The 112213-nt window shown below is 44.4% G+C and overlaps 2 protein-coding genes and 1 pseudogene across 7 annotated transcripts; all 3 read right to left on the reverse strand.

The window, feature by feature from the left end:
- Positions 1-401: 401 nt before the first annotated feature.
- On the reverse strand, positions 402-36858 carry LOC119054044 (histone-lysine N-methyltransferase PRDM9-like). Of its 4 annotated transcripts, none has more exons than XM_053656797.1 (11): positions 13000-13122; positions 12137-12232; positions 11675-11798; positions 11268-11378; positions 10180-10229; positions 8099-8255; positions 7390-7488; positions 6919-7190; positions 6437-6504; positions 4903-5096; positions 402-2841 (listed from the first exon to the last, which is right to left on the reverse strand). In XM_053656797.1, exons 2-11 carry the CDS (start codon positions 12203-12205, stop codon positions 1058-1060), a joined length of 2928 nt encoding a protein of 975 aa, XP_053512772.1. In that variant the 5' UTR covers positions 12206-12232; positions 13000-13122; the 3' UTR covers positions 402-1057. The 4 variants fall into 4 exon arrangements, with proteins under 4 accessions (XP_053512772.1, XP_053512769.1, XP_053512771.1 ...); XM_053656794.1 differs by having other exon boundaries at positions 402-2844; XM_053656796.1 differs by lacking the exons at positions 12137-12232; positions 13000-13122 and adding an exon at positions 36825-36858 and having other exon boundaries at positions 402-2844.
- Positions 18014-65894, reverse strand: LOC128626103 (histone-lysine N-methyltransferase PRDM9-like). Of its 3 annotated transcripts, XM_053656793.1 has the most exons (12): positions 65840-65894; positions 35964-36059; positions 35501-35624; positions 35094-35204; positions 34007-34056; positions 31892-32048; positions 31183-31281; positions 30712-30983; positions 30203-30270; positions 28670-28863; positions 24606-24989; positions 18014-22375 (listed from the first exon to the last, which is right to left on the reverse strand). In XM_053656793.1, exons 2-12 carry the CDS (start codon positions 36030-36032, stop codon positions 22242-22244), a joined length of 1662 nt encoding a protein of 553 aa, XP_053512768.1. In that variant the 5' UTR covers positions 36033-36059; positions 65840-65894; the 3' UTR covers positions 18014-22241. The 3 variants fall into 3 exon arrangements, with proteins under 3 accessions (XP_053512768.1, XP_053512766.1, XP_053512767.1); XM_053656791.1 differs by lacking the exon at positions 65840-65894 and adding an exon at positions 36825-36914 and having other exon boundaries at positions 22283-24989; XM_053656792.1 differs by lacking the exons at positions 35501-35624; positions 65840-65894 and having other exon boundaries at positions 22283-24989; positions 35964-36051.
- On the reverse strand, positions 51139-65928 carry LOC128626104 (histone-lysine N-methyltransferase PRDM9-like; annotated as a pseudogene).
- Positions 65929-112213: the final 46285 nt, after the last annotated feature.

Consider the following 112213-nt stretch of genomic DNA (forward strand, 5'->3'; position numbering starts at 1 on the left):
GTGCAGGCAGATGCTGTTTTCAGTGTCAGTTCTCAGCAAGGGGAGGTTGAGGGTATTGTTTCACATGTCACTCTCAGTACCACCTGCCTGTGCTGAGGAGACTCTGAGGATGCACAGGGTTAGTGGGAGGGTGGTGACCTGGAGGGAGGCACATCCCCAATCTCATGCTTCCTTCTGAGGGCAGCTGAGTCTATGTGGGGAAAGCAGTGGGGTCCACTCAAATTCTGAATTTGGGTACAGACCCCTACCCTGTCCTTATCTTCCTTTGTGCAGCACTAAAGACCAGGAAGACATGGGCACTGAAGACTGTTCAGCAGGACTTGTGATCTCAGCAATCCTCTTGCCAGAGTCTGTCTGTGCTCACTCAAATTTGAATGTCAAACCAAAAGGCTAGAGTTCCCATTTCCATTGTGCAGAGTAAGAGGCAGGCTGAGACTCACACCCACTATGGACTGATGTGGAACCTGTATGCTGTGCACCAGGAAATGCTGACCCTGAAAAGGCAGCAAGGAATGAGGTGCCCAGACTGAGCCAGGCTAATGTCTGTCCACCAGCACACATTGCTCCCTGCTCTTAACCTCTGAAGCTCCAGAGGTTGTAGGAAACTAGAAGAAGAGCCAAGAGAAGCCAAGAAAGGAGGGGTAGGGAGCTGATTAGGAGAAAAGGTCCCCTTCCCAGGAGTCTGGGGAATTCCCTTCCCCCAGAAGTGTCTCCAATTCCTCTCTCTGGTCAGTAAACAAAGCACTGACTCCAGGTTTACATATATGTAGGAGTTAGTGTTTATGTTCTTTGTGGCCCTTCAGGAACTTCCTGCTTTCAGTGATAGGGAAATTGAGGGATATGTATGGAGATAAAAATTTTAGAATAGGTCAAAAAACCATGAATGAGTTTGTTGCTGACGTCCCCATATCACTATGGAATTGTTTGTCCATTTCATCTCGTCATGAAGCTGGAGGGTTGGTTTAAACAGTTACTTTTCTATTTACAATCCTGGGAAGAGTAAGGGACTGTAGACTTCCTGTGGCTACTCCTATGTGACTTAATGGTAATGACTCCCTTACTTCACCGGCAAACATACAGCTTCTCCCGGGTGTGCTTTCTGATGTCTTATGAGATATGACTTCCGTGTAAAGCCTCGCCCGCACTCTCTGCAAACATAGGGCTTCTCCCCTGAGTGTGTCCTATGGTGTCTAATGAGATCTGACTTATCTTTAAAACCTTTCCCACACTCCGTACAAACATAGGGCTTCTCCCCTGAGTGTGTCCTCTGGTGTTTCATGAGATATGACTTCTGCGTAAAGCCTCGCCCACACTCCCTGCACACATAGGGCTTCTCCCCTGAGTGTATCCTCTGGTGTGTGATGAGAACAGACTTCCAGGTAAAGCCTCGCCCACATTCCCTGCAAACATAGGGCTTCTCCCCAGAGTGTGTCCTTTGGTGAACAATGAGATATGGCTTCCGTGTAAAGCCTCGCCCACACTCCCTGCAAACATAGGGCTTCTCCCCAGAATGTGTCCTTTGGTGTACAATGAGAACTGACTTTTGCGTAAAGCCTCGTCCACACTCCCTGCAAACATAGGGCTTTTCCCCAGAGTGTGTCCTCTGGTGTACAACCAGATGTGACTTCCGTGTAAAGCTGTGGCCACACTCCCTGCAAATATAAGGCTTCACCCCAGAGTGTATTCTCTGGTGTATGATGAGGTATGACTTCCGTGTAAAGCCTCGCCCGCATTCCCCGCAAACATAGGGCTTCTCCCCTGAGTGTGTCCACTGGTGTGTTATAAGGTATGATAACTGTGTAAAGCCTTTCCCACATTCCCTGCAAACATAGGCCTTCTCCCCAGAGTGTGTTCTCTGGTGTGTGATGAGAACTGACTTCCAGGCAAAGCCTCTCCCGCACTCCCTGCAAACATAGGGCTTCTCCCCAGAATGTGTCCTCTCGTGTGCGATGAGATGTGACAACTGTGTAAAGCCGTTCCCACACTCCCGACAAACATAGGGCTTCTCTCCAGTATGTGTCCTCTGGTGTTTGATGAGAGCTGTCTTCCATGTAAACCTTCGCCCACAGTCCCTGCAATCATAGGGCTTCTCCCCAGAGTGTATTCTCTGGTGTGCAATGAGAACTGACTTCCAGGTAAAGCCTTTCCCACACTCTCTGCAAACATAGGGCTTCTCCCCAGAATGTGTCCTTTGATGTGCAATGAGATGTGACTTCCAGAGAAAACCTCGCCCACACTCTCTGCAAACATAGGGCTTCTCATCAGAGTGTGTCCTCTGGTGAGTGATGAGAACTGACTTCTTTGTAAAGCCTTTCCCGCACTCACTGCAAACATAGGGCTTCTCCCCTGAGTGTGTCCCCTGGTGTGTGATGAGATGGGACCCATCACTGAAGCCCTGCCAACACCCTCCATGCTCAATTGTTACAATTCTTGACATTCCTACTTCCACAAATAACTTGCCTGTGTCCTCTGGATTTTCTTTCTGGCCTCTGTGGGGCTCTTCCTCCGTCATTGTTTCATGCTCACTAGAGCTCATTTCTTCTCTGGAAAGTTGGAAAAAGGGTTTTGAGATTCTCCTCTGACTGATCCTTTTAAGCAAAGGTTTGGAACTTTCTTTGACCTCTTGACCTCCAGCTTTATCATTCCAGCTCTGTGTACTAGTATGTTGCTGCTGCTGACTCTGATCCTCTGGACAGGGTTCCTCTGCTTGGAGGGGTCTTCTTGCAGATGTTCCCAGGAGAATCTGAGAGGGATGACTGAGTTTCACGTGATGGCTGAGGAATTTCTGACTGGAGAAGGCCAGAGAGCAGGAGGGACATGGGTGCACCTCTGGCTTTTGTTCTGCTGAAAGAGAAAGGTTTGGTCAGGACAGATGTTGATGAGAATGCCTGGGCCGCAGGCATTCCTGCCCAGGAATCCTTCTTACTGTGGTGATAACACAACCTCTGTCTCCCACAGTGGCCACTCTCTGTCTATTTCCCTTTTATTTTTATGCAGTGCACCTTCTTCAGAAATCCAGAAAGCCCACATCAGGAGTCTTTTCTAACATTGCCCAGACCAGGGACTTGTGAGGAGCATGAGAGGCTGTTTCACTCCCTGTGTGGATGGAACTGCAGTGACCTTTCCTATCTACAGGTATCTTCGAAGTCATGTCAAAGAGGAAACCCACAGGCCCCAACTAGGAATTGCTTCTCTCAGGTGTTCAAAATAGCAAAATAAAATGTCCTTCTGCAAGCCTCACACCAAATATTTATGCTCATCTCATTAAGTGTTAGTCCATTATCAATACACTAAGACCTGTTTCAAAATATTTCAAACACTTTTCTTACAGGCCTGATTCCTGTTCCTCTGGCCAATCCACCATGCTGTCTCACCTGGAGAAGCATATGAGGGCATTCCCCACTGGAGTTTCTTTTCTTTTTTTTTAAGATTTTATTTATTTATCTTCAGAGAAGGAAAGGAGAAACGGACAGAAATATCAATGTATGGATTGGTCTCGTGGGTTCCTTGCTGGGAACTAGCCCACTACCCAGGAAGGCGCCCTGACTGGGAATCGAACCACAATCCTCTGGTTCGCAGGCCCGTGCTCAATTCACTGAGCCACACCAGCCAGGGCTATTTTCTAAAAATTAACAAAGCATACTTAGAACAGAGAACACAGCTGACGACTGCACTTTCACTCATGAAATTCCCCAGTGTCTCAACTCAGATCATCGGCACTGCATCTCCCTTCTCACCCTCTATGCTGAGAGGAGACCCGAGTGACCCTCAGCCAAGTCAACGCTGCATCACTTTTCTTCCCTGCAGTAGCGGTTCCCTCTGCCTGGAATCCTCTGCCCGCAGGTATTTTTGTAAATGTTATTTTCCGAGGAGCCCTTCCCGGACTACCTGCCACAGTGCACCTCCCCTCACACTGATCCCTAGGCCCTTGTCCTGGATTAGTTTTCTCCAAAGCACTAACCACTATGTAGTGTTTTGCACACACAAGCACCTGTGCCTGAGTTTCCCTTCTTCACCCATCAGCTACTCAAGAGCAGTGATTCTGATCCTCACATTAATCTGTATTTCTAGGTCCCAGGATGCTGTGCCTCAGAGTAGAATCTCTCATGACACTTTACTGAAATTATGAACAAATGTGCCCTGTCTGAATGGTGTGGCTTGGTGGGTTGGGTGTTGTCTGAAAACTGAAAGGTTACAAGTTTGATTCCAGTCAGGACACATGCCAGGTTTTGGGGCCAGTTGGGGGTGTGCCATAGAAAACTGGTTAATGTTTCCCTTGCACATTGATTTTTCTTTCTCCCTCCTTTCCACGCTCTGTAAAAATAAACAAAATCTTATTTTAAAAAGATTTATGTGTTTATTTATTTTCAGGAAAGGGAGAAGGGAGGCAGGGGGAGGGAGAGAAAAATCAATATGTGGTTGCCTCTTACACGCCTCATACTGGAAACCAGGCCCGAAACCCAGGCATGTGCTGCAACTGGGAATCGAACTGGCAACCCTTTGGTTCACAGGCTGGCACTCAATCCTCTGAGCCACACCAGCCAGGAAAAAATCCTTAAAATGCTTTATTTAGAAGTATGGAGAAAAATGAAGAAGAAACAACTATAAAAGTGCCAGAAAAACTGCCTTGGGGAGAGAAATGGTTAGTGCTTCAAAACTTTTTTTTCGTGCCTCTCAGTCTTTCAGCACTATATGTGGTTGTGTATTTTGTTCATGAAATATTTTAAAAATAAAAAATATAAAAATTTGCCTAAGAGTCAAAGGCATATGAATGAATTGTGAATTTCTGAAGCATATCAGGTGAAACTCTACTGACTTTAGAGGGGATTTTACTCTACTTAAGAGTTGGGTCATGAATATTTCTATGGAGAATTCTTGTTTTTGAAGAACAGTGGTGCCTACCTCTTCTGGCTATGAGTTCTCTCTTCCACTTGCTGCCCCACTTGCTGCCCAGCTCCTGGCCATACTCGTCCCCACACCAGACCAGCAGCTCACAGCCTGGCCTGATGACACGGCACGTTCGGTAGAAAATCTGCCTGTGGTATTGAAAGGCCACCAGGTTCTGCTCTTCATCATCCCGGGCACAGTTCACATACCTGGGATTGAGGCAGATGAAAGGAAAGAAAACCAGTAATGAGCTCCCAGTACCTATTACATCATGTCCAGCCCCTCACTGATTCTTAAGGCTCTCAGGCTCTAGTGTTGCCCACGGCCCTGAATGGTCTTGGGGAACCTTCTGTTCAGTGTCTGAGCATCTATCCACATGTCATGTGAATTCCTACCCCCAAGTCCTGCTGGCAGTGTTCATCCTGCCTAATACCATTTTCTAAAACCCAGTTCTACACTTAACCTTCACCCTGACTGACCGTAATATCCAGTGATTTCTAACTTCTCCAAGCTCTAAATCAAGTTCTTTCACACCACAGAACCTGGTGCTTCATCTAGGCCTCTGCTTCTAAATTAGCTAATTATCCAGTACTCAGCCCACATCTGTTTTCTCTTGAAAGGCTTTTCTCCAACCCCCATACACTTTATTTAGGGTACCATTCACTTGCCTACCCAAGGTTACCATAGAAAATTGGAGGTCTGCCCTGGCTGGTGTGGCTCAGAGGATTGAGCATGGGTCTGTGAAACAAAGGGTTGCCGGTTTGATCCCCGGTCGGGGCACATGCCTGGGTTGTGGGCCAGGTCTCCAGTGGAGGAAAACATGAGAGGTAACCACACATTGATGTTTCTCTCCCACTCTCTCTCCTTCCTGTCCCCTCTCAATAAAACTAAATAAATAAAACATTTAAAAAAGAAAATTGAAGGTCTTTTTGTCTTAATAAAATTAAACAGAACAGTAGTAGTTGATTCACATTCTGCTGCCCCTGATAAAAAGAAAGCCCCTCTCAGGAAAAGGGCCCATTCCTCTGTAGGCCTCAGAGCCGAGCTCTAGTTTAAAGTGGGGCTGGGATGATTTGCTGCTGCACAGGCTTAGGCCACCCTTGGTTTCTGCTATCTTGACACTTTGCACTTCTTGGAAATTATACTTAAATGTTTTTAAAAGCAATTGTATTATGTGTGTCTGCAAGAAGTCCTTCATAAGGACATGGGTTGTGTGATCTGTTTACGTAATGTATTCCTTCACCTAAACTGGAATATAGTAACTGCTTAATTAATGTTCGCTTGATAAATTAAAGTGTAACCCAGTGTCCCTGGTGAATCTAGGCTCTTCAAGGTCCTTTCCAGTGTCCACATTGTGTCTAGCACAGAGCTTTATATTTTGAGGACACATGCAATATTTTCTTCCTAAATGTCCCCTGAAATGAAAGAACACTGTATGGAGAAAAAGAGAGAAAAAAGGAATTGAGGGAGACCATGATGAGAGGGAAAGATATAAGGGCTTGTGGGGGATGAGTGTCCCCTCTGGCACCCAGAGACCTGTTGACCTCACCTCATCCAGTTGGCCCAGGATCTGTCCTTTCCATCCACATACTCATAGCAGTTTCTCCCTTTGGTAATCTGTGTTTCAGAAAAGAAGTTAAAGACCTTTTATTTTTTGTGTGGGGAGGTAACAGTCAGAAGAACTATTTTACCCTACTGTCATTAAAGCTCTTTCAGCCTGCTTGGGGATTCAACTGCCAGTTCAGACCACATGATATTCTTCTTACTCATCATCTACACATCTGAGTCTACCTGTCCAATCAGAGCAGGAGTCCCACAAGGGAGGAGCCACTCTTTTGTGTCTGCAACACTTTGCTCCCACTTTCCTTCTGAGCCTTAAACAGGAGCCCTGTGTTCATGTGAAGTCCAGTCAGTACACAGAGCTAACCACCTTGTCCCCTCCATGGCTAGCATGTAGGAGGTGAGGTTCCTCCCAGCCTCAGAAGGAATGTGGGAAGCCAGAGGACAGTGGAAGAGGTAAATAGTTCTCACCAGCCAGGAGTATCTGCTCTTGGCTGCCTCTTCATCTTCTGTGATGTGTCCTTCATAAGGGCCAAAGTACAGACCCACAGGCAAATCAGCTGCCTCATTCCACACTCCAAGCCCAGCCTCAGGGATGCCCGATGGCCCAATTCTCAATCCAGGGGGCAGAGTGAGGGCTGAGCGGTAGGGATGCCCAGTGTCCACTGCACTGTCCTTTACAAATGTAGGGGGTCCATGCACCACACAGCTGTTGATGAAGAAGTTCTGACACTTCTCACAATCTGCAGGCAAGACCAACAGGGGTTAGGGAAGGTTTAGCACATGTTCCTGGACACAAAGAGCTTCAGAGGGAGTCCGGCACTCACATCACTGAGACTCAATCCTGTACTCTATTCCACAAGAGGAAGGGAATGATTTGGGGACCAAAGGACTACATGAAATTATTGTATCATAATACACTTCTTAGGGAGGATCACTTACAAAGGTAGTCATCATCCTGGGGCTCGACCTCCTGGTACACACAGTCCTTTCTTTCTCGTAGGCTATACATCTTCATGTCCATCTCCTTTCTCCTGAGTTCTGAGTTGGAGAAGGCCAGGTGAGTGAGGTTGGTAGGGTCTAGAGTATTAGTTCCCATTTTGTCAGATAACACCATCTCCTCCCATCAAATTATTACCTGTTGTTTTGCATACTCTGGTATTTTACTCCATTAACTATTGGTTCAGAAGACTAAGACTCCACACTAACTACAGATGACTGATTCAATTTTAGTTTCTAGCTTTTCCCATTACCAGGTTTAACTTGCCAACCTTTAATCATTCATAAGATATTTATGGAGTGCACATTATGTGTTAGACATTGAGTAAAGGCCTGGGCACACAATACCAATAAAGTGTGGTTGCTATTATCACAGATGGATTTCTTGGACAACTTGCATGTGTCACCTGTTTTAAATTCAATGTAATGTTTTCAAACAATAATGAGTGATGTTTCCTTATGTTCACTTCACCCATTACCATGCAGGAGCTCAGAGAATTTATAGGATTTGCCCAAAGCTCCAGTGTTACCTTAAGTCTCAGGTAACACTTAAATCCAGGCCCATCCAAAGTCTACCCCACAGACCTAAGTCATACTTATCAGCCATTCTATAGGACTTAGAGGAACCTAAGTTTCCAAATTCTTTTCTTACTTGATTTTTGTCTAGTGTGCTTTCCAAAGGCACACGCTTCTCCAGGAGGGGACACTGGTTTCTGGCCATTCTCTGAGTCACTTGCAGTCATTGAATTCGCTGTTCCTGACAATTCCTTCAAACTGTCTTCATTGCTTAATGGCACCCTGGATGTTGCCTTCAATATAAGAGTCATATATTAAAAGATAACATGTATTTAGTTTTTTAAGGCTTATCATATATTTTACATGCCTGTCTTTAATACTTCAACCCTTTGAAATATCTAGAAAGTATGAATATTAGAGGCGATAAGGCAAATGTGGGTAATGAATCCAAGATTAGAAGCCATGCCTTATGGCTCTTTTCTTTCAACTGTCTGTATAATATTGAGAGTGAAGGAAACTGGGAAGAGAATTAAAAAGTAGTTGGCAGAAACATATCTAGACAATTAAATGGTGATAAAATTTGTAATGCCTTAGAAAGAAGATTTGTACTTAGATTAGCTGGTTCCCTCCAACTGTTTGAATAAGGCTGTACCAGTAGCTAGTCGTCTTCAGTGTCCTGATATATAACATGCCAATTTCTTATGTTATAGTGAACATGCAATTAAATGATGTTCAACAAAGTACTCTGAATTACATAATACAGCATGAATATGCTGCTATCAATTTACCCCTCAGCTATGTCCACATTTCGATCCCAGAAAGATTACCCTCAGCATTCACTGATTAGCATCTAGTTTAATTTGTAACTGCAATTGTGAAATCATTCATTCAGCAAACATTCAGGGGCCCTCTGGAGCCCTGATCTGGGCCTGAGACCTCTGAGAAGTTTTAGGTATGGACCAGGCCCTCAAAGAGTTCACAACACAGAGGTAGGCAGGCTGAACAAATGATTCTAAACAAGATGACAGTGGCCTCATTAGAGTTCAAGCTGTTAGTTCACCTATTTGAAATCAGTTTCGGACAGATGAGTTTCTGTTGAATAGTGTGTAACCTATGTGAAGGCCTTAAGTCATTTTATCATTTATTGTTCCTCAATCATGAAACCTGGAGCTCCTCAGGAGTGGGAGACGCTTTCTTTGATTACAGTGGGTGGCTCTGATCCTGGCCATTTTACATTCTTCTACACAAGTGGTCATCCACTGTACCAACTGCCTACACATTGTAAGCTTTCCTTATTCAGAAGGTCTTAGTGCATCTCTCATTTCACACAGCAGAGAAGTTTGGTTAAAAATGTCAGTCAGATGACTGTAATGACATGTATAAGACAATGTAAAGTTTAGAAAACTATGAAGGTTTTCTTTTTTAATTGAAAAAAAAAGATTTTGGTTATTTTTTTGAGAGAGGGCAAGGGAGGGAAAAAGAGAGGGAGAGAAACATTGATCAGTCACTTTTCACAAATACCCCAATCAGGGACCGGGCCCACAACCCAGGCATGTGCCCTGACCAGGAATCAAATAGGCCATCTTTTGCTTTGCAGGATGACACCCAATGGAGTTACGCTGGCCAGGGAAAAACTATGCATGTTTTAATGAGTTGGTAAGTGTTTTAGAGAAGAAATATGGATTAGATTGCACAACCACTGATACTGTGATCTTAGACATATAGTCAAATATTTCTATATCTCTGAAAGGTCACTTTCCTCATTGTAAATGGTGACGGTTACAGTACTTTCCTCGTCAGGTAGTTGAAATGTATAAATGAATTGATTCACATAGAATCTTAAAGTCTGAAACGCTGTGAGAATGAAACAAATGGTAGTTACTATTGTTGCTGTAGTTGTTAACTATTAACATGGTGATGAGCCCTGGCTGGTGTGGCTCAGTGGATTGAGTGCTGGCCTGCAGACTGAAAGGTCACCAGTTCCTGGTCAGGGCACAAGCCTGGATTGTGTGAGAGGTAACCTATTCATGTTTCTCTTCCTTTCTTTCTCCCTCCATTCCCCACTCTCTAAGAATATCAGTAAGTTAAATCTTTAAAAAAGGATGATAATGTTGAACAATGTGTTGAAGAGATCAGGAAAGGAAGGTGGCAGTTCCTAGGATACTTTCTGCATTTTCCAACTTTTACCTGCATTTCTATCCGTGAGGAAATACTCACCTTCTGGTGTTTACTCTGTGCCCTTCTGCAGGCCACCCAGGAAGGTTTCACTGAAAGATGATGAGAAATCAGTGTTTTCACTGGTAAATGTTTCCAAAATCTGGAGATTCTTATTAAGGACACGGAATTGTGAATAAGAGTAGTCCAAGAACAATCCCAGGATGATTGGAAAATGTTTTCTAGGGTATCATTAAAGCCTAGGCTTTCATTGGGGCCATCAACTAATTTATTTCATTAGAATGATTAAAAAAAGACGTGTCATCTACGGTTCATCCTATGTTCATAAAGCATCTATTACAATTATGAAAAAAACAATTGGCCTCTCCTGACAAAAATGTAATAAAAGTAACTGCACAGAAACTCCATGTCTTCAACATTCTGTTTTCTTCATTCCAACAGGCTTTGTCTGGTTAAGGGCACCATGACCACCTCGCCTCCTTTCTCTGGTATCCTCTCCACTGTGCACATACTGGCCATCCACACCCTTCCTTAATCATTAGACCATGGACAGCATCCACAGTCTGTTGACCACAGAAACAGAATTCCAGTCAAGTTCACATCTTGACTTCAGCTGTGTTTCAACCACATACCCAAGAAAGTGGACTGACCCTTCCAACCAAACACTCACAATACTACATAGGATGACATTGTGGCCAACATCAGGTAATGATACAGTGATCAACCACTCCTGGCCCTGGCCATCCCTGCAGCTCCTGTAATCACCATGGTTAATACTGTTCCCATCTATCTCTGTGCAGGGCATTGGGCAGTCAAGTGTGGGGACACTCCTCACCAGCCAGACCTGCCTCCCTCTCTTGTGATGACAACTCTTCTGAATTAGTTATTTCTTATTCACCTGTATGTTCTTATACATTTACTGTTTATTAATGTATCTATAAATATATATGATTATGTTGCATGCTTGAAAGTTTACAGGAATAGCCCCTCACTGTACCACACACTGTTCTGCATTCTGCATGTTTGCTGGACAAGCAAACCCTGTTCCCTGGTTAACTCCTGAGATGCATGCAACCTGACCTAACCAGGTCCGAGTCAGGAGGGCAGCTCTGGTTCCTCCTGCTCCTCACCTGGCTGCCTTGGAGCCCATTCTTCATCCGAGTTCTCAGGGTCCTCCTCCTGGAGCTCAGTGGCCTGCCTGCTGTGGTGACACAGGAAAGCTGCTTGGGGGGCCCTGAGACCTGGAAAGAGACAAAACCTTTGTCCTGAAAGCAAAGAGTTTGGAGGAGGAACAAGCTCCAGGAAGCCACTGTGGAGGGGTCCAAAGGGACAGGAGAGTCTACAAGGGGTTGCTGTGAGCACTGCATCATCAGTGCCAGTCCTGCTCTGATGCACTGATGTGAAGGAGCCAACTCCCCCATCCCTGTCCATGCAGGAGGGAGGTGTAGGCAGATGGAGCCCCCTGACACCAAGGCAGCCTGGCAGCCTGTCAGGTCACCACCAGATTCCTTCTGCCCAGTGCCTGCACCCTTGATACCTAGGCTGGTGAGCGCATCAGAGTTCCTCTTCACATTCCAGTACCCGCCTTTCTCCCAGTCTCCCACTTTCACCCACTCCTCCCTGGAGAAGTAGAGGGAAGTGTCTTTCAAAACTTCTTGGGCCTGGAAAGGATAGTGAAACATCAGTAACTCAGTGATGCCAGTGAGAACAAGCACAGAGGGCTTCCACTGCCCCTGGGTGCAGGGAGCAGGCTGGGGCCTCGGTGGTCCTTGTGCTGCAAGCACTGAGCCTGTGCCTTGGCCTAGTCTCGGGTCCCCAAGCGGCTACTCCTCTGGGGCGCACTGAGGGTCTCCTCACACTCTGTCCTTCTCCCACTTTCTTGCCCCGGCCCTGCCCCACATAATCCGGTCTCTCCCATCACTGCTCTGCACACCCCACATCCAGGGCCGGGAATCTGAGGACTTCTGTCCCCAGGTTCCCTGCCCGCCCTTCAGCTCACCTGAGGCGCCCATCCCATTCTCCCCGATTCGACCTCAGGACTGTCCTGCGGGTCCCTGTTGGGGTTCATGGTGTCCTAGCCCCAAGCCCAAGGTGCCTGAGGAAGAAGAAGAAGATGAGAGGGCCGAATGCCTTTCTCCAGGCTGGCGGGGCGCTGGGAGAGGGGGACACAGGGGCCCTGCAGGAGGAGGGGCTGGATGCAGCAGGCCCAGATACCAGCAGACCTACCCACCCGCTCAGGGCGCCCTGGTTCCCGCCCTTCCCTCTGCTCGCCACCCAGGAGTCTGAAGGCGCCCATCCTCCGGGAGGGCCTGTGGTGGCACAGGAAACGCGCTTTTCCCGGGGAAAACCTCGGAGGTGCACCCGGGCTTCTGGAGAAGCCTACACGAGACTCAGGCGCAGTCTCCAGCAGACTGCCCTCTCTCAGGCTGAGAGGCTTGGGGTCCCCCGGGACACCGGCCTGCGTCTTCCAGGCTGAGAACACTCAGAATGCCTGGCAGAGAGGGTCAGACCCCTGCGGCTGAGGAGATTTGGGGCGTCTCTTCGAGGGGCTTCAGGGTCCCCACCACTCAGTTAGTTTCCAGGACGACAGCATTTAGCGTCTGTGAGTTTGGGGAGATTTGGTCTTTCTGGGCGACTTGCAGGTAGGGTGCCCCGAGCTGAGGGGAACTGGGGTTTTTCAAGCTGTATGGGGGTCTAAGTGTTGGGGGGTTAGGAGATGTGGGGTACTCCGGGTTAGCGCACGTGGGCCCCTCGATGCTGAAGGGTTTTGGGGCCCCTCAGGATGAGGGCACCTATGGTCTCTTAGGCTGGACTTGGAAGGACTCGGGCTAAGGGTTCCACATGGCAAGGCTCCCCGCTTACCGCTCAGTCTCCGGGGGCCCCTGACTGAGTCTCAGTGGTGCCCACTTCAGAGGTGTGTCCTCTCCGAGCTCCAGGGCTTCCGGCCCTGGGGAGGTGTGAGGGCTCCAGGCTTTCGAGGTTCCAGCCCAGAGAGCTGTGTGGGAGCAAACCGCCAATCAGTGCTGCGATCCCACTGGCCTGCCCGCCAATGGGCGGTCAGAACAAGCTGAAAGGGTGTGGCTGAGGGGGCTGAGCCCCTGGGTTGCTGACTGGCCAGCAGGAAGACCCGCCCTGCCCCGCCAGGATTGGCTACTCTGGGTGTTGCAGCTAAGACTGCGGATTGGCGGTTGCTGTGGCCAGTTTTCTTGCATCTGGTGAGAAGCCCACCCCGCAGGAGCTGGGAATCCTGAGCCAGGGCTGGACCTGAGGGTGAACGTGGCCCTCCTGCTGCCTGACAAAGTGTCTTTGTTCCACCAGATTGTGGTCGGGATCCCCAACCTACACCTAGGCCCCTGCCCCCCCCTCCCCTTTTCAAACCTAGAGCTGCATAAGGAGTGAGGACGCGGTCAGGACTGCATTGCATTCCGTGGAAACTGAAGTCAGTAAATTCGGACCACGCAATTCATACACACAATACGTCCCAGAGGGCTCAAATATTTAAACACAACAAATGACATAATAAGTATACTGCAAAACACACTGGAAGAATTTCACATCTCAAGGAAGTGGCATTATGTGTAATAGGTATGTTTAAGTAACTCAAGTATAAAAACATTTCAGAAATAGGAAGAAAAGCTAAAACCAAACGAAACTGAATGCAGTTAAAAACACTGAAAAAAAAAAAACAACCCTACCATGATTTTGGGTAAAAATAACATCAAATTTGAGGACAGGGGTCCAGAGAGCAGGGTGTGTTTCGCTGCTACTGGCTTTCCCGGGAGAAAATGGAAAGTGTGTCTCTGGGTCTTACCTCATTTGCAGCACATAAATATAACTTGATTTCCATGGACTGGAAATGTGCCAACTAACTGTAATTATTGCTGTGAAATTGCAAAAAAGGAAACCTCACTACAGTGGAGTTGGGGGTCAGTGGGGGTGCTGTCCACCCACAGCACCAACCCAGGGTCAATTACAGGAAAGATGGTCACAGGCCCCAACATATAGATGTACCATGTACTCCCAGGAGAAACTGACACCCCGGCAACTCAGCCAGAGAGAAGCCATGGTCAATCTGAACTGAGGATTTTCTGCACTGCACTTTCATTTGAAATGACCCCTCCCAACTGCTTTTTCCCTGTAAAATAGCGTTCCTCTCTTTTACTTGTGGAGCTTGCCTATGACTTTTCCTACAGCTTGCTTGTCCTAAACTGCATTTTTTTTTTTAGTGTTTCTGAATAAACCCCTTATCTGCTGGTAAAATAACTGCCTGATATATATATATTAAACAATGTCAAGATTCCCTTTTTTTTAGAAAATTTTTAAAATTCTTTTATTGATTATGCTGTTACAGTTGTTCTATTCCCCCTTTCATTCCCCTCCACCCTACCCCTCATCCCCACCATTACCCCCCCTTTAGTTTATGATCATGTGTCTCAAGTCCTTTAGATTCTATATTTCCCATGCTATTCTTGCCCCCCCCCATCTATTTTCTATCTACTGTCTATGCTACTTATTTTCTGTACCTTCTCCCCCCTTCTCCTCCTCCCACTTCCCTGTTGCTAACCCTCCTTGAGATCTTCATTTCTATGTTTCCACTCCTGATCTAGCTGTCCTTTTAGTTTGCTTTTGTTTTAGGTGTGGTTGTTAATAACTGTAAGTTTGTTGTCCTTTCACTGTTCATGTTTTTTTAACTTCTTTTTCTTAGATAAGTCCCTTTAACATTTCATATAATAAGGGCTTGGTGATGATGAACTCCTTGAATTTGATCTTATCTGAGAAGCACCTTATCTGTCCTTCCATTCTAAATGAAAGTTTTGCTGGATAGAGCAATCTTGTTTGTAGGTCTTTGGATTTCATGACTTGGAATACCTCTTTCCAGCCCCTTCTTGCCTGTAAGGTCTCTTTTGAGAAATCCACTGACAGTCTGATGGGGACTCCTTTGTAGGTGACTGTCCCCTTACTCTTGCTGCTTCTAGGATTCTCTCCTTCATTTTAATTTTGGCTAATGTAATTATGATGTGCCTTGGTGTGTTCCTTCTTGGGTCCAACTTCTTTGGTACTCTCTGAGCTTCCTGGATTTCCTGGAAGTCTATTTCCTTTGCCAGATTGGGGAAATTCTCCTTTATTATTTGTTCAAATAAGTTTTCCACTGGTGGATGTGCCTTTCCCCCCTGCTGGTACCCCTATAATTCGGATGTTGGAGCGTTTAAAGATGTCCTGGAGGTTCCTAAGACTCTCCTCATTTCTTTGAATTCTTGCTTCTTGACTCTTTTCTGTTTGGCCATTATTTGCTTTCTTCTGGTCCACTCCATTGATTTGAGTCCCAGTTTCCTTTTCATTGCTATTGGTGCCCTGTGCAATTCCATTCATTTCAATTAGTTTCGCCTTCATATATTTGTCTAATTTGTGGCTATAATCAACCAGTTCTGTGAGGAAGCTGATGACCAGTGTTTTAAACTGTGCGTCTGAGAGTTTTGCTATTTCTTCATGGCTTAGATCTATGGGCTCTGGGGCTTTTGAGATATTCTTGCACCATTTTTGGTCTGTTCTGGCCCTTTAAGTGTGAGAAGCGGTGCCTTGGACTCCCAGGTCGCTGGGTTTTGACGCTGTATGTGGGGGTGTGGTCAGAGTGGGGAAATGGCGACCCCCTCTGCTGTTTTTCACAGCTGGGTGAGGATCTGCGCATTAGGTGGCTCACCAGGGCCGGGCCACTCAGAGTCTCTGGGTTATGACGCTGTATGTGGAGGTGGGGTCAGAGCAGGGAAATGGCGGCGCTCTCCCTGCCACTGTCCGCGGGGACCCGCCTGGCCCCGGTCCAACGGCCCACTCCCTCTCCTGTCCGCCCACGCACAAATGCGCGACCACAGTCAACACGCAGCACCGCTCCTCCGCTGTCTCCCCCTCGGTCGCTCGCCTGGTTGCTCGCTCGGTCGCTCACTAGGTCCAACCCTGCGCCTGGATTCCGCGCGTATGGATTCCGCGGACTTGAGTCCGTCCGACGAGTTTTCCTGTGCAACCCCGTTTCACCAGCCGCTGGTTTCGCCCCTTACCGGTCAGGCTGAAGAATTTGTTGTTACCGGACTCCCGAAAAGTTCAATTTTCCGTGTTCTGGCTGTGTTTTCTGTTGCTAATATTTAGTTGTCTCTAAACTTGGTTGTGTGAGAAGACACGGCACAGCCACCTATGCCTCCATCTTGGCGGAAGTCCCTGCCTGCTATATTTTTAAGGTCACCATAGTTTGGCGGCTTGTATGGGGATCCAGAGGACTCCTGACATCTCTGAGGCTGATGACCAAGCAGGTGCAGTGCCCTTGATCTGAAAGACTCTGGGAAGGGTCCTTTGGTGCAGACTTACCAGTGATCATTTTGAGAATAGCCATCCAGAAATAACATCCTCACACCCTCTGACCCAGAAATTCTACTTTTCAAAATTTTCTCCTAGTAGCCCTGGCCTGGTAGCTCAGTTGGTTAGAGTGCCCTGCCTATATGCCAAGGTGGTCAGTTCATTCTCCAGTCATAGTACCTTCAAGAAGCAAGCCATGAATAAATACATAAGCAGAACAACTCTCTCTCCCCATCTCCCTTTCAAATTAATAAATGAAAAGAAAAGCATAAAAAATTCCCTCCAGTTATGCTTCCCTGTGTATGAAATGAAGTATGTCTAAAATACTGTAGTCCTGGCTAGTGTGGCTCAGTGAATTGAGTGTTGGCCTGGGAACCAAAAGATCTCTGTTTTGCCCTGGCTGGTGTAGCTCAGTGGATTGAGCACCGGCCTGTGAAGCAAAGGGTCGCTGGTTCGATTCTCAGTCAGGGCACATGCCTGGGTTGCAGGCCAGGTCCCCAGTGGGGCACACGTGAGAGACAACCACACATTGATGTTTCTCTCCCACTCTTTCTCTGTCCCTTCCCCTCTCTCTAAAAATAGATAAATAAAAATATTAAAAACAAACAAACAAACAAAAACACTTCACACAAATCCCTTACCAGCTGAAAGACGATCTTTTTACAAAAATTAATTGCTGGTTTCATTCTCATTCAGGGCACATGCCTGCATTGCAGGCCACGTCCCTGGTTGGGGGCATTTGAGAGGCAACTGATCAGTGTCTCTCCTCATCCTTCTCCCTTCCTTCCCCTCTCTCTAAAATTAAGTAAAATCTCTTAGAGAATTAAAAATGTAAAGTATTGTATCTAACACTATATAAAAACATAATTTTAAGGTTTTCAGTAGAAGAGAATTTGTTAAATTATGCTTTGTTCACACTGTGAAATATTATAGAATATTAAAAATGGGTGAGGATATATGATATTTCATTAAGGAAGTAGAACCCACTAAGGTGATTCTAATGGATTTTAATAGAGAATAATTTCTAAGTAATGTCGTTATGTGAGAAACATATCCTGAAAAACAAATTGTGTTAAAAAAAAAAAAAACAGGAAGAAGACATGTGCTGAAAGGAGACTCAGGGACTAGTCACAGGGATCAGGGTCTGGGCTACCTGCAGGGGAAAACTTGCTTTTCTTTCATGTCATTTGGAATACTGTAGCATTTCTTTTCTCCTTCACTTAAGTATACCTATCTATAAATATTTTTGTAGATAAAAGAATGGATGAGAAGTAGTTGGTTATATATGTATGCATTTAAAAATGACTCAACAAAAATTCTGCACACCCTCATTAAATCAGTGGTCTATGCTACCTTCCTCATCCAAATAGGACCTTGACCACCCAAGGTGTCCAATTTGCATCCAAAACTCTATTCCAGCAGCAATATTTCCATCGTGCAAAATATACTGCATCACAGAGTTACTGTTTGTTTCAGAGATGAAAACCATTTATTATGAAAACAATGAATTTTATATTTAAGTATCAGATCCAAGGTCATTTATAGAAATGCTAGTAAGATTATAAGCCCTGACTAGCGTTCAGCTTCTGTGTCTGGCATCTGGCAATCAGAGTTCACTGTCCAGCTCAAACTCTGGAGTCTGTGGAGTCTTGGTTACCCATCTGAGTCCTGTCCCCAGGTCTGTGGCCTGGGTTTGAATCTATTTGGCTATGGGTCTCAGACCTGAGGTCTCTTTGGGTATGGCTTTGGGGTCTAGGGGTTTGTGTGTGGGATCTATGTGCATTTCTATAAACTTATAGTCGTTGGCTCCAAGTCAATGCCAAGAGGAGACACAAGGTTGGGATGTAGTGAAGAAGGAAACTTCAGTGCAAATACCTTAATTTTAATACAGAATGGCTGTGAGTACAGAAGCGTTGTTAAAAAGCTCAGTATTGTTACAGGTGAATTATGAAGCAGCACCCTGTATATCAACTCAATAGTGCTGCTTCTTAGTTACGTAGCATCTGGCCTGTGAGGAGGCCCTAGAGTGAGGCAGCCCTGGGACAACTCCCTCTCCTGCTGTGCTGCTTAGGGCTTCTCCACTCATCTACATGACTTCTCATCTAGACTTTCATTTTCTCTTTGCTCAGCTGCACTGGCACATGAATAAGTGAAAACTGGTAAAGGAGCCCTTCTGAACAAGATGAGGCTGGACAAGCAAAGAAAAGGCCTCTGGTGTTGTCACCACAACAGACTAGATTATTATTATTTTTAAATGATACCATATTTTCCTGTAGCACTTTTTAAGCCCAAACCGAGATGGCCTTTTTTGTTGTTGTGGCTGCTTACTTAAAATATATAGAAAAATTAAAATAATTGAAAATCCTACCCAAACAGGCAATAGCTGCTATTATACTAAGTATATAATATGCTTCTAAACAAGGTGGGGGTGTGGGGTGGGATGGGTGGGGGAAGGCGAAGGGGAAAAATTAGGGATTTGGGAAACTATACTAGACTAACAAAAAATTTATGTTTAAAATATATATTCTGATTATGCCATTACAGTTGTTCCATTTCCCCTTCTTCATTCTCCTCCACCCTGCACACCCCCACCTTCCTTTATGTCCATGTGTCACAAGTTCTTTAGATTCTGTATTTCCCATACTATTCTTGCCGTCCCCCTATTTTCTTCTTACTGTCTATGCTACTATGCTACTTATTCTCTGTACCTTCTCCCCCCTTCTCCTCCTCCCACTCCCCTGTTGCTGACCCTCCATGTGATCTCCATTTCTATAGTTCCACTCCTGATCTAGCTGTCCTTTTAGTTTGCTTTTGTTTTAGGTGTGGTTGTTAATAACTGTGAGTTTGCTGTCCTTTCACTGTTCAAATTTTTTATCTTCTTTTAGTTATATAAGTCCCTTTAACATTTCATAGCATAAGGGCTTGGTGATGATGAACTCCTTGAATTTGACCTTATCTGAGAAGCACTTTATCTGCCCTTCCATTCTAAATGAAAACTTTGCTGGATGGAGCAATCTTGGATGTAGGTCCTGGGATTTCATGACTTGGAATACTTCTTTCCTGCCCCTTCTTGCCTGTAGGTCTCTTTTGAGAAATCCGCTGGCAGTCTGATGGGAGGTCCTTTGTAGGTGACTGTCCCCTTATCTCTTGCTGCTTCTAGGAGTCTCTCCTTCCTTTTAATCTTGGCTAATGTAATTATGATGTACCTTGGTGTGTTCCTTCTTGGGTCCAACTTCTTTGGGACTCTCTGAGCCTCCTGGATTTCTTGGAAGTCTATTTCCTCTGCCAGATTGGGGAAGTTCTCCTTTATTATTTGTTCAAATAAATTTTCCACTTGTGGCTGTTCCTCTTCCTCTTCTGGTACCCATAGAATTTGGATGTTGGAACATTTAGGAATGTCTTGGAGGTTCCTAAGCCTCTCCTCATTTTTTTGAATTCTTGTTTCTTCATTCTTTTCTGTTTGGTCATTTTTTTCCTCCTTCTGGTCCACTCCATTGATTTGAGTACCAGTCTCCTTTCCATCACTATTGTTTCCCTGTGCATGTCTCTTCATTTCAATTAATTTAGCCCTCATTTGTTCCTCTAATTTGTGACAAAAATCAACCACTTCTGTGAGCATCCTGATCACCAATTGTATTGAAGTGTGCATCTGATAGGTTGGCTATCTCTTGATTGCTTAGAAGTTTGGCTCTGGGGATTTAATTTGTTCTTACATTTGAGCCATAATTTTTTGGTCTGTTTGCACCTGTTATATATGAGCAGTGGAGCCTTAGGTGTTCACCAGGGTGGGGCAACCCAGTCAGTGGTTTGTGACGCTGTATGTGGGGGCAGGGTCAGAGAGGGGCAATAGCATTTGTTCTCAGATTTCGGTCTCCTCTGATGCTTCCCGCAAGTAAACTTGGCCCCCCTGGTGCCAGCTCCTGGGTGTGTGGGCTTGTGCACCCTGCAGGACCCTGTGGTTCTCTCCAACAAACTCTCTGTGAGCCTGGGAGCTTCTCCCAGCAAACTTGACCCTGAAAGTTTTTCCAATTGGTGCTTTTAGGCTTTAATTCCCCTTGTTGGAGCTCTAGCCTGCGAAGTCTGTCTCACTGCTCTCTCCTTTGCTCAGTTAATGTGTGATCTGTGGCAAGATCATCCTCCCAGGTCATGGGTGTGGGTGTCCCCCTTTGGTGAACCCACTCAGTCAATAATGGGGTGGGTTATGCTTAGGTCTCGCTCATGCAGGAGAGGGTATGGTGCTGTCCTCACTAAACATTTGACATTTCTGTGTATTGAACTTAGCTCTGGTTGTGAGAAAAGTGTGACCTCTGGGAGCTGTTAGCACCCTTCCTTATGCTTATGCAGATGTAGGTGCTTACCCTGTTCTCCGCTTGAGTTTTGCTGGACTCCTAGCCATTGGGTCCATGGGAATTTTGTGTTCCTAGGCCATTGTGGACATTACCTGGGAATGGGTGGCCAGGAATGACCAACATTGTGCATGTCTATTATTCCATCAGACTTCACAAACAAGTTCAGGATACAATAAGTGATAATTTCGAGATGGTGTCAGTGGTGTATTAAACTCTGTGGGGCACGGGTACAAGGAGAGTGCATTACAGACGCTGCTGTGTTGTGGGCTTCATGAATGCCATAGGGAGATTGGGTGCACCTGTCACAGGAGAAAGTCGGTTCTTCTTGCCAATACAGTAAAGGATTACAGATCAGCAAGTGTATTAGCGTGCAAGCAGGGTTTATTAGTGATACATTCTCATGGAAGAGGACAGGTCTTGCTGAGGTGAGGGTGAAAGGCAAGTTTGTGAGGGTGGCAAGAGCACCAGGCCCTTTGTCCTGAGGACTTACATAGTTGGTGGGATGGGGGTGAAGAAGTTACATGTTGATTGATGGGTAAAATGGTGCCAGCTTCCATAAGGGATGTGACTACCCAGACTTAGGTATGTGTGTGGGGGTCGTTAGCCTGAATCCTTATCTTGCTTCAGACCCCAATTGGCCATCTTGTAAAACAGATACAGGACAGGAGACAGTTAAAGTTGAGACAGATACCCAAAGTTACCAACAGGCTCTTTCTGTAAGCACTAGGGACCCTCTCATAAAATAGATAGTAGACAGAGGAAGGCTATTAGCCAGATTTGTTTTATGGGTCCTTTACTTGACTGCTGTGAATCCCTTCCCATCTTCGAGGACTTGGGATGAATAAACTTTGAAAGCCTTTCTTTGCCAGATAGTGGAAACAATACCTAGAATTTCAACCTGTCAGCATGGAGCATCTTGTCATTTTGGAACATCTGGCAATAATTAAATTCTAAATTAAATTTAGAATTAAACCAGGTTCAGAACTGGTGACTGGGTGAGACACGTCTTCCTTGTCCTCCCTGCCTTGGCTTCTCATTTATCCTAACACACCAGTGCAGGCAGATGCTGTTTTCAGTGTCAGTTCTCAGCAAGGGGAGGTTGAGGGTATTGTTTCACATGTCACTCTCAGTACCACCTGCCTGTGCTGAGGAGACTCTGAGGATGCACAGGGTTAGTGGGAGGGTGGTGACCTGGAGGGAGGCACATCCCCAATCTCATGCTTCCTTCTGAGGGCAGCTGAGTCTATGTGGGGAAAGCAGTGGGGTCCACTCAAATTCTGAATTTGGGTACAGACCCCTACCCTGTCCTTATCTTCCTTTGTGCAGCGCTAAAGACCAGGAAGACATGGGCACTGAAGACTGTTCAGCAGGACTTGTGATCTCAGCGATCCTCTTGCCAGAGTCTGTCTGTGCTCACTCAAATTTGAATGTCAAACCAAAAGGCTGGAGTTCCCATTTCCATTGTGCAGAGTAAGAGGCAGGCTGAGACTCACACCCACTATGGACTGATGTGGAACCTGTATGCTGTGCACCAGGAAATGCTGACCCTGAAAAGGCAGCAAGGAATGAGGAAGACCAGGTGCCCAGACTGAGCCAGGCTAATGTCTGTCCACCAGCACACATTGCTCCCTGCTCTTCACCTCTGAAGCTCCAGAGGTGGTAGGAAACTAGAAGAAGAGCCAAGAGAAGCCAAGAAAGGAGGGGTAGGGAGCTGATTAGGAGAAAAGGTCCCCTTCCCAGGAGTCTGGGGAATTCCCTTCCCCCAGGAGTATCTCCATTTCCTCTCTCTGGTCAGTAAACAAAGTAGACTGACTCCAGGTTTACATATAAGTAGGAGTTAGTGTTTATGTTCTTTGTGGCCCTTCAGGAACTCCCTGCTTTCAGTGATAGGGAAATTGAGGGATATGTATGGAGATAAACATTTTAGAATAGGTCAAAAAACCATGAATGAGTTTGTTGCTGACGTCCCCATATCACTATGGAATTGTTTGTCCATCTCATTTGTCATGAAACTGGAGGGTTGGTTTAAACAGTTACTTTTCTATTTACAATCCTGGGAAGAGTAAGGGACTGTAGACTTCCTGTGGCTACTGATATGTGAATTAATGCTAATGACTCCCTTACTCCACCTGCAAACATAGGGCTTCTCCCTTGAGTGTGCCTTCTGATGTCTTATGAGATGTGACTGCTGTGTAAAGTCTCGCCCACACTCCCTGCAAACATAGGGCTTCTCCCCAGAGTGTGTCCTCTGGTGTGTGATGAGAACTGACTTCCAGGTAAAGCCTTGCCCACACTCCCTGCAAACATACGGCTTCTCCCCAGAGTGTGTCCTTTGGTGTACAATGAGATATGACTTCCGTGTAAAGCCTCGTCCGCACTCCCTGCAAACATAGGGCTTCTCACCTGAGTGTGTCCTCTGGTGTCTGATGAGATATGACTTCTCTGTAAATCCTTTACCACACTCCCTGCAAACATAGGGCTTCTCCCCTGAGTGTATCCTCTGGTGTTTCATGAGATATGACTTCTGCGTAAAGCCTCGCCCACACTCCCTGCACACATAGGGCTTCTCCCCTGAGTGTATCCTCTGGTGTGTGATGAGAACGGACTTCCAGGTAAATCCTCGCCCACACTCCCTACAAACATAGGGCTTCTCCCCAGAGTGTGTCCTTTGGTGTACAATGAGATATGGCTTCCGTGTAAAGCCTCGCCCGCACTCCCTGCAAACATAGGGCTTCTCCCCAGAATGTGTCCTTTGGTGTACAATGAGAACTGACTTCCAGGAAAAGCCTCGCCCACACTCCCTGCAAACATAGGGCTTCTCCCCAGAGTGTGTCCTCTGGTGTGCAACCAGATGTGACTTCCGTGTAAAGCCGCGCCCACACTCCCTGCAAACATAAGGCTTCTCCCCAGAGTGTATTCTGTGGTGTATGATGAGGTATGACTTCCGTGTAAAGCCTCGCCCGCATTCCCTGCAAACATAGGGCTTCTCCCCTGAGTGTGTCCTCTCATGTGTTATGAGAACTGACTTCCAGGCAAAGCCTTTCCCGCACTCCCTGCAAACATAGGGCTTCTCCCCAGATTGTGTCCTCTCGTGTGCGATGAGATGTGACAACTGTGTAAAGCCTTTCCCACACTCCCTGCAAATATAGGGCTTCTCTCCAGTGTGCGTCCTCTGATGTTTGATGAGTGCTGACTTCCAGGTAAAACTTCGTCCACAGTCCCTGCAATCATAGGGCTTGTACTCAGAGTGTGTCCTCTGGTGTGCGATTAGAACTGACTTCCAGGTAAAGCCTTTCCCGCACTCTCTGCAAACATAGGGCTTCTCCCCAGAATGTGTCCTTTGGTGTGCAATGAGAACTGACTTCCAGGTAAAACCTCGCCCACACTCTCTGCAAATAAAGGGCTTCTCCCCAGAGTGTGTCCTCTGGTGTGCAATGAGATGTGACAACTGTGTAAAGCCTTTCCCACACTCCCTGCAAACAGAGGGCTTCTCCCTAGAATGTGTCCTCTGGTGTTTCATGAGAACTGACTTCCAGGTAAAGCTTCGCCCACACTGCCTGCAATCATACAGCTTCCCATCAGAGTGTGTCCTCTGGTGTGTGATGAGAACTGACTTCTTTGTAAAGCCTTTCCCGCACTCACTGCAAACATAGGGCTTCTCCCCTGAGTGTGTCCCCTGGTGTGTGATGAGATGGGACCCATCACTGAAGCCCTGCCAACACCCTCCATGCTCAATTGTTACAATTCTTGACATTCCTACTTTCACAAATAACTTGCCTGTGTCCTCTGGATTTTCTTTCTGGCCTCTGTGGGGCTCTTCCTCCGTCATTGTCTCATGCTCACTAGAGCTCACTTCTTCTCTGGAAAGTTGGAAAAAGGGTTTTGAGATTCTCCTCTGACTGATCCTTTTAAGCAAAGGTTTGGAACTTTCTTTGACCTCTTGACCTCCAGCTTTATCATTCCAGCTCTGTGTACTAGTATGTTGCTGCTGCTGACTCTGATCCTCTGGACAGGGTTCCTCTGCTTGGAGGGGTCTTCTTGCAGATGTTCCCAGGAGAATCTGAGAGGGATGACTGAGTTTCACGTGATGGCTGAGGAATTTCTGACTGGAGAAGGCCAGAGAGCAGGAGGGACATGGGTGCACCTCTGGCTTTTGTTCTGCTGAAAGAGAAAGGTTTGGTCAGGACAGATGTTGATGAGAATGCCTGGACTGCAGGCATTCCCGCCCAGGAATCCTTCTTACTGTGGTGATAACACAACCTCTGTCTCCCACAGTGGCCACTTGCCATACACTTGTCCTGTTATGTTACCTTCCTTTTTATTTTTATGCAGTGCACTTTCTTCAGAAATCCAGAAAGCCTACATCAAGGGTCTTTTCTAATATTGCCCAGACCAGGGACTTGTGAGGAGCATGAGAGGCTGTTTCACTCCCTGTGTGGATGGAACTGCAGTGACCTTTCCCATCTACAGGTATCTTCGAAGTCATGTCAAAGAGGAAACCCACAGGCCCCAACTAGGAATTGCTTTTCTCAGGTGTTCAAAATAGCAAAATAAAATGTCCTTCCACAAGACCAACACCAAATATTTATGCTTCATCTCATTGTTAGTCCATTTCAAATACACTAAGACCTGTTTCAAAATATTTCAACCACTTTTCTTACAGGCCTAACTCCTGTTCATTTGTGGACAATCCACCATGCTGTCTCACTTGGACATGCATATGAGGGCAGTCCCCACTGGAGTTTATTTTCTAAAAATTAACAAAGCATACTCAGAACAGAGAACACAGCTGACGACTGCACACTTTCACTCATGAAATTCCCCAGTGTCTCAACTCAGATCATCGGCACTGCATCTCCCTTCTCACCCTCTATGCTGAGAGGAGACCCGAGTGACCCTCAGCCAAGTCAACGCTGCATCACTTTTCTTCCCTGCAGTAGCGGTTCCCTCTGCCTGGAATCCTCTGCCCGCAGGTATTTTTGTAAATGATATTTTCCGAGGAGCCCTTCCCGGACCATCTGCCACAGTGCACCTCCCCTCACACTGATCCCTAGGCCCTTGTCCTGGATTAGTTTTCTACAAAGCACTAACCACTATGTAGTGTTTTGCACACACAAGCACCTGTGCCTGAGTTTCCCTTCTTCACCCGTCAGCTATTCAAGAGCAGTGATTCTGATCCTCACATTAATCTGTATTTCTGGATCCCAGGATGCTGTGCCTCAGAGTAGAATCTCTCATGACACTTTACTGAAATTATGAACAAATGTGCCCTGTCTGAATGGTGTGGCTTGGTGGGTTGGGTGTTGTCTGAAAACTGAAAGGTTACAAGTTTGATTCCAATCAGGACACATGCCAGGTTTTTGGGCCAGTTGGGGGTGTGCCATAGAAAACTGGTTAATGTTTCCCTTGCACATTGATTTTTCTTTCTCCCTCCTTTCCACGCTCTGTAAAAATAAACAAAATCTTATTTTAAAAAGATTTATGTGTTTATTTATTTTCAGGAAAGGGAGAAGGTAGGGGAAGGGAGAGAAAAATCAATATGTGGTTGCCTCTTACATGCCTCATACTGGAAACCAGGCCCGAAACCCAGGCATGTGCCCCAACTGGGAATCGAACTGGCAACCCTTTGGTTCACAGGCTGCCACTCAATGCTCTGACCCACACCAGCCAGGAAAAAATCCTTAAAATGCTTTATTTAGAAGTATGGAGAAAAATGAAGAAGAAACAGCTATAAAAGTGCCAGAAAAACTGCCTTGGGGAGAGAAATGGTTAGTGCTTCAAAACTTTTTTTCGTGCCTCTCAGTCTTTCAGCACTATATGTGGTTGTGTATTTTGTTCATGAAATATTTCAAAAATAAAAAATATAAAAATTTGCGTAAGAGTCAAAGGCATATGAATGAATTGTGAATTTCTGAAGTATCTCAGGTGAAACTTTACTGACTTTAGAGGGGATTTTACTCCACTTAAGAGTTGGGTCATGGGACTTCCGCCAAGATGGAGGCATAGGTGGACGTGCCTTCCTTCTCACACAACCAAGTTTAGAGACAACTAAATATTAGCAACAGAAAACACAGTCAGAACACGGAAAATTGAACTTTTCGGAAGTCCGATAACAACAAGTTCTTCAGCCTGACCCAGCGGCTGGTGAGGGGTTGCACAGGAGGACTCGGTCAGACGGACTCAGGCGGAATCCAGACATGCAGAATCCAGGTATAGGGTTGGACCTAGTGAGCAACCGAGCGAGCCACCAGGCGAGCGAGCCACCAGGCGAGCCACCTCGGAGGAGACAGCAGGGAAGTGCTGCTGTGTGTTGACTGTGGTCGCCCATTTGTGCATGAGCAGACAGACGAGGGAGTGGGCGGTTGGACCGGGGCCCGGTGGGTCCCGGCGGGTCCCCGCAGCAAGCGGCAGTAGAGGGCGCCGCCATTTCCCCGCTCTGACCACGCCCCCACATACAGCTTCACAACCCAGCGACCTGGGAGTCCAAGGCACCGCTTCTCACACTTAAAGGGCCAGAACAGACCAAAAATGTCACAAGATCTCAAAGCCCCAGAGCCCATAGATCTAAGCCATGAAGAAATAGCAAAACTCTCAGACGCACAGTTTAAAACACTGGTCATCAGGATCCTCACAGAACTGGTTGATTATAGCCACAAATTAGACAAATATATGAAGGCGAAACTAATTGAAATGAATGGAATTGCACAGGACACCAATAGCAATGAAAAGGAAACTGCGTCTCAAATCAATGGAGTGGACCAGAAGAAAGCAAATAATGGCCAAACAGAAAAGAGTCAGGAAGCAAGAATTCAAAGAAATGAGGAGAGTCTTAGGAACCTCCAGGACATCTTTAAACGCTCCAACATCCGAATTATCGGGGTACCAGAAGGGGGAAAGGCACAGCCACCAGTGGAAAACTTATTTGAACAAATAATAAAGGAGAATTTCCCCAATCTGGCAAAGGGAATAGACTTCCAGGAAATCCAGGAAGCTCAGAGAGTACCAAAGAAGTTGGACCCAAGAAGGAACACACCAAGGCACATCGTAATTACATTAGCCAAAATTAAAATGAAGGAGAGAATCCTAGAAGCAGCAAGAGATAAGGGGACAGTCACCTACAAAGGAGTCCCCATCAGACTGTCAGTGGATTTCTCAAAAGAGACCTTACAGGCAAGAAGGGACTGGAAAGAGGTATTCCAAGTCATGAAATCCAAAGACCTACAACCAAGATTGCTCTATCCAGCAAAACTTTCATTTAGAATGGAAGGAAAATAAGGTGCTTCTCAGATAAGATCAAATTCAAGGAGTTCATCATCACCAAGCCCTTATTATATGAAATGTTAAAAGGACTTATCTAAGAAAAAGAAGTTAAAGAAACATGAACAGTGAAAGGACAACAAACTCACAATTATTAACAACCACACCTAAAATGAAAACAAACTAAAAGGACAGCTAGATCAGGAGTGGAAACATAGAAATTAAGATTTCAAGGAGGGTTAGCAACAGGGGAGTGGGAAGACGAGATAAGGGGAGAAGGTACAGAAAATAAGTAGCATAGACAGTAGATAGAAAATAGATGGGGGGGGCAAGAATAGCATGGGAAATATAGAATCTAAAGGAATTGAGACACATGGTCATAAATTAAAGGGAGGGTAATGGTGAGGATGGGGGGGAGGGTGGAGGGGAATGAAGGGGGGAACAGAACAACTGTAACAGCATAATCAATAAAAAAATTTAAAAAATAAATAAATAAATAAAAAGAAAAAAAAAGAGTTGGGTCATGAATATTTCTATGGAGAATTCTCTCTTTTCTTTCTGTTTTGAAGAACAGTGGTGCCCACCTCTTCCGGCTGTGAGTTCTCTCTTCCACTTGCTGCCCCACTTGCTGCCCAGCTCCTGGCCATACTCGTCCCCACACCAGACCAGCAGCTCACAGCCTGGCCTGATGACACGGCACGTTCGGTAGAAAATCTGCCTGTGGTATTGAAAGGCCACCAGGTTCTGCTCTTCATCATTCCGGGCACAGTTCACATACCTGGGATTGAGGCAGATGAAAGGAAAGAAAACCAGTAATGAGCTCCCAGTACCTATTACATCATGTCCAGCCCCTTTCTGATTCTTAAGGCTCTCAGGCTCTGGTGTTGCCCACTGCCCTGATGGTCTCGGGGAACCTTCTGTTCAGTGTCTGAGCGTCTGTCCACATGTCATGTGAATTCCTACCCCCAAGTCCTGCTGGCAGTGTTCATCCTGCCTAATACCATTTTCTAAAACCCAGTTCTACATTTAACCTTCACCCTGACTGACCGTAATATCCAGTGATTTCTAACTTCTCCAAGCTCTAAATCAAGTTCTTTCACACCACAGAACCTGGTGCTTCATCTAGGCCTCTGCTTCTAAATTAGCTAATTATCCAGTACTCAGCCCACATCTGTTTTCTCTTGAAAGGCTTTTCTCCAACCCCCATACACTTTATTTAGGGTACCATTCACTTGCCTACCCCAGGTTACCATAGAAAATTGGAGGTCTGCCCTGGCTGGTGTGGCTCAGTGGATTGAGCATGGGCCTGTGAAATAAAGGGTTGCCGGTTTGATCCCCGGTCGGGGCACATGCCTGGGTTGTGGGCCAGGTCTCCAGTGGGGGAAAACATGAGAGGTAACCAAACATTGATGTTTCTCTCCCACTCTCTCTCCTTCCTGTCCCCTCTCAAAGAAACTAAATAAATAAAACATTTAAAAAAGAAAATTGAAGGTCTTTTTGTCTTAATAAAATTAAACAGAACAGTAGTAGTTGATTCACATTCTGCTGTCCCTGATAAAAAGAAAGCCCCTCTCAGGAAAAGGGCCCATTCCTCTGTAGGCCTCAGAGCCGAGCTCTAGTTTAAAGTGGGGCTGGGATGATTTGCTGCTGCACAGGTTTAGGCCACCCTTGGTTTCTGCTATCTTGACACTTTGCACTTCTTGGAAATTATACTTAAATGTTTTTAAAAGCAATTGTATTATGTGTGTCTGCAAGAAGTCCTTCATAAGGACATGGGTTGTGTGATCTGTTTAAGTAATGTATTCCTTCACCTAAACTGGAATATAGTAACTGCTTAATTAATGCTCACTTGATAAATTAAAGTGTAACCCAGTGTCCCTGGTGAATCTAGGCTCTTCAAGGTCCTTTCCAGTGTCCACATTGTGTCTAGCACAGAGCTTTATATTTTGAGGACACATGCAATATTTTCTTCCTAAATGTCCCCTGAAATGAAAGAACACTGTATGGAGAAAAAGAGAGAAAAAAGGAATTGAGGGAGACCATGATGAGAGGGAAAGATATAAGGGCTTGTGGGGGATGAGTGTCCCCTCTGGCACCCAGAGACCTGTTGACCTCACCTCATCCAGTTGGCCCAGGATCTGTCCTTTCCATCCACATACTCATAGCAGTTTCTCCCTTTGGTGATCTGTGTTTCAGAAAAGAAGTTAAAGACCTTTTATTTTTTGTGTGGGGAGGTAATAGTCAGAAGCATTATTTTACCCTACTGTCATCAAAGCTCTTTCAGCCTGCTTGGGGATTCAACTGCCAGTTCAGACCACATGATATTCTTCTTACTCATCATCTACACATCTGAGTCTACCTGTCCAATCAGAGCAGGAGTCCCACAAGGGAGGAGCCACTCTTTTGTGTCTGCAACACTTTGCTCCCACCTTCTGAGCCTGCAACACTTTGCTCCGGCACCTTCTGAGCCTTAAACAGGAGCCCTGTGTTCATGTGAAGTCCAGTCAGTACACAGAGCTAACCACCTTGTCCCCTCCATGGCTAGCATGTAGGAGGTGAGGTTCCTCCAAGCCTCAGAAAGAATGTGGGAAGCCAGAGGACAGTGGAACAGGTAAATAGTTCTCACCAGCCAGGAGTATCTGCTCTTGGCTGCCTCTTCATCTTCTGTGATGTGTCCTTCATAAGGGCCAAAGTGCAGACCCACAGGCAAATCAGCTGCCTCATTCCACACTCCAAGCCCAGCCTCAGGGATGCCCGATGGCCCAATTCTCAATCCAGGGGGCAGAGTGAGGGCTGAGCGGTAGGGATGCCCAGTGTCCACTGCACTGTCCTTTACAAATGTAGGGGGTCCATGCACCACACAGCTGTTGATGAAGAAGTTCTGACACTTCTCACAATCTGGAGGCAAGACCAACAGGGGTTAGGGAAGGTTTAGCACATGTTCCTGGACACAAAGAGCTTCAGAGGGAGTCCGGCAGTCACATCACTGAGACTCAATCCTGTACTCTATTCCACAAGAGGAAGGGAATGATTTGGGGACCAAAGGACTACATGAAATTATTGTATCATAATACACTTCTTAGGGAGGATCACTTACAAAGGTAGTCATCATCCTGGGGCTCAACCTCTTGGTACACACAGTCCTGTCTTTCTCGTAGGCTATACATCTTCATGTCCATCTCCTTTCTCCTGAGTTCTGAGTTGGAGAAGGCCAGGTGAGTGAGGTTGGTAGGGTCTAGAGTATTAGTTCCCATTTTGTCAGATAACACCATCTCCTCCCATCAAATTATTACCTGTTGTTTTGCATACTCTGGTATTTTACTCCATTAACTATTGGTTCAGAAGACTAAGACTCCACACTAACTACAGATGACTGATTCAATTTTAGTTTCTAGCTTTTCCCATTACCAGGTTTAACTTGCCAACCTTTAATCATTCATAAGATATTTATGGAGTGCACATTATGTGTTAGACATTGAGTAAAGGCCTGGGCACACAATACCAATAAAGTGTGGTTGCTATTATCACAGATGGATTTCTTGGACAACTTGCATGTGTCACCTGTTTTAAATTCAATGTAATGTTTTCAAACAATAATGAGTGATGTTTCCTTATGTTCACTTTACCCATTACCATTCAGGAGCTCAGAGAATTTATAGGATTTGCCCAAAGCTCCAGTGTTACCTTAAGTCTCAGGTAACACTTAAATCCAGGCCCATCCAAAGTCTACCCCACAGACCTAAGTCATACTTATCAGCCATTCTATAGGACTTAGAGGAACCTAAGTTTCCAAATTCTTTTCTTACTTGATTTTTGTCTAGTGTGCTTTCCAAAGGCACACGCTTCTCCAGGAGGGGACACTGGTTTCTGGCCATTCTCTGAGTCACTTGCAGTCATTGAATTCGCTGTTCCTGACAATTCCTTCAAACTGTCTTCATTGCTTAATGGCACCCTGGATGTTGCCTTCAATATAAGAGTCATATATTAAAAGATAACACGTATTTAGTTTTTTAAGGCTTATCATATATTTTACATGCCTGTCTTTAATACTTCAACCCTTCGAAATATCTAGAAAGTATGAATATTAGAGGGGATAAGGCAAATGTGGGTAATGAATCCAAGATTAGAAGCCATGCCTTATGGCTCTTTTCTTTCAACTGTCTGTATAATATTGAGAGTGAAGGAAACTGGGAAGAGAATTAAAAAGTAGTTGGCAGAAACATATCTAGAAAATTAAATGGTGATAAAATTTGTAATGCCTTAGAAAGAAGATTTGTACTTAGATTAGCTGGTTCCCTCCAACTGTTTGAATAAGGCTGTACCAGTAGCTAGTCGTCTTCAGTGTCCTGATATATAACATGCCAATTTCTTATGCTATAGTGAACATGCAATTAAATGATGTTCAACAAAGTACTCTGAATTACATAATATAGCATGAATATGCTGCTATCAATTTACCCCTCAGCTATGTCCACATTTCGATCCCAGAAAGATTACCCTCAGCATTCACTGATTAGCATCTAGTTTAATTTGTAATTGCAATTGTGAAATCATTCATTCAGCAAACATTCAGGGGCCCTTAGGAGCCCTGATCTGGGCCTGTGACCTCTGAGAAGTTTCAGGTATGCACCAGGCTCTCAAAGAGTTCACAACACAGAGGTAGGCAGGCTGAACAAATGATTCTAAACAAGATGACAGTGGCCTCATTAGAGTTCAAAGCTGTTACTTGACCCTATAAGAAAGGGCATTTGAAATCAGTTTCAGACAGATGAGTTTCTGTTGAATAGTGTGTAACCTATGTGAAGGCCTTAAGTCATTTTATCATTTATTGTTCCTCAATCATGAAACCTGGAGCTCCTCAGGAGTGGGAGACACTTTCTTTGACTACAGTGGGTGGCTCTGATTCTGGCCATTTTACATTCTTCTATACCCAGGGTCATCCACTGTACCAACTGCCTACATTGTAAGCTTTCCTTATTCAGAAGGTCTTAGTGCATCTCTCATTTCACACAGCAGAGAACTTTGGTTGAAAATGTCAGTCAGATGAATGTAATGACATGTATAAGACAATGTAAAGTTTAGAAAACTATGAAGGTTTTCTTTCTTAATTGAAAAAAAAAAAGATTTTGGTTATTTTTTTGAGAGAGGGCAAGGGAGGGAAAAGAGAGGGAGAGAAACATCGATGTGAGAGAGAAACATTGATCAGTCACTTTTCACAAATACCCCAATCAGGGACCTGGCCCACAACCCAGGCATGTGCCCTGACCAGGAATCAAATAGACCATCTTTTACTTTGCAGGATGACACCCAATGGAGTTACGCTGGCCAGGGAAAAACTATGCATGTTTTAATGAGTTGGTAAGTGGTTTAGAGAAGAAACTATGGATTAGATTGCACAACCACTGATACTGTGATCTTAGACATATAGTCAAACATTTCTATATCTCTGAAAGGTCACTTTCCTCATTGTAAATGGAGACAGTTACAGTACTTTCCTCATCAGGTAGTTGGAATGTATAAGTGAATTGATTCACATAGAATTCTTAAAGTCTGAAATGCTGTGAGAATGAAACAAATGGTAGTTACTATTGTTGCTGTAGTTGTTAACTATTAACATGGTGATGAGCCCTGGCTGGTGTGGCTCAGTGGATTGAGTGCTGGCCTGCAGACTGAAAGGTCACCAGTTCCTGGTCAGGGCACAAGCCTGGATTGTGTGAGAGGTAACCTATTCATGTTTCTCTTCCTTTCTTTCTCCCTCCATTCCCCACTCTCTAAGAATATCAGTAAGTTAAATCTTTAAAAAAGGATGATAATGTTGAACAATGTGTTGAAGAGATCAGGAAAGGAAGGTGGCAGTTCCTAGGATACTTTCTGCATTTTCCAACTCTTACCTGCATTTCTATCCATGAGGAAATACTTACCTTCTGGTGTTTACTCTGTGCCCTTCTGAAGGCCACCCAGGAAGGTTTCACTGAAAGATGATGAGAAATCAGTGTTTTGGTGGATAAATGTTTCCAAAATCTGGAGATTCTTATTAAGGACACAGAATTGTGAATAAGCATAGTCCAAGAACAATCCCAGGATGATTGGAAAATGTTTTCTGAGGTATCATTAAGGCCTAGGCTTTCATTGGGGCCATCAACTAATTTATTTCATTAGAATGATTAAAAAAAAGTGTCGTCTACGGTTCATCCTATGTTCATAAAGCATCTATTACAATTATGAAAAAACCAATTGGCCTCTCCTGACAAAAATGTGATAAAAGTAACTGCACACAAACTCCATGTCTTCAACATTCTGTTTTCTTCATTCTAACTGGCTTTGTCTGGTTAAGGGCACCATGACCACCTCGCCTCCTTTCTCTGATATACTCCCCACGGTGCACAAACTGGCCATCCATACCCTTCCTTAATCATTAGACCATGGACAGCATCCACAGTCTGTTGACCACAGAAACAGAATTCCAGTCAAGTTCACATCTTGACTTCAGCTGTGTTTCAACCACATACCCAAGAAAGTGGACTGACCCTTCCAACCAAACACTCACAATACTACACAGGATGACATTGTGGCCAACATCGGGAAATGATACAGTGATCAACCACTCCTGGCCCTGGCCCTCCCTGCAGCTCCTGTAATCACCATAGAAAATACTGTTCCCGTCTATCTCTGTGCAGGCCATTGGGCAGCCAGGTGTGGGGACACTCCTCACCAGCCAGACCTGCCTCCCTCTCTTGTGATGACAACTCTTCTGAATTAGTTATTTCTTATTCACCTGTATGTTCTTATACATTTACTGTTTATTAACGTATCTATAAATATATATGATTATGTTGCATGCTTGAAAGTTTACAGGAATAGCCCCTCACTGTACCACACACTGTTCTGCATTCTGCATGTTCGCTGGACAAGCAAACCCTGTTCCCTGGTTAACTCCTGAGATGCATGCAGCCTGACCTAAACCAGGTCCGAGATAGGAGGGCAGCTCTGGTTCCTCCTGCTCCTCACCTGGCTGCCTTGGAGCCCATTCTTCATCCGAGTTCTCAGGGTCCTCCTCCTGGAGCTCAGTGGCCTGCCTGCTGTGGTGACACAGGAAAGCTGCTTGGGGGGCCCTGAGACCTGGAAAGAGACAAAACCTTTGTCCTGAAAGCAAAGAGTTTGGAGGAGGAACAAGCTCCAGGAAGCCTGTGTGAGGGGCTCTGATGGGACGGGAGAGTCTACAAGGAGTTGCTGTGAGCACTGCATCATCAGTGCCAGTCCTGCTCTGATGCACTGATGTGAAGGAGCCAACTCCCCCATCCCTGTCCATGCAGGAGGGAGGTGTAGGCAGATGGAGCCCCCTGACACCGAGGCAGCCTGGCAGCCTGTCAGGTCACCACCAGGTTCCTTCTGCCCAGTGCCTGCACCCTTGATACCTAGGCTGGTGAGCGCCTCAGAGTTCCTCTTCACATTCCAGTACCTGCCTTTCTCCCAGTCTCCCACCTTTGCCCACTCCTCCCTGGAGAAGTAGAGGGAAGTGTCTTTCAAAGCTTCTTCAGCCTGGAAAGGAGAGTGGAAACATCAGTAACTCAGTGATGCCAGTGAGAACACGCACAGAGGGCTTCCACTGCCCCTGGGTGCAGGGAGCAGGCTGGGGCCTCGGTGGTCCTTGTGCTGCAAGCACTGAGCCTGTGCCTTGGCCTAGTCTCGGGTCCCCAAGCGGCTACTCCTCTGGGGCGCACTGAGGGTCTCCTCACACTCTGTCCTTCTCCCACTTTCTTGCCCCGGCCCTGCCCCACATAATCCGGTCTCTCCCATCACTGCTCTGCACACCCCACATCCAGGGCCGGGAATCTGAGGACTTCTGTCCCCAGGTTCCCTGCCGGCCCCTCAGCTCACCTGAGGCGCCCATCCCATTCTCCCCGATTCAACCTCAGGACTGTCCTGCGGGTCCCTGTTGGGGTTCATGGTGTCCTAGCCCCAAGCCCAAGGTGCCTGAGGAAGAAGAAGAAGCTGAGAGGACCTAATGGCTTTCTCCATGCTGGCGGGGCGCCGGGAGAGGGGGACGCCGGGCCCTGCGGGAGGAGGGGCTGGATGCAGCAGGCCCAGATACCAGCAGACCTACCCACCCGCTCAGGGCGCCCTGGTTCCCGCCCTTCCCTCTGCTTGCCACCCAGGAGTCTGAAGGCGCCCATCCTCCGGGAGGGCCTGTGGTGGCACAGGAAACGCGCTTTTCCCGGGGAAAACCTCGGAGGTGCACCCGGGCTTCTGGAGAAGCCTACACGAGACTCAGGCGCAGTCTCCAGCAGACTGCCCTCTCTCAGGCTGAGAGGCTTGGGGTCCCCCGGGACACCGGCCTGCGTCTTCCAGGCTGAGAACACTCAGAATGCCTGGCAGAGCGGGTCAGACCCGTGCGGCTGAGGAGATTTGGGGCGTCTCTTCGAGGGGCTTCAGGATCCCCACCACTCAGTTAGTTTCCAGGACGACGGCATTTAGCGTCTCTGAGTTTGGGGAGATTTGGTCTTTCTGGGCGACTTGCAGGTAGGGTGCCCCGAGCTGAGGGGAACTGGGGTTTTTCAAGCTGTATGGGGGTCTAAGTGTTGGGGGTTAGGAGATGTGGGGTACTCCGGGTTAGCGCACGTGGGTCCCTCGATGTTGAAGTGATTTGGGGCCCCCGAGGATGAGGGCATCTGGGGTCCCTTAGGCTGGACTTTGAAGGTCTCGGGCTGTGGGTTCCACATGGCAAGGCTCCCCGCTTACCGCTCCGTCTCCGGGGGCCCCTGACTGAGTCTCAGTGGTGCCCACTTCAGAGGTGTGTCCTCTCCGAGCTCCAGGGCTTCCGGCCCTGGGGAGGTGTGAGGGCTCCAGGCTTTCGAGGTTCCAGCCCAGAGAGCTGTGTGGGAGCAAACCGCCAATCAGTGCTGCGATCCCACTGGCCTGCCCGCCAATGGGCGGTCAGAACAAGCTGAAAGGGTGTGGCTGAGGGGCTGAGCCCCTGGGTTGCTGACTGGCCAGCAGGAAGACCCGCCCTGCCCCGCCAGGATTGGCTACTCTGGGTGTTGCAGCTAAGACTGCGGATTGGCGGTTGCTGTGGCCAGTTTTCTTGCATCTGGTGAGAAGCCCACCCCGCAGGAGCTGGGAATCCTGAGCCAGGGCTGGACCTGAGGGTGAACGTGGCCCTCCTGCTGCCTGACAAAGTGTCTTTGTTCCACCAGATTGTGGTCGGGATCCCCAACCTACACCTAGGCCCCTGCCCCCCCTCCCCTTTTCAAACCTAGAGCTGCATAAGGAGTGAGGACGCGGTCAGGACTGCATTGCATTCCGTGGAAACTGAAGTCAGTAAATTCGGACCACGCAATTCATACACACAATACGTCCCAGAGGGCTCAAATATTTAAACACAACAAATGACATAATAAGTATACTGCAAAACACACTGGAAGAATTTCACATCTCAAGGAAGTGGCATTATGTGTAATAGGTATGTTTAAGTAACTCAAGTATAAAAACATTTCAGAAATAGGAAGAAAAGCTAAAACCAAACGAAACTGAATGCAGTTAAAAACACTGAAAAAAAAAAAAACAAACCCTACCATGATTTTGGGTAAAAATAACATCAAATTTGAGGACAGGGGTCCAGAGAGCAGGGTGTGTTTCGCTGCTACTGGCTTTCCCGGGAGAAAATGGAAAGTGTGTCTCTGGGTCTTACCTTGTTTGGAGCACATAAATATAACTTGATTTCCATGGACTGGAAATGCACCAACTAACTGTAATTACTGCTGTGAAATTGCAAAAAGGGAAACCTCACTACAGTGGAGTTGGGGGTCAGTGGGGGTGCTGTCCACCCACAGCACCAACCCAGGGTCAATTACAGGAAAGATGGTCACAGGCCCCAACATATAGATGTACCATGTACTCCCAGGAGAAACTGACACCCCGGCAACTCAGCCAGAGAGAAGCCATGGTCAATCTGAACTGAGGATTTTCTGCACTGCACTTTCATTTGAAATGACCCCTCCCAACTTCCTCTTTTTCCCTGTAAAATAATGTTTCTCTCTTTTACTTGTGGAGCTTGCCTATGACTTTTCCTACAGCTTGCTTGCCCTAAACTGCATTTTTTTTAGTGATTCTGAATAAATCCCTTATCTACTGGTAAAATAACTGCCTGCTATATTTTTAAGGTCACCATAGTTTGGCGGCTTGTATGGGGATCCAGAGGACTCCTGACATCTCTGAGGCTGATGACCAAGCAGGTGCAGTGCCCTTGATCTGAAAGACTCTGGGAAGGGTCCTTTGGTGCAGACTTACCAGTGACCATTTTGAGAATAGCCATCCAGAAATAACATCCTCACACCCTCTGACCCAGAAATTCTACTTTTCAAAATTTTCTCCTAGTAGCCCTGGCCTGGTAGCTCAGTTGGTTAGAGTGTCCTGCCTATATGCCAAGGTGGTCAGTTCATTCTCCAGTCACAGTACCTTCAAGAAGCAAGCCATGAATAAATACATAAGCAGAACAACTCTCTCTCTCTCCCTTTCAAATTAACAAATGAAATGAAAAGCATAAAAAATTCCCTCCAGTTATGCTTCCCTGTGTATGAAATGAAATATGTCTAAAATACTGTAGTCCTGGCTAGTGTGGCTCAGTGAATTGAGTGCTAGCCTGGGAACCAAAAGATTGCTGGTTTCGCCCTGGCTGGTGTAGCTCAGTGGATTGAGCACCGGCCTGTGAAGCAAAGGGTCGCTGGTTCGATTCTCAGTCAGGGCACATGCCTGGGTTACAGGCCAAGTCCCCAGCGGGGGACATGTGAGAGACAACCACACATTGATGTTTCTCTTCCACTCTTTCTCTGTCCCTTCCCCTCTCTCTAAAAATAGATAAATAAAAATATTAAAAACAAACAAACAAACAAACAAACACACTTCACACAAATCCCTTACCAGCTCAGTGACAATCTCTTTAAAAAACAAAATTTACTGCATTCATTCCCAGTCAGGACACATGCCTGGGTTGCAGGCCAGGTCCCTGGTTGGGGGCATCTGAGAGGCAACTGATCAGTGTCTCTCCTCATCCTTCTCCCTCCCTTCCCCTCTCTCTAAAATTAAATGAAATCTTTTTTTTTTTTAGATTTTATTTATTTATCTTTTGAGGGGAAGGGAAGGAGAGAGGGAGAGAAACATCAATGTGTGGTTGTCTCTCGTGTGTCCCCTGCTGGGACCTGGCCTCAACCCAGGCATGTGCCCTGACTGGGAATCGAACTGTGGATGTTTGGTTCAGAGGCCTGTGCTCAATCCACTGAGCTACACCAGCCAGGGCCTAAAATCTTTTTAAAAATTAAAAATATAAAATGTTGTATCCAACACTGATATAAAAACAGATATAATTTTAAAGTTTTCAGTAGAAGAGAATTTGTTAAATTATGCTTTGTTCACACTGTGAAATATTATAGAATATTAAAAATGGGTGAGGATATATGATATTTCATTAAGGAAGTAGAACCCACTAAGGTGGTTCTAATGGATTTTAACAGAGAATAATTTCTAAGTAATGTCGTTATGTGAGAAACATATCCTGAAAAACAAATTGTGTTAAAAAAAAAAACAGGAAGAAGACATGTGCTGAAAGGAGACTCAGGGACTAGTCACAGGGATCAGGGTCTGGGCTACCTGCAGGGGAAAACTTGCTTTTCTTTCATGTCATTTGGAATACTGTAGCATTTCTTTTCTCCTTCACTTAAGTACACCTATCTATAAATATTTTTGTAGATAAAAGAATGGATGAGAAGTAGTTGGTTATATATGTATGCATTTAAAAATGACTCAACAAAAATTCTGCACACCCTCATTAAATCAGTGGCCTATGCTACCTTCCTCATCCAAATAGAACCTTGACCACCCAAAGTGTCCAATTTGCATCCAAAACTCTATTCCAGCAGCAATATTTCCATCGTGCAAAATATACTGCATCACAGAGTTACTGTTTGTTTCAGAGATGAAAACCATTTATTATGAAAACAATGAATTTTATATTTAAGTATCAGATCCAAGGTCATTTATAGAAATGCTAGTAAGAATATTGTAAATCCTGACTAGTGTTGTTCAGCTTCTGTGTCTGGCATCTGGCAATCAGGGTTCATTGTCCAGCTCAAACTCTGGAGTCTGTGGAGTCTTGGTTACCCATCTGAGTCCTGTCCTCAGGTCTGTGGCCTGGGTTTGAATCTATTTGGCTATGGGTCTCAGACCTGAGGTCTCTTTGGGTATGGCTTTGGGGTCTAGGGGTTTGTGTGTGGGATCTATGTGCATTTCTATAAACTTATAGTCGTTGGCTCCAAGTCAATGCCAAGAGGAGACACAAGGTTGGGATGTAGTGAAGAAGGAAACTTCAGTGCAAATACCTTAATTTTAATACAGAATGGCTGTGAGTACAGAAGCATTGTAAAGAAGCTCAGTATTGCTACAGGTGAATTATGAAGCAGCACCCTGTATATCAACTCAATAGTGCTGCTTCTTAGTTACGTAGCATCTGGCCTGTGAGGAGGCCCTAGAGTGAGGCAGCCCTGGGACAACTCCCTCTCCTGCTGTGCTGCTTAGGGCTTCTCCACTCATCTACATGACTTCTCATCTAGACTTTCATTTTCTCTTTGCTCAGCTGCACTGGCACATGAATAAGTGAAAACTGGTAAAGGAGCCCTTCTGAACAAGATGAGGCTGGACAAGCAAAGAAAAGGCCTCTGGTGTTGTCACCACAACAGACTAGATTATTATTATTTTTAAATGATACCATATTTTCCTGTAGCACTTTTTAAGCCCAAACTGAGATGGCCTTTTTTGTTGTTGTGGCTGCTTACTTAAAATATATAGAAAAATTAAAATAATTGGAAATCCTACCCAAACAGGTAATAGCTGCTATTATACTAAGTATATAATATGCTTCTAAACAAGGTAGGGGTGTGTGGGTTGGGATGGGTGGAGGGGGCTCAAGGGAAAAAAATGGGAAACTATAGTAGAATAACAATAAAAATATTTAATAAAGAAAGAGTGTATACCCTTCCAGACATCACTACTTCCAGCATATTTCCATTCTTCCACTTTATCTGGATTTAGTTTATTATTCCAGATTTGTAATATGATGCAAAGTCTGTGAATTTTCAGGCTTTCTTCCTAATATGTTGATTTGTCAATACATTTTTGCAGTGTTTTTATGTACAATTTTTAGTATCATTAAGTTCAAATTATTTTTTAACTGCAATTATAATTTAATTTGTGGGATTTTTAGAAGTATATTTTATAATTTTTAAATATAAGGACTTTCTAGCTATTTTTTATTACTGATTGCTAGATTAGATGCAATGAGAGCAAGAAACATACTTTATATAATTTCAATCCTTTGATATATTTTTTTGAAACTTGATCCACAGTACAATATGGTCAATCTAAAAAAAAGTTTCAAGAGTGGTTCTATGCTGTCATCTCTTGTTCATTTTGGGAATAACACCTTAGTACTGCTCAGCAAGAAAAGTGGTTGATTCTGGTGGAATGTCAATGATTGTTGATGGCTTGGTATTTAGAAGTGTGTTTTGAAATGTCTCAAGGTATGGACTGTGCAGTTACCTTGCCACTGGTTTCCAGACTAGGGAAAAAGAAGTGATAAATGTGTCTTATGTGCCATTTGTTGGAACTTGCTGTCTAGTATAATAGAGTCAGGTTTTTAGAAGTTCCCAGTGTGCTTGAAAATCATTTGTCATTTGCTTTGTTTGTTGCAGCTCCCTTAAACAATGAAGAAAATAAAATCTATTGAAAGTACATTTTAAGCCAAGAGGTTAAAAAAATAAAACTGCTATCATTTTATAAGTAAAAGTCAAATGAACTGTTTGGCCAAGTCACTAATCTGTGTCCCAAGTGTGCATCTCTGCTGCCGTATCGTGGGAATTTTGGGGAATAACAGCTTAGTACAGAAGGAAAAATGGTTGATTATAGTGGAATATCATTGACTGTTGATTTTTTTCCAAGACTGTTTTGAGGTACAAATCTCAAGTCCCAGCGTCAGTGACCAGTTCTTTGGGATCATTTTTTATGAGCACATCATCTAGACCAGACACTAGATTTGGGGGTGCACCATTGGTTCTTTTCTTTGAATATATCTTTAAAATACTTTTTGTGTATAGAAAAGATATTTATTTCTGCATGTTATTTGCCACACAATTTACTAAGTTTTGTTACTTATGTTAACTTTAGGTTGATATTGATGAGTTGTCAAGGTAAATAAGATATCATGTAATAATAAAATTACTTTAGCTTATCTGTATAAAGCATGAAAAAATAGTTAAAGCTTGGAATAAAACATGAAGACAAGAAGAGTTAAAAATGTGTTAGTTATAAGTTCATTGATAATTAAGTAAAATAGCAACATGATTCTTAGCATTATAAATGAGTTCAGGAGCTGGAGCAGTGGTGTTTTAGAAATCAGAAGTATTTTGTAAGTAAAATTGTGCTCCTTGTAGGGTACCTGAGCAACTCACAATATGGCAAAGGTCCACATTTTCAAAGAGGAGAATGTTTGATGGTGAATTTTGGAATGTAGAAGAGTAACATTATAGATTCTAAGTAATTTTAATAAGCAATTATTGAAGAATGATTAAGGGGCAATGAAAACAGTGACCTTCAGTGCTGTGGCTTATGAGAGTGTGGTTCAGTCTCTTAAAGTGTCATATCTTCCTTGGCTTCTGAGCTTTCATGGGTGTCTTTGTAGCCAAGGCCATTCCTCCCCATTCTTTCCAAGATGGCTGGCCTTTTTATTTATTTTTTGTTGTTGTTCTTTGGCTCTCAGACTCCAGGCTGCCTGTCCAGACAGAGGTGTGATTTCAGATGTAGGGTGCAAAGTCACATGCTGTTTGTATCCTAATTGACTCTTCATCCTGATTCATACAGAGTAGGGTTTCTCATTGCTGTGAGATTGGGGGACTTTTCTCCACATTGTAGGTGATTATTAGCAATTGTTATCTCTATTCAGAGCATGACAGTAACTTCTACATTAATGCCCCCCCCAAGGGCAACCTGAAAAGTCTTCATTCAGTGTGCCAAATGACCCCTTGGGGGCAAAGTCAACCTTCAGTTGAAAACCACTAATGTTTTTAAAAATTTTTACTTATTTATTTTTAGAGAGAGGGGAAGGGAGGGAGAGAGAGGGAACAAAACATCAATGTGTGGTTGCCTCTCATGTGGCCCCCACTGGGGACCTGGCCTGCAACCCAGGCATGCACACTGATTGGAAATCAACTGGCAACCCTTTGGTTCCCAGCCTGTGCTCAATTCATTGAGGTACACCAGCCAGGGCAAAAACCACTGATCTAAGTTCTTTAGCTTTTACATTTCCCATACTATTCTTACCCTTCCCTTGTCTGTTTTCTACCTACCATATATGCTACTTATCCTCTGTACCTTCTCCCCTCTTCTCCTCTTCCCAGTCCCCGGTTGCTAACCCTGAATGTGATCTTCATTTCTGTGGCTCTGTTCCTGTTCTGGTTATTTGCTTAGTTTATTTTTCTTTTTGTTTTAGGTGTGGTTGTTAATAATTGTGAGTTTGCTGTCATTTTACCATACATGTTTTTTATCTTCTTTTTCTTAGATAAGTTTCTTTAACATTTCATATAATAAGGGCTTGGTGATGATGAAGTCCTTCAACTTGACCTTATCTGAAACACTTTATCTTCTCTTATATTCTATAGGAAAACTTTGCTGGATAGAGCAATCTTGGATGTAGGTCCTTGCCTTTCATGACTTGGAATACTTCTTTTCGGCCTCTTCTTGCCTGCAAGGTCTCTTTTGAGAAATCAGCTGACAGTCTGATGGGAACTCCTTCGTAGATAACTGTCTCCTTTTCTCTTGCTGCTTCTAGGATTCTCTCCTTAATTTTAATATTGGGCAATGTAATTATGGTGTGCCTTGGTGTGTTCCTCCTCGGGTCCAACTTCCTGGGACTCTCTGAGCTTCCTGGACTTCCTGGAAGTCCATTTCCTTTGCCAGACTGGGGAAGTTCTCCTTCATTATTTGTTCAAATGACTTTTCCACTTGTTGCTCTTCCTCTTTTTCTTCTGCTACCCCTATAATTCAGATTTTGGAAGGTTTAAAGATGTCCTGGAGGTTCCTAAGCCTGTCCTCATTTCTTTGAATTCTTGTTTCTTCATTTTTTTTTTTTCTGGTTGGATGTTTCTTTCTTTCTTCTGGTCCACTTTTTGGGACTGCTCTGCCTGATTTCAGGAATTGTAACCCTATCCCCCCTCCAACATGGCTAAGGATGAGCAAGTGATCGCTGGAATGCAAGCCACAGGAGATAAAGCTTGTCTCTGGTAGTAAACACTGCCTCAGTTTCCTCTCCCTGCCCCCAAAGCATGGTCAGAAGTCTATGACAGGTCAATCTCCTCACAGTGGGGAGCAACCTAAGCCAGACTTGATCACTTGGGAGGCCATCATGGAAAGACTTGGGAAAGACTTTGTTGCTTGCAACAAAGAGCAAGCAATTGACTCTTGCCCCCTGGCTATGTGATATAGCCCAAGTCCCCATGTCCTCTGGGAGAAGCACTTCCTGGCTCTAATCCACCTAAGCCTGAATACTTGATGGGGAGGGGTGCAGCTTCTTGCCTTGCCAGAGTCGATCCAGTGGGGAAAAATCTGGCATCACAAAGAATTCCTGAAAAACCTGTGAAATCTGCTCTGCTAAGAGTGCTTTCATTTATATGTTAAGGGTCTGAGCAGGAAACCCTGAAGTTTCTGCAAAACTCTCTTCCTGACAGACACTGACTCAGACTAAGCCCTCAGATTTCTTTGACATGTTATATACTGTTTGATCCTTGCCACCCTGTATTCCTGTGTATTACAACCCACTAAAAGCCCCTTGAGGAGGGGGCTCAAGGCCTTTCTCCCCTGCGAAACTGGCCACTGCTCAAGGCCTGGTTCCTTGGAGAAACTGGCCACCTCTCCTCCCCAAGCAGATCACGTCATGTCTTGTTTACTTTCATCCATGGCGAATGGGGGAACTTGCAGGAAAAGTCACCCCCACAGTCCACGCTGTTGATTTGAGTCCCAGTTTCCTTCCCATCACTATTGGTTTCCTGTACATTTTCCTTTATTTCACTTAGTGTAGCCTTCATTTATTCATCTAATTTGCAACCAAATTCAACCAATTCTGTGAGCATCCTGATTACTAGTGTTTTGAACTGTGCATCTGGTAGGTTGTCTGTCTCTGTCGCTTAATTGTATTTTCTCTGGAGCTTTGATCTTTTCTTTCATTTGGGCCTTTTTTTGTCTTGATGTGCCTGTTATGTAGTAAGGGGCAGAGCCTTAGGTACTTACCTGGACGGGGAAACCCCTGTTGCTGCACTGTGATGCTGTATGTGGGGGAGGAATCCAAGAGGGTACAATGGCACTTGCTCTGCTCTCTGCTGTATTTCAGTCACTCCCCCCACTTCCCACAATTAAATTGGGCCCTTCTGGGGATGATTCCGGGTGGGTGGGCTTGTGTATGTTCTAGGACCCTGTGGGCTTCTCCAGTAAACTATCCTGTGCAGCTGGGAGTTTTCCCTGCTGCCGCCTCAACCCCCATGGGTGTTTTCAATCAGAGGTTTGAGGCCTTATTTCCCGCGCAGGAGCCCTGGGTTGGGCAGTCAGTCCATCATGTTCTCCGGGTGTTTCTCCTGGTTTATCTGCATGTGAATGTGGGACTGTCCAGTCCACCATCTTTCACCTTGCCTGGTCTGCCCGCTGCTGCCTTGCTGGCCAACTTCAGCCTTGTTGTGCCCCACTCCACAATCCTCCACCTCCCTGGGTCCGCCAGCTGCCGCCTTGCCAGGAGTCCTCTCTTCCTGGCTGCCTGTCTCTGCCCCTCCTACTGCTCTGGATGAATGTGACTTCTTTAACTCCTTGGTTATTGGACTTCCATACAGTTCAATTTTCTGTCAGTATGAATGTGACTTCTTTAACTCCTTGGTTATTGGACTTCCATACAGTTCAATTTTCTGTCAGTTCTGGTTGTTTTTGTTTTTAAATTGTTGTTATCCTTCTTTTGGTTGTGCGAGGAGGCACATTATGTCTACCCATGTCTCCATCTTGGCCGGAAATCCAGGGTGAAGATTTCTTTCTGAAGTTTTGGTATATAGTGTTTTTAGAATCATTCAGCTGAAATTATTTTGTAACTCAAATGGTGGTTCATTTTGGAGGTTATTTATGAGTCTATTTTATAAGTACCAAATGACAGATCTTTCCAGTCACCCACTTTCAGTGAATTCCAGCTTAAGTGCTATGAGAGCAAAACACACACACTCTACATGATCTCAGTGCTGTGATGCTGGGTGCAGCCTACTGTATACCCAGTTGGCCAAAAAGTTAGTTTGGCCCCCACCACCCTGCCTTCATCTCCTGTCTTCCCACCCCCATCACGTGGCTCTGGTTCATGTACTTGTCTTTAACTTCATTCAAAACAATTTTGTTATATTGTATCATGACAAATGTTGTATCAGCGTCAGTTAAGAAAAACTCATCAAAATTGTTTAGTGTTTGTGTGGCCATTTTCATATTGAAGGTGGGTGAACATAAGTAATATTTTTAGTATATTAGGCTTTGGTATTTCAAGAAGGGTGAAAATGTCAGTAAACAGAAAAAAAGATTTGCGGTGTGTACAAGAAGGTGTTGTGACAGATTGAATGTGTCGGGAGTGGTTTGTAGCATTTGGTGTGGGAGGTTTCTCATGCAGAAATGCCCCGGGGGGCAAACAAACCAGTTGCAGTGGAAAGCCATCAAGTCCAGATGTTCACTGAGGACAGACCATGTGAGGCTATACAGGAGACAGGCCACATACTCAAAGTAACCAAATCAATCGTCAAAAAATCATTTGCACCAGGATGGTTACGGTAATTGTTTTGGTGTTTGGGCTTCACACTTGTGAAGTATGACAAAAAAAACCAACCACCATTCTTGACAGCATTTCCGTGAGGGATTTTCTTCGGAAACATAAGGAAATTGTTTCTGTTTCCAAGACAGATTGTGAGGGTAGATGAACAGTTGATACTTTACAATAATGTGGAACTGGAGAGATCATGGGGCAAAAGAACGGAACCATCATCTGCCATTCAGAAGGGCGGTCTTCATCCAAAGAAAGTGTTGTGTAATGGTAGGTTACAGTTAGGTTTAGGATTAGAGACCCTGTCTGTAGGCCCACACTCACCCTGCCCTTAGTGTCAAACCAACTGTCAAGTTGAAGTGAAATGTCCAAGGTAAGGCCAGACCATGGAAAATTAGGTGAGTAGTGGGGTGGATGCAGAGTGGGGAGGTGAAGTGAGTGGGTGCAGGGAGCAGCTGCAGTTGGTCTGTGAGGAGCTGCAAAGGATGCTCAGACTTTGTGCGGTAGGAGTGTGAGGTCTCCACGTGACCCATTCCTGTGGGACCACTTCTCGTGAGCACGTTATGTAGACCATGTGCCACCTTTGGGAGCGCATGACTTCTGGTCCCAGTTCACTGAGCACTGCCAGGGACAGCCTCACAGGCTCTCAGGAGGCAAAGCCAAGTCTGAAGTTTAGGTACTTTAGTGGCAAGTGTTGTAAGCTATAAAAACAAGAAACGTTACAAGTGACAAAGCAAAGACCCTGGGAGGATTCATCCATGTCCAAAAGAACGTAGCTTGTAAATGGCAGACCCAGGCTCACATGACTTTTAGAGACCAAAAGGTTAGGAGTTTCCTCTATGAGAACTGCTGCAATGTACATGAAAAAGTGAAAATAAGAAAAGGAGCCATTTTGGTCTAAACAGTTAGAATTTCTTCACTGCTGACTGACTGTCAAGAGACCCAGCTGGATGAGTAAAGAAAAGGCTTCTGGTGTCCCCACAACAGTCTAGATTATTATAATTCGATTATTACAAATATTCTATATAAAATTATTTATAATTCCCTAAAACTATTCCATGTTTTTCTCTGGCACTTTTTTCCTAAGAATGAAAATGGCTTTGTTTGTTGCTGCTTACTTAAAGTATACAGAAAAATGAAGTTAATTAAAACCCTACCCCAAGGAACATTAACTGCTACCACTTTAAGTGTATACACTCCCAGACATCTGTATGTGCACATTTCCTTTCTGCTACTTTCTCTGGATTGGACTCACTACATGGGGTTCTTTGTGTGGGTTCAAAGCCGTTGAAGCGCCAGCTTCTGTCCTTTTCTACTGTGTGCACTGAAGATGGCACGTTTCCCTGTAGCTTGTGGTACATAGTGCCTTTCAGTTCAAATTATTTTCCGACTGCAATAGTGACTTATTTGGGGGTTGATTAGAAGTGGGTTTCATAACTTCTAAATACAAGGACTTTCCAGTTACCTTTTGTTACTGAATTCTAGATTAACCACAATGAGAGCAAGAAATGTTACTGTATGTAATTTCAATCTTTTGAAGTTTGTTGAAACTTGTTTCATAGTACCAATGTGCTTCTCTGCTGCTATCTGATATTCAATTTGGGAATAATGCAGTGCAGGCCCCCAGGAAAAGTGGGTATGATGTGTCATCTAGGAATGTGGAATCCAATGTTATTTAGATATGCATTTCATCACTTTTAAAAATAAGAAATTTTTAGTAATCTTTTGTTACTGATCTCTAGATTAACTGCAATAAGTACCAACAATAAGCTTTACATAATTTCAATTTTTTTGAAGTTTGTTGAAACTTGCTTTAGAGTACATACAATATGATCACTGAAAGAATGTCCCAAGTGTGCCTCTCTTCTGCCATCTAGTGTTCACGTTGGGTAAACACCTTGGTGCAGATCAGAAGGAAACGTTTGGTACAGCAGGGGATCCTCCCTAAATGTTGAATCCAATTTTGCTGCTCATGTTAAGTTTATTTTTTTAAATATTTTATTATATTATTAGAGTGAGTGGAGGGGAGGGATAACAAGAGGGACAGAAACATTGGTGTGTTGATGTATGCAAGAGATACATTGATGGGCTGCCTCTCACATGCCCTAAACTGAGAATCTGGCCTGCAACACCGCCATGAGCCCTGACCGGGAATCCAACCGTGACTGTTTGGTTCTCAAGCTGGTGCTCACTCTACTGATCCACACCAGCCAGGGCGCATGTGAAGTTTTTTTATATCTCTACAGGTTTTGGGTTTTTTTTTTTTGGCAGAGTGGGGGACAAGGTTACAGGTTTGATCCATGATCGAACCACATGCAAGAAGACTCAGGCAATGGCTCTGACTGGTGTGGCTCAGTGGGCTGGGTGGCTGCCTGTAAACCAAAAGATCATCAGTTCCATTCCCAGTCAGAGCACATGCCTGGGTTTGAGGCAGGACACAGAAGGAAACTCTGGAGGTGCTCCAGGGCTAAGATAAAGGACATTGGTACAGAACAGGGACTCTATTTTAAGACCAGTTGTTCCTGCTTTCTGGAAAAGCACTGAATCATGGTGAATCATGAATGCACCTCCACAGAAGGTGCTATATGACCTCTGCTTCATTATAATAGCATTATAATAAACCAGCCTTGTGGGACCCCCTTTTCCCCAGTGGTCAACAAGAAAATCATGGGAGACCACATGTGCAGTAGCTTTAAACTAATATAACCACTTGTACATGGGCAATAAAACCCTACCAAAACTTGCCAGGAAATATCGCCCTTTAAGAATAGAATCCCTTCAGCTCATGAGATCAATCTCTTTTCAGAGTCAACCTGCTCCCATGTTCTGTGGAGTGTACTATTGCTTAATAAACCTGTGTTCTCTCTTTCTGCTCTAAACTCTCTGTGTTCGGTTCAGTTCTTTGTGATCACCAAGAACCTGGTTACCTGTGACCACCTGTGACAGATTGTGGACCAGGTCCCCAGTTGGGAACATGTGAGAGGCAAAAGATTGATGTTCCAAATAAAAATAAATAAATCAATAAACAACCCCCCACACAATTTCCATGTGGATCTGCATGTATTAATGGACATTCTATTCTTTTCCATCAATCCGTCTATTCACAGGGCATTACTCCACTCTTTTACTTACTGTAGTTTCATAATACAATACACCTATTAATTCTTCCTTATTTTAACAGGTGCACTTAAATTGAGCTTGTTTTACTTTTAAAAATTGTGCTGAGCCCTGGCCAATGTGGCTCAGTTTGCTGGAGCATTGTCCTGTTAGGTAGGATAGATAGCAAACTAAGGAAAGGAGGGAGATGTGTCTCACCCACTGACTCAGCCATCCTGAGCCTGATCTGATAACAGTGCCAGGTGTTCAGAACATCACAAGAAACACCATGGCCATCTTGTAAAATAGATCCATGACGGGAGATAGTGTAAGTTTAGGCAGTTACCCAAAGTTACCAATGGCCTCTTTGTGTAAGCACTAGAGACCCTCTCATAAAAGATAGTGGACAGAGGCAAGGAATTAACCACATTTGTTTTATAGGGCCTTTTCTTGAGTGCTGTTGACCCCTCCCATCTTCTAGGCCTTGGAATGAATACAGTTTGAAAGCATTTCTTTCCCAGATAGTGGAAATAATACCTAGAATTTCAACGTGTCAGCATGGTGTTTCTTGTGATGCTGGAACATCTGGCAATAGAATTGGACTAGGCTCAGGACTGCTGAGTTAGTGGGTGACACACGTCTTCCTCACCCTCCCTGCCTTGGCTTCCCATCCATCCTATCACACCAGTGCAGGCAGATGCTGTTTTCAGTGTCAGTTCTCAGCAAGGGGTGGGTGAGGGTCTTGTTTCACATGTCACTCTCAGTACCACCTGCCTGTGTTGAGGAAGCTCTGAGGATGTCCAGGCTCAGTGAGAGGGTGGTAATCAGGAGGGAGGCACATCCCCAACCTCATGCTTCCTTCTCAGGGCAGCTGAGTCTATGTGGGGAAAGTAGTGGGGTCTACTCAAATTCTGAATTTGGGTACAGACCACGACATTCTTCTTATCTTCCTTTATCCAGCACTAAAGACCCAGAAGACATGGGCACTGAAGGCTGTTCAGCAGGACTTGTGATCTCAGCGATCCTCTTGCCAGAGTCTGTCTGTGTTCACTCAAATTTGAATGTCAAACCAAAAGGCTGGAGTTCCCATTTCCATTGTGCAGAGTAAGAGGCAGGCTGAGACTCACACCCACTATGGACTGATGTGGAACCTGTATGCTGTGCACCAGGAAATGCTGACCCTGAAAAGGCATCAAGGAATGAGGAAGACCAAGTGCCCAGACTGAGCAGCTCACATCCATGCCTAAGCATACATCGCTCCCTGCTGTTTACCTCTGAGGCTCCGGAGGTTGTAGGAAACTAGAAGAGCCATGAGAAGCCAAAAGAAGCCAAGGAAGGAGGGGTAGGGAGTTGATTAGGAGAAAATGCCCCTTCCCAGGAGTCCCAGGAATTCCCTTCCTGGGTGAGTCTGCCTCAAACCCCTCTCTCTGGCCAGTAACCAAAGTAGACTGACTCCAGATTTCCACATTTGCAGGAGTTGAATTTCTGTGGCTGAGAGTATGAGTTCTTTGTGATTCTTCAGGAACCCTCTGCTTTCAGTGATGAAAGAAATGAGGGATGTGTATGGAGACAAAACATTTTAGAATAGGTCAAAAAACCATGAACGAATTTGGTGCTGCCATCCGCATATTACTATGAACTGTTTGTCTATCTCACTGTCATGAAACTGGAGGGTTTGTTTAACCAGTTACTTCTCTACTAATTACAATCTTGAGAGTAAGGGGATGTGACCTTCAAATGGCTATTGATATATGACTTGATGTTAATGACTCTTTCACTCCACCTGCAAACATAGTGCTTCTCCCGAGTGTGCCTTCTGATGTCTTATGAGATGTGACTGCTGTCTAAAGCTTCGCCCACACTCCCTACAAACATAGGGCTTCTCCCCTGAGTGTGTCCTCTGGTGTGTTATGAGAACTGACTTCCAGGTAAAGCCTCGCCCACACTCCCTGCAAACATAGGGCTTCTCACCTGAGTGTGTCCTCTGGTGTACAATGAGATATGGCTTCCGGGTAAAGCCTCGCCCGCACTCCCTGCAAACATAGGGCTTCTCACCTGAGTGTGTTCTCTGGTGTACAATGAGATATGGCTTCCGGGTAAAGCCTTGCCCGCACTCCCTGCAAACATAGGGTTTCTCCCCAGAGTGGGTCTTCTGGTGTCTGATGAGACCTGAATTGCATGTAAAGCCTCGCCTGCACTCCCTGCAAACATAGGGCTTCTCCCCAGAGTGTGTCCTTTGGTGTACAATGAGATATGGCTTCCGTGTAAAGCCTCGCCCGCACTCCCTGCAAACATAGGGCCTCTCCCCAGAATGTGTCCTCTGGTGTACAATGAGAACTGATTTCCAGGAAAAGCTTCGTCCACACTCCCTGCAAACATAGGGCTTCACACCAGAGTGTGTCCTCTGGTGTGCAACCAGATGGTACTTCTGTGTAAAGCCTCGCCCGCACTCTCTGCAAACATAGGGCTTCTCTCCAGTGTGTGTCCTCTGGTGTTTGATGAGAACTGACTTCCAGGTAAAGCTTCGCCCACACTGCCTGCAATCATACAGCTTCTCATCAGAGTGTGTCCTCTGGTGTGTGATGAGAACTGACTTCTTTGTAAAGCCTTTCCCGCACTCCCTGCAAACATAGGGCTTCTCCCCTGAGTGTGTCCTTTGGTGTACAATGAGATATGGCTTCCGTGTAAAGCCTCGCCCGCACTCCCTGCAAACATAGGGCCTCTCCCCAGAATGTGTCCTCTGGTGTACAATGAGAACTGATTTCCAGGAAAAGCTTCGTCCGCACTCCCTGCAAACATAGGGTTTCTCCCCAGAGTGGGTCTTCTGGTGTCTGATGAGACCTGAATTGCATGTAAAGCCTCGCCTGCACTCCCTGCAAACATAGGGCTTCTCCCCAGAGTGTGTCCTTTGGTGTACAATGAGATATGGCTTCCGTGTAAAGCCTCGCCCGCACTCCCTGCAAACATAGGGCCTCTCCCCAGAATGTGTCCTCTGGTGTACAATGAGAACTGATTTCCAGGAAAAGCTTCGTCCACACTCCCTGCAAACATAGGGCTTCACACCAGAGTGTGTCCTCTGGTGTGCAACCAGATGGGACTTCCGTGTAAAGCCTCGCCCGCACTCTCTGCAAACATAGGGCTTCTCTCCAGTGTGTGTCCTCTGGTGTTTGATGAGAACTGACTTCCAGGTAAAGCTTCGCCCACACTGCCTGCAATCATACAGCTTCCCATCAGAGTGTGTCCTCTGGTGTGTGATGAGAACTGACTTCTTTGTAAAGCCTTTCCCGCACTCACTGCAAACATAGGGCTTCTCCCCTGAGTGTGTCCCCTGGTGTGTGATGAGATGGGACCCATCACTGAAGCCCTGCCAACACCCTCCATGCTCAATTGTTACAATTCTTGACATTCCTACTTCCACAAATAACTTGCCTGTGTCCTCTGGATTTTCTTTCTGGCCTCTGTGGGGCTCTTCCTCCGTCATTGTCTCATGCTCACTAGAGCTCATTTCTTCTCTGGAAAGTTGGAAAAAGGGTTTTGAGATTCTCCTCTGACTGATCCTTTTAAGCAAAGGTTTGGAACTTTCTTTGACCTCTTGACCTCCAGCTTTATCATTCCAGCTCTGTGTACTAGTATGTTGCTGCTGCTGACTCTGATCCTCTGGACAGGGTTCCTCTGCTTGGAGGGGTCTTCTTGCAGATGTTCCCAGGAGAATCTGAGAGGGATGACCGAGTTTCACGTGATGGCTGAGGAATTTCTGACTGGAGAAGGCCAGAGAGCAGGAGGGACATGGGTGCACCTCTGGCTTTTGTTCTGCTGAAAGAGAAAGGTTTGGTCAGGACAGATGTTGATGAGAATGCCTGGGCTGCAGGCATTCCTGCCCAGGAATCCTTCTTACTGTGGTGATAACACAACCTCTGTCTCCCACAGTGGCCACTCTCTGTCTATTTCCCTTTTATTTTTATGCAGTGCACCTTCTTCAGAAATCCAGAAAGCCCACATCAGGAGTCTTTTCTAACATTGCCCAGACCAGGGACTTGTGAGGAGCATGAGAGGCTGTTTCACTCCCTATGTGGATGGAACTGCAGTGACCTTTCCCATCTACAGGTATCTTCGAAGTCATGTCAAAGAGGAAACCCACGGGCCCCAACTAGGAATTGCTTCTCTCAGTTGTCCAAAATAGAATGTCCTTCCGCAAGCCTGACACCAAATATTTATGCTTCATCTTATTTAGTGTTAGCCCATTTTAAATACACACTAGGAAGACCTGTTTCAAAATATTTCAACCACATTTCTTACAGGCCCGACTCCTGTTCCTCTCTGTCCAATCCACCATGCTGTCTCACTTGGAGATAAAGTAATCTGAGGAAATTCCCCACTGGAGTTTCCTTTCATAAAAAACATAATCAGAACAGAGAATACACCACTCTACAGGTGACTGCATACATTCACTCATGAAAGTTCCCAGTGTCTCAATGCGGGTCATGGGCACTGGATTTCTGGGCTGCTAAGCATCTGTCTGATCTCCGTTCTCACCCTCTATGCTGAGAGGAGACCTGAGTGACCCTCAGCCAATTTAACACCCCACCTCTTTTCTTCCCTGTACTAGCTGTTCCCTCTGCTTGGGATCCTTTGCCCCCATGTAATTTTCTACATGTTATCTCCTGAGAGAGCGCTTCCCGGACCATCTGCCACAGCGCACCTCCCCTCACACTGATCCCTAGGCCCTTGTCCTGGATTAGTTTTCTACAAAGCACTAACCACTATGTAGTGTTTTGCACACACAAGCACCTGTGCCTGAGTTTCCCTCCTTCACCCATCAGCTCCTCAAGAGCAGTGATTCTAATCCTCACATTAATCTGTATTTCTAGGTCCCAGGATGCTGTGCCTCACAGAGTAGGATCTCTCATGACACTTTACTGAAATGATGAACAAATATGCCCTGTCTGAATGATGTGGCTTGATGGGTTGGGTGTTGTCTGAAAACTGAAAGGTTACAAGTTTGATTCCACTCAGGACACATGCCAGGTTTTTGGGCCAGTTGGGGGTGTGCCATAGAAAACCAGTTAATGTTTCCCTTGCACATTGATTTTTCTTTCTCCCTCCCTCCCATGCTCTGTAAAAATAAATAAAATCTTGTTTAAAAAGATTTGATTTATGTATTTATTTATTTTCAGAAAAAGGGGAAGGGAGGGAGGGGAAGAGAGAGAAAAATCAATGTGTGGTTGCCTCTCACATGCCATATACTGGGGACTTGGCCCGAAACCCAGGCATGTGCCCCAACTGGGAATCAAACTGGCAACCCTTTGGTTCACAGGCTGGCACTCAATCCTCTGAGCCACACCAGGCGGGAATAAAATCTTTAAATAATAATGAATGCCTACAAACAAAAACATTTTATTTAGAAGGATGGAGGAAAATTAAGAAGAAACAGCTATAAAAGTGTCAGAAAAACTGCCTTGGGGAGAGAACTGGTTAGTGCTTGAAAGCTTTTTTTTCGTGCCTCTCAGTCTTTCAGCACTATATGTGGTTGTGTATTTTGTTCATGAAATATTTTAAAAATAAAAAATATTAAAACTTTGCCTGAGAGTCAAAGGCATATGAATGAATTGTGAATTTCTGAAGCATCTCAGGTGAAACTTTACTGACTTTAGAGGGGATTTTACTCCACTTAAGAGTTGGGTCATGAATATTTCTATGGAGAATTCTCTCTTTTCTTTCTGTTTTGAAGAACAGTGGTGCCCACCTCTTCCGGCCGTGAGTTCTCTCTTCCACTTGCTGCCCCACTTGCTGCCCAGCTCCTGGCCATACTCGTCCCCACACCAGACCAGCAGCTCACAGCCTGGCCTGATGACACGGCACGTTCGGTAGAAAATCTGCCTGTGGTATTGAAAGGCCACCAGGTTCTGCTCTTCATCATCCCGGGCACAGTTCACATACCTGGGATTGGGGCAGATGAAGGGAAAGAAAACCAGTGATGAGCTCCCAGTACATATTACATCATGTCCAGCCCCTCACTGATTCCTAAGGCTCTCAGGCTCTGGTGTTGCCCACGGCCCTGAATGGTCTCAGGGAACCTTCTGTTCAGTGTCTGAGCATCTATCCACATGTCATGTGAATTCCTACCTCCAAGTCCTGCTGGCAGTGTTCATCCTGCCTAATACCATTTTCTAAAACCCAGTTCTACACTTAACCTTCACCCTGACTGGCCGAAATATCCAGTGATTTCTAACTTCTCCAAGCTCTAAATCAAGTTCTTTCACACCACAGAACCTAGTGCTTCATCTAGGGCTCTGCTTCTAAATTAGCTAATTATCCAGTACTCAGCCCACATTTGTTTTCTCTTGAAAGGCTTTTCTCCAACCCCCATATACTCTATTTAGGGTACCATTCACTTGCCTACCCAAGGGTACCATAGAAAATTAGAGGTCTGCCCTGGCTGGTGTGGCTCAGTGGATTGAGCATGGGCCTGTGAAGCAAAGGGTTGCCGGTTTGATCCCCGGTCGGGGCACATGCCTGGGTTGTGGGCCAGGTCTCCAGTGGAGGAAAACATGAGAGGTAACCACACATTGATGTTTCTCTCCCACTCTCTCTCCTTCCTGTCCCCTCTCACTAAAAGTAAATGAATAAAATATTTAAAAAAGAAAATTGAAGGTCTTTTTTCCTTAATAAAATTAAACAGAACAGTAGTAGTTGATTCACATTCTGCTGTCCCTGATAAAAAGAAAGCCCCTCTCAGGAAAAGGGCCCATTCCTCTGTAGGCCTCAGAGCCGAGCTCTAGTTTAAAGTGGGGCTGGGATGATTTGCTGCTGCACAGGTTTAGGCCACCCTTGGTTTCTGCTATCTTGACACTTTGCACTTCTTGGAAATTATACTTAAATGTTTTTAAAAGCAATTGTATTATGTGTGTCTGCAAGAAGTCCTTCATAAGGACATGGGTTGTGTGATCTGTTTAAGTAATGTATTCCTGCACCTAAACTGGAATATAGTAACTGCTTAATTAATGTTCGCTTGATAAATTAAAGTGTAACCCAGTGTCCCTGGTGAATCTAGGCTCTTCAAGGTCCTTTCCAGTGTCCACATTGTGTCTAGCACAGAGCTTTATATTTTGAGGACACATGCAATATTTTCTTCCTAAATGTCCCCTGAAATGAAAGAACACTGTATGGAGAAAAAGAGAGAAAAAAGGAATTGAGGGAGACCATGATGAGAGGGAAAGATATAAGGGCTTGTGGGGGATGAGTGTCCCCTCTGGCACCCAGAGACCTGTTGACCTCACCTCATCCAGTTGGCCCAGGATCTGTCCTTTCCATCCACATATTCATAGCAGTTTCTCCCTTTGGTGATCTGTGTTTCAGAAAAGAAGTTAAAGACCTTTTATTTTTTGTGTGGGGAGGTAACAGTCAGAAGAACTATTTTACCCTACTGTCATCAAAGCTCTTTCAGCCTGCTTGGGGATTCAACTACCAGTTCAGACCACATGATATTCTTCTTACTCATCATCTACACATCTGAGTCTACCTGTCCAATCAGAGCAGGAGTCCCACAAGGGAGGAGCCACTCTTTTGTGTCTGCAACACTTTGCTCCCACTTTCCTTCTGAGCCTTAAACAGGAGCCCTGTGTTCATGTGAAGTCCAGTCAGTACACAGAGCTAACCACCTTGTCCCCTCCATGGCTAGCATGTAGGAGGTGAGGTTCCTCCCAGCCTCAGAAAGAATGTGGGAAGCCAGAGGACAGTGGAAGAGGTAAATAGTTCTCACCAGCCAGGAGTATCTGCTCTTGGCTGCCTCTTCATCTTCTGTGATGTGTCCTTCATAAGGGCCAAAGTGCAGACCCACAGGCAAATCAGCTGCCTCATTCCACACTCCAAGCCCAGCCTCAGGGATGCCCGATGGCCCAATTCTCAATCCAGGGGGGCAGAGTGAGGGCTGAGCGGTAGGGATGCCCAGTGTCCACTGCACTGTCCTTTACAAATGTAGGGGGTCCATGCACCACACAGCTGTTGATGAAGAAGTTCTGACACTTCTCACAATCTGGAGGCAAGACCAACAGGGGTTAGGGAAGGTTTAGCGCATGTTCCTGGACACAAAGAGCTTCAGAGGGAGTCTGGCACTCACATCACTGAGACTCAATCCTGTACTCTATTCCACAAGAGGAAGGGAATGATTTGGGGACCAAAGAACTACATGAAATTATTGTATCATAATACACTTCTTAGGGAGGATCACTTACAAAGGTAGTCATCATCCTGGGGCTCGACCTCTTGGTACACACAGTCCTTTCTTTCTCGTAGGCTATACATCTTCATGTCCATCTCCTTTCTCCTGAGTTCTGAGTTGGAGAAGGCCAGGTGAGTGAGGTTAGTAGGGTCTGGAGTGTTACTTCCCATTTTGTCAGATAACACCATCTCCTCCCATCAAATTATTACCTGTTGTTTTGCATACTCTGGTATTTTACTCCATTAACTATTGGTTCAGAGGACTAAGACTTCAGACTAACTACAGATGACTGATTCAATTTTAGTTTCTAGCTTTTCCCATTACCAGGTTTAACTTGCCAACCTTTAATCATTCATAAGATATTTATGGAGTGCACATTATGTGTTAGACATTGAGTAAGGGCCTGGGCACACAATACCAATAAAGTGTGGTTGCTATTATCACAGATGGATTTCTTGGACAACTTGCATGTGTCACCTGTTTTAAATTCAATGTAATGTTTTCAAACAATAATGAGTGATGTTTCCTTATGTTCACTTTACCCATTACCATTCAGGAGCTCAGAGAATTTATAGGATTTGCCCAAAGCTCCAGTGCTACCTTAAGTCTCAGCTTAACCCAGCTTAAATCCAGGCCCATCCATAGTCCACCCCACAGACCTAAGTCATACTTATCAGGAATTCTACAGGACGTAGAAGAACTTAAGTTTCCAAATTATTTTCTTACTTGATTTTTGTCTAGTGTGCTTTCCAAAGGCACATGCTTCTGCAGGAGGGGACACTGGTTTCTGGCCATGCGCTGAGTCACTTGCAGTCACTGAGTTTGCTGTTCCTGACAATTCCTTCAAACTGTCTTCATTGCTTAATGGCACGCTGGATGTTGCCTTCAATATAAGAGTCATATATTAAAAGATAACACGCGTCCGGACTTCCGCCAAGATGGAGGCATAGGTGGATGTGCCTTGCCTTCTCACACAACCAAGTTTAGATACCACTAAATATTAGCAAGAGAAAACACATCCAGAACACGGAAAATTGAACTTTTCGGAAGTCCGTTAACAACAAATTCTTCACCCTGACCGGTAAGGGGCGAAACCAGCGGCTGGTGAAGCGGGATTGCACAGGAGGTCGCGGTCAGCCGGACTCAGGCGCGGAATCCAGACTCGCGGAATCCAGGCGCAGTGTTGAACCTAGTGAGCGACGGAGCGAGCCACCAGGCGAGCAACCGCGGGGGAGACAGCGGAGGAGCGGTGCTGCGTGTTGACTCTGGTCACGCATTTGTGCTCGGGCGGACAGGCGAGGGAGTGGGCGGTTGGACCGGGGCCTGGCGGGTCTCCGCGGACAGCGGCCTTGGAGGGCGCCGCCATTTCCCTGCTCTGACCCCGCCTCCACATACAGCGTCATAACCCAGCGACTCTGAGTGGCCCGGCCCAGGTGAACCACCTAAGAGGCTAATCCTCACCCAGCTGTGAGAAACAGCAGAGGGGGTCGCCATTTCCCCACTCTGACCACGCCCCCACATACAGCGTCACAACCCAGCGACCTGGGAGTACAAGGCACCGCTTCTCACACTTAAAGGGCCAGAACAGACCAAAAATGGTGCAAGAATATCTCAAAAGCCCCAGAGCCCATAGATCTAAGCCATGAAGAAATAGCAAAACTCTCAGACGCACAGTTTAAAACACTGGTCATCAGGATCCTCACAGAACTGGTTGATTATACCGACAAATTAGACAAATATATGAAGGCGAAACTAATTGAAATGAATGGAATTGCACAGGACACCAATAGCAATGAAAAGGAAACTGGGTCTCAAATCAATGAAGTGGACCAGAAGAAAGCAAATAATGGCCAAACAGAAAAGAGTCAGGAAGCAAGAATTCAAAGAAATGAGGAGAGTCTTAGGAACCTCCAGGACATCTTTAAACGCTCCAACATCCGAATTATCGGGGTGCCAGAAGGGGGAAAGGCACAGCCACCACTGGAAAACTTATTTGAACAAATAATAAAGGAGAATTTCCCCAATCTGGCAAAGGGAATAGACTTCCAGGAAATCCAGGAAGCTCAGAGAGTACCAAAGAAGTTGGACCCAAGAAGGAACACACCAAGGCACATCGTAATTACATTAGCCAAAATTAAAATGAAGGAGAGAATCCTAGAAGCAGCAAGAGCTAAGGGGACAGTCACCTACAAAGGACTTCCCATCAGACTATCAGCAGATTTCTCAAAAGAGACCTTACAGACAAGAAGGGACTGGAAAGAGGTATTCCAAGTCATGAAATCCAAAGACCTACAACCAAGATGGCTCTATCCAGCAAAACTTTCATTTAGAATGGAAGGACACATAAGGTGCTTCTCAGCTAAGATCAAATTCAAGGAGTTCATCATCACCAAGCCCTTATTATATGAAATGTTAAAGGGACTTATCTAAGAAAAAGAAGTTAAAGAAACATGAACAGTGAAAGGACAACAAACTCACAGTTATTAACAACCACACCTAAAATGAAAGCAAACTAAAAGGACAGCTAGATCAGGAGTGGAAACATAGAAATGAAGATCTCAAGGAGGGTTAGCAACAGGGGAGTGGGAGGAGGAGATGGGGGGAGAAGGTACAGAAAATAAGTAGCATAGACAGTAGATAGAAAATAGATGGGGGGGCAAGAATAGCATGGGAAATATAGAATCTAAAGGAATTGAGACACATGGTAATAAACTAAAGGGGGGGTAATGGTGGGGATGGGGGGTTAGGGTGGAGGGGAATGAAGGGGGGAATAGAACAACTGTAACAGCATAATCAATAAAAAAATTTTAAAAAAAAGATAACACGTATTTAGTTTTTTAAGGCTTATCATATATTTTGCATGAATGTCTTTAATACTTCAACCCTTCAAAATATCTAGACAGAATGAATATTAGAGGGGATAGGGCCAATGTGGGTAATGAATCCAAGATTAGAAGCCATGCCTTATGGCTCTTTTCTTTCAACTGTCTGTATAATATTGAGAGTGAAGGAAACTGGGAAGAGAATAAAGAAGTAGTTGGCAGAAACATATCTAGGCAATTAAATGGTGATAAAATTTGTAATGCCTTAGAAAGATTTGTACTTAGATTAGCTGGTTCCCTCCAACTGTTTGAATAAGGCTGTACCAGTAGCTAGTCATCTTCAGTGTCCTGATATATAATATGCCAATTTCTCATGTTATAGTGAACATGCAATTAAATGATGTTCAACAAAGTACTCTGAATTACATAATACAGCATGAATATGCTGCTATCAATTTACCCCTCAGCTATGTCCACATTTCGATCCCAGAAAGATTACCCTCAGCATTCACTGATTAGCATCTAGTTTAATTTGTAACTGCAATTGTGAAATCATTCATTCAGCAAACATTCAGGGGCCCTTAGGAGCCCTGATCTGGGCCTGTGACCTCTGAGAAGTTTCAGGTATGCACCAGGCTCTCAAAGAGTTCACAACACAGAGGTAGGCAAGCTGAACAAATGATTCTAAACAAGATGACAGTGGCCTCATTAGAGTTCAAAGCTGTTACTTGACCCTATAAGAAAGGGCACTTGAAATCAGTTTCAGACAGATGAGTTTCTGTTGAATAGTGTGTAACCTATGTGAAGGCCTTAAGTCATTTTATCATTTATTGTTCCTCAATCATGAAACCTGGAGCTCCTCAGGAGTGGGAGACGCTTTCTTTGATTACAGTGGGTGGCTCTGATCCTGGCCATTTTACATTCTTCTACAAAAGTGGTCATCCACTGTACCAACTGCCTACACATTGTAAGCTTTCCTTATTCAGAAGGTCTTAGTGCATCTCTCATTTCACACAGCAGAGAACTTTGGTTGAAAATGTCAGTCAGATGAGTGTAATGACATGTACAAGACAATATAAAGTTTAGAAAACTATGAAGGTTTTCTTTTTTAATTGAAAAAAAAAAGATTTTGGTTATTTTTTTGAGAGAGGGCAAGGGAGGGAAAAAGAGAGGGAGAGAAACATTGATCAGTCACTTTTCACAAATACCCCAATCAGGGACCTGGCCCACAACCCAGGCATGTGCCCCGACCAGGAATCAAATGGGCCATCTTTTGCTTTGCAGGATGACACCCAATTGAGTTACGCTGGCCAGGGAAAAACTATGCATGTTTTAATGAGTTGGTAAGTGGTTTAGAGAAGAAACTATGGATTAGATTGCACAACCACTGATACTGTGATCTTAGACATATAGTCAAACATTTCTATATCTCTGAAAGGTCACTTTCCTCATTGTAAATGGAGACAGTTACAGTACTTTCCTCATCAGGTAGTTGGAATGTATAAGTGAATTGATTCGCATAGAATTCTTAAAGTCTGAAATGCTGTGAGAATGAAACAAATGGTAGTTACTATTGTTGCTGTAGTTGTTAACTATTAACATGGTGATGAGCCCTGGCTGGTGTGGCTCAGTGGATTGAGTGCTGGCCTGCAGACTGAAAGGTCACCAGTTCCTGGTCAGGGCACAAGCCTGGATTGTGTGAGAGGTAACCTATTCATGTTTCTCTTCCTTTCTTTCTCCCTCCATTCCCACTCTCTAAGAATATCAGTAAGTTAAATCTTTAAAAAAGGATGATCATGTCGAACAATGTGTTGAAGAGATCAGGAAAGGAAGGTGGCAGTTCCTAGGATACTTTCTGCATTTTCCAACTGTTACCTGCATTTCTATCCATGAGGAAAATTTTCTTGTCAACAGGATTCGGGAAATAGTCACCTTCTGCTGTTTACTCTGTGCCCTTCTGAAGGCCACCCAGGAAGGTTTCACTGAAAGATGATGAGAAATCAGTGTTTTCACTGGTAAATGTTTCCAAAATCTGGAGATTCTTATTAAGTACACAGAATTGTGAATGAGAGTAGTCCAAGAACAATCCCAGGATGATTGGAAAATGTTTTCTGAGGTATCATTAAGGCCTAGGCTTTCATTGGGGCCATCAACTAATTTATTTCATTAGAATGATTAAAAAAAAACGTGTCATCTACGGTTCATCCTATGTTCATAAAGCATCTATTACAATTATGAAAAAAACAATTGGCCTCTCTTGACAAAAATGTAATAAAAGTAACTGCACAGAAACTCCATGTCTTCAACATTCTGTTTTCTTCATTCTAACTGGCTTTGTCTGGTTAAGGGCACCATGACCACCTCGCCTCCTTTCTCTGGTATACTCCCCACTGTGCACAAACTAGCCATCCACACCCTTCCTTAATCATTAGACTCTGGGCAGCATCCACAGTCTGTTGACCACACAAACAGAATTCCAGTCAAGTTCACATCTTGACTTCAGCTGTGTTTCAACCCCATACTCAAGAAAGTGGACTGACCCTTCCAACCAAACACTCACAATACTACACAGGATGACATTGTGGCCAACATCAGGAAATGATACAGTGATCAACCACTCCTGGCCCTGGCCCTCCCTGCAGCTCCTGTAGTCATCATAGAAAATACTGTTCCCGTCTATCTCTGTGCAGGCCATTGGGCAGCCAGGTGTGGGGACACTCCTCACCAGCCAGACCTGCCTCCCTCTCCTGTGATGACAACTCTTCTGAATTAGTTATTTCTTATTCACCTGTATGTTCTTATACATTTACTGTTTATTAACGTATCTATAAATATATATGATTATGTTGCATGCTTGAAAGTTTACAGGAATAGCCCCTCACTGTACCACACACTGTTCTGCATTCTGCATGTTCACTGGACAAGCAAACCCTGTTCCCTGGTTAACTCCTGAGATGCATGCAGCCTGACCTAAACCAGGTCCGAGATAGGAGGGCAGCTCTGGTTCCTCCTGCTCCTCACCTGGCTGCCTTGGAGCCCATTCTTCATCCGAGTTCTCAGGGTCCTCCTCCTGGAGCTCAGTGGCCTGCCTGCTGTGGTGACACAGGAAAGCTGCTTGGGGGCCCCTGAGACCTGGAAAGAGACAAAACCTTTGTCCTGAAAGCAAAGAGTTTGGAGGAGGTACAAGCTCCAGGAAGCCTGTGTGACGGGCTCTGATGGGACGGGAGAGTCTACAAGGAGTTGCTGTGAGCACTGCATCATCAGTGCCAGTCCTGCTCTGATGCACTGATGTGAAGGAGCCAACTCCCCCATCCCTGTCCATGCAGGAGGGAGGTGTAGGCAGATGGAGCCCCCTGACACCGAGGCAGCCTGGCAGCCTGCCAGGTCACCACCAGGTTCCTTCTGCCCAGTGCCTGCACCCTTCATACCTAGGCTGGTGAGCGCCTCAGAGTTCCTCTTCACATTCCAGTACCTGCCTTTCTCCCAGTCTCCCACCTTTGCCCACTCCTCCCTGGAGAAGTAGAGGGAAGTGTCTTTCAAAGCTTCTTCAGCCTGGAAAGGAGAGTGGAAACATCAGTAACTCAGTGATGCCAGTGAGAACACGCACAGAGGGCTTCCACTGCCCCTGGGTGCAGGGAGCAGGCTGGGGCCTCGGTGGTCCTTGTGCTGCAAGCACTGAGCCTGTGCCTTGGCCTAGTCTCGGGTCCCCAAGCGGCTATTCCTCCTGTGCATTGGGGGCCTGCTCACACTCTGGCCCTTCTCCCACTTCCCTGCCCTGGCCCTGCCCCAGGTAGTCCAGTTTCTCCCACCACTGCTCTGCACACCCCACATCCAGGGCCGGGTATCTGAGGACCTGTCCCCAGGTTCCCCTCCGGCACCTCAGCTCACCTGAGGTGCCCACCCTGTTTGTCTCGCTTCTCCCTCAGGGCTGTCCTGCAGGTCCCTGTCGGGGTTCATGGTGTCCCAACCTCAAGTCTGAGGTGCCTGAGGAAGAAGAAGAAGATGAGAGGGCCGAATGCCTTTCTCCAGGCTGGCGGGGCGCTGGGAGAGGGGGACGCAGGGGCCCTGCAGGAAGAGGGGCTGGATGCAGCAGGCCCAGATACCAGCAGACCTACCCACCCGCTCAGGGCGCCCTGGTTCCCGCCCTTCCCTCTGCTCGCCACCCAGGAGTCTGAAGGCGCCCATCCTCCGGGAGGGCCTGTGGTGGCACAGGAAACGCGCTTTTCCCGGGGAAAACCTCGGAGGTGCACCCGGGCTTCTGGAGAAGCCTACACGAGACTCAGGCGCAGTCTCCAGCAGACTGCCCTCTCTCAGGCTGAGAGGCTTGGGGTCCCCCGGGACACCGGCCTGCGTCTTCCAGGCTGAGAACACTCAGAATGCCTGGCAGAGAGGGTCAGACCCCTGCGGCTGAGGAGATTTGGGGCGTCTCCTCGAGGGGCTTCAGGGTCCCCACCACTCAGTTAGTTTCCAGGACGACGGCATTTAGCGTCTCTGAGTTTGGGGAGATTTGGTCTTTCTGGGCGACTTGCAGGTAGGGTGCCCCGAGCTGAGGGGAACTGGGGTTTTTCAAGCTGTATGGGGGTCTAAGTGTTGGGGGTTAGGAGATGTGGGGTACTCCGGGTTAGCGCACGTGGGCCCCTCGATGCTGAAGGGATTTGGGGCCCCTCAGGATGAGGGCACCTATGGTCTCTTAGGCTGGACTTGGAAGGACTCGGGCTAAGGGTTCCACATGGCAAGGCTCCCCGCTTACCGCTCAGTCTCCGGGGGCCCCTGACTGAGTCTCAGTGGTGCCCACTTCAGAGGTGTGTCCTCTCCGAGCTCCAGGGCTTCCGGCCCTGGGGAGGTGTGAGGGCTCCAGGCTTTCGAGGTTCCAGCCCAGAGAGCTGTGTGCTCTCATCAAATGATCACCTGTCCTTTTGCATACTCTGGTATTTTACTGTTAACTATTGGTTCAGAAGATGAAGACTCCACATTAACTACAGACAACTGATTCAATATTAGTTTCCATATTTTCCCATTACCAAGTTTAATTTGCCAACCTTTAATCATTTATAAGATATTTATGGAGTGTACATTATGTGTTAGGCATTGAGTAAAGGCCTGGGCACACAGTACCAATAAAATATGGTCGCTATTATCACAGATGGATTAATTGGACAAGTTGCATGTGTCACCTGTTTTAAATTTAATTTAATGTTTTCAAACAATAAATCAGTGATGTTTCCTTATCTTTACTTTACACATTAGTATTCAGGAGCTCAGAGAATTTATAGGATTTGCCCAAAGCTCCAGTGCTACCTTAAGTCTCAGCTTAGCCCAGCTTAAATCCAGGCCCATCCATAGTCCACCCCACAGAACTAGGTCATACTTATCAGCCATTCTATAGGACTTAGAAGAACTTAAGTTTCCAAATTAATTTTTCTTACCTGATTTTCATCTAATATGTTTTCCAAAGGCACATGCTTCTGCAGGAGGGGACACTGGTTTCTGGCCATGCTCTGAGTCACTTGCAGTCATTGAATTTGCTGTTCCTGACAATTCCTTCAAACTGTCTTCATTGCTTAATGGCACGCTGGATGTTGCCTTCAATATAAGAGTCATATATTAAAAGATAATACGTTTTTAGTTTTTTAAGGCTTATCATATATTTTACATGCATGTCTTTAATACTTCAACTCTTCAAAATATCTAGAAAGTATGAATATTAGAGGGGATAGGGCCAATGTGGGTAATGAATCCAAGATTAGAAGCCATGCCTTATGGCTCTTTTCTTTCAACTGTCTGTATAATATTGAGAGTGAAGGAAACTGGGAAGAGAATAAAGAAGTAGTTGGCAGAAACATATCTAGACAATTAAATGGTGATACAATTTGTAATACCTTAGAAAGAAGATTTGTACTTAGATTAGCTGGTTCCCTCCAACTGTTTGAATAAGGCTGTACCAGTAGCTAGTCGTCTTCAGTGTCCTGATATATAACATGCCAATTTCTCATGTTATAGTGAACATGCAATTAAATGATGCTCACCAAAGTGTTCTGTGAATCGTGTAATACAGTATGAATGTGAGATTACAGTCCTGCTATCAATTTACCCCGCAGCTCTCTCCATATTTCACATCTCACAGAAATTGCCTTCAGCATTCATTGATCATCTTCTAATTTAATTTGTAATTGTGAAATCATTCAGCAAACGTTTAGGGGCCCTCAGGAGCCCTGAGACTTCTGAGAAGTCTCAGGTATGGCCCAGCCTCTCAAAGAACTCACAACACGGAGGGAGGCAGGTTGAACAAATGATTTTAACTAGGATGAGAGTGGCCTCACTGGAACTCAGAAAGAAGCTGTTATTTCCCTGTATAAGAAAGGGCATTTGAAATCCGTTCCAGATGGATGAGTTTCTATAGAAGAGTGTGTAACCTATATGAAGTCCTAAGTCATTTTATTATTTGTTGTTTCTGAATCATCAAACCTGAAGCTCCTCAGGGTTGGGAGATGCTTTTTTTTATTAGAGTGGGAGGCTGTGATCTTGCACATTTTACATTCTTCATCTGGGGCCATCCACTGTACAAGTTGCCTTCACATCGTACACTTTCTTTATTCATAGGGTCTTAGTGCATCTCTCACTTCAGTATAGCAGAGAAGAACTTTGGTTGAAATCGTCAGTCAGATGAATGATGTAATGACATGTGCATAAGACAATGTAAAATTTAGAAACTATGAAAGTTTTTTTAAAATTTTTAAAAAAATCTTTTCTTTTTTTTTTTTAAAGATTTTATTTATTTATCTTTAGAGGGGAAGGGAAGGAGAGAGGGAGAGAAACATCAATGTATGGTTGCCCCTTGTGCGTCCCCTGCTGGGAACTGGCCTGCAGGGAACCGGCCTGCAACCCCGGTATGTGCCCTGACTGGGAATCGAACCACGATTGTCTGGTTTGCAGGCCCGTGCTCAATCCACTGAGCTACACCAGCCAGGGCTATTTTATTTAATTTTTAAAAAAGATTTTGTTCATTTTCTTGAGAGATGGGAAGGAAGGGAGAAAGAGAGAGAGAAACAGTGATCACTCGTCTTTCACACACACCCCAACCTGGAAACTGACCAGGAATCAGACTGGAGATCTCTCTCTTTGCAGCATGACAACCAACTGGTCACGGTGGTGAGGGCAAAACTCTGAAAGTTTTAATGAGTTTGTAAGTGTTTTAGAGAAGCAAATATGGGTTAGATTGCACTATCACTCATACTGTGATCCCAGACATATAGTCAAACATTTCTATATCTCTGAAAGGTCACTTTCCTCATTGTAAATGGTGACAGTTACAGTACTTTCCTCATCAGGTAGTTGAAATGTGTAAATGAATTGATTCACATAGAATTCTTAAAGTCTGAAACGCTGTGAGAATGAAACAAATGGTAGTTACTATTGTTGCTGTAGTTGTTAACTATTAAGATGGTGATGAGCCCTGGCTGGTGTGGCTCAGTGGATTGAGTGCTCGCCTAACTCACCCCTCTCTTTCCCGGTTGTGAAAGAAGAAAACCCGGGAAAATCGGCGTCCGGGGAGCGTGGTAAAGGGGTGAAGGTCTTCTCCCGTTTTCTGCGGTGCGAGAACAGGGACAGGGTCGCTGGACCCCACGTGAGGACGCGGAGGCTCGGGAGGCTTGAGCCAGGGAGCTGCGCACACGGGCGGCCTCCGGGCGCAGGGTCGTTACACGCGCTCTTTTCTCCCCAGACATTCGGCTTGTTTAGGAGCCAGTAGGGAGAGTCGGCCTTTATATGTCAGAAATGTCCCTGGTGAGACAAACGTCCCTGTCCGAGAGGACGCCGCCCCAGTGGGGGTCTGGTTCTCACTGTGTGCTCGGCCGGGGGGAGAGCCCAGATAGAGTTTGGGGACAGTTCTGGTCCCATAAGTGAAGTGGCTGATAGAGAGGGTCTTCTTTGCTGTAGCCACCGTGACCAGTTCTCCCTAAAGATGAGAGTGAACTTTGCTATTGCAACAAAACTAGGCGGGTCGCATATGGACTGGAGGAATCGGGCAGAAGGTGTCAGAGGATAGTAGCTCCCCCCAACCCGGTTGCTGAAGTTGGGACCTTTCTTGCCAGGAGTTGCCGCGTCCGGGAGTCCTCAGGGTTGGCGTTGGCCTGTGACTTGTATTGCTGAATAATTGGGACCACAGCGTTGGCTGCCTTCCTCTGCCCTCTCCTGTCGCCAGTGTGACCCGACCCCAGCGTCACAGCACCCAGAGCTGATGTGACAGGACCCCCTGCGCTCTCCAGGAAGGACCTTTGCCCACAATCAGGAGCCCCAGAGCTGAGGGGAGGAAACTGCTCTTCTCCCTGGTAAGACCGTTTTCCAGATGCACAGGCCACAGAGCCAGTGAGATGGGCTCCCCACTGTGTCAGGTGGGAGCCCTTCTCGCCTCCACAGGACTCGGCTGTCAGGCAGGATGCCTGTCTTTCCCAGGTCGGGTCCCTCTTCCATGTGACAGGACCCCACTCCTTGCAGGGAGAGGTCCCTTCCCACACTCCTAGGACCTAGAGTTCAGGTGACAGGGCCCCCTAATCTCTCAGTGAGGGGGCCCACCCCACATTCACAAGACCCCCGAGATGATGAGACGGCACCTCAGACTGTCTCACGTTGGACCCCCTACACTCTCCGGGACCCTGGCTGATGTCAGAAGATCAGGTGTTCTCTCAGGTGGAACCTCTTCTCCTGCTCAACACCCAGTGTTGACGCAAAACCACAGCTTCCTCCCCCTGGCGGGGCTTCTTCATGCAATTCCTGTACTTAGGGTTGAAGTGACTGGACTCACTGCTTTCTCTGCGAAGCCCCTGTTGCTGCACCCGCAGTGCACAGGCAGCGGGACCCGACCTGTCACACTCACAGGCAGGGATGTTCCCCAAAGTCGTGGACACACAGCCTCTGCGCATCTCGCCATCACAGGGCTGGTGTGGCAGAGCCCTGTAGTGTAGGAGGGGGGCTGTGTTCAGGCTTCCAGGACCCAGAGCTGAAGTGACAGGACCCCCTGCTCTCTCAAGTCAGACCCCTCCCCACAGTCACCAGGCTCAAAGGTGAAGGGTCAGGACACTTACATTTCACAGGGAGGGACCTTTTTCAACTCTCACAGGACACAGGTGTGCAGTGTCAGGACACTCCTGTCTTTCATGTGGTCCTCTCCAGGCTCAAGTGGTCCAGGCCTGAGATCACAGGACTCTTGGACCCCCAGGTCTCATGTGGGGCCCCTTGCTTATAAGACCTAGAGGTGACCTGACATGACCTCTTATGGTCTCTGGTGAGGACCCAGAGCTCATCCCACGAGGCTCCATCCTATCTTAGGTAATAGTACTTCTCCCAGCAGTTAGAAGATCCAGGGCTGACTTGGCAGGACCTCTGGTCTCTGGGGGTGGGGCCCTTTTCCACACTCTGCTGCACACCGTCATCCAGTGTCCATCTTTGGAATAGCATCTGAGTTGAGGCCAGCAGGAGATGCTCTTTCTGTCGCCACCTTGTGGACATCTTGAGAATAGCACCCTTTTCATAGCATCTGCTCCTAACCTTTTGCAAGGTCATTTTGAAGCCCCATGCCACCTCCCACCATCACGGCCTCAGTACATTTTGTGTGTCCACATTTCCATTCTATGTTTGATGCTCTTCTGCATGTGGGGTTCCTGACTCTTTCATGTGAGTGAGGTTCACATGCCTATGCACTTCTCTAATTTAGTTGTTTTCATTTGGTAATCTGTGTCATACCTGTTGGATTATCAGATCAGCCCCAAAATTGTTGAGGTTAGAGGAAGGATTGTTTCTCCACCACACAAGCAAACAGTCGGATATTTAATAGGAGGTGGATTTGGGGAGTACATGTTTGTAACCATTTACTTAAGTAGTATTTAACAATTTAACTGAAGTAATTTATTATCAAAACTGAATGATTATCTCAACAAAATATGGAGCAGTGTACTAATTTAGCTTGTTGATATAGAACTATGTAAAGTTTCAGAGGTGCTAATGAAGAGAGCCAACATTTTGCACCTGGCACGTTGGCTTTAAACTAGCTGTTAGGAAGACTGGGAAATTACTGAGGACTGTCATCTCATTTATTCCTGAGAGATTTAGTTGCCAAAACTGGGTTTAGGAAGAGAGCTTCAGCACAACTCTAGACAGTAATACTCCTAGCAAGAGCTTGTTGACCCTCTTACCTTACTCCTTGTGTCTTAAAGTTTTTGGAAGATAAAAAACCTCATCACAAGTGGCCAATGTGTGTGTGGCCCTTTTCCCACTGAACATGCATGAACATAAGCAACATTTTTGGCCCCTTTGGCTTTGTTGCTTCAAGAAAGGTACAAGTGCAACTGCAAGGCAACAAAAGGCTTGTGGTGTGTATGTATGGAGACATTGCTGTGAGTGATGGAATGTGTCAGAAGTGGATTGTGAAGTTTCATGCTGGAGATTTCTTGTGTGCAGTTGGTGCACGAGTCAGTAGACCAGGTGCAGTGGAGAGCCATGGAGGGGAGATGTTCATTGAGGACAGGCCACGTTATGGCACACAGGAGACAGGCTACATACTCAAAGGATCAAAATCGGGTATCAAGAATTATTTGCACCAGCACAGTGATGTTAATTGCGTTCATGTTGGGTTCCACAGCAGTTAAGTGGGGTGCTGGGGGACCCCTTTTGACTGTATTTCAGGAAGCAGTTCTCCACTGAAACCTAAGGAAAACATCATTCTGCATCCAAGACAATTTTGAGGGGGGATGATGTTGCAGGAAAATGAAGTGACCAGACACCGAGGGTTTCTGGAGTACGAGGTTTATTTAACGTTCACGGGCCCAGAGGAGTCATCTCCAAATTCTGAGCCCCGAACAAAGGACTCTTGGGGTTTTTATAGTTTACAGGGTCTTCTCCTCTACGTAGCAAAGCGGGATACAGAAGCGGAATGCGGAAGTTCTAGCTATGGGGCAGAAGCAGAGGACAAAGGCTAAATTCGAAGGTCAGTTTTTAACAGCAGGGGTGTTAATCTCAGTCCTAGCTAATGCACTGTTGTTTACTTATCCTAGACAGCCCCATCATTCTCCCTAGGGTGCCTGGGGCCTGGGCAAATAAAGGTTAAACAGAGGTTTTTCAAAGTTTCCCATGTCAATGAACTATTAATATGGTAGAATAATGTGGAATGGGAGAGTTGAGGGGAAAAAAGGAACCACCACTCCCAGCAGCCCCTCCAAAGGGTGGTCTTCATCCAAAGGAGGTGGTGATGTGTATGTGGTGGATTCCCGAGGGTGTTCTCCAGTGGGAGCTCCTTGCAGAAACCCAGCAGCTTCCTCCCATCAGAGCAACTGAAAGCTGCCTGTGGGAAAGTGTTCAGAATTTGTCAGCAGAAGACACAGAAGGTGCAAGGCCATTTAATTCAGGGCTCCACTGTCCAGCTCCAGCTCTGAATGATCTAGGTCCCAGAACCAGTTCTGGGATATGGGTTCTGTCTCTTGGATCTTTGGCCTGGGGTTGAATCTGTGTCTGTGTGTCTGGGATCTGGAGTCTCTTGGTGTGCAGCTTGGTGTCCTGGGTGGGTGTGTGGGGTCCATGTGCAGCTCTGGCCCTTATCTCTGATGTGTGGAATCTGGCGCCCAGCATTTGACATCAGTCTCTGGCATCTGGGGTCTGGCATTCAGGGTCGATGGTCTGGCCTGGGTTGTGGGGACAGTTTTGGGACTGGGGCCGGGGTCTGGGGTTCAGCTTTTGGTTCTGGGTCTGCTCTGGAGTCTAGGGCCTGTGTCTGGTTCTGAGTCTGTCTGTGGCATCTAGTGTCTGTGAACTGATGCTCATTGGTTCCAAGTCAATGCCAGCAGGAGTTCCAGAGTTGGGGTGTGGGGAAGAAGGAAACTCTATTTAGTGTAAATAGCTCTGTTTTGGTACTAATGGCTGTGAGTGCAGCATGGCTGTTAGGAAGCTTAGTGTTGTTCCAGGTGAATCATGAAGCAGCACCTCTGTGGGTCAGCCCAATGGTGCTGCTGCTTAGTTGTGAAGCGTCTTGGCTGTGAGGGGGCCCTGAAGTGAGGCAGCCCCTGGGCAAGTTTCCCCTCAGGCTGTGCTGCCCAGCACCACTCAGCTAATTCAGGTCTGGTCCTTTCATTTCCTCTCTGCTTGGCTGCATTTGCACACAAAAAAGTGCACTTTGGAAAAGGGGTCCCTCTGAGTGAGGAGATTGGGCTGGGAAAGCAGAGAAAAGGCCTCTGGTGTTGTTACCACAGCAGTCTGTTTATTCTTAAATGATGTCAAGTTTTCCTCTTGTACTGTTTTATTACCCAAACTGAGAATGCTTTTTTTTTTTGTGGCAGCTTACTTGAATTATAAAGAAAAATTAAAATTAATTCAAAATCTCACCCAAACAGATACTAGCTATTGTTTTAAGTACATATCCTTCCAGACAGCTCTCCTTGCCTATTTCTATTCTTCTACTTTCCAGGATTTAATTTATTTTTCTGGGTTTGTAGTATGGGCGCAAAGCATGTGAATTTTCAACAGTTTCCCCTTAATGTGCAGATTTATTCCTACATTTTCCCATAGGTTTTTGAGTATTTTAATATGCAGTTGAAATGATTTTTAACTCCAATTGTGATTCATTTGGAGGATTACTTAGAGGTGAATTTCATAACTTCTAAATGTGAGAATTTTCTGGTGACATTTACAACTGATTTCTAGATTATCTACAATGAGAGCCAGCAACTTCATGTACTTTCAATCCTTTGAATTTTTTTTTGAAACTTCATTACAATATATACGGTCAATGTAAAAAATGTTCGAAGCATGCATCTCTTCTGCCATCTCGCGGTCATTTTTGGGAATAACACCTCAGGGCAGGCCAGTAGGAAAAGCTGTGTATAGCCGGTTATCTGTGAAAGTTCAATCCAATTTGTTGCTCATGGTGTTTCTTATATCCTTACTGTATTTTCTGAGATGATCTCTGTTTCTGAAAGTGGAATGCTGTATTTCTGATGAGAGAGGTTTGTTAAATCTATTATGATTATACATTTTTGTTTGTGTCTCTGTTCTATATAATTTAAGTTTATGATATTGTTTATGAATTTGGATCTTTCTGGTAAATTAAACTCATTGACATAAGGTATTGTTCAATTTCATAATGTATACACTATTAATGTATTTCTTTTTTACACTGTATGCCCACAAGTATACCTAATTCCTGGCTGGTTTTGTTTAAATGGACCACTAAAAACCCAACTTACAGATGGGGGCGGGGTCTAAGGTCAGAGAGGCAGGACTGGGCTAAAGGTGAGAGGAGGCCAGGCCGCAGGTGTGGGTGGGGCTGGGTGGGAGGCAAATGTAGGCTGGCAGGCTTGTGGGGCGGCCAGTTCTGGTGGAGAGATGAACAAGTATGGGGACTGGAGGTTAGGCGCTGCCGGCTGCTGGTCTCCGTGGTCACGTGGTGATGCTCACATCCTAATGCGATGCAGTCCAAGGACAGGAGGCGACGGGGCTGTGGGGGGCATCAAAGGGGGGGGCAAACTGTTTCTGGGGTATATGTGTCAGATCCAATTTAGCTGACTTCTTGTGAGACCACTTTTCTTTATATATCTAGATTATATTTCAGTTATAGATAGCTTTGATAAATAGAGATATAAAGATAGCCATTTTTAAACTCCTAAATAAGATATTTTTCATTTGTTAAAGTTTCTGTTATTGTTACCAAACAAGAGGTCCGAGGGAGGGGCAATACAATATTTGGCCCACCTAGGGATGCCCAAAACTGCTATACAACAGGGGCCCCTCCCAAAAACAAAATACTAATATCTACTGGGCTCTTCTGTCTGCCGCCAATTGGAAAGACATCTCTCAATGCCAGAGATTTGTGAAAAGGAAACAAAATGTTTATTTAATACTATTCAGGCCTAATGCCTCCACTAAAATATCAAAGTCCTTTAGGTTGTACACCTACACCCACACAGCGCTCCCTTCTCCCACTGTCCCAACTCTGAGTACGGTACATCAGGAAAAGAGCACACGTCTGTGTTTCAGGCCGCTGGCACTGTCAGCTGCGTCACTGTGCAGGATCTCGAGTTAATCCAAAGTAGTGTGGTACCCTCTCATGGTCCACTGGCAAGAGTCCTTTGTACCCAGTTCCAGTCAAAGTCTCTCTTGCTTTTCAGGCCCCGTGGCCAAAGGGGGCACCCCAAAGCCACGTGGGCCTCTTCTACCAAAGCTGCAGGAGTCCGCACTCCACCAAAAGCATGTGGCTTTCTTCTTCACCTGGCTGCAGGGATCTCCATTCTGGCAAAGCTGCGTGGTTTTCCCTTTCACCTGGGCAGCTATCCCCTCATGTCCCAGAGCCCATCTTTTCCAAGCTCTCACAGGCCCTCTCACTCAGGAGCGCAGCCCCTAGTTACCTTCTGAATCCCAGCTACTCCCTTCTCCCTGGCTCCAAACTTGGCCACTACTATTTAACATATCTATGAAACCAGTTAAAGGTTATAGATATGTTAAATAATCATTCCAGAGTTTAGCTGCAAAACTGTTGCTATGCAAAACAGCTCTCAATGGCCCTGCTCCATTCGTCCCTTCCCTCTGAGGGGGGGGGGCAGTGAGGACATCTTATATGTCTCTCCAATATTCCTATACACTTTGAATTCTGGACACCATTCCAGATCATTTTTTTGGGGCCCCCCCCTTGGCTGCACCCTGTATCATTATTGCATAGCAATTTTCCAACTTTGTTCATGTAGATCCTGTACCTTGTTACGTTTATTCCCAGTTTTTTCCCTGTTTTGCTGTTATTGAGTCTTTTAAAAAATTATATATTTAGCTTACCATTTCTACATATTTATTTCTGCATGTTATTTTCTTATCATTGCACTAAATTCTATTTGTGGTACTTTTCCACTGATTCTCATGAGTTACGGAGGTAAACATGCTCTCATGCAATAACGATCATTACATGGTTGTTGGTGTAGATGACCTGGAAATAGTTAAAGCTTGAAAGATAACAAGAAGTGAGGTAATGCGAGGAGCTAGAAAAATTGTCTTTGTTAGTCATAAATACATCAATGACTAAATAAAATAATAACATCCTTCTTAGGATTTTAAATGAGTTTAGGGCCTGGAAACATGGTGTTCTAGAAATCAGAAGTATTTTGTGACAAGATATGTGCCCCAGGTAGGTCATCTGAGGAACACAGAATGTAGCAAATGTCCACATTTTCAAAGAGGAAAACTTGAGATGGTCAAATGTGGAATTGAACAGAGTAAGATTCTTTGTTCTAAGTGGCACCATGAATCAGTTATTAAAGTGATGTATGAGCAATGGAAAGAAGCAGGGATCCTCAGATGACTACTCTATTTAATCACAGTGTGATCTGGTCTCCTAAGTGGACAGATCTTCCTTTGCCTCCTGACCTATTGCCCAGGGCACTTCTCCCCAATGTGGGCAAGATGGCTGGCATTTTTTGTTCTTTAAGTTTTAGCTTTCATGGTTCTTGTTCCAAGAAAGGCAGCCTTTGAAATGGAGGATGTAAAGGGCTATGCTGTTTGTATTCTAATGGAGTCTTCATGATGTGGAGTAGTGGTTTTTATTCTCAGCACTATAGACGTTTTGGGCCAGAGAATTCATTCTCCTGGGGGATTGTCCTCTGCATTCTAGGTGCCTGTTAGCATCCAATACCTCTATTCACGGTCAACACCCTCACTTCCTTTCCCATCAGGACAATTTAAAATGGCTCAGTACCATAGCCTGAAGTCCCCTTGGGGGCAAAAATCACCTTTGGTTGAGAAGCAATTTGAAGGTTTCATCATTTTTGAAACCAGAAAGATCTTGGTCTGGCATGCAGTATTTTTATTATTTTCCTCTGCTAATTATTTTCCACTTTGACTGTGATTTATTTTGGGAAGGTATTTGGAAGTGTATTTTAAAACATCTAAATATAGGGACTTTCTAGTTACCTTGTGACTGGTTTCAAGAGAGCAGTAAGCATAGTTTGTGAGACATTTGTTGAAACCTGCTTTATAGCTAAATATAGTCATTTTTTAAAGTTCCAAGTGTGCTTGAAAAGCATTTTTATTGTACTTTGTTGCTGCTCACTTAAACAATGAGACAAATTTTAATCAAAATTTGACCCTAACAATTAAAAAGAATGGCCATCGTTTTATGTATATACACTTGCAGGTATGTCATTGTGCATGTTTCTGTCTCCATTGTCTGGATTTCATTTACTATTTTAGGTTATAAGTATGGCCGCAAAAGTTGTATATTTTCAGCTTTTATTTTCGATACTGTGCATTTATGGGTGAAGATGTTTTTCTCAGGTTTTGGTATGTAGTATCTTTGTCCCCGTTCAGTTTATTTTGTAATTAAAATTGTTTTATTTTTGTGGTTATTTAGAAGTGTATTACATAACTACCAAATATAAGGACTTTGCAGTCTCTCGGTTTTAGTGAATTCTAGCTTCAGTGCAATGAGAGCAGTTGGAAAAGTGGTTGATTCCTGTGGAATTACAATGACTTTTCCTGGCAGTGGTATTTACAAGTACCTTTGAGAGCATCTAAATCTCAGCACTGTCCAGTTACATTGTGATTGGTTTGTAAGTTAAGGAAAAAGGAGTGATGAACCTGGTTTATGTGAACTTTGTTGGAACTGGCTTTGTAGTGTAGTAGAGTCGGGTTTTGCAAAGTTGCAGGTGTGTTTGGACATGATTCGTCATTGCTTTGTCTGCTGCAGGTTCCTCATGTTATGCGGAGGTAAAACTTATACATAATGCTACATCAAGAGATACAAAAGAAAGCAAAGTAAAATATCAGTGCTATTATTGTATGTATTGCCCTCCTGGACATTTCTACAGGCTCATTTCTTCAATTTGCCTAGACTATATTTACCTTTTTAGATCCCACATATGGGTGCAAAACTTGTACATTTCCAGCTTCTGCTTCTAATGTGTGTATTCAAGGGTGAAGATCTCTTTCTCAAGTTTTGGGTCATAGCATGTTTAGCATTGTTCTGGTCATGTTATTTTTAAGTTGTAATGGTGATTCATTTGGGAGTTTCTGTCGGAGTGTATTTCAGAATTCCCGAACAACAGAACGTTCTCTATTCTCTGCGAATGCTAGCAGAAGGGCTATGAGAGCCAAAACATACTGCATAGGGTTTTGAGGCAGCACTGTTTGTTGAACTTTGTCTTAAATCAGGTTGGCCAAAAAGTCTGTGTGGCCAAAAAGTTGGTTTGGTCCCCAACCGCACTTCCACTCTAGCCCCCGCCATCACCTCGCTCCAGTCGCTTATACTTACCTTTAACGTCATTTGAAACTGTTTTGTTAGACTGTGTCATGGCAGCCATCCTATGAGTATCCAATAAGAAAACCTCATCACCACTGGAGATTGAGCGTGTGGCCCTTTTCCCACTAAAGACTCATGAACGTGAGGAACATTTCCGGCTCTTTTGGCTTTGTCATTTGAAGAAAGGTAAAGGTGCAACAGTAAGGTAAGAAAAGGTTTGTGGAGTGTGTGGAGACATTGCTGTGAGTGATGGAACATGTCCGAAGTGGATCGCAAGTTTTATGCTGGGGTTTTTCACGCCCAGTTGCCCCACCGGTAGACAGATCATTTGCAGTGGAGAGTCATCAAGGGCAGGCCTTCCCTGACCGTAGACCATGTTATGGCACATGCGAGAGAGGTGACATACTGAAATTATTCTGATCTAGCATCGAAAATCATTTGCATCAATATAGTTACATGAATTGCTTTGACACTTGGGTTCCACGGAAGTTAAGTGGGGTGGTAGGGACCCCTCCTGATCACATGTCCACAAGTGATTCTCTACTGAAAGTTAAGGGAAACCTTCCGTTTCCAAGGCCAATTTGTTGGGGGGGGGAGTGAATTGTTTATATTTGAAAACAATGTGGAAGAGGAGAGATTATGGGCCAACAAAGGAACCACCACCAGCTGCCTCTCCAAAGGGCAGTCTTCATCCATTGGAGGTGATGGTCCCCTGTGGTGGATTCAGGAGGGAGTCCTGTGGTGGGAGCTCCTGGGGAAACCAGCAGGTTACTGGCAACCCGTACTGCTCCCCTTTGGACCAACTGAAAGCACTGTCCAAGCGAAAGAGCTTGGAATCTGTCAGCAGAAGGCACACAAGCTTAAGGACAAGGTGAGAGTGCGTGTTTCTCTTTCTGACCACAGAGAAACGATTTCAGCCTGGCTGCGCAGTCATGGTTCATCCACAGTACTCACCAGATCTTGCACCTTTGCATGGCCTTTGATTTTGGTGTTTCTGACTTTCTTTGTGGAGAGAAATTTCCATTCTCTGGAAGACTGCAGAAGGCCTCTGGAAGATTTCTGTGCTCCGAAAGATAACAGTGTTGTGGGACCATGGAATGGTGAAGTCACCTGAAAGGTGGCAGAGGGCAGTGCAAGAAAACAGCGAGGCTGTTTTCTAGTCATGTTGTGGGGGGGGGCAGGGGTAGAGGGGGGATGAAAAGTGTCTGTCATTGCATCTCAGGCTACAAAGCCAAGGAACCTTTTAGCCCCCTTCTTAGTGGGATAAGTGGTCCATCTGGCGGTCTCTGCTACCATCTGATGGCCAGTTTGGGGAATGACACCTTAGTGTAGGTCTGCAGGAAAAGTGCTTGATTGCAATGGAATATCAATGGCTTTTCATTGCAGTAGTAATTACAAGTGCCTTTGAAAACGTCCAAATGACAGCACTGTCCAGTTACCTTGTGACTGGTTTGCAGGTCAAGGACAAAGGGAGCAGCGAATGTGTACCATGTGACCATTTTTTGAAGTGGCTTTGCAGCCTACTAGAATCAGGCTTTGACAAGTTATGGGCGTGCTTGAAAGTCATTTGTCTTTGGTTGGTCTGCTGCAGCTTCCTTAAAGAATGCAGAGGTAAGATTTATATATAGTGCTGCACCATGAGTTACCCCCGCAAAAAGCAAAGCAAAATATCAGCCGTATCCTTGTGTGTTCGTGCCCTTCCAGCTATGTCTACAGCCTTGTTGCTTGGATTTGCCTGGACTTCATTTACCCTTTCAGATTCCTCGTACAGGTCCAACACTTGTCCATTTGCAGATTCTGCTTGCAACACGTGCAGTCAAGGGTGAAGCTTTCTTTCTCAAGTTTTGGTGTGGAGTGTCTTTCCCATCTGTCATGGCAAGTTATTTTGTAATTTCACTAGCGGTTCATTTAGGAGGTTCTATAGGGGTCTGCTTCAGAAGTCCCAAACAACAGAACTTTCCAGTCATCCATTCAGTGTGAATGGTAGCTGAAGCGGTGTGAGAGCAAGAAAACATATTGTGTAAGATTTCAGGGCTGTGAGGATGGTTGAACCTTGCATTAAATCGGGCAGGTAAAAACTTCAGTTTGGTCCCCCACCCTCCCCCACTGTCACACACCTACCCTATCCAATCATTTTGGTCGTGCATACTTGCCTTTATGTCATTCGAAACCGTGTTGTTAGATTGCACCATGACAGCTGGTTTACCAGCTTGCATTAAAAAAAATTCTGAACACAATCAGTGAATGTGTGCGTGTCCTTTTTCCCACTGAAGATGGAATAACATGGGCAACATATAACATTGAGCCCTTTTGGCTTTGTCATTTCAAGAAAGGTAAAAATGCCACTGTAAGATAAAGAAAGATTTGTGGTGAGTGTGGAGACGTTGCTGTGAGTGACAGCGAAGTGTCATGCTGGAGATTTCTTGCGTGCGGTTGCCTTGTGGGTCTGGCAGACCAGTTGCAGTGGAGGGCAGAGGTTCACTGAGGACAGACCATGTTATGGCGCATGGGAGACAGGCAACATACTTAAAGCATCCTAATCAAGCATCAAAAATCATTTGCACTAGCAGAGTTAGGTCTATCACTTTGAAGTTTGGGTTTCAGAGAAGTGAAGCGGGGAGGAGGGGGGACCCATCTTGACCACATATCCACATGAGGATCTCTACTGAAAGATAAGGAAGATGTTACATTTCCAAAAATAAATTGTGAGGGGGGATGAATCATGGCTATTTTACAATACTGTGGAATGGGAGAGAGGGAGGGCCAGTCAAGGAACCATCACCATCCTCCTCCCAAGAGCGGTCTTCATCCAAACAAGGTGAGGTTGCCCTTGTAGTGGATTTTGATGGAGTCCTGCAGTAGGAGCGGTTTGTGGAAATCCAGCAGGTTACTTCCCACAGATACTGCTCCCTGTGAGACCAGGTGAAAGCATCTTCCAAGGGAAAGAATCCAGAATTCATCATCAGAAGACTCTGAAGCTTCAGGATGAGGTGGGAGCACAGGTTTGTATTTGGTGACCCTGGAAGAAGTGTTTCAGCCTGGCTGCGCTGTCTCGATTCATCTGCCATTGTCACCGGACCTTGCACCTTCGTGTGGCCCTTTAGATTGGTATTCCAAATTTCTCGCGGTGAAGAGAAGTATCCTTTCCCAGGAAGCCTGCAGAAAGCCCCTGGAAGAACTCTCTGCTCCTGAAAGATGCCTCAGGGGAGTGGAACAGAGTGGTGATGACCCTGTGCCATCCCATTTTTTTTCCTTAGAAAATGAAAAGTGTGCGCGTCTTTGGATGTCACGGTTAAAGTGGGTGGAACCTTTCATCCAAGTCAATAGTGTGTTAGGTATTGCATGTGTCGGTCTCTGCTGTTATCTGGTGGCCGTTTTGGGGAATGACGCCTCTGCAGGTTGACTGAAAGAGTGGTTGATTCCAATGGAATATCAGTGACTTTGGATGGCAGTGGTCTTTACAAGTGCATCCCAAAGCATGTAAAGGTCAGCATGGTCTAGTTACCTTGGGACTGGTTTTCACAATCAGGGTCAAAGCAGTAAGAAACCCTTTTTAGATGTTATTTCTTGGAACTGCGTTTCCAGCATTCTACAGTCATGTTTTAAAACATTCTAAGTATGCTCGAATATCATGGTCATTCACTTTGTTGCATCTTCCTTATATAATGAGAAAAGTAAGATTTCTTTGATACTGTCTACCATGGGGTAAAAAAGAAATAAAATAAGTAAAATAAAAAAAGTGGAACTGGTATTATTTCACTTGGTTGCCCTTTTGGGCATGTGTTCATGCTGGTTTCCTCTGCATTTGATAATAAAGAAAACCTATTAAAACTGTTGAGTGTTTGAATGGCTATTTTGGTAATGAAGGTGGATGAAGCCAAGTTTTTGGTACGCTAGGGTTTATAAATTGAAAAAGGGTGAAAGTGTCGGAGAAACCAAAGAAAAGATGTGGGGCATGTAGAAGGTGCTGTGATGGATGTAACGTGTCTTAATTGCCTTATAGGTTGATGTTGGAGATTTGCCAGGGTTCTGAACGCATCGGATGGACTAGTGGCTGTTGAGAACATCCAGTCCTGATGTTGCCTGAGGACCGACCACATGAGGACGCGCAGGAAACAGATGACATACTCAAAGTACCCAAATCCATCGCTGAAAATCACTGGCACCAGGATGTTTATGTTCATCGCTGAGTTCGACAGCAGTGGACTGGGAAGAACACCTCAAGCAGCATTCGTGACAGCATTTCTACGTGGGACTGTCTTCGGGAAGGTAAGGAAAGTGTTATTCCAGCACAAATAAATACATGAACACTACACTTATTACATGAACAGGGCAGAAGAGAGATCATGGAGCAAAAGAAAGGACACAGCAGCTGACACTCAAACAGGTAGACTTGCTTCAAAGAAGTTGTATTTCTGTGAGCAATAGGTTATAGGCCTGCTTGGGGTCGGAGAAGGGGAGGGGCTAAGGGCTAGGGGTTAGAGTCAGAATCAGGAGTCAAGGGTCTGGGGTCTGGCACAGGCTTGGCGATGGAGCTGGGGATAGGGGTTAGGACAATGGCTAGGGCTTAGGGCTTAGGGCTTAGGTGTTGGGGCTAGGGGCTAGGGCTAGGGGCTAGGGTTTAGGGCTTAGGGCTGGGTTAGGGATTAGGGGTTAGGGGTTAGAAGCTAGGGTTTAGTGCTTAGGGCTTAGGGGCGGAGTTGGGGCTGGGGCTGGGCTAGGGCTAGGGTTTAGGGCTAGGGCCAGGGCCAGGGTCTGGGTTTAGGGTTTAGGGCTGGGGCCAGGGCTAGGGGTCAGGGGTCAGGGTTAGGGGTTAGGGTTATGGCTAGGGGTTAGGGGTCAGGGTCAGGGTTTAGGGTCTAGGGTCTAGGACCAGGGCTAGGGGTTAGGGGTTAGGGGTTAGGGTTAGGGCTTAGGTTTAGGGTTAGGGCTAGGGCTTAGGGCTTAGGGCTAGGGCTAGGATTTGCATTAAATTTAGGGTTAGTGTTAGGGTTAGTACTAGGGTTAGGTCAGTATTAGGTTTATGGTTAGGGTTAGAATTAGGTTTAGTGTTACATTACAGTTAGGTTTAGGGTTAGGATTAGGATTAGGGCTAGGGTTAGCTGTAGGGTTAGTGTTAGTGTTAAGTTTGACTACAGCCAGGGCTAGGGTTAGGGTGAAGGTTAGGTCTAGCATTTGGGTTAGGGTTAGGGTTACAATGAGGGTTATGGTTAGGCTTTATAGTTAGGATTAAGATTTGGGTTAGGGTTTGGTATAAGGAGAGGGCTCAGGTTAGGGTTAAGGTTAGAACTAGAGCTAGTTTTAGGGTTATGGTTAAGGTTAGTGTATGGATTTGGTTTAGGATTAGGGGTAGGTTTAGGTTTAGTGTTAGAGCTAGTGCTATGGGTAGGGTTAGGGCTAGGGTTAGGATAATGTTTAAGGTGAAGGCTATGCCTAGGATACTGTTAGGGTCAGGGTAAGTGTTAGGGTAAGGGCAAGGGCTAGTGCCATGGCTAGAGATATTGTTAGGACTAGCGCTAGTGCTAGGGCTAGGGTTTGGGTTAGGTTTAGGGTTAGTGCTGGGTTTAGGGCATTGACTAAGGCTCTGTCTATGGCTACGGAGAGTGTAAGTGTTATGATTAGGGTTATAGTTGGGATAGGCTTCGGGTTAGAGTAAAGTTTAGGGTTAGTGTTAGGAAAAGGGCAAAGGTTGGTTTGCGGTTAGCATTAGGGCTAACCCTAGAGTTAGAGTTAGAGGTAAGGTTAGTGTTAGGGTTAGGATTAGGATTAGGGCCAGGATTAGGGTTATGATTAAAGCTAGGATTAGGATTAGCATTAGGGTTAGGATTAGTGTAAGGTTTAGGTCTAGGTCTTGGGATAGGGCTAGTTTTAGGGTTATGGTTAAGATTGGTGTATGGGTTTGGTTTAGGGTGAGGTACGTTTAGGTTTAATGTTAGGGTTAGGGGTAGGGATAGGGTTATGGTTAGAGTTAAGGCTATGACTAGGCTTAGAGTTAGGATATGGTTAGGGTCAGGTATGAGTTAGGATAAGTGTTAGGGCTTGGGTTAGGGCTATGGCTGGGGCTAGGATCAGAGTTAAGGTTAGGTCTGGCATTTGGGTTAAAGTTAGGGTTACATTTAGTGTTAGAGTTTCAGTTTATAGTTAGTGTTAAGGTTCGGGTTAGGGTTAAGAACAGGGCTTGGGTTAGACTTTAGGTGAGGGCTAGTGTTAGGGTAAGGATTTTGTTTAAGGTTATGGCTTGGTTTAGGGTTAGGTTTTTGGCTATGGTTAAATTTAGGGTTTGGAGTAAGTTTATGATTAATATTAAGGTCAGTGCTAGGGCTATGATTAGGGTTAGGGCTATGAATAGGTCTGGATTTGTGTTAAGACTAAGGTTAGGGTTAGGGTTAAGACTATCCTTGGGTCTAGTACTAAGGTTCAGTTTAGGGCTAGGGTTAGGGCTAGCTTTTAGGCTAGTCCTAGGGCCAAATCTAGCACTAGGTCTAGATCTATGGTTAGGTTAGATTTAGGGTGAGGGTTAAGGATTAGGGTTAAGGTTAGGGTTAGGGTTACCATTAATCCCAGGGCCACATTTAAGTTCAGGATTAGGGCTAGGGCTAGTTTTGGGGTTAGGGTTAGGGTTAAAATTAGGGCCAGGGCTGGGGTTAAGGTTAGGGTTAGTGTTAGGGTAAGGGATAGGGTTAGGGTTAGCTGTAGGTTTAGTGTTAGCGTTAGGTTTGAGTTGCATCTAGGGCTAGGTTTAGGGTTAAGTTTAGGTCTGGCATTTGGGTTAGGGTTAGGGTTACATGTACAGTTAGGGTTTGGGTTTATAGTTCGGGTTAAGGTTTGGGTTAGGTTAAGGGTTATAGATAGGGCTGGAGCTAGGGTTAAGGTGAAGGTTAGGGTTAGGTTTAGTGTTAGGGCTAGTGCAAGGGCCATGTCTTGGGCTAGGGCTAGGGCTAGAGTTATGTTTAGAATTAGTGTTAGGTATAGGGCTATGGCTAGAGTAGGGTTTAGGGTTAGGGTTAGCTATATGGTTAGGGTTAGGTTAAGGTTAGGATTAGGGTCACCTATATGGTTAGGGTTACAGTTAGGGTTAAGGTTTTGGTTGGAGTTACTTATGGGTTAGGGCTAGAGTCAGGGCTAGGGCTAGGATTAGGGTAAGGGTTAGGGCTAGGATAGAGCTAGGGTAGGGTTAGAGTTAGGAATAGTGCTAGTGCTAGAGCTAGATTTAGGGTAAGGTTAGACCTAGGGTTAGGAATGGGGTTAGGGCTAGGGTTATGTGTATGGTTATGTTTAGGTTTCAGAATAGAGCTACGGCTAGGTTTTGTGTTAGGGTTAGGGATAATGGTAGGGTTCAGGCTACCATTAGGGTTAGATTTAGGGTTAGGGTTAGCATTAGGGCTAGTGTTGGGTTCATGTTTAGGGTTTTGTTTAGGGTTTTGGTTAGGGTTAGTTTAGGATTAGTGCTAGGTTTATGTTTAGAATTAGTAGGGTTAAGGATAGAGTTAGGTTTAGGGGTAAGGTAAAGGCTAGGGCCAGCATTTGGGTTAGGATTAGGGTTACAACTAGGGCTAGGGTTAATGTTAATTGTAAGGTTAGGTTAGGGCTAGGGTTATCTTTAGGGTTATGTTTAGGATTGTTGTTAGGGTTGAGGCTATGGTTAGGTTTAGTATTAAGCTTAGGGCTATTGTTAGAGTTAGGTTTAGGATTAGGGCTAGGGTTAGGGTTAAGGTTAGGACTAGTTTTAGTGTTAGGGTTAGGGTTAGATTATGAATATGTTTAGGTTTTGAGTTAGGGTTACAGCTGGGGTTTGGTTTGAATTAGGGTTAGGATAAGGGTTAGGGATTGATTAGTATTAGGGTTATGTTTAGTGTTAGTATTAGGTTCATGGTTAGGGTTAGGACTATGTTTAATGTTAGGTTTAGGGTTAGGACTAGGGTTAAAGTTAGGTTTTGGGTTTGAGCTAAGTTTATTGTTCAGTTTAGTGATAGGGTTAGAGATAGAATTAGGGCTAAGGTTGGATGAGGGTTATGGTTAGGTTTGGGTTAGGGATTGACCTAAGGTTAGGGTTAGGTTAGGGTTAGGGTTTGGTGCTGGGTTAGGTTTAGGGTGAGGATAAGTTTCAGGGTTAGGTGTAGGGCTAGAACTCAGGTTATGGTTAGGTTTAAGGGTAGGTCTAAGGTTAGGGTTAGGGTTAAGTTTAGGTCTAGGGTGAGGGTTATGGTTAGGTTTTAAGTTAGGGATACAACTAGGGTTAGGGATTGAATTGGGTTTAAAATTAAGGGTAGGCCTAGGGTTAGTGTTAGGGTTAGTTCAGGGTCAGTGTTTGCGTAATGATTAGGCTTTGGATTTGCTTTAGGTTTAGGGTTAGAATTTGACTTAGCTTTAGGGCTAGCACTAGGATTAGTTCTAGCATTAGGGTTACAGCTATTGCTAGGTTTAGTGTTAGGGTTAGGCTTGGGCTAGGGTCAGGGTAACAGGGTTAAGGTAAGGGCTAGGGTTAGGGTTAAGGTTAGGGTTACATTTAAGGCTTGGGTTAGTTACATTTAAGATAAAGGCTAGGGTTTGGTTTAGGATTAGGATTAGGGCTAGGGTTAGGGTTAGAATTAGGATTAGGGTTAAGGCTAGGGTTAGGATCAGCTTCACCAGGAGCATTTTATTCAAAAAAAGATTCTCAGGTGCTGTTTAGGCAACTCTTCCCAGGTGGTCGCATCCCCACAACCAGAGTCACCATGGCCTCGCTACCATTGCCTCGCTACCATTGCCACAGCTGTAGTCTCTCCCCAGCCCACACTGTTGCAGTGGCCACACCCCCTCCCCCACCATGACTGTAGCCCTGCCCCTGCCAGAGCTGCCACTGCAGCTCACTGGCTGGCTCCTAAGAGGAAGGAGGAGACAGAGGACAGCAGTAGAGCTCAGAGAGTCACCAGTCCCCGGAAAGACTTAACTCAGTGGGGGAGCTTAAGTACCCTGAAGAGACTTTGAGAGTGCTTATTTAGCACCTAGGAAGCAAAGAGGGAGAAGGTGGTGTGTGCATTGCCCCTAATTAGTGTACTTCAAGGACAGCACAACTGGTGGACGAAGGCGCTGTCCTTGAGCAGATGAGTGGTAGTAGCCCAGCAGTTAACAGAGGACCTGGACTGGAGGCTGGGCAACTGTGAAGATTGTGGCCCAGACCTGGCCTCATTCCTGCAAAACCATAGGAAGGGAGAAAAGCGAAGCCCAACCACCCTCAGCCTGCAGTATTCAGGATGACCAGCAGAACTAGCCTGGTGGGTTTAAAGACAATAGGAGGCTTTCTTTTTTCTTTTTCTTTTCTTTTCTTTCTTTCTTTCTTTCTTTCTTTCTTTCTTTCTTTCTTTCTTTCTTTCTTTCTTTCTTTCTTTCTTTCTCTCTCTCTTTCTTTCTCTCCCTCTCCTTCCTTCCTTCCTTCCTTCCTTCCTTCCTTCCTTCCTTCCTTCCTTCCTTCCTTCCTTCCTTCCTTCCTTCCTTCCTTCCTGTCTTTTTCTTTCTTTTTTGCCAAGTGACACAATAAGACCTGAAGCTGTGAAAGGTCCAGAGACAGACCCAAGAAGGAAAAGCATGGCTAATCCCATCATCTGAGAAACTGAGACAAATTTCAATTTGCTATTCCAGAGAACTTACATGTTATTCTTTATTTGTATTATTATTTACATTATTTTTACTTCTTTTATTTCATTAGTATTTTTTTACTTCTCCTCTTCTGTTTAGTTTTCATTTTGTTTGTTTAACTGCATTGTTTCACTTGTTCTCTCTTTCATAGTGAATTTTAATTTTCCTTCTTTCACATCACTTGTGTCCCAATAGCTCACTACTCTAGGTCATGTACTTCCTATTCTTCTAATCCAGACCATACAGTTTCTGTCACACAATTGTTGTTCCAGTATTATTGTAAATAATTGCTGTTCCATTCTATTTAAATACCACACAACACCCGTTCTAAATCTTAGCCCATTTCACTGGTTCTGGAGCTTTATTACTGTTGTGGTTAATTCCGTTCTCTCACACACTATGCCTATTTTCTTTTTTTAGATTTTTAAAAATTTTATTCATTTATCTTTAGAGGGGAGGGGAAGGAGAGAGGGAAACAAATATCAATGTATGGTTGCCTCTCCTGCGTTCCTTGCTGGGAACTGGCCTGCAACCCAGGCATGTGCCCTGACTGGGAATTGAATCATGATCCCTTAGTTGGCAGGCCTGTGCTCAATCCACTGAGCTACACCAGCTAGGGCCTATGCCTATTTTCTATACTTTACTCTCACTATATCTCATAATCTGACTTCCTACAAGTGCTCTGTTTTCTGGATTCAGTTCACAATACTTCCTCCCTCTAAAGAGCCTTATCTCTTTTCCATCCTTTCTAAAAAGTGGCTAGTTGAGTGAAATATCATGGTTAACACTATACTTATCCAAAGGATTTCCTATGTCTTCTCTACAAGTTGGTACTTTAAATCCCATAGAAGACATTCCTGCCATCTTAATCCATTTTGCCTTCCTCCTCCAAATGATTACATAAAAGAGTAGGTGGGAGCTGTGAACACCAGTATACCTGCTGGAAGAGGAAACCCACCAACAAAGGAAACACCAACAAATAAAGGAAGATGGCAGAGGGAGGAATGAGTGGAAGCCATGTTAACCTCCACACAGGACAAATCTGGAATTATAACTAAATGGTGGAGAAATTATCCAAAACAAACAACTGAACAATAGTGAGAGAGAAGCCTCATAACCTCACACACACAGAAGAACCAACTAGAACACAACCTGTCCACACCTGCACAACAGCACACAAGACACAGTGGGCAGAGTGATCCTCAGTCAAGGAGCTTCAGGGAAGGACCCACCAAAGAAAGACCTAACAACATACAGAGATCCAACATAAATGACAGCCCAAGAGCAGCAAGTTCAGGAGATCAAGGAGACTGAATCACTGAATCTCACAGGTCCCCTACCATACAAGTTCATACTACAAAACCCAGGGAGTCAGAACAGATCAATTTAAGAAGTAGAGGCTAAAAAGAAGAGTCCCACAAAAAAATGGGAAGACAAAGAAACAAAACCCAAATGAAAATGAAAGGGGAAACAATGCTAAATGAAATAGAGGCAAGACAACTATCAGATATTGAGTTCAAAGCAGTAGTTATAAGGAAGCTCAATGAGCTCACAGAGAATTACCAGAAACTACAGGGAAGCTACAATGAACTCACTGCAAACTATAACAACATGAAAAAGGAAATAGAAACTATCAACAAGAGCCAAGAGGAAATGAAGAATTTCTGAATTGCAGAACACAGTAGAAGGAACCAAAAGCAGGCTAGATGAAGCAAAGAATTGAATCAGTGAGCTAGAGAACAAAGTAGAAAAATATACAGAAAGAGCAAGAAAAGGAATAGAGGCTCAGAAAGAATGAAGAGGTGTTAGGGGAACTGCAGGACAACATGAAATGTAATAATATTCATATAATAGGCATACCAGAAGGAGCAAAAGAAGGGCAAAGGATAGAAAACCTGTTTGAAAGAGTAATGATGGGGGCAGAGAAAAGATTGCAGCGAGGTAGCTGGGAGCAGAGCCCAGTTGCCCCTGTGCCCAGCTGGAACATGTAGCCAGTCTTCTGGGGAACGGAGTGGGCAGCCAAGAGAATCCCAGCTTATATGAAGTTTAGAGACAAAAAATTACAGAGGACATTTAAAAAGAGTGAGGAAATTGCTCTGGGACAGTAAGATCTTTGGGATCTGTGAGGGTACCAAGGCTGCTGCGGGCCCCAGCCTGGTGGGGGATAGGAGGAGGAGAGTTAGATCACCAGCTCCCTCCCCTACCAGAGCAGGGAGTGCAACCTGGCACCAGGAGGGACCTGGATGCTGGAAGTCACTAGGGGAATGGAGATGGAGTGGGAGACACACAGAGGCAGTACAAATCCACTGGGACTGTGGACAATGGCACCAGAGAAGTTGAGGTGCCAGGCGACACCTGGAGAAGGGAGGAGTTGAGCTATGTTGGACCCTGACTCGGACAGTTTCTGGACTGTCTGGAAAGTAGGGCTGTGTGAAAAGCTATGCGCTTGTTAAGAATGGTGTACAGCTGCTTTGTAAGGAACTCTCAGCAGTGGATGGGGCACCCTGAGGGAGATTTCAGTTGCACATGCCCAGAGACTGAATAGCTGAGCAGAACTGCGTGCACCTGGCTTGTCTCAGGCTTTGCACCCAAAATTTACTCATGCTGTGTGTCCAGAGACTGAGTGGTTGATTTGAGCCTGGCAGTTCATGGAGGACCTGGGTCAGCAGAGGCTGGGAAATTGCAACCCAAATCTGGTCCCTATTTTCTCCAAACCACAGGAAGGTAGAAAAGCAAAGCCCAGCCCTGCTCTTCCTGTGGCATCCAGGAAGAACAGTAGAACTTGCTGAACAAGTTTAAAGTTGGCAGCAGGATTATTATTTTTTTTCGTCTTGGATTTTCTCTTTTTTCCCTATTTTTTTCTTCCCCCAAGTGAGGAAATAAGATATGGAGTTATGAAGAGTCCAGAGACAGATCGAAGGAGGAACACAATGCTAACCCCCCAAAACTGAGAAACTGAAACAAATGCCACTTTGCTGTCCCACAGAGTTGGCATTTTATTGTTTATGTGTATTATTATTATCTTTTTATTATTTTTACCATTTTAATTTTTATTAGTATTTTTTAAAATTTCTCTTCCTTATGTTTAGTTTTCCTTGTTTTAGTTCTCGTTTAATTGCATTGTTTGACTGGTTTTCCTTATTCTCTATTGTACTTTAATTTTCCTCCTTTCACTTCACCCATGTTCCAATAACACACAACTCTTTTTTAATATATTTTATTGATTATGCCATTACAGTTGTCCCATTTTCCCCTTCATTCCCCTCCACCCTGCACACCCCCTCCCCCAACATTTCCTCCTTTATTTCATGTCCATGTGTAATAAGTTCTTCAGCTTCTACATTTCCCATGCTACTCTTGCCCTCCCCCTGTTTATTTTCTCCCCACTGTCTATGCTACTTATTCTCTGTACCTTCTCCTCCCTTCTCCTCCTCTAACTCCCCTGTTGCTAACATTCCATGTGATCTCCATGTCTGTGGCTCTGTTCCTGTTTTAGGTGCCTGCTTAGTTTGCTTTTGTTTTAGGCGTGGTTGTAAATAACTGTGAGTTTGCTGTCCTTTCACTGCATATTTTTATCTTCTTTTTCTTAGAGAAGGCCCTTTAACATTTCATATAATAAGGGCTTGGTGATGATGAACTCCTTGAATTTCATCTTATCTGAGAAGCACTTTATCTGTCCTCCCATTCTAAAAGAAAGCTTCCCTCCAAGATAGAGCGATCTTGGATGTAGGTCCTTGCATTTCATGACTTGGAATACTTCTGTCCAGCCCCTTCTTGCCTGTAAGGTCTCTTTTGAGAAATCAGCTGACAGTCTAATGGGAACTCCTTTGTAGGTGACTTTCCCCTTATCTCTTGCTGCTTCTAGAATTCTCTCCTTCATTTTAATCTTTGCTAATGTAATTATGATGTGTCTTGGTGTGTTCCTCCTTGGGTCCACCTTCTTTGGAACTCTCTGAGCTTTTCTGGACTTCCTGGAAGTCTATTTCCTTTGCCAGATTGGGGAAGTTCTCCTTTATTATTTGTTCAAATAACTTTTCCACTTGTTGCTCTTCCTCTTCCCCTCCTGGTACCCCTATAATTCAGATGTTAGAACATTTAAAGATGTCCTGGAGGTTACTAAGCCTTTCCTCATTTTTTTTGAATTCTTGTTTCTTCATTCTTTTCTGTTTGGTCATGTCTTTCTTCCTTCTGGTCCACTCCATTGATTTGAGTCCCAGTTTTCTTTCCATCACTATCGGTTCCCTGTGCATTTTCCTTCATTTCACTTAGTGTACCCTTCATTTTTTCATCTAATTTGAGACCAAAACCAACCAGTTCAGTGAGCATTCTGATCACCAGTGTTTTGAACTGTGCATCTGATGGGCTGGCTATCTCTTGGTCACTTGAACGGCTCTAGGGCTTTGATTTGTTCTTCTGATTGAGCCATTTTTGATCAAGTTCGTGCCTGTTACTTATGAGGGGCGGCACATTAGGTTTTCACCAGGGCAGGGCAACCCAGTTGCTGGGTTGTGATGCCATGTGTGGGGGCAAGGTCAGAAAGGGAATAATGGCACTTGCTCCACTCTCTCTTGGATTTCAGTCCCCTCTGCCACTTCCTACAAGCAAATTGGGCCCTTCTGGTGCTGGTTGTTGGGTGGGTGGGCTTGTGTACATTCTAGGACCCTGTGGGTCTCTTTTACAAACTCTCCTGTGAGGCTGGAAGCCACTCCTGGCACCTCAGCCCCCGCAGGTTTTTTCAATTGGTGCTTCTAGGCTTTATTCCCATCACTGGGGCCCTGGGTTGTGCAGTATGTCTCACTGCGCGTTTTTTGCCTGGTTTATCTGCATGTGAATGTGTGTCTATGGTCTGCCGGCCACCTTGAGTGCCTCACTGGGTTTGCTTGTTTCCTCCCCACATCTGGGTCTGCCAACCACTGCTTTTTCCTGCTGTGACCCCTCTCCGCTGGCCACCAACTTTGCCCCTCTTATGGGTCTGGATGAATGGTTTGTTGTTGTCAGACTTTGATACAGTTCAATTTTCTGTCTGTTCTGGTTGTGTTTTTGTTTCTAAATCTGTTGTCCTTAATTTTGGTTGTGTGAGGAGGCACAGTGTTTCCACCTACACCTCCATCTTGGCTGGAAGTGACCCCAATAACACACAACTCTTGATCAGGTACTTTCTATTCTGGTTATCCAAATCATATATTTCTTGTCATATTATTTTTGTTCCAGTACTATTGTAAATAATTGTTGTTCCACACAATTACACATACTACACAACAACCCTCCCTGATCTTAACCCACTTCACTTCAATCCTGAGCATTATTATTATTCTAGTTAACTCTATTCTTTCTCACACAATGCCTACTTCCTATCCTTTACTCTCACTATATCTCATTATCTAACCTTGCACAAGTGTGCTGTTTTCTGGATTCAGCTCAGAATCCTCCTCCCCTCTAACAAGAGTCTTATCTCTCTTTCACTTTTTATAAAAAGTGGCTAGTTGGGTGAAATATCACGGTTAACACTATACTTATCCAAAGAATCTCCTATCTTTTCTCTAGTTGCTAGTATTTTAAATCCCATAAAATACTCTCCCATTGTCTTTGTCTGTTTGTCATACCCCCTGCCACTGATCACATACAAGAATAAGTGGGAGCTGGGAATATCAGTATACCTGCTGGAGGAGAAAAACCACCAACAAAGGAACCACTAAAAGGTAAAAACCCAAGTACAAGAGAGCCCACACAAACAGTAGAAAGGACAAACCAAGAGCGTCTCCAGACAAGGAGGTCAAAGAGACCACACCACACTGAACCTCATAGAATTCCTACTGTAGAAGTTCCCCCTACAAAGACAGCTAGCAAAGTGAAAGATCAGGAAGCACAGAAACAAAGAGTCATCTAAAATGGGAAGACAAAAGAACATGAAATCAAAAGGAATGGAAGACTCCCACTAAAAGAGCTAAACAAAATGTAGGTAACTAAACTATCAGATATAGAATTCAAAATAATGGTTACAAAGATGCTCAAGGAACTCACAGACAACTACAAGGAAGTGAGTGAGAACTACATCAGCATGAAAAAGGTAAAAACTAATAACCGAAACCAGGAAGAAATGAACAATAAAATCTCAGAAGTGAGAAACACATTAGAAAGAATTACAATCAGGCTGGATGAAGCAGAGGATCAAATCAGTGAGCTGGAGGACAAGGTAGGAAAAACACACAGAAGGAGCAAGAACAGGAAAAGAAACTCAGAACAAATGAAGAGGTGGTAAGGTTGGCAAGACAATGTGAAACATAATAATATCTGAATAATAGGGATACCAGAAGGAGAAGAAGAGAAAGGGATAGAAAACCTGTTAGAAAAAGTAATGATGGAAAACTTCCCTAATTTGATAAGAGAAAAAGTCACACAAAACCAGGAAACACTGAGAGTCCCAATCAAGAGGAACCCAAAGAGGCCCACTTCAAGACACATCATAATTAAAATGGCAAAATTCCAAGACAAAGAAAGAATCTTAAAGGCAGCAAAGGAGAAACAGAAAGTAACATACAAGGGAGCATAGATAAGGCTAGCAGCTGACTTCTCAATGGAAACTCTCCAAGCCAGAAGAGAATGGCAAGAAATATTCCGAGGAATGAAAACCAGAGTCCTGTAACCAAGGCTAGTTTACCCAGCAAGGCTCTCAGTCAAGAGAGAAGGCCGAATGAGGAGCTTCCCAGATAAAAGAAGTCTAAAAGAATACACCTCCATCAAACCAGCTCTGTAAGAGGTGCTAAAGGGACTGCTTTAAGAAATGAAAAGAGCGAGGGAGGAAGGAACACAGGTATGAAAAATGGCAATGAATAAGTACCTATCACTAATAACCTTAAACATAAATGTATTATATGCTCCATTCAAAAGATATAGAATAGCTGAATGAATAAGAAAGTATGACTGACACATATGCTGCCTGCAAGAGACCCACCTCAGGACAAAACACATACACAGACTGTAAGTGAAGGTCTGAAAACAAATTTTCCAGGCAAAAGGACAGGAAAGAAAAAGCCAGAGTATCAATACTCATATCAGACAACATAGACTTCAAAAAAAGGGCTATAAAAAGAGACACAGAAGGTCACTTCAAAATAGTCAAGGAAAGAACACATCAAGAAGACATAAACATTATAAATATGTATGCTCCCAATATAGAAGCACCCAAATAAATAAAGAAAATCTTGGAAGACATCAAGAAAGATATTGACAGCAACACAATTATAGTAGGGGATTTTTAACACCCTCCTGTCAAAAATGAATAGGTCTTCCAAACAAAATGTCAACAAAGAGACTGTGGCACTGAATGATGCCCAAGATCAAATGAACTTAACTGATATAGGTAGAGCCTTTCATCCCAAAGAAGCAAAACACACATTCTTTTCAAATGCACATGGAACATTTTTCAAAGATAGTGCACATGATAGTACACAAAACAAGCCCCAACAAATTCAAGAAAATTGATCATATCAAGCATTTTCTCTGATCACAAGGGACTGAAACTAGAAGCCAACCTCAAGGAAAAAACTCAAAAACACTCAAATTTATGGAGATTGAATAGCATGCTATTAAACAATGTGTCAAAAATGGAATCAAGGAAGAAATCCAAAAGTTTCTGGAAATAAATGAAAATGAACTCACAACAATCCAAAACGTATGGGACACAGTGAAGGCAGTCCTGAGAGGGAAGTTCATAGTGATACAGGCCTACTTGTACCTATTTTCTAAAAAAAAAAAAAAAAAAAAAAAAAAAAAAAAAAGAAAGAAACATTTCAAATAAATAACCTAACCCTACACTTACAGGAACTTGAGGAACAACAACAAAGACAGCCCAGAGCAAAGAGAAGGAGGGAAATAACAAAGATCAGAGAAGAACTAAATGACAGAGACTACAAGCACAATTCTAAGGATCAATAAATCCAGGAGCTGGTTCTTTGAAAAGATAAACAAAATTGACAAGCCTTTAAGCAGACCCATCAAGAAAAAGAGAGAGAAGACCCAAATAAAAACAATCAGAAGTGAACTGATACCACAGAAATACAAAGGACTGTAAGAAATTACTATGAAGAACTATGTGCCAAGAAATTTGAAAATCTAGATGAAATGGACACATTTCTAGAAAAATATAATCTTTAAAAACTGAATGAAGAAGAAACAGAAGGCTTGAACAGACCAATACAGCTGATGAAATTGAAGCTTTAATCAAAAAGCTTCCAACACACAAAAGCCCTGGACCAGATGGTTTCACAGGAGAATTCTACAAAGCATTTAAGACAGAGCTATCCCCCATCCTCCACAGATTATTTCAAAAAGTTCAAGAGGATGGAAGACTCCCAAACTCTTTTTAGGAGGCCAGCATCATCCTAATCCCCAAACCAGATAAAGACATAACAAAGAGAGGAAACTTCAGGCCAACATCACTGATGAACATAGATGCTAAAATACTCAACAAAATATTGGCACACTGCATCCAGCAATACATATTTTACAGATCTAGAAAAAATACTTCAAAAATTTATATGAAACCATAAAAAGACCCAAAGTAGCCTCAGCATCTTGAGAAAGAACAAAGTTGGAAATATCACAATACAGGATATCAAACTATACTAAAAGGACACTGCAATAAAAATACCCTAATAATGGCATAAAAACAGACACATTTATCAATGGAATAGAGCAGGAAGCCCAGAAATAAATCCACACCTTTATGGTCAATTAATATTTGACAGAGGAAGCAAGAGCATAGAATGAATTAAAGACAATTTCTTCAATAAATGGTTTTGAGAAAACTGGACAGGTGCCTTCAAAAAAATGAAATTAGACAACCAACTTACACCATACAGAAAAATAAACTCAAATGGATAAAAGACTTAAATATATAAGTTGTGATACCACAAAAACCCTAGAGGAAAACATAGGCAGTGAAATTTTCAATATCTTGCAATATTTTTGCAAAATATCTTGCAAGTAATATTTTTGTCAATATATCTCCTTGGGCAAGAGAAGAAAAAGGAAAACAAACAAATGGGATTACATCAAATAAAAAGCTTCTGCACAGCTAAAAAATAATCATCAAAATGAAAACAGAGCCCACTGTATGGGAGAACATATTTGCCAGCGAAACATCTTACAAGCATTTAATTTCCAAAATGTGTATATAGAACTTACACAACTCAGCACCAGGAAGACAATACAGTTTAAAAATGGGCAAAGGACCTGAATAGACAGCTCTCCAAGGTGGACATACAAATGGTCCATAGACATATGAAAAAATGCTCAACATCATTAGCTATCAGAGAGATGCAAATTAAAACCACACCTGCCAAAATGGCTATCATTAATAAATCAACAAAGTGCTGGTAAGGATGTGTGGAGGAAAGAGAACCCTAGTGCACTGTTGGTGGGAATGCAGACTGGTGGTGCCACAGTGGAAAATAGTGTGGAGTTTCCTGAAAAAATTAAAAATTGAACTGCTTTTTCACCCAGCAATTCCACTTTTGGGAATATATCCAAAGAGTCCCACAATACCAATTCAAAAGAATCTATGCACCCCTATGTTCATAGCAGTATTATTTCCAGCCAGCTGCTGGAAACAACCTAAGTACTCATCAGCAGGTAAGTAGATAAAATAGCTGTGGTACATTTACACAATGAAATACTATGCACCAGCAAAAAAGAAGGAATCATTACCTTTTGTGACAGCATGGATAGAACTGGAAATTATTATGCAAAAGGAAATAAACTAGTCATTGAAGACATAGCATATGATATCACTTATAAGTGAAAGCTAATGAACAAAATGAAGCAATGAGAGAAATAGAATCAGAGGCATAGAAACATGAAACAGACTGACAGCTGTAAGACGGATGGGGGATGGGAGGATGTTTGAAAGAAGGAGGAGGAATTAGTTTAGAACATATATGCATGGTCCATGGATATGGACAATAGTGTCGGGATTGTGTGTGAGACGGGGAAGGGAGTGCTGAGTGGAGGATGACAAAAAAGGAAAAATTGGAACAACTGTAATAGTATAAACAAATATCTTAAAAATAAAACCTACAAAAATTTGAGTAATAGTTGCATGAAAGATATAAATGATCCACCAAGCCATTGTATCCTCTCCATGTGTGTAATTCATAATGGTTGGAAATGTTATTCCTGATGCCAAATACCTTTTGTCAATTACCCATGATTTCTCTTATGGATTAAATGCCTTTGTTGTTCTTAACCTTTCCCAAGTTGTTTTAGCTGCTTTTATAAAGGACTGAATTTTTAGTCTGGCAGGTGCATAAGAGACCTCTTGTAAGAAAATAGCTTAGTTGCTCTATTGGCTTCTTCCCTGCCACAGGCGTCCCACCAAGGGACTAACTGGAGCTAGAGCAGGTAGCCAAGCAACTCTGACACTGACATAGGGCAAACTGACCTATGGCAAAAGTTCTTATCATATAAAAGAAAATGTGAACCCTGGGGGGATAAAAAGACACCTACTAAGAGATGCTCCTAGTGGCTAACTGGGCTCAAAATTTTAAAAACGGAGTCTAAAGGCCATTTTTGCATAGGAGCTTCTCATGCAAGCTGCACTGGTCTGCCTCCCTCTGTGCTGAACTGCCTGGGCCTACACTGAACTCTTGGCCTCTGCTCGAGCCTCCTGGCACTGGGCTTCTGCAATCTGAGACAGCCCTTATAAAGGAACTTCAAGAATCCTACTTCAACCAATAGAAGTGAGGCTTTCCCATCCAATCAGAGCTATGCAGCTCTGACCAATCAGAGTGACTCTATTCTGACCAATCTGGACAATGCCTTTGGACCAAACTGTAAGGATTTGAAGTCATTTTCATGAGGATGGACCAATCAGGGACCAGAGGTCTAGGCTCCTGTCATATAAGCCAGCTCCCCTGTGGCTTGGGGAATGAACTTTTTCTTTCCACCAGAGATGAAGGACTGTGTCTCCCTGGCTGAGCTGAAACACTGAAGACTTCTTACCATAAGCAGAGCAGAGCTGTGGCCCTGAGCCAGAGCCAGGTCCTGGGACAAGCCTCACGGCCATGCTGTTTTCACACTCATGCCGTTTCACTATTGAGCTGTTTGTACAGAATGAAGTGTCTTTCTTCACTGCACCCCAAATTGGAGATTCCTGTTGGCATTCAAATTGGTGCTAATGACCAGTGGTTGACACAGCTAATGGTATAATTATCATCGTGAACCCTAAAGGCCAAATGCTAAGAGACTATATTCATCCCAATGGCATCACCACCTCTTATAACATGACTTAGTCTCCATGGTCTTGATTTTTCCATCTATCAAATGGGGTGATGCCTCTAGTTCTAGAGTTGGATTAGAAACCTGTTAACAGTAAGAAGGCTCCTACCTTTTTGGGCAAAAAACTTCCAGCCAGGCTGTTCCCCTTGTATCTCTATGGGTTCTTTCCATCAGCACCCACACATTTCTGTTTTAAAAACAGCTTCTCTCTTCCTCCAAAAGTACTGTTCCCATCCTATCTCTACACCTTTGCTACTTTATTCCCTGGCCTCTCTGCTGGCATACCTTCCTTGATCTTCCTGACCTGGGAAAATCATCCTTAAGGCCCATATCACGGCTATTACACATGAGGCCTTCCTTTCCCAACTTCTATGTTCCAGCCAGGGAAGCCCCAGATAAAAAGCCATGCTGGCTGTGGGCAAAACAGTTGGGGAAGGAAGTAATGGGAAACCTCTAAAGAGACTAAAGTCCTCTGCTACAGATAGGTCTCCCTCCTCTCCTCCTCAGCACCCCACATTTTCCAACTCTCAAGGCTATGCCATAACAGCCAGCTCAGCCTTAGAGTAACACTTGCTGAATATCAGGGGCACCATTAAGCTTTTTATACTTAGTCCTTAACCCATCCTGTGAGATACAAACCATCATCATCTCTGCTTCACAGAGGAGCAACTAGTGATGAGAGTTTATACAACTCACCCTAGGCCTTGCAGCCTGCAGCAGAGTGCTGAGCTTTAGACCCACATCTGTCTGATGCTGAAGCCCGTGCTCTTAACCTCCACAGGCATCTTTTCCTGACAGCCTGCTCTTAAAATCAGGTTTCCTCCTCCTTTTCTCAGGTATGCCTCCAGAACCTCTTACCATAATACATAGCTGTGAAAACTAAGCCAAGGGAGGTTGGTGGGGTTTATGGTGCTATTGGGTGAAAGTACAGACCTAGTACAGCATCATCTGAGCTTGCTATGTAATTTTTACTTATTGGGGATGACTTAGATATGAGAGGAATATAAAAGCAAAGGGTCTGACACAGAGGAAGCATGTTACTTCCCACACAAGAGTTCTGGAGGCAGGTTGGCCACCAGCTGTGGATGGAATATAAAATGCTAAATCAATTGTCACAATATCAGTTGTCACAGCCAGGCAGGGCTTAACTGCCAAAGCTACTTCATTAACCAATAACAAAATAGTAATACTACTACTAATAATAATAATTTTGAGACAAATAACAAAAATGGTATAGCTGTGATACATTCGGGCCCCAGATAAATTCCTTAGTGATTCTCCTGCGCTAACTACCTTCATCCCAGGGCTGCAGCAGCTCTGGTCTATAGCTCCTGACAAAGCCACATCTAAAGGAAGGAAAAGGATACTTCTTTTGTCTCATTTTCTCCAAAGTCTCTCTTCCCCTCCCTCCCCAACCCCAAGCCTCCCAGCAGACCTCCCATAGTGTCTCATTGGCCAGAAATGAGTCACATGCTTATATATCACCATTATTGATGGGGCTTTTATGATGTTGGAAGACAACTGGCATGACCACCACAGCCTTTTCTCAACCTGGACTACGAACATTGTGGGCACCAATTCCTGACAGACCCTGCTGGGACTGGGGCCCAGAGAGGAGGCAGACCTGATCTCTACCTTGAGAGGTACACAGACAAATTCTAGAAAGATCTCTCTAGATGGGAAGTGGCTCAGAGAGGGTGAGACCAGAAGACATTGTTTTAATATCCCTGAAATATGGATGAGGTCTGTCTGGATGGGGGAGCCCAGGTTGGGGAGTTGGTGGGGGTTGGGGGATAGATATTGGTAGGACATTAGTAAGTTGGAGGAGCAGGACAGAGACACCTGAGCACCCCTCAGAAAAGAGGACTGTCCTTAGGCCTCCATCAGCAGCCCTCTGGGGAGAAGAATCCAGTACCTAAAATCACAGCTTTTTAATTGCCGTTCTAGCTGCTTCAAAACACAGTTTGCCTTGAGATCTGGGCAGCTGTGCCTCAGGCCAGGCTGTGGCTCCTTTTTTAAAGGTGAATCTCCTGCCTACACATGCAGAATCCTATATTTTCCTGCAAGGCATTTGAAGAATTCTAAAAGCAGTATATCCAAGGATTGAATATAAAATACAAAATTAATTGTCACAATATCAGTTGTCACAGCCAGGCAGGGCTTAGCTGCTGAAGCTACTTCATTCACCAATAACAAAACAGTAATACTACTACTAATAATAATTTGAGACAAATAACAAAACAAAAAAATAATAATAATAACAATAGTAACAGCTACTACCATTAAGAGTTTCAGGGCCTGCGTGGATTTTATAAGCTTGATCTCATTGATTGATCTCTGCTGTGACCAGGGCCAGTGCAAAATGAAAATGTGGAGCCTCTTACCAAAGAAAGCAAGAAACTAAGTGCTAACAAAAGGGACTAAAAATAAGGGGGGTGGCAATGGGAGGGAGGTGGAGAGCACTGGGGGGAGTGAGCTGGGATGGGAGTAAAAGACAAAACTGTACTTGTGATATGGGAAACTTTGAAAAACCTCTGTTTAACCTTTATTTGCCCAGACCCCAGGCGCCCTAGAGAGAATGATGGGGCCGTCTGGGAGGGCGGGTGGCCGGATAGTGAGGACTGGAAATGAAGGGAGAGGTCCCAGGAGACCTTTGCTCACCCAAGACCCCAGGTACCATAGGAGAACAATAAGGCCATCTAGGAAGAGCAGATAGAGCAGATAGCCAGATAGTCACTAGGACTAGGGCTAGCACCCCCGCAGATAGAACCAATTTTCACATTTAGCCTTTGAACTCTGCTTCTGCCCCATAGATAGAACTAATTACCGCATTCTGCTTCTGTATCCTGCTTTGCCATGTAGATAGGAAGACCCCTAATCTATATATTCCCCAAGAATCTTTTGTTCGGGGCTCAGAATTTGGAAATGACTCCTCTGAGCCCGTGCACATTAAACAATAAACCTCGTACTCCAGAATCCCTCGGTGTCTGGTTGCTTCGTTTTCCTATAATACTTGAACAACAATTAAATAAATTTTTAAAATTAAATAAAAATAAATAAAGGGACTAAAATGTAAAGGTTTTTCTTACACATGTTCTCTCAACTTGATATGGCTCTCCACTTCTTGACTTGTTTCTTTGTGAAACCTACCAGCTCCTTCCAGCCCCCCAGCTGAGGGCAGGGAAATCAAGCCAAACATTTCCCTTTCCCAATACCCATGGGCATTGCATCCCTGCCGGGGGCAGAGGATGATGGTGGTTATTAGGCAGGAACTGGGAGGCAAAAGCTGAGAATCCATCCAGAGGAGGTAAGGAAGGAAAAATCACATGTGAGACAAGGTTCCAAGTCTTTGATGCATGCTTCAGTGTCCCATTAGACTTCACTTACAAAACAGATTTAAAGATAACATTTAAAATTTCAAGATGGCAACAGCCAGAGCATTAAGCCTCAAGTTCTGAGCAACAGGGCCCTGTGTAATTATACTAGTTGTGCATCACTGAAACCAACCTTTTTCACTATTGTCTTTTCCACACAGCAGAGTGACATTTTCTGACCCAGATTTAATTATGTACCTTCCCGTTGGCACTTGTTACAATTTTTCATTGTTTTCAGCACAATAGTCATTGACCTTACTTAGCCTATAAACTGCGTGATCTGGCCGCAGCCTACCCTTCAACTTCATCTCATACAGGAAGAATCTGAAAGAGTAACAGAGCCTTCCAGAGATGGCAAGAGGCTGCAGAGAAGGAACATCTCAAAGTTCCTTGATGACATTAGGAAGCCAGAAGACCCCTATCATGAATTTCACTTAGAAACAGCATTGCGAAGCACTTTATCTGTCCTTCCATTCTAAATGAAAACTTTGCTGGATAGAGCAATCTTGGTTGTAGGTCTTTAGATTTCATGACTTGGAATACCTCTTTCCAGCCCCTTCTTGCCTGTAAGGGGTCTTTTGAGGAATCCGCTGACAGTCTGATGGGGACTTCTTTGTAGGTGACTGTCCCCTTAGCTCTTGCTGCTTCTAGGATTCTCTCCTTCATTTTAATTTTGGCTAATGTAATTATAATGTGCCTTGGTGTGTTCCTTCTTGGGTCCAACTTCTTTGGTACTCTCTGAGCTTCCTGGATTTCCTGGAAGTCTATTCCCTTTGCCAGATTGGGGAAATTCTCCTTTATTATTTGTTCAAATAAGTTTTCCACTGGTGGCTGTGCCTTTCCCCCTTCTGGTACCCCTATAATTCGGATGTTGGAGCGTTTAAAGATGTCCTGGAGGTTCCTAAGACTCTCCTCATTTCTTTGAATTCTTGCTTCCTGACTCTTTTCTGTTTGGCCATTATTTGCTTTCTTCTGGTCCACTCCATTGATTTGAGTCCCAGTTTCCTTTTCATTGCTATTGCTGCCCTGTGCAATTCCATTCATTTCAATTAGTTTCGCCTTCATATATTTGTCTAATTTGTGGCTATAATCAACCAGTTCTGTGAGGATCCTGATGACCAGTGTTTTAAACTGTGCGTCTGAGAGTTTTGCTATTTCTTCATGGCTTAGATCTATGGGCTCTTGGGCTTTGAGATATTCTTGCGACATTTTTGGTCTGTTCTGGCCCTTTAAGTGTGAGAAGCGGTGCCTTGGACTCCCAGGTCGCTGGGTTGTGACGCTGTATGTGGGGGCGTGGTCAACACGCAGCACCGCTTCCCCGCTGTCTCCATCGCGGTCGCTCGCCTGGTCGCTCGCTCGGTCGCTCACTAGGTCCAACCCTGAGCCTGGATTCTGCGCGTCTGGATTCCGCGCCTGAGTCTGTCTGACCCGAGTCCTCCTGTGCAACTCCTCACCAGCCGCTGGTTTCGCCCCTTACCGGTCAGGCTGAAGAATTTGTTGTTAACGGACTTCGGAAAAGTTCAATTTTCCGTGTTCTGGCTGTGTTTTCTGTTGCTAATATTTAGTTGTCTCTAAACTTGGTTGTGTGAGAAGGCATGGCACATCCACCTATGCCTCCATCTTGGCGGAAGTGGGTCCAACTTCTTTGGGACTCTCTGAGCTTCCTAGATTTCCTGGAAGTCTATTTCCTTTGCTAGATTGGGGAAATTCTCCTTTATTATTTGTTCAAATAAGTTTTCCACTGGTGGCTGTTCCTTTCCCCCTTCTGGTACCCCTATAATTCGTATGTTGGAGCGTTTAAAGATGTTCTGGAGGTTCCTAAGCCTCTCCTCATTTTTTTGAACTCTTGCTTCTTCACTTTTTTCAGTTTGGCCATTATTTGCTTTCTTCTGGTCCACTCCATTGATTTGAGTCCCATCAAATTCAAGGAGTTCATCATCGCCAAGCCCTTATTATATGAAATGTTAAAGGGACTTATCTAAGAAAAAGAAGTAAAAAAACCATGAACAGTGAAAGGACAGCAAACTCACAGTTATTAACAACCACACCTAAAACAAAAGCAAACTAAAAGGACAGCTAGATCAGGAGTGGAAACATAGAAATGAAGATCTCAAGGAGGGTTAGCAACAGGGGAGTGGGAGGAGGAGGGGGGAGAAGGTACAGAAAATAAGTAGCATAGACAGTAGATAGAAAATAGATGGGGGGCAAGAATAGTATGGGAAATATAGAATCTAAAGAACTTGAGACACATGGTCATAAACTAAAGGAGGGGTAATGGTGGGGACGGGGAGGTAGGGTGGAGGGTAATGAAGGGGGGAATAGAACAACTGTAATGGCATAATCAGTAAAAAAATAAATTAAAAAAAAAAAAGAAACAGCATTGACACTGGTCCAAGAGGCATTTGTTTTGTCCCTTTCACTGCTAACAAGGTGTCTTGATAATATTTGACATTCTCTAGGCAGGCCTTGTGACACATGCATCTCCTTCCTGGAGGAGCAGAGTGTGCTGATGCTGGCCATGGCTCTCAGGTACCCCACCCACCCCTTAACTGAATTGGGATGTTCCTGCACCTGACCACTATGGTTCACTGTTCCTGGGGGAAATGCCCACAAGGTTTCACTAAGTGGCCAGAGGCACATGTTTTCTGAGCTGGGACTGCAACTCTTACCCACACCAACCCTGCCCCAGAAAAGAACAAGCCCCACTGTAGTGTATCCATGAGCATTTACTGAGCCTTCCTGTCTAGGGACATAAAAATGAACAGGGAAAATCTGTGAATCTGCTGGGCATGGCTACCCAGGAGGAGAAATATACTGTGTGGCAGGAAAGTGGTGTGTGCAAAGAGAGGTTCTGCTGAGGAACTGGGCCTGGAAAGGCCTCCCACAGAAGAGGAGCTGGGACTTGATTAATGAGAAGGAACTCACTGATGAGATGGGCAGGAAAGGCTTTCCAGCATAACTGTAATAGGCTGCCAGGTTTCACTGCATCAGGCTATACGCTAAGCACTACACAGCAGATAAGGAAACAGACTTGGAGAGGTCCATTAATTGTTAAAGTTCCATCTTAAGTGGTGTCTTTCCTTCCTGGAATGTGGGGATGAAGATGAAGGGCCGGGCCAGGCCAGGGTCTGGGGCAGAAGCATGAAGAGCAGGGAGGGGAAGAAAGGAAGTCCCCAGATGAAAAGGAAGTCCAGAAACCGGGGCCATATGGGGAGGGGTGGTAAATCTGACGTGGAGAGACATCCTAGCCCCAGGTCCTTGGTTGGAGCCACGGGTGTGGGCCTCAGCCCTGAAAATGTGAAATGCATTCTGTTTTTCAGTTTGCACTGGAAAAGTGGTTGCAAAAAATAAGGTTTCTTTATACTTACACAGCTCTTCTGACTTCACAGGAAGCTTTCAGATTTACTAATTTACAGCCACAAGAGTGTGACTGAGTTTCTGAGTTTCATCAGTCTTCAGCAGCTGGGATGTTGGAAAGTATCTTTGAAAGACACCAAAGAGGTGCAACATGCACCAATGCGCAGCCAGCAGAGTAACCAGAACAGAGTAACCAGCATATATAGGGGGAGGGTTCCTTCGGTGAGGGCCAAAAAATCACCCCATCACCAGGTCTCTGGTTAGAGGAAGGAGGCCTTCAGTGATGGAAAAGCCTTCAGAGATCATCTGCAGGAGCCTGTCAGAGCCCTGTGGAACTCTGTAGAAAGATAGAAGGCCAGGCCCCAACTTAGACCTACTAACCGTATGAAAGCCAGGCAATCTGCAGTTTTTAGGTTTCATAAGTGAGTGAGACACATAATCCTGCTGCTGCCTTACTGCTTCATTTTATAGATGGGGACGCTGAGGCCCAGTGGGACAGGACAACTAAGCAGATTTTAACAGGAAAGGCAGGGTATAACCAGCTCACTGCTACAACACTTCTACCCCCACTTCCATACTTTCAAGTATATTTTGTTTTTTTATACTATGGCAGCTGTCAACCAACTGTTGTTGGTGCCAATTCAAACACCAACAGGAGTCCTCAATTTGGGGTGTGGTGAAGAAAGAAACTTTATTCAGTACAAACAGCTCAACAGTGATACAGCACAACTGTGAAGCTGCCCAAGGGCTAGGTGGCTCTGGGACCAGACCTCTTCAGCTAGGCAGCTCTGCTTTGATGAAACATTTTTAGTGTGTCAGCACAGGCAAGAAAAAAGTCTTCGGTGATAGCAAAACTGCATTCCCCAGCCAGAAGGGAGCTAGCTTATATAGATATAAGTCCCCACCCTGTCATTGTGAAAATGGGGACCAAACTATCACAGTTCAATTAGTCCAAAAGGCTCTGTCCAGACTGGTCAAAATAGAGCCACTCTGATAGGTTAGAGCCACATAGCTCTGATTGGCTGGGGAAAGCCTCAGTGTTATTGGTTAAAATAGGATTCCAGAAACTCCTCTACAAGAGCTGGCTCAGATGGCAGAAACATAGTGCAGGCAAGTAGTTCAGCACAGATGCAGACAGAACAGTGTAGCTTGTCTGTAAAGGTGCAGTTTGAACACTTAGTTTTGAACTATGTACAGTGAAATGACAACTCACAACTATCAACAACTGAAACTAAAACAACAAAAGCAAAAACTAAGCAAACAACTAGAACAGGAACAGAATCACAGAAATGGAGATTACATGAAGGGTTATCAGTGGGGTAGGGGAGGTGGAAGAAGAGGGGGAAAGGTACACGGAATAAGAAGCATAATTGGCTGGCATAAAATAAATGGGGGGGGAGGTTAAGAATAGTATAGGAAATGGAGAAGCCAAAGAACTTATATGTATGACCCATGAACATGAACTAAGCAGGGGGCAGAATGCTGGAGGGTTGGGGTGCATGGTAGAGGAGGATAAAGGGGGAAAAATTGGAACTGTAATAGCATAATTAATAAAGTATACCTAACACACACACACACACACACACACACACACACACACAAACTCAAGTAAACACTCTAACTTCACACTTAAAGGATCTTGAAAAAGAACAACAAAGACCAAAGTGTGTAGAAGGGACAAATAATGAAGACCACAGCAGAAATAAATAAAATAGTCTAAAATATGATACAAAAAATCAATGAATTCAAGACCTGGTTCTTTGAAAAGATAAACAATATTGATAGAACTTTAGTGAGACTCATCAAGAAAAAAAAGAGAGAAGACCCAAATAAATAAAATGGTAAATAAAAGAGGAGAAATAACAACTTACACCAAAGAAATACACAGGATTATAAAAAATATATTATGAACAACTAAATGCCGAAAAACTGGACAACTGAGATGAAATGAATAAATCATGAATAATCAGAGAATCAGGATAGAAAGATTACACCTAGTGAAATTGAAGCAGTAATCAAAAAAACTCCCAACAAACAAAAGCCCCAGAAGGCTTCACAGGTGAATTTTATCAAACATTCTAAGAAGAACTATCATTTATCCTTCTGAAACTATTTCATAAAATTCAGGAGGAGGGAAGGCTCCTAAACCATTTCACAAGGCTAGCATTATCCTAATTCCAAAACCAGATAAAGACACTACAAAGAAAGACAATTATAGGCCTATATCCCTGATGAACATAGATGCTAAAATTCTCAACAAAATATTAGCAAACCAAATACAGCAATGCATCAAAAATATCATACACCACGATCAAGTGGGATTTGTTTCGGGAACGCAAAGTTGGTACAATGTTTGCCAATCAATAAATGTGATTCACCACATAAAATGAAGGATAAAAACCACATGATCAGATTGATAGATGCAGAAAAAGCATTCCATAAAATCTAGCACCCATTCATGATAAAAATTAAAAACTCTCAGCAAAGTGAGAATAGAGAGAAAAAACCTAAACGGAATAAAGGTCATATATGACAAACCAACTGCCAGCATCATACTCAAAGGGCAAAAACTATAAGTGCTCCCCTTAAGACTGGGAACAAGACAGGGATATCTGCTTTCACCTCTCTAATTCAACATAGTAGTGAAGTCCTAGCCACAGCAATCAAACAAGAAGAAGAAATAAAAGGCATCCAAATTGGAAAGGAAAAAGTAAAACTGTCATTATTTGCAGATGTCATGAAACTGTACATAGAGAACTGCAAAGATTCCACCAAGAAACTGCTGATAAAGGAATTCAGCAAAGTAGCAGGATATAACATTAATATTCAGAAATCAGTTTCACTTTTATATGCCAATAAAGAGCTAACAGAAAGGGAAATTAAGAAAACAATCTCATTCAGCATTACTACAAAAAGAATAAAATAAAATAGGAATAAATCTAACCAAGAATGTAAAAGACCTGTACTTGAAAAATTATGACACTGAAGAAAGAAATTGAAGAAGATACAAAGAAGTGGAAGCACATACCGTGTTTGTGGATAGGAAGAATTAACATAATTAAAATGCTCATACTACCCAGAGCATTCTATTGATTCAATGCAATTCTTATCAGTGACTCCAATATAGTACTTCACAGAACTAGAACAAATATTTTAAAAATTTATATGAAACCACAAAAGGCTCTGCATTGCAACAGCAATCCTGAGAAAGAAGAACAAAGTTGGAGGAATCATGCTACCTAATACAAAACTATACTATAGGGCCATAGTAATAAAAACAGCATGATACTGACATAAAAACAGACACATAAATCAATGTGACAGAATAGAGATCCCAGAAATAAACCCACACCTTTATAGCCAATTAATATTTGACAGAGGAAGCAAGTACATACAGTGCGCTAAAGACAATCTATTCAATAAATGGCATTGGGAAAATTGGACAGATAACATGCAGAAAAATGGAACCAGATTGCCTTCTTACACCGCACACAAGAATAAATTGAAAATGGATTGAAGACTTAGTTTTTTAGACTTGAAACCATAAAAATCACAGAAGAAACATAGGCAGTAAAATTTCAGATATTGCTCATAGCAATATTTTATCAGATATATCTCCTCAGGCAAGGGAAACAAAAGAAAAAATAAACAAATGAGACTACATCAAACTAAAAACTTTTTGCACAGCAAAGGACCATTTAGTCACCATCAACTGACTAAAATGACAACCCACAGAATGGGAGAACATATTCACCAATACATCTGATAAGGGGTTAAAATATCCAAAATTTGTAAAGAACTTACAAAACTCAACACCAAAAAGACAAACAACCTAATTTAAAAATGGGCAAATGACCTGAACAAACATTTCTCTAAAGAGGACATACAGAGGGCCAATAGACATATAAAAAGATGTTCAACGTCACTAATCATCACAGAAATGCAAATTAAAATCACAATGAGATATCATCTTCACGCCTGTCAGAATGGCTGTCATCAATAAATCAACAAACAAGTGTGGTGAAGAACTGAAGAAAAGGGAACCCTTTTGCACTGTTGGTTAGAATGCAGATTGGTGCAGCCTCTGTGGAAAGCAGTATGGTAAAAAAACTGTGGTATTTTTACACCATGGAATACTATGTAGCAGAAAGAAAGAAGGAACTCCTACCCTTCACAACAGTATGTTTGGATCTGGAGAGCATTATGCTAATTGAAATAAGCCAGGTGGAGAAAGACAAATACCATATGATTTCACCTGTAAGTGGAAGCTAATCAACAAAATAATCAAATTAGCAAAATACAACCAGATACTTGGAAATAAAGAACTGACAGTGACTATAGGGCAGTGGGGTGGGGGCGGTTAACAAGAGAAAAAAAGGAAAGGTTGTCAAGGAACGTATATAAAGGACCCATGGACAAAGCCAAAGGTGGGGTAGGATCGAGGGTGGGAGGAGGGGATGGATGGGGCTGGAGGGAGTGGTGGGAGAAAAATAGAGACAACTGTACTTGAACAACAATAAAAATCATAAGAAGAAAAATAGATAAACTAAATTCAATCAAAAAAGAAAGCAAAATGGAGATACCTCAAAAAATTAAAAATGGATCTGCCTTTTGACCCAGTAATCCCAGTTCTGGGAATATATCCAAAAGAACCCAAAAGAACTAATTCAAAAGAACGTAAGTGCCCCTATGATCACTGCAGTACTATTTACAATTGCCAAGATATGGAATCAGCCCAAGTGTCTATCAGCAAATGAGTGGATACAACAACTATGGGACATTTACACAGTGGAATACTACTTAACCATAAAAAAGAAGAAAATTTTACCTTTTGCAACAGTATGGATGGACCTGAAGAAAATTATGCTAAGTGAAATAAGCCAGAGAAAGACAAATACTATATGATTTCACTCATATGTGGAGTTTAATGAATAAACTTAACTAACAAGGAAAATGGGGACAGACTCATAGATGGAGAGCAGATGACAGCTAGTGTCAGGGGCAGGTTAAGGGGTGGAGGGATTGAGTAAAAATAAAAACGAATTCATGGACATGAACAACAGTGTGGTGATTGCTAGGGGAGGTTAGGGGACTAAATAGTAATTGAAAAAATATACAATAAATATTAAACCCCAAAATAAATAAAATAAATTTTGAGCTCAATTAGCCACCCAGGAGGTGTTTTTCCCCCTTCAGAGTTCATTGCTGTCTTCAGTTGTAAGCAACTGAGGTGCCTTCAGTGCTGAAGATGTTTATTAGCTCACAACAAAGGATTCTGGAGGTGGGGGCAACCCAACTGCTCTGCAATTCTCCACAAAGTGTTCTCTTTGGCAGCTATTTCAGAAGTCTGAGTGTTCCCCACCTCTGACCCCATCAGTGGGGATACTCAGTGAGAGTGCTGATTTGTGAACAAGCTGACTCATCCATTCTTGCCAACTGACCCACCCCCACTGGCATCTTCTGCTTAGTGGGCAGGCCATGGCCCCTCAGAGCTGTGTCTGGGATTCCAGTCCAGGGCTTTTCTCAAGGCAGTACATGATAGAGCTCCCAGCACCTGCCCAACCAAACCAGAAATTCCAGTAATGGTCTCAATACTTTCTCCCTTTCAAAGACTGAGGATAGCAGATGCAGAAACTGAAGTGTTGAAGGGTCAGTTAAGGTCCCTCAATCAATGAACAGTAGGGCCCAGACAAAACAGGGACTACTTCAACCTGGGTTTTCAAACTCCCACATTTGTACCTTTGTAATGTTGTCTTCCTTGGTCTAAACAGTCTTCCAGCATGAAAACTCCATTGTTGGAGGGTACTTCTTGTTGCAGAAAGTGTCTAATCTGGAGATTGGGGAACAGAAGTTCAGTGTCCATAAAGCCTCCAGCTGTTCTATCTTGGCCAGTTACCCACTCACCCACCATGAGCTTCTTACCTGGGGTGTCCCTACGGCACCCCAGCACACAGCTATATCTGCCCCCATACCATGAGCTTCTTAAGGGCAGGGTGTGGATTGGGGCCCTGTGAAGCCAGGGTTTAATGAATAATAGTGATGTCCTAGGCCTGAGGAATCTCCTCTCAAATGGTTCACTGGTGAGGGGTGGAGAGTCTGGCATTTATGTGCCTGGTCTGGAGTGATGCTGGGGCGATAGGCTATAGCATCACAGTTCCTGGCCCCTTTTCGCCCACACCTTCAGTGCCCTCAAACTCCCTAAGGTTATGCCCTCTGAGAATGGCCCAACGAGGACATCAGA

Source organism: Artibeus jamaicensis, unplaced genomic scaffold, assembly GCF_021234435.1.
Source record: "Artibeus jamaicensis isolate MK-2021 breed Jamaican fruit bat unplaced genomic scaffold, CSHL_Jam_final scaffold_286, whole genome shotgun sequence".
Classification (NCBI taxonomy): domain Eukaryota; kingdom Metazoa; phylum Chordata; class Mammalia; order Chiroptera; family Phyllostomidae; genus Artibeus; species Artibeus jamaicensis.

Coding starts and splice junctions, on each gene's coding strand:
- LOC119054044 (XM_053656794.1), bottom strand. CDS start 12,205: ATGAACCCCAACAGGGACCCGCAGGACAGTCCTGAGGTCGAATCGGGG. Junction 5,097..6,436: donor TCCTGGGCCAACTGGATGAG/GTGAGGTCAACA, acceptor CCTCAATCCCAG/GTATGTGAACTGTGCCCGGG. Junction 2,845..4,902: donor AGAACTCATAGCCAGAAGAG/GTAGGCACCACT, acceptor TTTCTCTTTCAG/CAGAACAAAAGCCAGAGGTG.
- LOC128626103 (XM_053656791.1), bottom strand. CDS start 36,032: ATGAACCCCAACAGGGACCCGCAGGACAGTCCTGAGGTTGAATCGGGG. Junction 34,057..35,093: donor ATGGGCTCCAAGGCAGCCAG/GTGAGGAGCAGG, acceptor ATCATCTTTCAG/TGAAACCTTCCTGGGTGGCC. Junction 30,271..30,711: donor AGAGCAGATACTCCTGGCTG/GTGAGAACTATT, acceptor TCTGAAACACAG/ATCACCAAAGGGAGAAACTG.